The 110,494-nt window shown below is 38.8% G+C and overlaps 2 protein-coding genes and 1 pseudogene across 2 annotated transcripts; 2 read left to right on the forward strand and 1 right to left on the reverse strand.

The window, feature by feature from the left end:
- Positions 1 to 489: 489 nt before the first annotated feature.
- On the forward strand, positions 490 to 76,075 carry NUP153 (nucleoporin 153). Its single transcript, XM_068557924.1, has 22 exons — positions 490 to 1,100; positions 20,541 to 20,766; positions 30,105 to 30,353; positions 30,509 to 30,648; positions 30,730 to 30,858; positions 36,533 to 36,649; positions 36,736 to 36,780; positions 36,889 to 36,945; positions 39,080 to 39,226; positions 42,094 to 42,146; positions 42,404 to 42,530; positions 46,178 to 46,315; positions 46,970 to 47,068; positions 48,115 to 48,199; positions 59,205 to 59,330; positions 61,162 to 61,779; positions 64,590 to 64,784; positions 66,769 to 67,653; positions 69,346 to 69,702; positions 70,398 to 70,670; positions 73,492 to 73,660; positions 74,112 to 76,075. Exons 1-22 carry the CDS (start codon positions 990 to 992, stop codon positions 74,191 to 74,193), a joined length of 4,428 nt encoding a protein of 1,475 aa, XP_068414025.1. The 5' UTR covers positions 490 to 989; the 3' UTR covers positions 74,194 to 76,075.
- A 4,231-nt stretch (positions 76,076 to 80,306) lies between these two features.
- On the reverse strand, positions 80,307 to 87,153 carry FAM8A1 (family with sequence similarity 8 member A1). Its single transcript, XM_068558215.1, has 5 exons — positions 86,320 to 87,153; positions 85,095 to 85,215; positions 83,344 to 83,467; positions 82,702 to 82,841; positions 80,307 to 81,183 (listed from the first exon to the last, which is right to left on the reverse strand). The coding sequence occupies exons 1-5, from the start codon at positions 87,044 to 87,046 to the stop codon at positions 81,039 to 81,041; spliced, it is 1,257 nt and encodes a 418-aa protein (XP_068414316.1). The 5' UTR covers positions 87,047 to 87,153; the 3' UTR covers positions 80,307 to 81,038.
- Positions 87,154 to 95,818: 8,665 nt separating this feature from the next.
- On the forward strand, positions 95,819 to 97,218 carry LOC137774168 (small ribosomal subunit protein uS2-like; annotated as a pseudogene).
- The last annotated feature ends 13,276 nt before the right edge of the window (positions 97,219 to 110,494 follow it).

Consider the following 110,494-nt stretch of genomic DNA (forward strand, 5'->3'; position numbering starts at 1 on the left):
GTTAGTGGAACATTAACGAAACTGTATGTATTTTCTAATTCTGCTTTAGCCTTAAAGATCATGGACATTGTCTTTTCAACCAGTTTTTTTCTTTTTATAAGGTATTGTTAGCTTCTGTCTGTGGTTTTACGATCTGCTCACTTTCTGCCCGCTTTACCAACCACGGGGAGAAGGAGACCGGGAAGGAGGTTACTCTTTTTGTGCTAAATGCCTCTTCCGAAGTCTACGTTTGCAGCGCAGAGCAATAAGTCGAACGGAACCCCTGGCTTTGTGCCTCTGCGGCGAACCGCCCATCTCCTTCCGCGTCCTGGGAATTCGCCTTCTTCCGCTGAACTACGTTTCCCAGCGGCCTGCGCAGCCGAGAGAGCAGGCTCGACCCGCCCTTCCTTCCTCCTTGCCTATCACCCGGTCGCAGCGTGATGATGCAAACTCGTCGGGCGCTGACGAGTGACGACCTTCTGGCTCACAACTGCAGCGGCGGCTTTAGCAGCGGCGGCTTTAGCAGCGGCAATAGACGCAACAGCGGCGACTGCAGGGACGACGACGACGGCTGGGCGGGCGCTGTGCGCAAAGGGGAGGGGTAGGCGGGCGGCGCCGGCGGCTTCAACTGCGGCAGCTACGGCTAGGGCGACGGAAGAAGAATCCCCATCAGCCGGCGGTCGAGTTAGGCCTAAGCAGCGCCTGGAGCCGCTCGCAGTGTCCTCTGCGGGGCAATCTCCATAGAGACGGTGACATACACAGAGGCGGGGGTCCGCGGGAGGCTGCCGGACCGGAGCCAGCTCCTCGGCCTCTGTCGCCGCCACCCCCTTCCCTGCCGCCAGCGCGCGTTCTCTCTCCGCTCCTGCTCGCAGCCCCGCGATTCCCGGTGTGCCTGTGCCCCACTGTGTGGGCAGCGCGTGCGTACTTTTGGGCTGGGGCCGGGCGGGGGGGGCTCTAAGGCCGTCTCTGCCTCTCCCGCCCCGGAGGGGGAAGCCGCGGAGGCTCACGCCATGGCCTCGGGAGCTGGAGGCATAGGAGGGGGCGGTGGCGGCAAGATCCGGACTCGGCGTTGCCACCAGGGGCCAATTAAACCTTACCAGCAGGGGCGACAACAGCACCAGGTACGGGACCCCGGCGCCGTGGGGGCCTAGCGGGTCGGGAACTGGGCGGGAGTGGACGGGCGGCGAGGGGCCCCGGCGCCCCACGTGGAGCGGACGGGAGGGCCTGAGCGGAGGCCCGAGCGAGGCGGCGGGAGCTCTGGCCGCTGGGGCGGCGACGGGAAGTGGGCTGAGACGGGCCAATCCTGCGGCGCACACGTGTGGTTCGGCCGCCTCTCCCCAGCCCGCTCCGCCTGGGGCTTTCCCCCGACCGGCGCAGGGCGGGAACAGAAATCCTAGGCCACGCTGGGCCTAGAATTCTTCCGTTTTTTGGCGGGGATTGGGGGTTTGGGGGTATTACTCACGTCCTCTCGAGGGAGAAGGAAAAAGATGTGGCTGGAGGCCCCTACGTCTGCTGTTTGCTAGTCTCCCGCGTCTCAGCGTGTGTGGGGAGGGGGCTGCCCGGAGGAATCTGCCTCCGGGGCACCCGGGGGTTGTCGGGGGCGCTGTTAGCGCGGAAAGTGGAATAACTTACAACGCGATTAATTAATTCTCCATCTCCCGGTGTCCCTCCCCGATCTGAGAGCACTGGCTTCGATTTTGTTTTGTTTGTTTGTTTGTTTGTTTCTTAACCGGCTTATAGTTAGTGGCACTGGAGCATTTTGAAAGTCCCTCTCCATACTTACGTCTCTTTTCCGTCGCGAGACTCTTTCCTCCCCACTTTTGTCCAATCCCCCCCCCCCCGCCACCCCACCCCCCCGCCTTTTATTTTGGAAGCTGGAATTGGCCATTCTGCACAGCTGACCGGGACTCCAGTTCTGATCTCACGCACAAACTATTTTAATGTTACGGGGCGTATTCTAGAAGTTTAGGTACTTTTGACACTCCAGGAATGTTGGTAGTCTTATAATCTAAGCACCCTGTGCACTCGTGGGTGTTTGAAATTATGAAAAAGAGTTTATCCTAATTGTAACTGAGACATTTGATTCTGAGACAACTCCGTTTTAAAAATTTTACTTGTTATGGGGATTGAGTAGGAATATGTTAAGAATATTCTAATAAAAGTCATAACACTTTTCAGGGATACTAAGGTAGAAGTAAGTGTGGGTCTTAAACCTATAAAAAACACAAAGGTATAGCAAAAGGGTCTGATAACTTGTCGCTTACTGTTAGGGGTAGACTTCCTAGATTGCCTTATTCTGGATGATGATGAATATTGAACACTTTAACATGTTTGGTGCTGGTGTTAAATTGTACCATTAAAAACAGAATTTTAAAAGATTTCAGAGAAATTTCTTAATAGTAAAAATTGTGGTCTGTAATATTAGGTAGCTCTCTACTTACGGTTACAGGTCTTGGCCTTACTTTTACCTCCCACCGGTTTTCCCCCGGATATATACCAAAAGAGCTTGGTTTTCAGATTCCTTTGTGAGGAGCAGGGGTACTTGCAGGCAGATTTAAGATTAGAATTCGGGTCACAAGCCTGGCCATTTAACCTAATCCTTTGGTTGAGTGGAAGTTAAACACACATGCTTTCTGTTTTTCCTGAAGAATAAATGTCTTTGAGTGCTTTCCTAGATCTCCTCAAAAGAAAGTTACTACATAAAAAAAGAAATTTGTAAATACAGAAAATTGGATGGTCTGGAAAGGAGCTCATATATTCTGAGAGGCAAAAGCCAAAAATCACACCTTATTTTTAAATGTACTTAGATAAAAATCTAATTTGGGGGAGATGATGCGTTAATAACGTAACACCTATGATCCAAATTGTCTTAGAGCTGGTATGATTTCAGACTGTGTGGTTTTGTTTTAAAGCCTGATAGTTTATCATTTCCCCCCATCTAAAGTACTTTCAGCTTTTTGCCCCACCCATTTAATTGAAAAAGAAAGTACATTTTTAGCTTTTGAATTGGATCAAAGGTGTTTGGGGGTTTCTTAATCAACACTGCAGGTATTAATATTGGCAGATACTACCAAAGAAAAGTATCCAGGAATATACAAAAGAATACTTTAAGGATTAAAAAAAAAAAATCTTAAAATAAGGACTTTCTTTAATCCTTACTGGAACTTTTGTGAACTTGTAGACTCCCTGGTTGCTGTCAGCTATCCTAGGCTGTCACCCCTCTGTTTTGCAGCAACTGCTGAGTCATCATGAATAGCAAGGAGCTTCATGACATGGCATGTTTTGTACTCATGTATTTTGATTAAATGTCCAGTGGTTTCTGGGCAAAAATGAAGCTTTTGGGTTGTGTAGTAGAGGCTTGAAAGAAGAATGAGCGATCTGGCACTGTTAGTTAATGGATGTTTGCCATTGCTTGTCAGGCCAACTGGCTTGTGCAGTCACGCAGTACCTGCGACTTTCGCATGTGTTCAACTGACTTGTAATTTCCTGTTTTGACTTATTCTGGTTTAGCTCTGCTGAGGTATACCTAAAGTTCACATTTTTTTCCTATTAACTTCTGATCTTTAAAATGGCATCTTGCTTCAAGTTGTGGAGACAAAAATCCATTGTCTTATTCAACTAACTGAAGGGTAGTAACTTAAGAATTGTAGAAGCAAAAATGAAGAACAGCACCAAATGATTAAGTTGATCATTTTCACTTGCCTTCTTTCCTACCCCCTAACTCTTAGCCCAGATGCATTTAGGAAATGGTATCATTTTTCTAGTGGGAGTGAACAGGTCAGTAAAGAGAATGTGCTTAGTTCTTGTCACCTGTTCAGTCTCCTTTCCCCTTTCCTTTTTGTGCAGATTGTCAGGCCCAGAAAGTCAGCTCTGGAGAGGTCAAGCTGCTTTTCTTAATAGCCACCACAAAAAACTTGAGCCCATGGGCAAACCAGAACCTTGCCTCTGGAAGAATCTACTGCCACCTCCTGGTGAGAAGGGAACTACTTATTTTTGCCCTTTTTTGGGGGGTGTGCTTCAGAGGTTTTGTCTTCTGGTTTGGAGCTAAGGGAATCCACTCATTTTATCTTCCTAGATGCAGTTTGTCTTACAAGTCAGTTTCTGCATTTAGCTATTTTCAACAAAGGGGGGGAGGAAACCCCTTTATCTATTCAGTAGCTTGAATCAGGAGTCTGCAAACGTTTTCTGTAAAGGACCATATAGTAAATATTTTAGATTTTGTTGCTGCAGGTTCTTTGTTTTGTTTTTATAACCCTTTAAAAAATGTAGAAATCATTCTTAGCTTGCCGCCTGTATGAAAACAGGCTGAGGGCTGAATTTGGCCCACAGACCATGGTTTGCCTAATCTTGGTTTATGTGATAGTGTAGTTTTTTTGTTGTTTTGGTAGCCTCTATATGATACTTTGTCCCAAATAACTATGTCCTGCTTGGATTCTGATGGCAAAAGAGTGTTCTCAGTTTTGAAAAGGAGGGATATTTAATGGCTGAATACTTAACTCATTCCAGAAGTCTCTGAGTAGTTTGGACTTTTATCTTTGCTTTATCCTAGATGTTTAATTAATATGGTTAGTGAAAATAGAAATGGAAATAGTTGATAGGAAAAAAATGTGCTGTAATACAGTCAGAGCCTCTGGGTTTGAATCCCTATTCTGCCAGAACTTGGACAAGTTCCCTCTGCTTAATTTACTCATCTGTAAAGTGGAAATTGTTGGGAGGGGTTAAATGAGATAATATAAGGAAAGCTCTTAGAACAGAGCCTGGCATATAGAGTAAGGACTCATTTGAAATTGTTGTGATTAAGTAGAACCTTTTGATTTAAATGTTTTATTGTATCTGAATTTTGCTGCCTCTTAGTAGAGGTATTTTTCTTTACCAAAGTTCAGTCTTTTATAGGTTTGTACTAGATTTAAAAACTTGTTTTCTGAGTGATGAGGCCAAACCTTTAAACTACCTTAAACTACATAAAAATGCATTATTTTTAACATGTTCCTCATAGAAATGCCAGTCATTTAAGTGTATAGGAAAATAAATCCAAGTGTTAAATTATTTAATGCATAGTAGGTTTTTTTGTTTGTGATGAGAGGCCCTTGTGTGTGATAGTTTATCAATTTACTCACCAGTTTTTCAGATAATGACAAAAAAGCCCAGGTGTCTCCATTTCCTGGAAAGTCCTTTGATGAGGCAATTACCTATTACTTGAAGTAAAATGGTCTGATGTCACTAATTAAAACCATTTCATTAGGCACAATATTATTGGAAAGTTGTGATGACCTCGTATTTTCAAAAATGTTTTATTTGTAGCTACTTGGCTAATGGTCATGGTTGTTTTATATATATACATATATATATTTCTCTTTTAGATATCTGTTTTTGGTTTTTTTTAAGATCTTTACTGGACTGTAATTGCTTTACAATGTTGTGTTAGTTTCTGCTGTATAACAAGGTGAATCATCTATATGTATACATATATCCCCATATCCCCTCCCTCTTGTGCCTCCCTCCCACCCTCCCTATCCCACCCCTCTAGGTGGTCGCAAAGCACCAAACTGATTTCCCTGTGCTATGTGGCTGCTTCCCACTAGCTATCTGTTTTACATTTGGTAGTGTATATATGTCCATGACACTCTCTCACTTCGTCCCAGCTTCCCCTTCCCCCTCCACGTGTCCTCAAGTCCATTCTCTACATCTGCGTCTTTATTCCTGTCCTGCCCCTAGGTTCATCAGAGCCTTTTTTTTTTTTAGATTCCATGTATATATGTTAGCATACGGTATTTGTTTTTCTCTTTCTGACTTACTTCACTCTGTAAGACAGACTCTAGGTCCATCCACCTGACTACAGATAACTCAATTTCATTTCTTTTTATGGCTGAGTAATATTCCATTCTATATATGTGCCACATCTTCTTTATCCATTCATCTGTCAGTGGACAATTAGGTTGCTTCCATGTCCTGGCTACTGTAAATAGTGCTGCAATGAACACTGTGGTACATAACTCTTTTTGAATTATGGTTTTCTCAGGGTATATGCCCAGTAGTGGGATTACGGGGTCATATGGTAGCTCTACTTTTAGTTTTTTAAGGAACCTCCATACTGTTCTCCATAGTGGCTGTATCAATTTACATTCCCACCAACAGTGCAAGAGGGTTCCCTTTTCTCCACACCCTCTCCAGCATTTATTGTTTGTAGATTTTTTGATGATGGCCATTCTGACTGGTGTGAGGTGCTACCTCATTGTAGTTTTGATTTGCATTTCTCTAATGATTAGTGATGTTGAGCATCTTTTCATGTGTTTGTTGACAATCTATATCTTCTTTGGAGAAATGTCTATTTAGGTCTTCTGCCCATTTTTGGATTGGGTTGTTGTTTTTTTGATATTGAGCTGCATGAGCTGCTTGTATATTTTGGAGATTAGTCCTTTGTCAGTTGCTTCACTTGCAAATATTTTCTCCCATTCTGAGGGCTGTCTTCATCTTGTTTATGGTCTCCTTTGCTGTGCAAAAGCTTTTAAGTTTCATTAGGTCCCATTTGTTGATTTTTGGTTTTATTTCCGTTTCTCTAGGAGGTGGGTCAAAAAGGATCTTGCTGTGATTTATATCATAGAATGTTCTGCCTATGTTTGCCTTTAACGGTTTTATAGTGTCTGGCCTTATATTTAGGTCTTTAATCCATTTTCAGTTTATTTTTGTGTATGGTGTTAGGAAATGTTCTAATTTCCTTCTTTTACGTGTAGCTGTCCAGTTTTCCCAGCACCACTTATTGAAGAGGCTGTCTTTTCTCCATTGTATACTCTTGTCTCCTTTATCAAAGATAAGGTGACCATATGTGCGTGGGTTTATCTCTGGGCTTTCTATCCTGTTCCTTTGATCTATATTTCTGTTTTTGTGCCAGTACCAGACTGTCTTGATTACTGTAGCTTTGTAGTATAGTCTGAAGTCAGGGAGCCTGATTCCTCCAGCTCCGTTTTTCTTTCTCAAGATTGTTTTGTCTATTCGGGGTCTTTTGTGTTTCCATACAAATTGTGAAATTTTTTGTTCTAGTTCTGTGAAAAATGCTAGTGGTAGTTTGATAGGGATTGCATTGAATCTGTAGATTGCTTTGGGTAGTATAGTCATTTTCACAATGTTGATTCTTCCAATCCAAGAACATGGTATATCTCTCCATCTGTTTGTATCATCTTTAATTTTTTTTATCAGTTCTTATAGTTTTCTGCATACAGGTCTCTTATCTCCTTAGATAGGTTTATTCCTAGGTAGTTTATTCTTTTTGTTGCAGTGGTAAATGGGAGTGTTTCCTTAATTTCTCTTTCAGATTTTTCAGCATTACTGTATAGGAATGCAAAAGATTCTGTGCATTAATTTTTTAAAATTAATTAATTTATTTATATTTTTGGCTGTGTTAGGTCTTCATTGCTGCACGCGGGCTTTCTCTAGTTGGGGCGAGTGGAGGCTACTCTTCATTGTGGTGCACGGGCTTCTCATTGCGGTGGCTTCTCTTGTTGCAGAGCACGGGCTCTAGAGCACAGGCTCAGTAGTTGTGATGCAGAGGCTTAGTTGGTCCGCAGCATGTGGGATCTTCCCAGACCAGGGCTCGAACCCGTGTCCCCTACATTGGCAGGCAGGTTCTTAACCACTGTGCCACCAGGGAAGCCCCTGTGCTTTAATTTTGTATCCTGCTACTCTACCATATTCATTGATTAGCTCTAGTAGTTTTCTGGTAGCATCTTCAGGATTCTCTATGTATAGTGTCATGTCATCTGCAAACAGTGACAGTTTTACTTCTTCTTTTCCAATTTGGATTTCTTTTATTTCTTTTTTGTCTCTGATTGCTGTGGCTAAAACTTCCAAAACTATGTTGAATAATAGTGGTGAGAGTGGGCAACCTTTTCTTGTTCTTGATCTTAGAGGAAATGGTTTCAGTGTTTCATCCTTGAGAACAATGTTGGCTGTGGGTTTGTCATATATGGCCTTTATTATGTTGACGTAGGTTCCCTCTATGCCTACTTTCTGGAGAGTTTTTATCATAAATGGGTTTTGAATTTTGTCAAAAGCTTTTTCTGCATCTATTGAGATGATCGTATGGTTTTTATCCTTCAGTGTGTTAATATGCTGTATCACATTGATTGATTTTCGTATACTGAAGAATCCTTGCATTCCTGGGATAAACTCCACTTGATCATGGTGTATGATCCTTTAATGTGCTGCTGGGTCCTGTTTGCTAGTATTTTGTTGATGATTTTTGCATCTGTGTTCATCAGAGATACTGGCCTGTAGTTTTCTTTCTTTGTGACATCTTTGTCTGGTTTTGGTATCAGGGTGATGGTGGACTCATAGAATGAGTTTGGGAGTGTTCCTCCCTCTGCTATATTTTGGAAGAGTTTGAGAAGGATAGGTGTTAGCTCTTCTCTAAATGTTTGATAGAATTTGCCTGTGAAGCCATCTAGTCCTGGGCTGTTGTTTGTTGGAAGATTTTTAATCACAGTTCCAGTTTCAGTGCTTGTGATTGCTTTGTTTATATTTTTTATTTCTTCCTGGTTCAGTTTTGGAAGGTTGTGCTTTTCTAAGAATTCCAGGTTGTCCATTTTATTGGCATATGGTTGCTTGTAGTAATCTCTCATGATCCTTTGTATTTCTGCAGTGTCAGTTGTTACTTCCCCTCTTTCATTTCTAATTCTATTGATTTGAGTCTTCTCCCTTTTTCTTCTTGATGAGTCTGGCTAATGGTTTATCAATTTTGTTTATCTTCTCAAAGAACCAGCTTTTAGTTTTATTCATCTTTGCTGTTGTTTCCTTCATTTCTTTTTCATTTATTTCTGATCTGATCTCTATGATTTCTTTCCTTCTGCTAACTTTGGGGTGTTTTTGTTTTTCTTTCTTTAATTGCTTTAGGTGTAAGGTTAGGTTGTTTATTTGAGATTTTTCTTGTTTCTTGAGGTAGGATTGTATTGCTATAAACTTCCCTCTTAGAACTGCTTTTGCTGCATCCCATAGGTTTTGGGTTGTCATGTTTTCCTTGTCATTTGTTTCTAGGTATTTTTGATTTCCTGTGATTTCTTCAGTGATCTCTTGGTTATTTAGTAGTGTGTTGTTTAGTCTCCGTGTGTTTGTGTTTTTTACAGTTTTTTTCCTTTTATTGATAACTAGTCTCATAGCATTGTGGTCAGAAGAGAAATTTGATATGATTTCAGTTTTCTTAAATTTACCAAGGCTTGCTTTGTGACCCAAGATATGATCTATCCTGGAGAATGTTCCATGAGCACTTGAGAAGAAAGTGTATTCTGTTGTTTTTGAATGGAATGTCCTATAAATATCAATTAAGTCCATCTAGGTTAATGTATCATTTAAAGCCTGTGTTTCCTTACTTATTTTCATTTTGGTTGATCTATCCATTGGTGAAAGTGGGGTGTTAAAGTCCCCTACTGTTATTGTGTTACTGTCGATTTCCCCTTTTATGGCTGTTAGCATTTGCCTTATGTATTGAGGTGCTCCTATGTTGGGTGCATAAATGTTTACAGTTGTTTATCTTCTTCTTGGATTGATCCCTTGATCATTACGTTGTACCCTTCTTTGTGTCTTGTAATGGTCTTTATTTTAAAGTCCATTTTGTCTGATATGAGAATTGCTACTCCAGCTTTCTTTTGATTTCCATTTGCATGGAATATCTTTTTCCATCCCCTCACTTTCAGTCTGTATGTGTCCCTAGGTCTGAAGTGGGTCTTTTGTAGACAGCATATGTTTGGGTCTTGTTTTTGTATCCTTTCAGCCAGTCTATGTCTTTTGGTTGGAGCATTTAATCCATTTACATTTAAGGAGATTATCGATATGTGTGTTCCTATTACCATTTTCTTAATGTTTTGGGTTTGTTTTTGTTGGTCTTTTCCTTCTCTCGTGATTCCTGCGTAGAGAAGTTCCTTTAGCATTTGTTGTAGAGCTGGTTTGGTGGTGGTGAATTCTCTTAACTTGCTTATCTGTAAAGGTTTTAATTTCTCTGTCGAATCTGAATGAGATCCTTGCTGGGTAGAGTAATCTTGGTTGTAGGTTCTTCCCTTTCATCACTTTAAATATGTCCTGCCACTCCCTTGTGGCTTGCAGAGTTTCTGCTGAAAGATCAGCTGTTAACCTTATGGGGATTCCCTTGTATGTTATTTGTTGCTTTTCCCTTGCTGCTGTTAATATTTTTTCTTTGTATTTAATTTTTGATAGTTTGATTAATATGTGTCTTGGCGTGCTTCTTCTTGGATTTATCCTGTATGGGACTCTCTGCGCTTCCTGGACTTGATTGACTATTTACTTTCCCATGTTAGGGAAATTTTCAACTATAATCTCTTCAAATATTTTCTCAGACCCTTTATTTTCTTCTTCTGGGACCCCTATAGTTTGAATGTTGGTTCATTTAGTGTTGTCCCAGAGGTCTCTGAGACTGTCCTCAATTCTTTTCATTCTTTTTTTTTTTAATTCTGCACTGCGGTAGTTATTTCCGCTCTTTTATCTTCCGGGTCACTTATCCGTTATTCTGCCTTAGTTATTCTGCTATTGGTTCCTTCTAGAGAATTTTTAATTTCATTTATTGTGTTGTTCATCACTGTTTGTTTGCTCTTTAGTTCTTCTAGACCCCTGTTAAGTGTGTCTTGTATTTTTTCCATTCTGTTTCCAAGATTTTGGATCATGTTTACTGTCGTTACTCTGAATTTTTTGGGGGGTTGGTTGCCTATTTTGTGTTCATTTATTTGGTCTTGTAGGTTTTTACCTTGCTCCTTAGTCTGTAATATATTTTTTAGTCGTTTCTTTTTTTTTTTGGGTGGTGCTGTATTCCTGTCCTACTGGTTGTTTGGCCTGAGACATCTAGCGCTTGAGTTTGCAGGCAGTTGGATAGAACCAGTTCTTGGTGCTGAGATGAGGACTTCTGGGAGGCCTCACTCCGATTGATATTCCCTGGTGTCTGAGGTTCTCTGTTAGTCCAGTGGTTTGGACTCAGAGCTCCCACCACAGGAGCTCGGCCCTAACCTCTGGCCTGGGAACCAAGATCCTGCAAGCTTTGTGGCACGGTAAAAAAGAAAAAAAGGAGCAGTACAGTATCAAAGAATAAAAAAGAAAATAAAATTAGAAAGATTAAAAAATATATTAGGAAAAATAAAACTGTAGTTGAAACAACTGCAACAAGGTAAAATAAAACCACAACAGAAAAAAGAAAAAAAGGGGGGGGGGCGGAAACAAGCCAAAAGGAGAGAACAATAACAAAGTATAAAGAATAAAATAAAATTAGAAAAGTAAAAGATTTATTTGGGAAAATAAAAATGTAAAAGAATCGGAACAGTGAATCAACAAGGTAAAACACAACCCCAATCTAAAAGAGGAAAAAAGAAAATAAAAAAGCCTTGGCTATGGGAGTCAAAAAAAGCTTGGTGGAGTTTAGGCGGGGGTGGAACTGAGTCAGGAGCGTAGTTTAGCGTTGGGCTGGGCCTAGGCGGGGTGACTGTTCAAGCGTGGGGTGGGGCTTCTGCTTAGGACCTGCTCGGAAGGGGTGAGGCAGCACCTCCAAAGGAGAGCCTCCAGAATGTGGAGTTCCTAGGGCCCTGGGTGAGGGTGTGTGGGAGGGGTTTAGGCCCAGTGCATTGGAGGGGGTCTCAGAGGGAGTCTCCGAGTGTAGAGGTGGGGCCCTGGGTGAGGGGTGCAGGGGCGGGGCTTGGGCTCTGCACGGCAGGAGGGAGGCTCCGAGGGCAGAGGATTAGGCCTGGGAGCCCAACAGGCGTCCTGGTGCCCAAGTGGACAGGGAAGGCCCTGGCCCCGTTCCCTTCTGTTCCTTTGTGCCCCTCCCCCACCGTCTCCCCCGTAGCCACTGGACCCGTAACCGGGGTGGGTCCTGCTGCTGTAGGAACTCCTCCCTTCCCCTAGCCACACCTCAGGGGTGCCAGTCCCGGAGTTCCGGCCTTTACTTTTGCTCCCCCTTCCCTCCCTCCCACTCACTCAGGACCCGTGCCAAGGGGCCCTCAGTGGGCAGAGGATCAGGCCCAGGATCTCAGCAGGCTCCCAGGGGCCCAAGTGGGCAGGGAAACCTGGTCACGCTCCCTTTTGATCCTCTGCCCTCCCAGTGGTTCCCCAATTTCCCCCTTCGGGCGTGGGAGCCCTTCCTCTCCCCCAGCCGCCCCTCAGGGGCGCCAGTCCCGTCCCGCCTCCACTTCTCCTCCCCCTTCACTCCCCCCATGCCCCCCGTCCTACCTGGTCGCTGGGGGTTCTTCCCGTGTCCGTGGTCCCCCACTGGTGCCTAGTAGGTGCCCTAGTGGTGAGGAGACGCGAATTCCGCGAATGCCATCTTAACTCCGCTCTCTCTGTAATATATTTTTAAAGGATTCTTCTGTGTTGCTAAGCCCAGTTGAAAGTCTTGCCACCAGATACAATTTACTATGTTTACTATTGGAAAAAGGATGGTAGAACGCCTCTTCTGTCTAAAGATATTTCACTTTCCCTGCCCGTTTGCTTGTGACTTAAGGAATACACTTTTACACCCAGTTTTCAAACAGATTGTGAAAGACAAGTGACAATATCTTGTAGAAACTTTTAGTGGATTAAATTGCTTTAGGCTTTTATTGTGTCTAGTTTGAAAGGTCTCTTAGGGACTCCTTCTCTTGTCCTTGTTGTTTGATTACTGTTAATTATCTATTAATACCACCTCTATAATGTAGATTTCTAAAATTAAGAGACTAAGCCAGGTCATGTTTCTCCTTCCTGAATTAGTGTTAGAGTCTTAAAGGACGTTGAAAATTGTGGCCAGTTGTAATTTAAAATTTTCTTAGCTACAATAACTTTTATGTTCATGTTTTTTTTTTTTAATTAATTAATTTTATTTTTGGCTGCATTGGGTCTTCGTTGCAGCGAGTGGGGGCTACTCTTCATTGCGGTGGCTTCTCTTTGTTGCGGAGTGCAGGCTCAGTAGTTGTGCCTTGCGGGCTCTAGAGCACAGGCTCAGTAGTTGTGGCACATGGGCTTAGTTGTTCCACAGCATGTGGGATCTTCCCAGACTAGGACTCAAACCCGTGTCCCCTGCATCAGCAGGCGGATTCTTAACCACTGTGCCACCAGGCAAGTCCCTGTGCTCATGTTTTTTTGAGTTAATCTCTTGATGTTGAGAAGAGAAATGAAAAGTATAAGGAATGGATTTTACGTGGCTGGAAAGGTTTGGACTGGGTGGTCAGGAGAAACTTGGCTGCTAAATGACTGTCTGTAGGTTGTAAAACGTGACAAGTAATAGCTTAGGTTAAATTCAGGTTACTGAAACTAGATTCAGTATAACTGCATTAGAATTTGAATACTTTATAATAGAGATGCATTGTTAAAATAAGTAATGTTAGAGTGGATATATTAAAAAGCTGGAACTAACTGAAAGATTAGAATAGCATCTAGGTTTTTACTATTTAGTGTTTCAGATTTTTTATATTTATAATTAGATATTCTTTAAGTCTCATGTGAAGTCTTGGGTTCTTAGCCCTTGTTCTTCACTTGGGCTTGGATGGAGCAGGGGGAAAACTGATTAAGGAATCTGTATGAAGTGAGACTTCCAGAAAGTGTGGAGAGACTAGTGACACGGGAGTTGAGTGGGTAAGGAGAGAGTTCACAGACCCTTGGAAGAAAACTAAGGGTCAGTGACAAGCTTCAACAAAATAAAGGCAGCCGAAAGAACAGACAGAAATCAAAACAGCAGTGTATTCTGGGAGAATAGGGCTTCAGAACCTTAAAACTGAAGATGGGTTATGTTTGATATTTATAGTTAGCAATCCCGTAAAGTTTACATGAGAAAGGAGATTTTATAATCTGAATACTACTATTTAGTAGAGGGTAATGTGAAGAAAGGAGAGTTGAGGGAATTCCCTGGTGGTCTAGTGGTTAGGACTCTGTGCTTTCACAGCTGAGGGCCTGGGTTCAGTCCCTGGTCAGGGAACTAAGATCCTGCAAGCGACACAGCGCGGTGCAGCAAAAAAAACAAACAAAAAAACAGTTGAATAGAACTGAGGTCAAAAGTCAAGTAAACTAATAGGAATAGAGAGCATTATATAAGAAGAAGGAAGGCTGTATAGTACTTATAAGGAGAGGTGTCTCTGGTTATTATGATATTACAAATTGGTGAGAAGATATATAGGAAAAGAATTTTTTTTCCATTACAAATGAGTTCTGAGTTAGGATTGTAGAAGAGCCTTGCCCCACCTCAGCTTCTTTGATTAACCCTTGAACTCAGGTTAAATGTAATTTGAAAAGCTAATACATTCACAGTAGCTTACAAATTGGATGTGCTTGGTATGTGTATAGTATTGAATTGAATTTACTTCTGGCCCCCAAATTGAGTATTTATGCTAGATCTCAGTGACATTTTGATAGCGTTTTTGTTGTGGGGTTTTTTGGTTTTGTTTTTGTTTTGTTTTTGCCATGTTTGCCAAATGAAGAACCCTTAGTTCTTGAGGAGAAAAAAAATCCAATCATTTTAACCAGTCCAGGTTTAAAGATTCACTCCTGTAATCCTTGAATTTAACTTCATTACTTAGGATCATCTGGTGTAGACTTTGCTTTGGCTGTGAGGAGTATTTTAAAGATTTTAATGCCCCATTTGTTTTGTTGCTTTTTCTAATAAGCCCTTCATTAATTTTTCTTCCTTTGACTACTTTTCTGCTTCTCTTCATTTAGTTGGCTTTGTGTTATTTATCATTCCAGAGGATGGTTCAATTTTCCCATGCTCTTGGCTAACTTCACAAGTTGTTTTTTGGAGGAAGGACTACTAGTGTGGCAACAAAAATAATATTTGTTTAAGCTGAAGCTATTATACCAAGCAAATGTATTATTTATTTTTTTGAATTCTAGGATTATTGATGTCCTTTTTTGAAACTTGCCACAGCATATTCGTATGTGGGAATAAAAAGCTGGTTGACTAGTGCAGCTGTAGAAAATTAAAATCATGCACCAGCTAATCTGTGCACTGTACAGACCTGTTGCCTGCCTTCACAGAGCTGATCCTCCAGGGGAGGTGATAGACTGTGATTACCATCCCATATGACAGATTGCCTGTAGGAAGTACAGGGTGCTGTGGGTGCATGTAAGTGAGTGACTGCCTAGACTTGGAGGATCAGAGAAGATTTTCTGTAGGAAAACTTAAACATCAAGTTATAATGATGGCAGTTATGCTTACCACTGAAGCCTGTGGAAGTGGAGAGAAAGCTATTCTGGTAAAGTAGGACTTGAGTATTCACTCCTTAGTAGACCTTTACTCAGTGTACCTCTTTCCCCCTCAAGGTTGGTTTGTTTGTTTGCTTGCTTATTTTTAGTATCACAAAACATTCTTTCTTCAAGTCCATATAGGAAGCTGATTTGCCCCATTCCTGTAAAGACCTGAAGCATATTATCTCAATAACTCTTGAAAAGGTAGACCTTCTTTGGTGATTGTAAAAGGAACCTTTTCTTCCATAAGAAAACTATTTTTCCCCTTTTCTAGCTTCCTTCACTTTTTCTCAGTTTTCCATTAGTGGCTGAAGTACTTCGAAACTCATAAAAATTGCTCGCCAGGGAAGTACTTCTCCAAATTTATATGATAGACAGGGTCCCTTACGTCTTCAGTCTACCCTATTCTGTGCATAATCAGGAGATTACTTTTCCCTAACGGTTTTTTAACTTCTAATATCTGGTAGTTGGTTATTTACTATAAATAAGCATGTTAAGTCTTTAACTGGAAATAAAAGAGATTCAAAGGTAGCCTTTTATGTTTTACTTCTGTTTACTTCTTTCTATATTTGATATTCAGAATTCATGTTATAAAGTAGGTATTTATGAAAGTTGGTATAATGGTATGACATCTTTGATGAGATAATCTTGGAAACAGTTTATTTTGTAGTTAAGTTTATACTCAGGGTTATGTTTATCATGGCCTTAATTGGGAAACCTGTCAGAGTTTTTAGATGATTTTAGTACAGTGGTTCTCAAACTTTAATTTGCGTAAGAATCACCTCAAGAGCTTGTTAAAACAAGTTTGCATATCTGACATGCTCTTAGGTGACACCAAGGCTGCTGGTCTGAAGACTGCAATTTGAGAACCACATTTTTAGGCTTTTTTATAGTCACTAGATGAGCCACAGAACAAAAGGTTACGCGTACATTCTCACACATACACGTACGTGCACACACATGATTAAAGGGGAATTTTGAAGGATCGAAATAGTTATTTCAGGTCTATCAGATAGTGCATTTATTAACAGCATTACGAGAAGCTTGGATGGCATGTGCCAAGGACATTCCTACATTTGAGTCTTTGCACCTTTTGCTTCCTCAGCCTATAATACTTCTCTGCTAGAAATATACATGGCTCATTTCTCACTTTTTTCAGGTCTTTGCATATATAAAACGACTATCCCCATTTTGCTTCCCTGCTTTATTGTTGCCCATAGCACTGAATCACCATATCATGTGTTACATGTTATACTTATTTGTCTCCCTAACTTAGAATCTAAGCTCCAAGAGGGCAGGAACCTGTTCCCTGTTTATTATCCCTAGTGTTCTTGCCTGACATGTAATATGTGATCAGTAAGTATAAATTAAATGAAGAAAAGCAATGTTTGCCTTTTACCTCTGTGAGCTAGATAAGATTTTAAAATTTTCTTCAGGGTAAGCCTCTTTCCTGGTCCGTTTATGTACTGTTTTACAGAGATAACAGTTGGATGTAACTTCTGGATAGTAAGTGCTTCCCCCGGTGTGGTATATGTGTTCCATTGTTGCTAAAGCTGATGAATCTAACTGATACGTGGACTGACTTTTTATTTTTCATGTTAATTAGAAAACAAATTTAACAAGTACGCTAAGGACCCAACAGGAAACAGTTCTCCAGATGGTTCAACTGAAATATCTTTAAGAAAGAGTCTACTCAAAGATATGGTGGTGATTAAAGGAATACATGCGGGATAGCAGGATACCCAGAGACTAGCAACAGTGGGAAGCTGCTGCCATCCCTAGGGCTGGATGGAAAAGGGAAGAAACTGTGTAACTGGAGTGGAGGAAGGGCTACCTGGCTGGAGCTGTAGTTCTAGAGAAGGGGCGCTTGAGCAGAGGGAGCACAGGAAGAAAGACTTCTCTTTCCTCCCATCCTCTAATATCTGATATCCTCCAGAATCTCTCATGAGCCAGTCCAGAAGCCAGTTTGTTGAGACAGCCAGTCAGGAATGGTGTCAGGGCAGCACAAGTGAAGACCAGTACAGCATCAAATTTGTGATTTGGTAGATTTTATTGTGTAGGAAAAACTGTTTATTAAGAGAAATAAAACAAATAGATAGAAAGAAAACCATTAAATAACAGTACAGGTAAAAATCATGGCTAAAGTTTGGGAAACACTGGGGAAATAGTTATTAATCCACATTGTATTCAGCACAGTCCACTGTAAGGTTTGTTATTCTGATTCATTAAATAGTATTTTAATATTATGATATATTTTAATTATTGTCTGACTAGTACTCCACATGTATGTTTTCCAGATAACTGAATATTAAGATTTAAGTATACATAATTTTATTCACCTCTTGTAGAGGGATTTTTTCCCTGAAATGTATTGTGATTTCCTGAAATGTATCTAATTTCCTAATCCCTTTTTTTTTATTTTAATTTTTTATTTTTGGCTGTGTTGGGTCTTCGTTTTTGTGCGAGGGCTTTCTCTAGTGCGGCGAGCGGGAGCCACTCTAAATCGCGGTGCGCGGGCCTCTCACTATCGCAGCCTCTCTTGCTGCGGAGCACAGGCTCCAGACGCGCAGGCTCAGTAGTTGTGGCTCACGGGTCTAGTTGCTCCGCGGCATGTGGGATCCTCCCAGACCAGGGCTCGAACCCGCGTCCCCTGCACTGGCAGGCAGACTCCCAACCACTGCGCCACCAGGGAAGCCCCCTAATCTCTTTAATTAGATTGGTGGTTCTCAAACTATAGCATACATCAGATTCACTTGGAAAGGTTTGTGAAAACAGGTGAGCCCTATCTCCTGAATTTAGTAGGGCTGGGATTGGGCCTTAGGTAATGCAGATATAAATGGTGAAGGGACCACATCTTGGGAACCACTAGTAACTAGGGTATACTGAGCTTAATTTAACTTTTCTTGATGACTTAGGGTCATTTACCCTATAGAGGCATATTGAAGTGAGGGGATATTTCTTTTTAATAACAGTTCCAGGTCAATTTTAGCATCTGTATTTAATTTTGTTGTCACGTGCATCATGCTGTCATTCATTGTGCCACTAGTAATTCCTCTCTCTCACTGTAATTTTTTTTTTTAAATATAGTTATTTATTTATTTTTGGCTGCATTGGGTCTTCGTTGCTGCGTGCGGGCTTTCTCTAGTTCCGGCGAGCAGGGGCTACCCTTTGCTGTGGTGTGGGGACTTCTCATTGTGGTGGCTTCTCTTGTTGCGGAGCACAGGCTCCAGGCGCACGGGCTTCAGTAGTTGTGGCGCACGGGCTTAGTTGCTCTGCAGCATGTGGGATCTTCCCGGACCAGGGCTTGAACCTGTGTCCCCTGCATTGGCAGGTGGATTCTTAACCACTGCACCACCAGGGAAGCCCTCTCACTGTAATTTTGTACTAAGCTGCTCTGGGCTGAGACTAAATAAATTGGTTACATTTCAGGTTAGAAAAGAGAAGGTCTCCAAGCAAAATTCATGAGTTTCAACGAAGGAGTTTTTTTTTTTTTTTTTTTATCCATTTTGACTGTTTAATTTTTACTGACTATTCTCCACAATACCTAATGGTGCCACATAAGTGACCTTTGGTTAAGTACGGTGCTAATTTTAAGTTGTTCTGTACTTGCCTCCTTCAGTGAGTAGAGATCACAGGAATCTCTGATACTTTTAGTAGCTAAACACCTTAGAGGAAGTCTACGAAAGATTTATTTTACTCTAAATTCTTGCTATAGTGCGTTAACATCGCTTTGTATCAAGTGTGTCTTTTTTTTTTTACTTATTTAAACTGTGTTACATATTGAAAGCACTTTCAAGTCTTTTGGAATATGGGGAGGGGGTAAATAAATATTTAAATATAAATAATTAGCAAAATAATAAACATGAATTTTTTATAAATATTAAATCTTGGAGTAGGTATAGAATCTTTCTTTCCAAAGAAACTAATACTGTGTAACATTGGCATAGAAAAGGGGAACAGCGAATTTGTGTTTTTCAGTAGTGAGTATTCTAGGGCTGCTGGCTTCATGTGTTGTTAGAGATCTTACACAATGTAGATCTGTTCAGAGTTTCTGATGGGAGGAAAAGTAATTACTTTTTTCCCAGTTGTTACCTACAGCTTTTCAGATAATCAGGAGAATACTACTCAAGTGCTTATATCAGAGGTGTCTTCCATCTTTACTATTGACAGAATTTTTCAAGGCCTCTTTGTCTTGGGTTTGCTTTCAAGGTTTATGTGTTCTGCCTTAACTTTACTGTTTTTATTGTACCTGCTGATTCATTCTTTCCCTTCCATGGCTTTCTCTCTGAAATCCTATTCTGTGAAGGGAATTGTTGCCTAAAACTGATTACCTCACCCGAGCTTGTTTCTGCTAACTTTTTATTTTTCTCATTAGTAATAAAATTATCAGTGTATGTTTCTGTTAATATTTAGTACGTTGTGAAGTGCTTTCACATTACTTCATTTGATCTTCATTATAATCCCTATCAGGTAATAGTAGGAGAGAGTGTTATTCTTATTTTACCTAGAGTAAATCATAGTACAGCCTACCAACCTCTAAGTCGATGCTTTTACTCTATCCTAGATATACCATAGCAGTTGTGTTTGTACTTGGGCAAGTTACTTAACTTCATTGTCTCTCTTCATCTGTAAAGTGGCATGGTTAAAACCAATTTCATAAGATTATTGTGAGGATTAAATTGAATAATATGTTGAAACTGCTGAGAACACTGTCTGTTCTGATGAATGTTAATAATGCTGGTAGTTGTTATACCACATCTTTTTCTCCCTTTAAAAGTTACTGTAATAAAATTCTTGGTTTTCAGGCAACATTTGATATAACAAAATTTTACCGTCAAAAAAAAAATCTTAGATTATTTCTTGAGCTTATTATGTTGGATTAGTTGTCTTATTGCCTTTTAAAAAAATTCTCATTTTTATTTGTCTAAATTTTTGTTCTTAAAGAATGTGCAGTAAAATATTTGAGGAAGCTATTGAAGGTATTTATTGCTTCTTTTAATATGCTGGGATCAAGATGGATGCCTTTTGTCTGGGATTATAACATTTTAGTGCATATCTTATTACTAAATCTAAAATTTATATTGCTTAGTTGAAGACCTGTGGGAGTTTTTTAAAGATTAGAATAATATGGCCATTCGGGACAACTATTGGCTCATGGACATATGCATATGAAAGAAAGAAAAAAGTAGGAATTTCATAAAGTATAGAATTTGTAAAATACATTACGTCAACATTAACTCACGTAACTGATTTTTAGGAAACTTTGTTGGAAACAGTTGTGTTTTGCTTGGCATGGCTTTCTTTAAATAGGTACTTATTTAAAAGATAAATTTCTAAAACTGCCTTACATGTTTTCCCCCCAACAGGGCATTCTCAGCAGGGTTACAGAATCTGTTAAGAATATTGTGCCAGGATGGCTACAAAGATACTTCCACAAGAATGAAGATGTATGTAGCTGCTCAACAGACACAAGAGAGGTGGCACAGTGGCCGGAAAATAGGGAAGATGACCGTATAATATACGCTGATGAGGAAAGCCCTAGCATTCATGATGGGAGAATCACTCCTGAGCCAACAGTCAGTAATACAGAAGGTAAATAGAATGTGGATATTTTGTTGTGAATGATAGGTTTTCATGCCTTAATTTAAAATATGTTTATGTTACCTGGCTATGGTAAATCTAATTGTGTAGTACAGAAACGATGTTGGAGGAGGGTGATGATCACCTTCAAATTAGAGATCTTTTTTATTTATCAGCTTTTTTGTTTATTAAGGGAGGCTGAAATACTGTATCAGTTGAGAGTGCAAGCTCTGCTGTTAGACTTTGGGTTTGAATTTTCATACCACCAATTGTTAGTCATGTGGCTTTGGTCAAGGTAATCTTTGTTCTCCTCTGTACCCTCAGAAATGGTTTTGAAAAAAGTAAAGGTGAAGCCCTTAGAGTAGGTCGTGGCACTAAAGGAGCAGCGTGGCAGTGCTTCCCACAGCACACGGACTTGGGTATGGTGTCACTGCAGTTGTCTCCCGTCCTCTGCAGCTAGCGCAGCTGGGCCACTTCATTAATCTTACCACTGAGTGACCCTGCATTTTAAATGCTTTTTTGGATCCATTTATGGCGTTTTTGTGGGGTGACAAATATTAAATAGCTTCAGTGTAACCCATGAATGTGACATATTTGGGAATATTACTTTGTCATTTCACTTTATATATGTTTTACAGCTTTAGTGAGATGTACTTCGCATAACAGTAGGACTCACCCATTTAAATTGTATAGTTCAGTGGGTTTTGGTATATACAGAATTGTTCAGTCACCACAGTCAATTTTAGAACATTTTAATCACCATCCTTTCCTCCCCATCACCGCAAAATCCTATACCCATTAGTGGTCACTCCCCATCCCTACCCCTCCAGCCCTAGGCAACCACCAATCTGTATATTGGACATTTCATATAAATGGAATCATAAAATATGTGGTCTTTTGTAACTGGCTTCTTTCACTTAGCATAATGTCTTCAAGGTTCATCCATGTCATAGCATGTATCAGAACTTCCTTTTTATTGCCAGGTAATAGCTCATGGAATGGAGAAACTACATTTTATTTATCCATTCATCCGTTGATGGACATTTGTGTTGTTTCTACTTTTTGGGTATTATGAACAGTGCCACTTTGAGTATTCCTATGCACGTTTTTGTGTGGATATGTTTTCTCTTGGGTATATACCTAGGAGGAGAATTGCTGCGTCATCGGGTAATTTTACATTTTGAGGAAAAACTGTTTTTCTAAAGTGGCTACACCATCTTACCTTCCCACCAGCGGTGTATGAAGAATGCAATTTCTTTACAACCTCACAAATACTAATTTTCCTTTTTTTAAAAAACATAAATTATACCTATTTTGGTAGACGTGAAGTGGTATCTCATTGTGTTGATTTGCATCTCCCTGATGACTAATAATGAGCATCTTTTCATGTTATTGGCCATTTATACATCTTTGGAGAAATGGCTATGCAGATCCACCTTTTCCATTTTTAACTGGATTATTTGTCTTTTTATAGTTGAATTGAAAGAGGTCTTTACATATTCTGGATATAAGCCCTTACCTGTATATGATTTGCAAGTATTTTCTCCTATTCTGGCTTCTTGATGGTGTCCTTTGAAGCACAAAATTTTAAATTTTGATGAAGCCCACTTTATCCCTCAAGTATATGTTTCTTTCAGTTTATATATTTTTTCTTTCACTACATGTTTTGACTTACTTATAATTATAAAAATTTTTTCAAACTCTGTGAAATCTTGTCTTGCCTAAATAATTGATGTGGATATGTGCCTATTAATTTTGGTATACTTAGTAACTAATTTTCCTGCCTGATTTGCTTATAGGGAAAACTAGTGAGGGTGAAATGGGCTGAAAGAGTGATTCTTATTTGGGAGAAATGGCAAATCTGAGTTTTCTTAGTGGTATTCAGTTTGGCTTAGTCTTCAAATCCTTGCTTATTTTTATTAGAGTAACTTAGGGAGTTTTAATATCTGTACTGTTCAAGATTTCTTTCTAATATATTCAGCAACCATCTTGAGATTTTATTTGGTAGATCTCTAAGGTGACTGCTTCTATATTGCTCTCTTTTCTGGACATCAAATGGGACCACAGCTTCTCTCTTTCTTTTGACTGGAGACTTTTAGTGTGCAGCAGCATATATCTACAGTGACTGAAACCTTCTTTTGCATCCTAGTGAGTATGCTTGTGGGGATTAACTAACTTGAAGAATTTAATTCAGGTGTGAGATTAATGGCGTTTCTCATTTTATATCTGTGAAGTTCTTTTTTGTTTGTATTTTCATTGAAATTATGGAATTAATTCAGTGGTCTGCCAAGGTTAATTCCAACTTGGATTTTATTCATTATATTATTAGGTTTGTAAGGTAGCTTTTCTGTTACGTGTATATTACACACACCTTTGTGAATAACTTCTAAATTTAAATTATTGTGGAAATTTTCAAACTACAAAAGTAAGGAGGGTAGTACAATGAACCTCCATGTACCTGTTATCCAGCTTCAAAGACAACCAGCTTATGGCTGACTTTGTTTTCTTTATTCCCACGTCTATTCACCTACCTTCTCAGTCTAACTCCCTTGATTATTTAGAAGCAAATTATGAACAGCTTTCTGATATTAACTTCAAAAACTTGATGGCATTTTCCCTCTGTCTTGTCTAAGAGCTGACTCCTGCTCCTATCTTAAAATCTGTAAGTTCCAGGCAGTTCTCTTCTCACAATCTGCCTCCACCTTTCTCAAAGTATTTATTCAATAGTTGCAGTCACATAATGTGTGACTACAGTACTGTTGATAACTCCCCAGTATGATGAATATAGATCTTACTAGATGTAGCAAATCAGTTTATGTTTACTCTGTGAAACATTGCTCTTAAATTTGACAATGCATTCTCAAAACAACTTAGATATACTTGCTCTTAAAGTAGTGTAAAATTATCAAAAGCTTAAAATAATTTAGTTATAACCGTCCTGAGTGTTGTTTACTAAATAGTAATTTTACCACTGTAACTTTTGTATTAATAGTAACTGGAGCTGGAGAGTATAGGACGTTCTTCAAATAGCACAGTGCAGTACGACAATTATAGAATCTGTGGCCCGTTTCAGATCTGTTGTCTGCAGCTGTCTGCTTATATGTACCTCCTTGTACTGACTGTCTTAATGATGGTGAGCCATTAGGTGTCTAGATTTCTTCTGCTAGGTTAATGGAATGGATCAATGAGGAGAACCTCAAATAATGTACATGTTAGATTTTTATTGATTCAATAAGAGTTCAGGCCTCTGAGAGCCCCACAATGGCATATCTAATATGCTAGTCAGCAGTAGATTGAAGTTGTAGACTACATTGGCTGATTGATACTATGTGATCATAGGTGTACTCTTAGAAACTGGGCATTTATGGCTGATGTGCATCTGTAGATGATGTGGCCTTATTTAGTCTTATTATCCCAAAATGCATCCTTTATTGGGCCTGATTTGGAGGTTAAGGAAGCTCTGTAAATATAAAAAACTGGCATTGCTATTAGCAGCATACCTTCCAGTAGAAGTATATCATACTAGATTTGTTTTTTCTCTATAGCTTCTGTATATACTAGATTTAGTAAATGTCTGCCAATATCTAGAAAGTTGTCCTATCACTTTTATCCTATAGGATAAACTGCTGTAGGGATGAGAGAATGGGTAAATAAAAAGCACTTTTAGGATATGACATACTACAAAATTAGAATACTTAATACTCTAAGAAACATTTCAGCCTATATGTGTATGAATCCTGACTGCAGAGAAATTGAAATATGATAATCTTTAGATGCCAATAGGTTTAAATGCCAATACCAGTAGATTTCGAAGCTCCAGCCAGTTTCTGTCTTAACTTGAGCAAGCTTGATAAGAAATTATTACATATACATTAAATTCTAATTCCCCATTCCCCCTCCCCCCCAGCCCCTGGCAAACACCATTGTAGTTTCCCTATGACTTTGACTACGTACCTCATATGAGTAGAATCATACAGTAATTAATCTTTTGTGACTGACTTATTTCACTTAGCAGAATGTCTTCAAAGTTCATTCACATTATTGTAGCATATATCAGAATTTATTTCCTTTTTAAGGCTGAAGAATATTCACTGTATGTATTTACCACATTTATTTATTCATCTGTTGATGGACACTTAACCTTACTTCCACCTTTGGCTTTTGTGAATAATGCTGTTAGGAACACGGTTGTACACATCTCTTTGAGGCTCTCCTTTCAGTTCTTTTGGATATATACCCAGAAGTGGAATTGCTGGGTCACATGGTAATTCTATTTTTAATTTTTTGAGGAACCACCATACTGTTTTCCACAATGGCCGCACGCATTTTACGTTTCCTATCAACAGTGTGCAAGGTTTCTAGCTTCTCCACATCCATGCCAACATTACTTTCTTTTGTTTCTGCTAGTAGCTGTCCTATTGAGTGTGAAGTGGTATCTCATTGTGGTTTTGATTTGCCTTTTTCTGATGATTAGTGATGCTGAACATCTTTTCATATGCTTGTTGGCTGTTTGTATATCATCTTTGGAGAAGTGTCTCTTCAACTCCTTTGCCCAGTTTTTAATCAGGTTATTTGATTTGTTGTTGTTATTGTTGTTGAGTTGTAGGAGTCCTTTATATGTTCTAGATATTAACCCCTTATCATATATATGATTTTCAAACATTTTCTACCATTCTGTAAGTTGCCTTTTTACTCTTGATTGTGTCTTAGTGCACAAAAGTTTTTAAGTTTTATATAGTCCCACATGTCTTTTTTCTTTTGTTGCCTGTCATATCTAAGAAATCACTGCCAAGATTAATGTCTTGAAGCTTTTCTCTGTTTTTTTTCCTATAAGTTTTATAGTTTTGGGTCTTACGTTAGGTCTTTAAAACAGTTTGTGTTTATTTTTGTATATAGTGTAAGATAAGGGTCCAGTTTCCTTCTTTTGCCTGTGGGTATCCAGTTTTCCCAAAATTATTTGTTGAAGAGACTGTTCTTTCCCGATTCATTGACTGGTCTTGGCACTGTGTCAAGGATCATTTGACCATGTATGCAAGGGTTTATTTCTGGGTTCTCTATTCTTTTCCATTGGTCTACCTGTCTGTCTTTATGCCAGCAGCATACTTTTGATTACTGTTTTGTAATAAGTTTTTGAAATCAGGAAGTGTGAGATCTCCAGTGTTGTTGTTCTTTTTCAAGATTTTCTTGGTTACAAGTGGTCCCTTGAGATTCCATAGGAATTTTAGGATGGATTTTTCTATTTTGTCAAAAAAAAGTCATTGGTTTTTTTTTAAAGGAATTGCATTGAATCTGCAGATCACTTTGGGTAGTATTGACATTTTAACAACATTAGGTCTTCCAACCTAAGAACATGGGATGTCTTTCCATTTATTTACATCTTCTTAAATTTCTTTCAGCAATGTTTTGTAGTTTTCATCATGCAAGTCTTTCACTTCCTTCCTTAGTTAATTCCTAAGTGTTTTATTCTTTTTGAAGCTATTAATAATGGAATCATTTTCTTTACTTTTTAGATTGTTCATTGTTAGTGTATGGAAACAAAACTGATTTTTGTATGTTGATTTTGTATTCTACTTTGCCGAATTTGTTTATTCTAGCACTTCTTTTTGGTGGAATATTTAGGGATTTCTGCGTATAAGATATACCATTTGAAAACATGATTTTACTTCTTCCCTTCCAATTTGGATGAATTTAGTTTCTTTTTCTTGCCTTATTACTCTAGCTAGAGTTTCCAATCCTGTGTTAAATAGAAGTGGGGAAAGCAGGCATTCTTATCTTATTCCTGATCTTGGAGGAAAATCGGTCTTTTACCATTAGGTATGATGTTAGCTGTTAGTTTTTCACATATATGGCTTTTGTTATGTTGATGTTTCCTTCTAGTCTTATTCGAGTGTTTCTGTCTGCACTTTTTTTTATATATATAATAGCACTTTGAAACTAAATAATCCAGAATTGTTTTGCATTGCTTAAGCTGGTAAATATTTTTGAAGACAAACTTTTAGAAAGATAATATTGATACATAGAAGAAGATTACAGAGTAATTTCAAGTAGCAAATACAGTCAAGCAGCACAGTAAAGAATAGCAGACTCTTCTTACTCATTGGGGACAGTTAATGTAGGGATGCAAGGAATCAATCATTAGGGAATTGTTAATATAATTTAGCATGTTAATAGGTGAAATGAGGTTGTAAATTGTTTCTTTCAGGTAGATACTAAATAGGCATTTGCTGAAACTTAAAAATATATTGTTCTTTATTTCTACTTGGAATATGGAAACCACTGCTTAATATGTCAGTCATCCACAGGCCAGAAATCATGTGTCATGGTGAAACAATAGAAGCGTTTTTTTTAAATGTGATTTTTCAAGTGATATTTTACTAAATTATCATTTTGTAGAATATGGGTGGAGATTCTGGGTACTGTTGTCTTCCTCTGAGAAGTATTGATTCTTGTTTCAGAAAGCAGTTGTTACTGAATGATCATTTTGAACTCTTACATAGTTTTATGTTTTATTAATGTCCATCTTGGAAAATCCAAGGTGTGTGTTAAGTCCCCTAAAGTGGCAGAATTTAGCCTCCAAACTCTGTCTCCTCTGTGGCTTTTTAGGTGGGTTTACAGCAGGCCTTGTTCTAGGACATGGCCCTTAGTCTCAAGGGAAAGCTCTTCTGGTATCTCAGCTGAATGCCAGGGATTTAAGGAGGTGTTTATGGGACCTTTAAATTCTGGCAGTCTTGGAACTTCACTGTCCTCAGCACTGCTTTTTTTCCCTAGCACTGATCAACCTTCTAGTAGCTGTTTTCTCAATTTCATAGCAGCTGCTATTTGGTAAACCTTAGGTGGTCTTGCTCTGTGTATGTATAGCCCGTCCACGCTCTAGACACTCCTGTGTAGACTTCTGGAGGCCCCTTCCTGTGTAGTTTTCTACTGTCCAATGCCCTTAGTTCTGATTTCTGCCTACTGTATTTTGCTTTGACTCCAACTCTCTTTGCCAGGTCTGGAAATGTTCCTAGACAGCTGGGTAGTGATAAGGCTCACTGTGAGTTTTTCTTGTCCGTTTTCTGTTGTCTGAAAGTTATTATCTCAAATATATTGTGCATTTTTATAGTTATTTACAGTAAGAAGGGCTAGTCTAGGGCCCCACTTATTCCAGCCTAACTGGAAGAGAGTCTTTTGGAAACTTGACAAATGATTCTAAAGTTCTTAAAAATACACCTGAAAATGAATAGAGAAATCTTGAAAAAGAGTAAGGGAAATGTGATGTAAGTCAGAGTAACTTTTACAGGCATTAAATGTGTTACAAAGCTATAGGATTTAAAACATTATGGTACTGGTATAGATATATATCGTTGGGGAAGGCCTCTTAGAATTTACTATGTGGTAGTGGTGGCTTCTCGATCAGTGAGGAAAAGATGGCTTACTCAAGAAGATTGTTTTAGAATATAAACAGACTAACCATTTGGAAAACAGTGAAGCTAAATCATTCCCTCACTACTTCATCATAACTGATTCCATATGGAGTCGAGATTAAACATTATATTGAAATAAAAGCAATACTACCAAAAAGAAGAGAGTAAAATTTTTTATTTCTTAGTCTTGGAACGGTAGAAGTCTCTGTTAAAATACATATTATTTTCTGTATTACAAAGGACACCATCAAAAAAATAATGGTTTCAACCAACAGTGAAAAAAATTAGTTGTGATATTTCAGGTCATGTCACACTAATATTACTGATCAAAAAGAAACTAGATTGGACTAATTTTATTAGCAAGATAAACTATATCAATGAGCACTTAACAGAAGAAATATAAGTGACCAGTGAATAGGGAAGGGTGCTCAATATGTCATTTAAATAAATTCGGATAGTAATGATGCCACTGGACACAGTAGATTGACAGAAATCAGAAAAGGTTATTATTATCCAGTATTGGAGAGCATGGGGGGAAATATACATTGTCATTTACTATTTATGCAGTATAGCTTAACAGAAAACCTTTGGATCCACAGTATCTCTCATAAGCAAAAGTGAGCATGTACTCTGATCCAGTATGACAGGGCAGTTCCACAAATTATTGTTTATCCATTGATTCTCAGGATACCTTGCACTACTTAGGCTGCTTTATGAGCCCAATTTCAGACTTACAGAGTCAGATTTTTTGTGGGTCACTTAGGCATATTTCTTAAATAATTTCTCCTCATGTTTCTTTTACATATTTAAAGAACCATGGATTTATCCAAAAAGAATACAAAGTCTGCAAATATAAGTGCTTGTATGTTTGATAGAATATTGAGAAAACAATTACATAAATAATTATGCTAAATCAGTCTGATAAAATAGAATGTGGTCTTCACATGGAATGTGCTCTGTATGTGGAGACAAAATTATATGATAAATGAAAAAAAACAAGTCACAGAACATAATGCATAAGCATGATTATGTGATTAGGGAAAATGTGTATGCATATAGAATGAGAGGATATACAAATTTTTTTGAGATATAATTGATTTACAGTATTATATGTTTCAGATGTACAACATAGTGATTCACAATTTTTAAAGGTTATTCTCCCTTTATCGTTATTGTAAAATATTGCTTGTATTCCCTGTGCTGTACAATAAATATGTCCTTGTAGGTTATACATTTTATATGTAGTAGTTTGTATCTCTTACTATCCCTACCCCTGTCTTGTGCCCACCCACTTCTCTCTCTCTCCACTGGTAACTACTAGTTTGTTCTCTGTGAGTCTGTTTCTTTTTTGTAATATTCATTAGTTCTATTTTTTTAGATTCCTCATGTAAGTGATATCATACACTGTTTGCCATTCGCTGACTTATTTCACTAAGCATAATACCCTCTAATACTCTCCACGTCCATCCATGTTGATGCAAAATGGCAAAATTTCATTCTTTTTTTATTGACTGAATAGTATTCCATTAGAGGATATACAAATTTAATAGGTGTTGTTTCTGGAGGGATGGACTTACCTTTTTGTTTTATGACTTTCTTATATAGCTTCTTTGCTTTTATTTTTCCACGAGCAGATTTTATTGTTTTTTTCTTTCTTATTGAGCACGTTTTATAATACCAGTTCAAGGGAAATCAAGAACCTTGTACTTTTAGAAGTGTATTTGATAATGAAGTATATTTTGACACTAGGTTAGGTAAATTTCAGTTAGTTGAAACTTTGTTTGGCTAAAGAATATCTTAAATTGGGCTTTTGGGAGGCTTCAGTGTTTTGAATTGAAGCTATATTTATTATACAGTATATTTTCTTGAAACAAACACTGTTTTGTTTTGACAGTGTATTGCTTTTTCTAAGTTGAGTATTCATAATATTAATGCTTTTCTTTTAAGAACCCTCAACAACTAGTACTGCTTCAAATTATCCGGATGTATTAACAAGGCCTTCTCTTCATCGGAGCCATCTGAATTTCTCCATGTTGGAATCTCCTGCGTTACACTGTCAGCCCTCCACATCTTCGGCATTCCCAATTGGCAGTTCTGGATTTTCCCTCGTAAAGGAAATTAAAGATTCTACCTCTCAGCATGATGATGATAACATCTCAACCACCAGTGGTTTTTCTTCAAGAGCTTCTGATAAAGGTATTCTTGGCATTTGGTAGTATATAATTTTGGTAGTAAAAATAAATTTCATGGGATAATTTTTTCTAACTTGGTTGTCATTTTCATTTTCTATTTATAAAAATATAGGCCTTGTAATTAGTGGCATTACTATGCATTGCATATTTTTGTTTCAGATATAGCTGTTTCAAAGAACACTTCAGTGCCACCTCTGTGGTCCCCAGAGGCTGAACGTTCTCATTCACTCTCACAGCACACTGCCACCAGCTCAAAAAAACCAGCATTCAACTTGTCTGCCTTTGGAACACTTTCCCCTGTGAGTACTAATTTGATTTGATTTAACCACATTAGTTTTGAGTGTTTATTGCTTATAATTTATCATTATGTTTTTGTGCAGTCACTTGGGAATTCTTCAGTTCTGAAAACAAGTCAGCTTGGAGATTCTCCTTTTTACCCTGGAAAAACGACATATGGTGGGGCAGCAGCTGCTGTAAGACAGCCTAAACTACAAAACACACCCTATCAGGTTGGTTTGAATAGGAGGAGGATTTGTAACCATATTTTTTTTTTATAATCAATAAGTAACTATTGGTACTCAAATAGAGTTTTGGTTTAGTTATTCTTTGGTGAAATGATAGAACTCTGGATTACATTCTTTTCATTTAGGGGCTATATTAATATTATTTGAGACCTAAGGAAACATTTTATACATTATTTGTGATTTATTTATTCATTCATTCACTCATTCATTCATTCATTTATTTATTTATTGCTGTGTTGGGTTTTTGTTGCTGCGCGTGGGCTTTCTCTAGTTCCGGTGTGTGGGCTTCTCATTGCGGTGGCTTCTCTTGTTGCGGAACACGGGTTCTAGGTGTGTGGGCTTCAGTAGTTGCAGCACGCAGGCTCAATAGTTGTGGCATGTGGGCCCTAGAGTGCGCAGGTTTCAGTAGTTGTGGCTTGCGGGCTCTAGAGCGCAGGCTCAGTAGTTGTGGTGCACGGGCTTAGGTGCTCCGTGGCATGTGGGATCTTCCCAGACCAGGGCTCGAACCTGTGTCGCCTGCGTTAGCAGGCAGATCGTTAACCACTGCACCACCAGGGAAGTCCCTGTGTGTGTGTTTTAGGAAGTAGGATGATTAATTCCTTTTTTAAAAAATTGAGGTATAATTTACATGTAGTAAAATTTACCCTTTCCACAGTATTTGAATTTTAACTGAACACGTACAGTTGAGTAACCACTTCTGCAATCAAAATACTGAGTAAACATTTCCATCACCCCAGAATATTACCTTGTGCATCTCTGTAGTCAGCCCTTCTTCCTACTTCTACCTCTTGGCAACCACTTATCTGTTTTCTTTCCCTGTAGTTTTGTTTTTTCCCAGAATGTCATAAATTTAATTACATACTATGTAGTTTTCTGAATGTGGCTTATTCTGCTTAGCATAATGTATTTAAGATCAGTCTCTGTATTTGCATATATCAATAGTTCTTTTTTATTGCTGAGTTATTGTTTATCTGCTCACCAGTGAAAGGATGCTTGGGTTGTTTCTAATTTTTGTCTATTGTGAATAAAGCTGCTATAAACATTAATTTTCATTTCTCTTGGGTAAATACCTAGAAGTTGGACTGCTGAGTCACATGGTAAATATACATTAATTTTATAATAAACCACGAAGGTGTTTTCCAAAGTGGCTGCTACCACTTTGCATTCTCACCAGTATTATAGTGTGTTCTGGTCAGCACTTGTTATCATCAGTGTTTTGTTTATTTCAGGCATTCTAATAGGCATGTAGTGATAACTCCAACTCACTGTGGTTTTGCATTTCCCTAATGACTAATGATGTTGGGCATCTTTTCATGTGCTTATTTACCATCAGTATATCTTAGGTGAAGTACCTGTTCAAATCTTACTGCTCATTAAAAAAAAATCTAAAAACATTTTTCACTGAGTTATAATTAATATAGAATATTAGTTTTAGATGTGCAACATAGTGATTTGATATTTTTATACATTATGAAACAACTGTATTAAGACCAGTTACCATCCATCACCATACAAAGTTGTTAAAATATTACTGACTATATTCCCTGTGTGTACATTACATCCCTGTGACTTATTTATTTTATAGCTGACATGTACACCTATTAACCCCCTTCACCTATTTTGTCTGTCCCTTTTGCCCATTTAAAAAAAAATTTTTTTCTTATTAGTGAGTTTTGAGAGTTCATTATTCAAGATGTAAGTCCTTTATTAGATATATGTTTTGCAAATATTTTCTCCCATTCTCTGGCTTGGCTTAACAATATCTTGTCAAGAGAAGTTTTTACTTTTGATGACATTCAGCATATTGTTTTTTCTTCCTTTTATGGTTCATGCTTTTGGTGTCGTATCTAAGAAATTTTTGCCTAACCCAAGGTCACAGAGACTTTCTTCTGTTTTCTTTTAGAAGCTTTATAGTTTTAGGTTTTAATTTAGATCTGTGATTCATTTTGAGGTAAAATTTTTGTGTGTGGTATGAGATGTGGATCAAGATTCATTTTTTTTTTTTTTAAATGACATTTTATTTTTTATTTTTTTAAAATTTATTTATTTATTTATTTATTTATCTTGGCTGTGTTGGGTCTTCGTTTCTGTGCGAGGGCTTTCTCTAGTTGTGGCAAGCGGGGGCCACTCCTCATCACGGTACGCGGGCCCCTCACTATCGCGGCCTCTCCCGTTGCGGAGCACAGGCTCCAGACGCAGAGGCTCAGCAATTGTGGCTCACGGGCCTAGTTGCTCCGCGGCATGTGGGATCCTCCCAGACCAGGGCCCGAACCCGTGTCTCCTGCATTGGCAGGCGGACTCCCAACCACTGCGCCACCAGGGAAGCCCAAGATTCATTTTTTTAACATACGGATTTTCATTTTTTCTAGTCCTATTTGTTGATAAGACTGTACTTTCTCCATTGAATTGCCTTTGCACCTTTTATGAAAATCAGTTGACCATATATGTGGCTCTTTCTGGACTTTCTGTTCTTTTCCATTGATGTGTGTGTGTGTGTGTGCACGTGCGTATATATATATATATATATATATATATATATATATATATATATGTATATATATATGCATGTATCTGGATATATATATCTATCTTTTGTCAACACTATCCTTTTGTCTTGATTACTATATCTTTATATTAAGTCTTGAAATCAAGTAATCTGAGTCTTCCAAACCCCCCTGCCCCCGCCCAAGATTGTTTTGGCTTTCCTAGTTCCTTTACTTTTTCATAATTTTAGAATTACCTTATCAGTTTCCACAAATCTGCTGGGATTCTGATTGTGATTGAATTGAATCTAGAGACCAATTTGAGGAGAATATACATCTTAACAAAATTGAGTCTTCCAATCAGTGAACACAGTATGTCTCTCCATTATATAGGTCTTTTTATTTCTTTCATCAGTGTTTTGTAGTATTCATCACACAGACCTTGCACATATTTTGTTGGATGAATACCTAAGTATTTTATGTTATTTTGTATTAGTCAACAATAAATAGCCCGAATAGTCTATTCAGTAAATTGAATTCATAGTTAAAGTACTTTCCACCAAAGAGAACTTCAAGCCCAGATAGCTTCCGTGGCAAATTCTACCAAACATTTAAGAAAAAAATAATACCAATTTTATACAAACTTTTCCATACAATAGGAAGGCATACTTCCCAACACATTTATGAGGCCAACATTACCCTGATATTAAACTGGACAAAGACATTACAAGAACTCTACAAACCAGTATTTCTCATGAATTACCTACACAAGCCTTTTCAACAGATATTTGCAAATTGCACCCAGTATATATAAAAAGGATACTACATTATGATCAAGTGGGGTTTATCCTGGGAATGCAAGGTTTGCTCAACATTTGAAAATTAATGTGATCTACCATGGAAACAAGCTAAAGAATAAAAAATGAACATCTCCACAGATACATAAAACACATTTGACAAAATCGAACATCCATTCATGATAAAAATTTTCAGTGACCTAGGAATAGACAGGAAGCTACTCAACCTGATAAATTTTATCTACGGAAAATCTTCGGCTAGCATCATACTCATCGTGAAAGCTTAGTATTTTCTTCCTAAGATCAGGAAGAGCACAAGGATGTCTGCTATCACCGCTACTGATCAGTGTTGTGCTGCAAGTCCTAGCCAAAGCAAGAATACAGAAATACAAGGCACCCTGATTAGAAAGGAAGAAGTAAAAATGACTCCTATTCAGAGACAACGTGCTTATCTACATAGAAAACCTTAAGAAACGCCAAAAAAAAGTTGTCAGAACTTACAAATGAGTTTAGCAAGGTCACAGAATAAAGGTCAACATACAAAATCAGCTGTATTTACATACATATATTAACAGAACAATTGGAAATTGATAAATTTTTTAAAAACATCAATTTAAGGTAAATTGCATCATTCTGTGCTTTGTCCCAAGAGTTACTTGATCATAAAAATCCGGTTTCATGTGTATGTTGTCATGGTGCTTACATTACAGGTTTTGACCTTTTAAAGATGGAGGTGTAATAATACTTTAAGCCTGTAGGCTTTTGGAGAGGGAGATCCATTTGAAGATGACAATCCATGATATAGAAGTGACACAGAAGCAAGTATATATGAAGATTGTGTCTTGTCCTTAGGAGTAGTTTCTTTCCTAAGTAGAGGATGCTTCTATATGTAATTAACAGTAATTATGAGTCTTATTTCTGAGTGTGTTCTTCATGAAGGGCAATATTTTGTTACTTAAAGTGTTAACTGGATGTTGGAGTTACACAGGGAGTTTTTTCTAGAGCTTAAACTGGATCATATTACTCTTTTTCACAAAATTTTTACAGTTAAAATAGTTCAGCGTGTATTAGAAGATGAGATGAAGCATGCCTGTGATTCATGGAATAGTCCAAGTCAGAGTATATTTCTGCTACTTCCTCCTCTGTTTCTTGTATCAAATCCTATACTTTTTAATGCTGAGTCCTGACATACCCTTAGAATCCTTGTCAGCATGAGCTTCCAACTGTTCACCATTGATATTTGGGGTTAAATCTATTTCCTATTCCTTTCCTAGGGTGTTAGAGCTGGGAGGTATAGTAAAGATTCTCTAATTCAGTTCCATTTTATTGATTTGTGAGTTGAGGCCCTGAGAGGCCAGTGACCAGCAGAATCCAATGACAGACTGTCATGTTTTCCCCGAGGATTTTAATGTTGCCTCATGTTTGCCAAAGCCTCTGGCCTGAACAGCAATCCTAAACAGTGCACCAAGTTCTTAATAAAACCAACGTAGACTATTGCAGCTACTCTGAAAATAAAATGAATATTGGTATCAGATAGAGAAACTTATTTAAAGTAGTTATTATGATTCAATTTTTCAGATATTATGAGCTATTTATAGAAACTGAGTTATATTTTGATTGTGAGCATATATCTTTTTTTATATTAAGCATTTCCAGACTACATTTGTGGTAGTCACTTGGATGTTTTGTGGTAGTCACTTGGCTATTGGAATGTTATAATGCATTCATGACAAAAGGAAGTGTTTCTATTAGAATTCGTAAACATTGCTTGTGTGTTAAAGGGTACATGTCTGTTCTTTATAAGGATTTTTCCTTAACTCCAATTTTAAGAACGTTTAAAAGTCATTTATTAAGAAATAGCCTGAGTATTTAAAATTTTCCTTAAAATTTGAGAAACAAGTCAGTTTAAAAATTTTAATTTGCATTTCAATAAAAGTTTACAGTCTTATTTAGCTATCTTGGATGTTACTATAGTTAGAAGTTATTTAATACCAAAAATAATTAATACTAATGCAGTTCTCATTAGTGTTCTTTGATTTAAATATCAGGGATAAATTGATCCAGGTGATACTATAACTTTTTACCAGTTGTCTCATTTTTCACATTTAACATAGCTGACAGGTCTTTCGAGTAGCGTGTGCTATCTTATCATTTTTATCTGATTGTAAAATAATTTCTCAGAGAATTGAATTTTCAAGAAAGGCATAAAGAAAAAACGTTGAACACGAGCTTAATGATACCACCCAGAGATAAGTTGCTGTTAACAGTTAATCCTATTTAACTTCTCACATTCATTCTATTTTGTAAATATTTTCATTGCCTGAAATATGTGCTTTAGAGTTTACGGTTCCAACAAATAACTCAAGGTTTACGTTATAGGTACCAGTCAGAAGACAGATGAAAGCTAAGCAACTCAACGCACAATCCTATGGTGTGACTAGTTCAACAGCTCGGAGGATATTGCAGTCTTTAGAGAAGATGTCAAGCCCTCTAGTGGTAAATTTTTTAAATCACAAATTCAGGAGTGTAACAGAATTTGAGTTTAGTGAAAAATCTTAATTTTGTTATTTCAACATTAACAGGATGCAAAAAGAATTCCATCTGTTTTTTCTTCTCCTCTGAATTCCGTAAGTTGACTTTTAAATCTTTTTAGGAGATATATTTTTATATATTGGTATGAGAGTCATATTTTTTCAAAGTTTCCCATCTATTCTAATAGTGTTTTATTTTTTCAGCCTCTTGATAGGAGTGGGATAGATACCACCACAGATTTTCAGGCCAGAAGGGAAAAGGTAAGACTTCTTTAGCATTTATTTAAGGTATTGGCAGTTTTGTTGTATTTATTTTTAAGTTGGCAAATATACAAATTGACTTTAGTTGATGGTCATTAGGGAACATGTTTGAAAAAACAGGTTTTTTTACTTGGACATTGTAGCCTCTTGTGAGGGCCTTACCACATGCTGTATATGTAGTAGATGCTCTGTGAATATTTCTTGGTTATTTGGCATTTCCATCTTCAGTATCCTGGCAGTCTTTTTTTTTTTTTTTAACTTTATTTATTATTTTTAAAAATTTTTTGGGGGGTATAGGTGATTTACAATGTTTTGTTAGTTTCAGGTGTATAGCAAAGTGAATCAGTTATACATATGTCCACTCATTTTTTAGATTCTTTTCCCATATAGGCCATTACAGAGTATAGAGTTCCCTGTGCTATACAGTAGGTTCTTATTAGTTATCTATTTTATATATTCCTGTCAGTCTTTATGAGTGACTCTTACAAACATTATGTTTGTTTCCTCATAAACAAACATTATGTCAAATTTGTTATGTGTGATGGGATTTCTAGTTGGCATATCTTCCATCAGTCAGCCAATGTACTGTTCCAAGATAGCAGAGCTAATAAAAAATATAATATAGATTATACATTGATAACCTTTTTTAGTGTATTCTATTTGGTTAAAATTAGCTTTGGAGGTTACTGTGGGGAAAAAAAAAAGCTTGATAGTTAGAGTTAAAGAGGTATATTTTTTGTCAGTTATATTTGTGGCTAGTTAAATATCCTTCAGGGGAAGCAGATTCCCAGATCATTACTTGTGGAAGCATTTATTATGATACCAAGTTCCCCCAGCAGTAGTTGACTAAAATTATCATAAATCTCTGAATTAATTGTGGGAACTATATTCAAGATATTGGTAAATTATAATTATTGTTACTGAAATTCTGAAAGCTTAATTGAGTTTTTTCTTGGGATAGCATTGCTTCTCAGTTTTCCGTAGTACCCAGACATTTGTAATAAGGCAAGAGAGAATTCATTATTGGCTGCTGTGATGGGATTAATTTAAGCCATTAGCTGCTTTTCTCAGACTCACTTATATCAGATTGCTTAAAAAGAAGTAAAATTTAAAAATTGTGCCATAAGAGAAGTTCTCATCAATAAAAATTTTATTAATGGTTGAGTATAGTATCAATAAAATTTTGGTAATGGGTGCTAGGAAGTATGAAGACCAGAATACAGTATTGTAGTTAAGGTTTTACGGTTGTAATCAGAACAGTCTACAAAATAGACTTGCTCATTGAATTATAGGATCACATTTGTGATGAGGATTTAGGGAAGAGCTAGTAACTATACAGAGGCTTTGCCCTGGAAACCAATGCTGTTCACAGCTGCTGCTGGGTGAAAGGACTGTATTCATAGTATTACAGTCTTTGGACAGGGTAGAAGCTCTTGGCTTTATAGTCGTCTTGCACCAACAGGATTTTTACTGTGTTTTCAGTGTACCAAAAGAATGTTGACAAAACACTTGTGTACTTAGATAATGAAGCCAGTTCATCTTAAGATTTGGAATTCTTCACAGTGCTTTACTAATTGGACTTAAATTGTACGACTTTTGATTTGGTTTTTAAATAACAATGGAAGAAAATTTACTTGGAGAGAGATTTGCTCATTTTTTAGCAATTAAAATATTTTCATAGCTAGTTAAAAAAAAAAAGAGAATGTAGATAGTAATTTGGGGAAAATGTGGCAGAATCAGTTTTGGTTCATATGTTTGAAATTCATCCTGTAAAAGCTTAGATTATTCAAAATACTCTGCAATCGTTTCCATTTTGTGTGTGTCACGTGTGTGAAAAGGCATTAAGTCTAGAATAAAATAGTCTGTGAAACTGTTTTGAAATTATATGTGTATATGTAGGTATATGTCTAAATAAATAAGTACATACATAAATTAATAATATAAATACACACACACACCCTTGGTTATTTACTTTCAGTTTTTCCTCCTAGTATTTGTTTGCACCCACTGGGTATTTCTCTAGGAAGTACTCATAGTTTCTGGGTTACATTAGCTATTGTCAAATAATTTTTAGATATGCATCGCTGATAAATGAAAATAAAAGTTTGTCTTTTGATTTCTGCCTGTGTGTAAGGTGGACTCTCAACACCCCCCTGTTCAGAGACTCATGACCCCAAAGCCAGTTTCTGTAGCAGCAAATCGAACTGTTTATTTTAAACCATCTCTGACCCCTTCTGGTGAATTAAGGAAGACTAATCAAAGAATAGATAAAAAGCACAGTGTGAGTATGTGTTTATTTTCACTAGTCTTTGAATATCGATTAAAATGAGTAAGAATAAATAAAGTACCAGTAACCTACTGTTGCAGTCTAGCAACTAGATAATGCATAAAGTTTGTGAATTAGTGATGATTACGAGTTGGTATGGCTTTAAATGGTTGGCACCTTGGTCAAATCCTAAATTAGTGTTTACTAGTAAACACTAGTATATATTCATTGTTTAGATTAAATAATTTTGCCAAACTAGCTTTATTTGTGTGTTTTGTTTATGTTGTTGAACTATTTGAAAATAAATTTTAGACACCATGACTGTTCACCACAAACTGCTTTGGTATAGATCTCCTATGTTGTCATGTCTAAGCAAATTACTGTCAGTTCCTTCCTAATATTATCTAATATCTAGTTAATATTCATATGTTATTTATAGCTGTTCGGGTTTGTTTGTTTTTGTTTTTGTTTGCCATGCCGTGCATCTTGTGGAATCTTAGTTCCCCAACCAGAGATTGGACCCAGGACCCAGGCAGTGAAAGCACAGAGTCCTAACCACTGGACTGCAAGGGAATTAATTCCCTATGGCTACTTTTTTGAGCCAGAATCCAAACAGGTTTCACGTATTACTTTTGGTTTTGTCTTTCTAGACCTCAAATCTTCATGCTCACCACATTGTTTTTGTTTTTAAATAACTTCCTTATTGAGATATAATTCGTATACCTTGCCATTCACCTATTTATTTACAGTTTACAGTTCAGTGGTTTTACTATATTCACAGTTGTTCATCTACCAGTACAGTCAACTTTAGAACATTTTCATCACCATCCCCTCCCCCTCCCCCAAATCTCACATCCATTAGTGGTCACTCTCCACCTCTACCCCTCAAGCCCTAGGCAACCACTAATCTGTCTCTATAGGCTTGCTTATCTGGACATGTCATATAAATGAAATCTTAAAATAAGTGGTCCTTGGTGTTTGGCTTATTTCACTTATGTTTTTGAGGTTCACATCATATATTAGAACTTCAGTCCTTTTTAATGGCTGAATAATATTTCATTGTTTGGATATACCACGTTTATCCATTCATCAGTTGAGGGACATTTAGGTTGTTTTCACTTTTTAACTGTAATGAATAAACACTGCTGTGAACTTTTGTGTGCAAGTTTTTTTGTGGACATAGGTATTCATTTCTCTTGGGTCTTATAGCTTGGAGTAGAATTGTTAGGCGCATTGGTATTTGAAAAGGCCAGGTCAGTTGTCTTATATGATGTGTCTCATATCCTGGGTTTGTCTGTTTTCCTGTGTCATTTAACTAAAGTGCATTTTTTTGTATTTACATAACATCTTCCTATTTGTGCCTTTGTTTATGTTTAATTTCATTCAATCTTCGTAACAACTCAATTTCTTGAAAATATTCAAACTAAAGTTGAAAGAATAGTACAATATTTACCCGTTTCCTTTAATTTGACTCACCAATCTTTAACATTTTTTTCATATTTGCTTTATCAAACTTTAAAAAAATGATTTGAACATAATTTTGGACTTGCAAGAAAAATCTTAAGAACTCCACATTTTACTACATTTCCTTCATGTTTTTCTGTGTTTTCTACAAACAAGGAGTTCCCTCACATAACTGCAGAACAATTACCCAAACCAGAAAGAAACTTGATATCGGTACAGTACTATTATTTACAGATTTTATTTAGATGCCAGTTGTCCCGAAAGAAAGAAAATGCAAGATCATGTCTTGCACTTAGTTGTCATATCTCTTTATCTCCTTTAGTCTAGAACAGGTTTTTAGGGTTTTTTTATTTGTTTGTTTTTTGGTATTTCATAACATTGATAGTTCTGAAGAGTAAAGTAAGCTGCTTGTTCGACGTCTCCTCATGATTAGACTCTGGTGTGGTACTTTTGGTAGTAATACCACAGAATAGAGTCTGAACTCTTCTCACTGTGTCGTATTAGGAGGCACGCTCTACCAGCTGGTCCCACTCCTGACACTGTGATAACTAGTTAAGGTGGCGTCAGTGGGATTTCTTCACTGTGAAGTTACTATTTTACCTTTCGTAATTAATAAGATATCTTTGAGAGGATAAATATCTTTTTCACCCACCAGTGTTAGCATTATTGATGATATTTGCCTGAATCTATTATTTGTAGATGCCAAATGGTGGTTTTCTAATTACACTATTTCTTCTACCTTTATGAAGTTGGCTTTCTACTGTAGGAGGTTTTCTTTTCTCTTTTTTTGTGTGTATTTCCCTATTTAAGTCAGCGTGAATTCTTATATTTCATAAGATTATAATCTTTTATTAGCATTATTTATCTTGATGCTCATATTGTCCCATATTTGGCCTTTGAACTGGCTCCTGTGTGTCCTTTTAATATTTCCCCATCATTTTTCAAGCCCTTAGTTTCTTTTTGATACTGTAAAACAACCCAGGCTCATCTTGTGAGTTTTCAGCCCCAGCCCTGTAATCAGCCATTTCTCCAAGGAACCCTGATTCCTTTAGATGGAGGAACTCTTAAGTTGCAGAGAATCACTTCAAAAGGAATATCCTTGTAAATTTGATTGCACATTTAATAGGCCTTAATGAGAGATAAGTAAAAGTATTTTTGTGGTTGGTAAGTGTATTAAATTTGTACACTGCTGTTTTGTTGAAAGGACAGTTGTGCTTAGTGACAGTTTATGTGTCTAATCACACTGTAGCTCTTGGTCATCATTCAGGAGACAGGGTATAGGTTGCAGATTTTAGGATTCATTAACTAAAAAATCATCAAATTCCTGATTCCAAATATTAAAATTCACAGATAGAAGGGTGGTGTTAAGAAAATTAAATAAGCAAGCTTGTAAATACATTGTGTTTATTCTTTTCTAGACTGGATATGAAAAAAATATGGCACCAGGACAAAATAGAGAACAACGAGAAAGGTAATGTCATCTTTATAGTGAAGCTTCTTTATACTCATTTGTAAGGTCTGTATTTGATTTGTATCTGCCTTTTTGAAGATTAAGAAGGTTAAAAAAATAGAAACCACACACACATCTGTCAGCTTTTAAAATCACATTCAGCTGAACATTTATTTTCTCAGTTGTTACCCGTACTAATTTTTCGGTGTTCAATTAGTTAACAAGTTATGGACCAGAGTAATACATCCTTGGTTTTAATTTTCTTTTTCTTTGCCTAGCGGCTTTTCTTACCCAGATTTCAGTGTGTCTGCAGCCAATGGTTTGTCTTCTGGAGTAGGTGGTGGAGGTGGGAAGATGAGGCGAGAGAGGACGCGCTTTGTGGCATCTGAACCTCAAGAGGAGGAGGTAGGGTTGTACTCTTAACATGTGTTCTGAAGCATTGTAATACCTTGAAGTTTATTATTAAAAGCTTTGGTGTGGTGGTGAGGGGGAGACCTGGAGGTCCCCTGGAGGGGTGGGGTTTGGGGAGACCCAGCACAAGAATAATCTGCCATTGAAACAGTTCCTTAAAAGTGTGTGTGTGTGTGTTAAGCTGTCAGGCTTTTTTTTTTTTTTTAATAATTTTTGGCTGCGCTGGGTCTTCGTTGCTGCGCGGGCTTTCTCTAGTTGCGGTGAGCAAGGGCTACTCTTCATTGCAGTGCACTGGCTTCTCATTGTGGTGACTTCTCATGGTGGTGGCTTCTCTTGTTGCGGAGCATGGACTCTAGGCGTGTGGGCTTCAGTAGTTGTGGCACACGGGCTCAGTAGTTGTGGCTCGCGGGCTCTAGAGTGCAGGCTCAGTAGTTGTGGCTCGCGGGCTCTAGAGTGCAGGCTCAGTAGTTGTGGCGCACGGGCTTAGTTGCTCCATGGCATGTGGGATCTTGGTTTCCCTGACCAGGGATCGAACTGGCATCCCCTGCATTGCAAGATGGTTTCTTAACCACTGGACCACCAGGGAAGTCCGGAGAAATGTTTCCACCTGTGTAACCCAAACCCCTATCAAGCTGTCGAACATTTCCATCACTCCAGAAAGTTCACTCGTGCACCTTCCCCGTCAATGCCCATTGCCTCCTGCCCCAGGGACAGTCACTATTCTCATTTGTTCCATAATATATATATATATATATATATGGTTTTGCTGGTTCTAGAACTTCATATTGATACAGTTAGTCAGTATGTATTCTTTTGTTCCTGACTATTGTGAATAAAGCTGCTGTGAACATTCTTGAACCTTTTTGTAGACATAAGTTATTTCTCTTAAGATAAATACTTAGAAGTGGAGTTATGAGGTTATATGATATGTGTTTAACTTTTTAAGTAACTGACAAACTGTTTTCCCCAAAGTGATTGTAACATTTTACACTCCCACCAGCAGTGTGGGGCTTTTCTTACTCAATCAACTACTCTTTATCAGTAGTTGACTGTCATCCTTTAAATTTTAGCCCTTCTGCTTTGTGTATGATGGTGTCTCATTGTAATTTTAATTTGCCTTTCCCTCTTGCTTAATAATGTGTTCTTTATGTGTTTATTGGCCATAATATCTTCCTTTGTGAGGTGTCAGTTAGATCTTTTGCTCTTTTAAAGATTGGATTGTCTTACTATCATCGAGTTGTAGCAACTCTATAAATTCTAGACCCAAGTACTTTGTCAGATACGTGTCTTACAAATATTTTCTCCCAGTTTGACTTGCCTAATCCTTTTCTTAACAGTATCCTTTAATAAGCAGATGTTCTAACTTTATGAAGTCTGAACTTACCCATTTTTTCCCATTATTTTTTACTGTTCTTTGTGTCCTAAGAAACCTATCCCCAGGCTGCCAAAAAAGTCTATGTTTTCTTCTAGGAGATGTATAGTACTGCTTTTATGTTTTTCCTAGTTTCCTTTTTGATTCCTTATATAATCCATGGATTATTAAGAAGTGGATTTAGTCATGATTTTAATGTTTTGAAATGTATTGAGACTTGTTTTGTAGCCCAGCACATGGTCTGCTTGATGAGTCTTGACGAATGTATATTCTGCGGTTGTTGGGTATAGTATTCTCCAGATATCAGTTAGATAAGATGACTGATAGTATTTCTAAGATCTTTGTTCTTGCTGAATTTTGGAGGGAGCGGGGTGGGGAGATGTCTGTTTACTGTATTGTTGAGATATGAGTTAAAATTGTCAACTTTTATTTGGTGAATTTGTCTTTTTCCCATTTATAATGTCAATTTTTGCTTACTTATTTTGAGGCCCTCATTGGTGCATACACCTTATATCTATTGTGGCTTCTCAGTGATTTGCCCCTTTTAATATTACTAAATGTCCTTTAAAAAAATCTTTGGAGGGCTTCCCTGGTGGCGCAGTGGTTGAGAATCTGCCTGCCAATGCAGGGGACACGGGTTCGAGCCCTGGTCTGGGAAGATCCCACATGCCACGGGGCAACTGGGCCCGTGAGCCACAATTACTGAGCCTGCGCGTCTGGAGCCTGTGCTCCGCAACAAGAGAGGCCGCGATGGTGAGAGGCCCGCGCACCGCGATGAAGAGTGGTCCCCACTTGCCGCAACTAGAGAAAGCCCTCGCACAGAAACGAAGACTCAACACAGTCATAAATAAATAAATAAAAGAAAGTGAATTTCTTTAAAAAAAAAAAAAAAATCTTTGGAAATATTCTTTGTCTTGAAACCTGCTTTAGCCAGTGTTTAATATAGCCAGCCACTTTATTACTGGAATTAGCCTTCTTATGCTTACTAACTGCAAGTTATATCTTTTTCCATCCATTTACTTTCAATCTGTGCCTTTTCGTTTAACGGTAAGTCTCTTATAGACAGCATATAATTGAGTCTTGTCCTTTTATCTATTTTCTGCCTTTTAATTGGAATGTTTACTTATATTATTGGTGTGGTTGGATTAAGGTCTACCTTTTTTTTTATTTTCTATTTTTCCCACTTGTTTTTTGTTTCTCTCTTGTTCCTTTTGAAAGCTGTCTTCTTTTAGGTTAATTGGAAAAATTAAGAGGAAAAAAGGATGTTAGCCTCACATATTCTCCAATTCTTCCAGAAATCTGAATTTCCATCTGGTATCATTTCCCTTCACACTGAAGAACCTATAGAACCTATAGAGCAGGTTTTATGATGACAGATTCTTAGTCTTGTTTTCTCCAAGTGCCTTTATTACACACCTGTAGTTTACAGAGATTTGGTTTGCCAGAGATTTAGACAGTTTATATGCAGACTTGGGATTCCCTTCTGTGGCTCTTCATTCCTGCATCTCCCCTTATTTTCTACCTACTGTGATCACCCTTTTGTGTCCTTTGAATGCCTCAACCAACAGATTTGCAGTTTTCTTTCTGAATTTCAACTATCCAACTGGCATCAACTCAAAGAGAGCAGGAAGCTCACTCAGAAGAAGCCCTTCTTCGAAGTATCTTCTTCCCTCCAGTATCTGCTTGCTTTTGGTTGCTTTGTAGTGTTTTCAGATGGATGTTTTTAATATATTGTCCAGAGTCTATAATTCCTATCTGTCAGAGCATTGGTCAGGCACAAGCTCCTCCACCATTAGCAGAAGTGGAACTCTTTTTGTCTGTTCTAATCTGGGTCATTTGAGACTAGTGGTGGTCTTTGCTATATTGAGTTAAAAACCAAGGCAGTTCACCAGACTTACCAGTGCTGACATTTATTAAATGCTTGTTTTACATGCCAAGACCAAAAGTGACTTTCTTTCGTATTAATACCACAACTATGGTATGTTAATTTTTTTTCTCATTTTCACCAGTTAGGAAATTGGTACTGAGGACAGTTAGGTTCACGAAGTCTCATGGCTGACTGGTGGCACAGCTGGGATTCATATCTTGTTTATTTATTTATTTTTTATTCAAGAGCTCACATCGTTAACACTGCATAGTGCTACCGTATCCCTGTTTATTCTAAACTTACCTGTAACTATTGATATATCAGTTCTACCTGAAAATAAGTAGAGACAAAAGTATGACACGAAAGATGAAATATACCATTGTAAAACATGTTGTGTTTTAGGAAATGGAAGTCCCAGTATTACCGAAAATCTCTCTACCCATCGCCAGTTCTTCCCTGCCTACCTTCAGTTTCAGTTCTGCTGTGATCACAGCTTCCTCTCCATCGCCCACTGGTCCTTCACAGTCATTAACCAACCAGGTAGAAAACCATTGCACCAATAGAGGTGGTTTTTGTTTTTTCTCATTCTTTAATTTTAAAAAAGCTAAGCTGTTTAAAGCAATGATTAATTTTCACTATGGAAATTAACAACTCAGTAAGATGAGAAAAATGGAAATAGTGTTTTGTTTTGTTTTTTTTTTTTTTTAACGTACATCATGATGGGAGCATTCTTCAATTCTTATGAATGCATTAGAGGAAGAGTTGATTATAAGTTTGCTTCCAAACAATGTTTCCAGTTAAAATACTTTTTTTTTTTTTTTTCGGTGGGAGTGGATTTATGTTTTTGTTTCTCAAGTAGTATTAACATTTTTAATCTGCTCCTGAAATTTTTATGCTTTTTTTCCTGACTTTTACATCTTCTGAACATATTCTTATAGATGTTATTTTTCCCCTTTAGATAAATATCTCCCTCTAAGGTAATGTATATTCCTCTTCCAAGGGGAAGCAAGATCTTATAGCAGTTAACTGTTAAGTAGTTTTCAGAAGTTAAAAAGTGATTTTTAAATTCAAAAGGGGAAAAAATTGCTTTTGGCTTCTTTGTAATAATTAATTTTTCTTAAGGTCTATTTTATTGTCAATTTCTTTTCTAAAAAACTCTTTTTGTATCGTTTCTTTAATAATTTGGAAAACTAGGTACAAATGACCTCTCCAAACAGCCCTGGCAGCCCCTTGTTTAGATTTTCATCTCCAATTGTAAAATCTACTGAGGCAGATGTACTACCTCCGTCATCTGTAAGTAGCAAGCAAGGAATATTTCATATTTATTGATTTCAAAGGCATACTGTATTTTTAAAATCAAATCTAAGATCCCATTGGTAGTAAGAAATACCACTTTTCTTACCAAAAAAATTCCAATGTACAGAAAACTTTGAATGAACATCTATATATTTTTCACTATATATACATATATATATATATATATATGCATATGCATATTCTTATGTACCATTTGAAAGTTAGGATGCAGACATCTTGGTACCCTTAATACCTTTCCGTGTATCCCCTAAGAAAAAGGATATTCCTTTGTATACCCACAATACAGTTATCCTATCCAAGAAATGTAACATGATATAATAGTAATAGTGTTCATGTTCAGATCTACCCATCAGCCCCAGACTGTCCTTTAATTGCTGTTTGTTTCTCTTGGTCCTAGATCCAGTTACGATTAGGACTAATCTAAGTCATATTGAATTTAGTTAACATGTCTCTTGAATTGACTTTAATCTAGAAAAGTTGGAAGTTTTTATGTCCCACAGTATGTATTTGTTTCTTCATAATTAAGAATAAATATTTTGAGTAAGAATAATACATAGGTTTAATGTTCAAATTGCCCTACCTGTATTTGGCATGTGTATCATTTTAACATGTTACCTTCTGTTTTTCACTGTGTCCTTGTTTTCTGTCACAACTAGATGTTCCAGATCATTTTGTAACTTCCCTGCCACATGCCTGAAATGCACTTGTTGGCCATAAAGTCTCATACTTTTTATTAGGAAATGGCATTTAGAAATCCAAAACCGGGCATTAGGAACACATTATTTTACGTATTGCTTTGAATGAAAAAATGCTTCAGAAATTTAAAATGCTGTTGTTAAACTGTGACACACCATTCATTATAAGAAGCACACCAGTTTTAGAGATTTAAAATAGGAGAAACTGTGAATCTTAGAATATGTGAAATTCAGTATATTTTTTTGACTTGGCATAAAATAGAGCTTTATATTTGATAATCATGTGAAGCTAAATGGACACTGAAAAGACACCTTCTCTCTCTACAGATTGGATTTACATTTAGTGTGCCCGTGGCAAAGACAGCAGAACGTTGTGGCCCTAGTAGTGCCTCAGAGCCACTTACAAGTTCAGGTAAGGAACCATTTCCATAATATTTCACATAAAAATACATTAGATTGATATTTTAAATTATCTTTTACCTTTGGCAGTTCTTGTAAATGGTTTCGTTTGAATACAATTAGCTCTCTAAATGTGAATGGTTACAGTCTGGATGTGAAAGGGATGGTCACAATAACAAATTTATCCACTGTCTTTGTTTAGTCAAAATAAAGTGATAGTTTATTATAAATGAAATCTTCCCTTTTTTTTAACATCTTTATTGGAGTCTAATTGCTTTACAATGGTGTTAGTTACTGCTGTATAACAAAGTGAATCAGCTATACGTATATATATATATCCCCATATCCACTCCCTCTTGCGTCTCCCTCCCACCTTCCCTACCCCACCCCTCTAGGTGGTCACAAGGCACCAAGCTGATCTCCCTGTGCTATGCGGCTGCTTCCCACTAGCTATCTATTTTACATTTGGTAGTGTATATATGTCCATGCCACTCTCTCAGTTTGTCCCAGCTTCCCCTTCCCTGTGTCCTCAAGTCCATTCTCTCGTCTGTGTCTTTTTTCTTTATTCCAGTCCTGCCCCTAGGTTCTTCAGAACCTTTTTTTTTTTTTAGATTCCATATATATGTGTTAGCTTATGGTATTTGTTTTTCTCTTTCTGACTTACTTCACTCTGTGTGACAGACTCTAGGTCCATTCACCTGACTACAAATAATTCAATTTCGTTTACTTTTATGGCTGAGTAATATTCCATTGTATATATGTGCCACTTCTTCTTTATCCATTCATCTGTCAGTGGACACTTAGGTTGCTTCCATGTCCTGGCTATTGTAAATAGTGCTGCAGTGAACATTATGGTACATGACTCTGTTTGAATTATGGTTTTCTCAGGGTATATGCCCAATAGTGGGATTACAGGGTCATATGGTAGTTCTATTTTTAGTTTTTTAAGGAATTGTTCTCCATAGTGGCTGGAGATTTACATTCCCACCAACAGTGCAAGAGGGTTCTCTTTTCTCCACACCCTCTCCAACATTTATTGTTTGTAGGTTTTTTTGATGATGGCCATTCTGACTGGTGTGAGGTGATACCTCATTGTAGTTTTGATTTGCATTTCTCTAATGATTAGTAATGTTGAGCATCCTTTCATGTGTTTGTTGACAATCTGTATATCTTTGGAGAAATGTCTATTTAGGTCTTCTGCGCATTTTTGGATTGGGTTATTTTTTTTTTGATATTGAGTTGCATGAGCTGCTTGTATATTTTGGAGATTAGTCCTTTGTCAGTTGTTTCATTTGCAAATATTTTCTCCCATTCTGAGGGTTGTCTTTTCGTCTTTTTTTATGGTTGCCTTTGCTGTGCAAAAAGCTTTTAAGTTTCATTAGGTCCCATTTGTTTATTTTTGTTTTTATTTCATTTCTCTAGGAGGTGGGTCAAAAAGCATCTTGCTGTGATTTATGTCATAGAATGTTCTGCCTATGTTTTCCTCTAAGAGTTTGATAGTGTCTGCCCTTACATTTAGGTCTTTAATCCATTTTGAGTTTATTTTTGTGTATGGTGTTAGGGAGTGTTCTAATTTCATTCTTTTACATGTAGCTGTCCAGTTTTCCCAGCACCACTTACTGAAGAGGCTGTCTTTTCTCCACTGTATATTCTTGCCTCCTTTATCAAAGATAAGGCGACCATATGTGCGTAGGTTTATCTCTGGGCTTTCTATCCTGTTCCATTGATCTATATTTCTGTTTTTGTGCCAGTACCAGACTGTCTTGATTACTGTAGCTTTGTAGTAATAGTCTGAAGTCTGGGAGCCTGATTCCTCCAGTTCCGTTTTTCTTTCTCAAGATTGCTTTGGCTATTCGGGGTCTTTTGTGTTTCCATACAAATTGTGAAATTTTTTTGTTCTAGTTCTGTGGAAAATGCCATTGGTAGTTTGATAGGGATTGCATTGAATCTGTAGATTGCTTTGGGTGGTATAGCCATTTTCACAATGTTGATTCTTCCAATCCAAGAATATGGTATATCTCTCCATCTATTTGTATCATGTTTAATTTCTTTCATCAGTGTCTTATAATTTTCTGCATACAGGTCTTTTGTCTCCTTAGGTAGGTTTATTCGTAGGTATTTTATTCTTTTTGTTGCAGTGGTAAATGGGAGTGTTTCCTTAATTTCTCTTTCAGATTTTTCATCATTAGTGTAGAGGAATGCAAGAGATTTCTGTGCATTAATTTTGTATCCTGCTACTTTACCAGATTCGTTGATTAGCTCTAGTAGTTTTCTGGTAGCATTTTTAGGACTCTCTATGTATAGTATCATGTCATCTGTAAACAGTGACAGTTTTACTTCTTCTTTTCTGATTTGGATTCCTTTTATTTCTTTTCCTTCTCTGATTGCTGTGGCTAAAACTTCCAAAACTATGTTGAATAATAATGGTGAGAGTGGGCAACCTTTTCTTGTTCCTGATCTTAGTGGAAATGGTTTCAGTTTCTCACCATTGAGAACGATGTTGGCTGTGGGTTTGTCATATGTGGCCTTTATTATGTTGACGTAGGTTCCCTCTATGCCCACTTTCTGGAGAGCTTTTATCATAAATGGGTGTTGAATTTTGTCAAAAGCTTTTTCTGCATCTATTGAGATGATCATATGGTTTTTATCCTTCAATCTGTTAATATGTAACATATTGATTGATTTGCATATATTGAAGAATCCTTGCATTCCTGGGATAAACCCCACTTTATCATGGTGTATGATCTTTTTAGTGTACTGTTGGATTCTGTTTGCTAGTATTTTGTTGAGGATTTTTGCATCTATGTTCATCAGTGATATTGGCCTGTAGTTTTCTTGTTTTGTAACATCTTTGTCTGGTTTTGGTATCAGGGTGATGGTGGCCTCGTAGAATGAGTTTGGGAGTGTTCCTCCCCTGCTATATTTTGGAAGAGTTTGAGAAGGATAGGTGTTAGCTCTTCTCTAAATGTTTGATAGAATTTGTCTGTGAATCCATCTGGTCCTGGGCTGTTGTTTGTTGGAAGATTTTTAATCACAGTTCCAATTTCAGTGCTTGTGACTGGTCTGTTTATATTTTCTATTTCTTCCTGGTTCAGTTTCGGAAGGTTGTGCTTTTCTAAGAATTCCAGGTTGTCCATTTTATTGGCATATAGTTGCTTGTAGTAATCTCTCTTGATCCTTTCTATTTCTGCAGTGTCAGTTGTTACTTCTCCTTTTTCATTTCTAATTCTATTGATTTGAGTCTTCCCCCTTTTTTTCTTGATGAGTCTGGCTAATGGTTTATCAATTTTGTTTATCTTCTCAAAGAACCAGCGTTTAGTTTTATTTATCTTTGCTATCGTTTCCTTCATTTCTTTTTCATTTACTTCTGATCTGATCTTTATGATTTCTTTCCTTCTGTTAACTTTAGGGGGTTTTTTTGTTCTTTCTCTGATTGCTTTAGGTGTAAGTTTAGGTTGTTGGAGATTTTTCTTGTTTCTTGAGGTAGGGTTGTATTGCTATAAACTTTGCTCTTAGAACTGCGTTTGCTGCATCCCATAGGTTTTGGGCTGTCATGTTTTCATTGTCATTTGCTTCTAGGTATTTTTTGATTTCCTCTTTGATTTCTTCAGTGATCTCTTGGTTATTTAGTAGCATATTGTTTAGCCTCCATGTGTTTGTATTTTTTACAATTATTTTCCTGTAATTGATATCTAGTCTCATAGCGTTGTTGTCGGAAAAGCTACTCGATATAATTTCAATTTTCTTTAGCAAGGCTTGATTTGTGACCCAAGATATGATCTATCCTGAAGAATGTTCCATGAGCACTTGAGAAGAAAGTGTATTCTGTTGTTTTTGGATGGAATGTCCTATAAATACCAATTAAGTCCATCTTGGTTAATGTATCTTTTAAAGCTTGTGTTTCCTTATTTATTTTCATTTTGGTTGATCTATCCATTGGTGAAAGTGGGGTGTTAAAGTCCCCTACTGTTATTGTGTTACTGTCGATTTCCCCTTTTATGGCTGTTAGCATTTGCCTTATGTGTTGAGGTGCTCCTATGTTGGGTGCATAAATATTTACAATTGTTATATCTTCTTGGATTGATCCCTTGATCATTACATAGTATCCTTCTTTGTGTCTTGTAATAGTCTTTATTTTAAAGTCTATTTTGTCTGATATGAGAATTGCTACTCCAGGTTTCTTTTGATTTCCATTTGCATGGAATATCTTTTTCCATCCCCTCACTTTCAGTCTGTATGTGTCCCTAGGTCTGAAGTGGGTCTCTTGTAGACAGCACATATATACAGGTCTTGTTTTTGTATCCATTCAGCCAATCTGTCTTTTGGTTGGAGCATTTAATCCATTTACATGTAAGGTAGTTATCGATATGTATGTTCCTGTTACCATTTTCTTAATTGTTTTGGGTTTGTTATAGTAGGTCTTTTCCTTCTCTTGTATTTCCTGCCTAGAGAAGTTCCTTTAGCATTTGTTGTAAAGCTGGTTTCGTGGTGCTGAATTCTCTTAGCTTTCGCTTGTCTGTAAAGGTTTTAAGTTCTCCATCGAATCTGAATGAGATCCTTGCTGGGTAGAGTAATCTTGGTTGTAGGTTTTTCCCTTTCATCACTTTAAATATGTCCTGCCACTCCCTTCTGGCTTACAGAGTTTCTGCTGAAAGGTCAGCTGTTAACCTTATGGGGATTCCCTTGTATGTTATTTGTTGCTTTTCCCTTGCTGCTGTTAATATTTTTTCTTTGTATTTAATTTTTGATAGTTTGATTAATATGTGTCTTGGCTTGTTTCTCCTTGGATTTATCCTGTATGGGACTCTGTGCTTCCTGGACTTGATTGAAAGCCTCCCTAACATGGGAAGGGATATAGTCAACTATAATCTCTTCAAATATTTTCTCAGTCCCTTTCTTTTTCTCTTCTTCTTCTGGGACCCCTATAATTCGAATGTTGGTGTGTTTAATGTTGTCCCAGAGATCTCTGAGACTCTCCTCAATTCTTTTCATTCTTTTTTCTTTATTCTGCTCTGTGGTAGTTATTTCCACTATTTTATCTTCCAGGTCACTTATCCATTCTTCTGCCTCAGTTATTCTGCTGTTGATTCCTTCTAGAGAGCCTTTCGTTTCATTTATTGTGTTGTTCATCATTGTTTTTTGCTCTTTAGTTTTTCTAGGTCCTTGTTAAACGTCTTTTGTATTTTCTCCATTCTATTTCCAAGATTTTGGATCATCTTTACTATACTTACTCTGAATTGTTTTTCAAGCAGACTGCCCATTTCCTCTTCATTTGTTTGGTCTGCTGTGTTTTTACCTTGCTCCTTCATCTGCTGCGTATTCTTCTGTTTTCTCAGTTTACTTAACTTACTGCGTTTGGGGTCTTCGTTTCGCAGACTGCAGGTTCGTAGTTCCTGTTGTTTTTGGTGTCTGTCCCCAGCGGGTAAGGTTGTTTCAGTGGGTTGTTTAGGCATCCTGGTGGAGGGGACTGGTGCCTGTGTTCTGGTGGATGAGGCTGGATCTTGTCTTTCTGGTGGGCAGGACTGTGGCCGGTGGTGTGTTTTGGGGTGTCTGTGAACTTAGTATGATTTTAGGCAGCCTCTCTGCTGCTCATGGTTGGGGTTGTGTTCCTGTATTGATAGTTGTTTGGCATAGGGTGTCTAGCACTGGAGCTTGCTGGTCGTTGAGTGAAGCTGGGTCTTAGCGTTGAGATGGAGATCTCTGGGAGAGCTGTCGCCAATTGATGTTACATGGGGCCGGGAGGTCTCTGGTTGTCCAATGTCCTGAACTCGGCTCTCCCACTTCAGAGGCTCAGGCCTGACACCCGGCTGGAGCACCAAGACCCTGTCGGCCACATGGCCAGGTATGTGGGGCATTTCTTGCCTTTTGGGAGGTCTGAGGTCTTCTGCCAGCATTCAGTAGGTGTTCTGTAGGAGTTGTTCCACATGTAGATGTATTTTTGATATATTTGTGGGGAAGATGGTGATCTTCACGTCTTACTCCTTCGCCGTCTTGAAGGTCGCCCACTGTGTTTACTTTTGATTACAACAGTTATTGTTATTCTTATCTTGGTATCATATTTGATGTATTATTTCTGGAATATCCTGATGGTTATAAACTTGTCCTCAGTTGGGGGAACCAAGCAACAGGGAGCTGTGCTGACGTTTGCTCCTGTCACTGGAACTACTCCTATTGCTGCAGCTTTGCTCCTAGGCCTCCGCTCACCAGATCCAGGCAGCCTTCCAGGAGCCATGACTGCTGGTTACTGATCCCAGGGCTGCCCACCAGGTCTCACAGAGGTGTCTGGTATTAACCTGTCTGCCAGTGCTCTCGGTACCAGACTCTCCTCTGTGCTAAGCAGACAGTGTCACCTGAGCAACAGGAGAGCTCCCTCAGCGGGTCTCTCGCCGTGGATGCTCTATAAATGAAATGTTACAAGAAGTTCAAGGGTGGTCTACATTGTAATTACAGTGGATTCCATCTGTAGGTTTACTCTTGAGTTCACAAGCATTTTTATGCGTAAGGGTTATGCCGGCCTCTGCAGATAGTGATATATAATTTCTAAACTCAAAAAAATGGGCATAATTGAGGGAAAGAAATGAATATCCAGATAATTAAACCATAGGCTTTTGCTGTGGTGGTGGTGGTTTTGTTTCAAGTATTGGGTGTTTGGGAAATGAAGAATCATCTGGGCTGAGTTACTCAGGTCAAGAATTCTGAGTAAGGGCATTTCTCACCCAACAAACAGCCAGATGCAAGAGAACAAGAGGAAAAGCATGGCATACTTTGAAAATCGCAAATAATTTGTCATGAGATTGAGAGGTAGCTTTAAGTTGTAAAAATTCTCCGAATGCTATGCTCAATAATTGGATTTTAATCTGAATGTGGTAGGAAAACATTGGGTGGTTTTTATAGGGGGTGAGATGGTGCCTTGGAGTAACAACAGTGTGTTGAGTGGGCGTGTGGGTGGGAGTGGGGTGTCATATGCTGAGACACCAGTTAAGAGGCTGTTGCCTTATTCAGAAGTGTTTCGTTGACTATCTGCTGAGTTTGGGAATTTTTAAAAACTAGATCCTCCCTCAAAAGATAGATTTAAAAAACTATCAAAGAGCCAGGACCTATAAGCTAAGAAAGTCTTTGTCTTTGGATGATCTGGAAGAAAAGAGTGTAGGTTACGAGAGTGGCACAAAATAAGAATTTGACTGGTATGTTTTCAATCCTAATTTTTGTTGAATAAAACAGCCCTGTGTAAGAGAAAGTAATAAGCATATTTCAGGTGTACTTAACACATGATTTTTTTTTTCTTTAATGTTACTGTGAATTCAAGAAGAATAAACCGATTCAAATTTCATTTTCATGCCTGATTATGAGGGAAAGGCATTAAAGTCCTCCAGTTTTTATTAATGCTTTACTAATGGTAACTGAATGAGTAATAGTTTGTTGAAACAACTTTTGTGTTTCATTATATCTGGGGAAATTATCCAGATTTTTCAGGAGTTTATTATGAGTGGCATATATAGAATTGTTCTTAACATTGAGACCTCTGTTTCTCACCACTTCTGTCATTAAAAAGCTGATGAAAATGTGGAAGTCATGATTACGCTGTGATAGGAGCTAATTTTCCCATTATCTTCATTTTCCATCTCTTTGAGTACACTTTAGGAAATCCTTAAAATTTACCTTAAGTTACTAAAAGCAATTCAGTTTTGATTATAAAGGAAGATAGAATGTGATAAAGTAATGAAAGCATTTTTCTTTGTTTTGACACAGTTGTAAGAGATAGGTATGGTGTTTTGTTTTTTGCACATTTTTATTATTCAGGTGAAATTGACATAAGATAAAGTTAATCATTTACAGGGAACAATTCATTGGTGTTTAGTACAATCACAATGTTGATTGTGTTTAGTACAGTCACCACCTCTAACTAGTACCAAACATTTTTATCACTTCCAAAAGGAAACCTGTACCTGTTAACCAGTTTTTCCCCATTTCCCCTCCCCCGCAACTGCTGACAGCTACTAATCTGTGTTCTGTTTCTATGTATTTACCTATCCTGGAACCATACAGTGGGACTTTTTGTATCTGGCTTCTTTCACGTACTGTTTTCAAGGTTCATCTGTCTTGTAGTATGTATCATTACTTCATTCCTTTTATGGCTGAATGATATTCCACCATATGGATATACCATAATTTATCTGTTTATTCGTTGATAGACATTGAGTTGTTTCCACTTTTTGGCTATTGTGAATAGTGTTGCTATGAATATGCATGTACTTGTATTTGTTTGAATACTGGTTTCAGTGCTTTGGAGTGTATACCTGGGAATGGAGTTGATGGGTCAAATGATAGTCCTATATTTAACTTCTTGAGGAACTACAAAACTTTTTCTCAGCAGCCGGCCCATTTTACATTCCCACCAGCAGGATTCAAATTTCTCCATGTTCTCACCATGTTTATTATTTTCCATTTTTTGATGATGGCCGTCGTAGTGGGTATGAAGTGATGCTTCATTGTGGTTTTGATTTGCATTTATTTCCCTGAAGACTAATGGTGTTTAGTATCTTTTTTTTTTTTTTTTTTTGGAACAGAGAAAAGTTTATTGCAGGGCCAAGCAAGGAGAACAGGTGGCTTATGCTTAAAAAACCTGAACTCCTGTTTAGCATCTTCTCATGTGCTTTTGACCCTTTACATATCTTCTTGGGAGAAATGTCTGGTCAGGTCCTTTGCCCATTTTTAAATTGGTTTGTCTTCTTGTTGCTGACTTGTAGCGTTTTTATATAGTCTGGATACTAGATCTTTATCAGATGTGTGATTTGCAAATATTTTTTCCCATTCAGTCAGTTGTCACTTTCTTGATAATGTGCTTAGATGCACAAAGATTTCTAATTTTGGTGAAGTTCAGTTTTTTCTTTACTTGTGCTTTTGGTGTCATATCTAAGAATTCATTGTCAAATCCATGGTCATGAAGATACACCTCCTAGGTTTTCTTTTAAGAGTTTTATGGTTTCAGTTCTTATGTTTAGGTCATTGATCTATTTTTTTTGTTAAATTAATTAATTTATTTATTTTTGTCTGCGTTGGGTCTTCGTTGTGCACGGGCTTTCTCTAGTCGCGGCAAGTGGGGACTACTCTTCGTTGCGGTGCGCGGGCTTCTCATTGCGGTGGCTTCTCTCGTTGCAGACCACGGGCTCTAGGTGCACAGGCTTCAGTAGTTGTGGCTCGTGGGCTGTAGAGTGCAGGCTCAGTAGTAGTGGCGCACAGGCTTAGTTGCTCCGCGGCATGTGGGATCTTCCCAGACCAGGGCTCGAACCCGTGTCCCCTGCATTGGCAGATGGATTCTTAACCACTGCGCCACCGGAGAAGTCCCCATTGATCCATTTTGAATTAATTTTTGTTTATGGTGTGAGGTAAGGGTAAGTAGGGTTTTTGAACTACTTTACCCACTGCTTTTAAATTGGCAAGCACTTTAGAAGAAAAACCTGATTATTTATATATTATTATGGAAAATTTCAAACATTCTCAGAAGCGGAAGAGTAGACTGAGTCCCCGTACACACTTTACTGAGCTTCAGCATTTGCCGTTTTGTGACCAATCTTGTTTCTCTCTCCCTCCTTCCTTCCTTCTCCCCTCACACACACAAACACACCTATCAGGTAATTTTGAAACAATCCCAAAGATATTTCATCTGTATACAGAGATATAATGACAAAATGATTATTGTACTCACAATATAGATCTCTTACTTTAAGTATAAAGGGTATGTTCGTTTTAGCAAGTTTGGGAACTATGAAAAGTAAAAACATCACTCTTTAGATGTAAACAGTCAAAATCTTCTGGACTTTCTAACCTACTCTTTCCCATAACTATGCTTCTAAGAATGATTTTTTGGGGCTGCATAGCATTCCATCATGTCAATGTTCTGTCATTTATGTAGCTAGCTCCTTTTATTAAGTATCATCCAGGTTTTCAATATAATAACTGAAAGATATTTTCAATCATAGGATGAATTTCTAGAAATGAAATATCTGGCTTAATTAAACATTAATTTTTTTAAACATCTTTATTGGAGTATAATTGCTTTACAACGTTGTGTTACTTTCTGCTGTATAACAGAGTGAATCAGCTATACGTATACATATATCCCCATATCCACTCCCTCTTGCATCTCCCTCCCACCCTCCCTATCCCACCCCTCTAGGTGGTCACAAAACACTGACCTGATCTCCCTGTGCTATGCGTCTGCTTCCCACTAGCTATCTGTTTTACATTTGGTAGTGTATATATGTCCATGCCACTCTCTCACTTCATCCCAGCTTACCCTTCCCCCTCCCCGTGTCCTCAAGTCCATTCTCTATGTCTGCGTCTTTATTCCTGTCCTGCCCCTAGGTTCTTCAGAACCATTTTTTTTTTTTAGATTCCATATATATGTGTTAGCTTATGGTATTTGTTTTTCTCTTTCTGACTTACTTCACTCTGTATGACAGACTCTAGGTCCATCCACCTCACTACAAATAACTCAATTTCGTTTCTTATGGCTGAGTAATATTCCATTGTATATATGTGCCACATCTTCTTTATCCATTCATCTGTCTATGGACACTTAGGTTGCTTCCATAATCATTAATTTTTAAAGTTTTTTTTTTTAATCAGCGTTGTAAATTGCTGTGTAATCAAATACATATTTCATACAGTGTTTGAACTCGCCCCTGTTGCCATATCCTCTTCAGGGTTTCAGTTTGATGAAACTGGTGAACTTATTGGATAACAATTATAGATTATATGTAGTTTATATAATTTTTTGTCCTTCTGGAGGAGAGAGATGTACAGTATAGGAAACAGTATTTTTTGCTTCCTTGTAATGGCAAGTTAACCCTGTACTTTAAGTCGTTTGTTCATTATCTTTGAATTACAGTGACTTTTTTGGTGGTTTTTGTTCTTGTTTTTTAAGATGTTGATTCAAATGGACTTTGAGAGATTTTTAATACATGTAACTTGCTTTTTCTTAGCATAATATCTCTTACAATTAAAAAAAATTACAGCTCAAGATAGCACTGCAGTGAACAGTCCAAGCTGTAAGAAGAAACCAGATGAAGATTGCAAGGACCCTTTCAGACCTGCAAAAACCCTGAAAGAAGGAAGTGTCCTAGATGTTCTGAAGAACCCTGGTGAGATAATGGCTGCCCTTGAGATAATCTAAAATCTTAATTGCAAAATCATGATCTCATCTTAATATCATTTGTTATTACTTTGTTGTACTTCAAGCTTTTAAAAAATGATGTCTAGTTTGATAGGAGATTGGCTTTTGAATGTAGATGTAGTCAGATGTAACTTTTTAGGTGCAAGACCTTAGAAACTATTTCTTTAGAATTTAAGGACTCTGCACTAAAATGGAATCTCTAAGGGGCAAGGATAGAAGGAGAAAATGTGAATTGCCTGTTAATTAGAGATGGGCCAATAATTGGAAAAAAGTAAATAAACCTGATGATATACCTGGACATGTCTCTCTCTGAGAGCGTTGAACTGCCTTGTTCTTCTCAGATTATTCCCCAGTTGTGGGATATATATATAACAAAGCCAAGTGGAAAGGAAACATATGCCGACTGTAACACACACACACAGGATAGTACTCACTTCAAATAAAATAAGATATGAATGTTAGTGGGTAAGAATTTGAAGATAATGAATAGAAGTCCTCAAATAGGAATAGGTTTTCAGTTTGAAAATCAAAGAGGATAGTATAATTCCAACTGGGATGTATACTATAAGAATATAAAAGTGTTTATAAGATAATCTAGTAGCTCAGAAAGAATTTAGATTTATCCAGCACATGTGTTCATGTATAACTGAATATGAGTTTCAATAATAAGGTTGGATGCTACAGCAAGATTTAGAGGGATTAGGATTTTTTGGTGTAGCTCCCATTTTATAGATGAGTATACTGCCTACTGGAGTCTCAATATAGACGGTTATATGCAGTTATGGGCAGGACTCCAGAATGCCTGTGTTAGGGTGAACCGAGTGGTAGTCACTCAGCATCAAACGCATATAGGTTTTCTTCATAGAAGTTACACTTTGCATTCATAATGCCCACTTCTCCCCTCTTTTAAACTTTTTTTAAATAGCAAAAATTTGGAGAAGTTACATGTTCTCTTGAGGGAAATCAGGAAAATCCAAAAAAGTGGGAGGAAAAGAAAACTTGTAACACCTTGAAGTGGTTACTGTTAAAATTTTGCCAGCCTTAGTGACTCAGGTTAATCATTAACAAAATAGTAATAGTACATTGTCCTCCTTTGGGAGTAACTGAAGTATGTGGGATAGTTTTATCTTTAGGCAAAAAATAGCTCTAGGCTGGATTATTTCTTGGTACCACTAGAAAACCTCTTTAACAACCTTCTGTATCATCTTTCCCTCTGATTTTCTTTTCCCTTGATGCTAAAGGCTAGAGAAACGGGTGTTTTTTTGGTGTATGTAAAATAAAAGTTAATTGGTCCAAAGTGAAGGATTGAAAGGTCATTTCTACAAATGAAGTGTAGTTTGAGTGAATCAACTCAATGTTATCAGTTTTGGTAGCACAAAGACTTTTCCTCATTATTTCATGGTTCTATGTGCATACCTTAATTAAGTCTCAAATTAGGTATTGGTTGAACTGCAGTAAACAGATTCCTAGAGGAAGATGATATACTATAAACCAAACATCTTTTGTAGACTTTTAACTAGGTCTGTCGCTTATTAATTATGTGATTAGTACTAGAAATACAGCTTAGGTGAAAAACTACTCTTAAGTAGTCCATCTTGGATTGTAATAACTCTGTAATTAAGGTAAAAATGTTTTCTCCCAGGAATAATATTTTTATTATTAACAGCTATTACTCTATAATTATTATTGTCTATATTAATATTATTATTTATTAATGATTACTAAATAATAGAGAGGCTTTCTAATCAAAACATTGACTAATCTTTTCCTTCCCATTCCCCTCTTCCCCCGCGTTGTAGGTTTCACATCACCAAAGGCAGATTCTCTTGCTGCTCAACCTGCCACCACAAGCCTGGTAGTTTATTCAAGACCAGCAATAAGTAGCTTTTCTTCTAGTGGAATTGGGTTTGGGGAAAGTTTAAAAGCTGGGTCATCTTGGCAGTGTGATACCTGTCTACTCCAGAACAAAGTTACAGACAACAAATGTGTAGCCTGTCAAGCAGCAAAATTGCCACCAAAAGATACTGCTAAACAGACTGGAACTGGGACACCAAGTAAAAGTGGCAAACCAACTGTTTCTGCGCCAGAGACAGGCTTTGGAGACAAATTTAAACCAGCAGTAGGAACTTGGGATTGCGATACCTGTTTAGTGCAAAATAAACCTGAAGCGATAAAATGTGTAGCTTGTGAAACACCGAAACCGGGAACTGGTGTTAAGCGAGTCCTTACGTTGCCAGTGGCTTCAGAAAGCGCTGTTACTGTGGCTGCTTCCTCCTCCAGCTGCACTGTGACCACTGGTGCCTTAGGATTTACAGATAAATTCAAAAGGCCCGTGGGATCTTGGGAGTGTCCAGTGTGCTGTGTTTCTAATAATGCAGAAGACAATAAATGTGTGTCCTGTATGTCTCAGAAACCAGGTACGTTTATGGCTGTTTGGAATAATTTTGTTCATTTCTTTAATAGGACGTTTTAATTTATTCTCTGTAAAACAGCTAAGAATAACCTCAATATTTTAGATGTTCCAAGATGAGCATTTCCTCATACGTCTTAATTTTTCTGAACTGTCTTGAAATTAAAATGACTTGCTTGGGACTGGAACTGCATGTTCTCTTAGGAGAGGCTGTGTGTTGAAATCAGTCCAGCATTTGCTTTGACCTCTTTTTTTTGTATGTAATTTTATCAGAAGCTTCTGGCTCTTCGTGATCATTTTCAAAGTTGGCTAATATAGATGCAAAGGTCTTAGAACGGGGCAATCTTTCTCAAACCTTTACACAGAATAAAATATTCCTTTGTCTCTTTTCCTCTAAGGAGAAGTGAGGATGGCTAGTGGTCATTTACACAGCTGGTTTCATTGCATTATGAGAAGGCTGTGGCTGAATGTTAATGGTGATACCTGTACCTGTATGTGCTATCTGCCAGAGATACTGCAATGATCGTAAATTACTGACTCATTAATGAAAAGTTCTATTAGGTAACCAGAAAAATGAAGTTAGAGTTGAGTTTTTCCTGTTTCTGTTCAATTTTGAAAGAGTTACTGAAGATTTACATTGATCTTTAATTCATTTGGAATTAATTCATTTGACTCTGCTGTGTCTGTAATGCTACTATATAATTATTTGGTACAGATATATGGTAACATGGATACTAAATAAAACATGTTATGAGTATCCTGGGAATTATACTTCCTATTTTTATTGCATTATCATGGATGTGTGATTTTGTGTCTGCAATGGAAAGCTCTTGAGTTAATAGCCCACATCCCTCTCTTAACACCAGGGGTGAGCCATGTTTCTGATTCCTGCTAGACGTCTCTACAAGAATAAGATTTCAGAATCTTTATTCTGAAATATTTTTCTCTTTCCGTCTGGCATTCTTCTTCTTCCCCTTAACAAAAAAAAAGAAAGAAAGCTCTTGAAGCGTGTAGGAAACCAAAATTTATTCTGAGTTGATGGGTCAAACTTATATTTTTGATAAATCACCTGGTGGCTTTTTGGAGGATAGATTTGAAGGCAACAAAATTTGGAAACCAGAGGACAGGTTAGGAAGTTGATCAATAATACAGGTAGAGATAGTAGTGATATGTACTAATAAAATCAAATGGGGTATAGAATAATGTACGGTGGAAGATAGGTTGATTTCAAGCTGCTGAAGTTGACAGATATGTGTGAGGCCTTTGGATATACTGATAATGGACCCTCTGGACTGGAGATACAGATTTGGGAGTCATTAGCCCATAGTTTTCAAGTAAGTCATGGGAGTAGAGGTGATATAAGGTGAGTGAGCAGAGCAAATAGAGAAGACAGCCTAAAACTGAACTCTGCCAACTTAAGAGAGTAGCAGGAATAGAACTTTGGAACAGTTAATCTTTTAAATGAATAACCAGAGAGGAAAAACAAAAACCACGTGGTACTCGTTGCTTTTTAGGAGGATGGATTTCAAGGGAATGAAACCAGAGGTCTCAATAACAAGGCTATTAAGCAAGCAAGAGATGAGGGGGCTTGAACCAGAAGAGCAGTAGAAGGGTCAGAGAAAGAGAATGAAAAAGATTGGAGAGATATATAAGGGAAGAGTTGTCATCTAGCCGAGGTAACCAGGTGGATAGTGGAACTACCAACAAAGAGATACCACAGGGATGAAAGCCAGAAGTGTGGGTCTCAGGTATGGATGGGAAAGATTTTGTTGGTGATTAAAATCATCAGAGTAGATGAGAGCTTATGAGAAGGGCAGTGGACCAAAGATGGCACAATTTTATTGGCAAGATGGAAGAGAACATACCAGTAAAACACAGATCAGGTAACTGGGAAAAGTGACAACAGCTGGAGGACATTTAGAGAAGTGGGGTTACCAGAATGAATGGCTCCACTCTCAACACTGTATTTCTTCATGCAGCTGTGCCTTGCTGAGCCATCCTTCCTGTGCCGCCGCATCTGCCCACAAAATTGCTAGTTCTGCTTAAAAATGTAAATACCACCCCTGTGAATCCTTCTCCTATCCCATAGTAATTTCTGCTCTGTACTCTTGTTTAGATCATTTGTCACTCTCCGTCTTAGTGATGGTGCTGCTACGCATTTATGTTTGTTTTGCTTTCCCCCCTTTTAGACCAGAAACACCTTTAGAAGTTAGGCAACATTTTATCCATCTTGATATCCCGAGAACCTAAGAACGTTATGGTGCTTAATACATGTCTATTAAATGGCTACCTTATAACAGAAATGCCATGAACATAGTAGGTGGTGTTGAGTTGAATTGCAAAGTGGATAAAAGAACACTTCTATGCAAAAATAGTCATTTCAAAGTCAGAGATCTGTGCTTTGAAATCTTGAAATTAATATTGCCTGGGCTGTGTGTTTTATGAGTCAGGCTGTTGCCTGCAATTTAGAACTTATGTTTTATAATCTGTGATGTTTAACAAAATTTGACAGATTATTAAGGAAAATTTAGTCTTTTAGGCTCTGATTTGTGAGTATGATTCTTAAAAACCATGGCTGTTCAAACTGGGGATTAAAAGGGGGCTCATCACTGAGCAAGGTGTGTGAGTTGCTCTTTTGTAAGATTAAAAGAAATCTGAGATGTCTGTACTGTTTTTAACAATGTGATGTTTAGATTTCTGGCATTTTCTCTTAATAGGAAACACCGGTAAGAGTTGTACATTTAGACTTAGTGGTGTCATTGAGATCTTGACATAATGTAAATCAGAATTTTCCTGTATTTCCCCATCATTTTTTAGGAAGTTCAGTACCTGCTTCAAGTAGCAGCACTGTCTCTGTCTCTCTGTTGTCTGGAGGCTGCCTAGGATTGGACAAGTTCAAGAAACCTGAGGGAAGCTGGGACTGTGAAGTGTGCCTAGTGGAGAATAAAGCAGATTCTACCAAATGCGTAGCATGTGACAGTGCAAAGCCAGGCACAAAGTCTGAGTTTACAGGTAAGGTGTTGGTAAAGTGCCTCCTTAGAATACCACTTTAAAGTGAAATATTTACAAACAGCTTTGGTTTTAAAACTATTCATTCTCTGTTGAAAATTCATGTAAAATGAGCTGTTGTCCTGGACTTTTAGCTCATATCTGTCTCTGAATTACTATGCAGTTGAATTGTTTGCTAGTCTGCAGTGAAGATAAGTACATTTTCTATTTTATTTGTTTTCATTTGAGAAGGAAAATGCTGGTTGCAGCCCACTGAATTAATTAACATGGCTAAGGGGGATACAACTGGTTTGAAAAACACTGCATTTGGGTTTTAGAAGATCACTAAAGCTCCTTCTGTGGCTGCTACCTTATGGTCCCTTTCCCATTTTCCCCACCCGTAGTACAGTAATCACCATACCTTTAAACCTTCCTTTTGAGGCAGACGTGCCTTTGAGATCCTTTGAGGCAGAGGTGATAACTAGTTAATTATTGTCTTTGGCACCTTTGTTTTTAGTTTTCTGTCTAATATCACTTAAGGTATTTCAGAGACCGTGTGGATAGCCATTTGCTTTTGAGATTTTTTTGTTTTTTGGATGCGTTGGGTCTTCGTTGCTGCACGCGGGCTTTCCCTAGTTGCGGCGAGCGGGGGCTACTCTTCGTTGCGGTGCACAGGCTTCTCACTGCAGTGGCTTCTCTTGTTGCGGAGCACGGGCTCTAGGCGCGCAGGCTTCAGTAGTTGTGGCTCGCGGGCCCTAGAGCGCAGGCTCAGTAGTTGTGGCGCACAGGCTTAGTGGCTCCTCAGCACGTGGGATCTTCCCGGACCAGGTATCAAACCCATGTCCCCTTCATTGGCAGGCGGATTCTTAACCACTGCGCCACCAGGGAAAGTCCTGCTTTTGAGATTCTGATATAATTTTTCAAATAAGTTTCTTATGGAAAGAAAGTGGGGTGGGTAATCATTAAAGGGGGAAATCTGAAGACAAGCGCTTTTTACAAGCCCTTGGCTGTCAGTTGTCTTTATTTACATGTGGGTAAACAGAGTAATGGATGAATACCTTGGCACCGTTTAATGATTTTTGTGTTGAGCCAGTCATTCAAGTGCTTCATTTCTAGTTTATTCCACTACAGAGAAGAATTCTGAAACCAAGACTTTGATCTTGTCAGTATAGTATTTTTATTTTTTAAAATATTGCTTCCACTCATACAATTCTAGTTCTTTGGTGCTAAAAATTTTAATTCTTAAGTAAATAACACATGATGTCCTCACAAGATTTAAAAAGCAAATTATGACAGGATTCACAGTGAAAAGTCTCTTTCTTGTCCCCACTGGCTCATTTTCCATCCTTCCTGCTCCACCAATGGTAATAGCTATCTGTGGTTAGTTTCTTGTAACTCTTTCAATGTTTCTTTATGCACATCACAAGCAAATATACTTCTATTCTCTATATTCTTACTTCTCTCTACCTTGTTAGAAAAGGTTGTATACCACACCGCCTTTCTGCACCCTTGACGTTACCACAGATTAGCTTGGACTTTGTTCTTCATTTACAGCTGGCTGGATTGCATATGGCATTCTGCATACCTTTGAGTTTATCATTCAAATAAAGACTCGGCTGTAGACTTGCTGGGTCAAAGGGTACATGTGTCTGTAATTTGGGGTAAATATTGGCAAGTTGCCTTCCACAAATTTTGTGCTGATTTACACATCTACCTGCCATGTCTAGAGTGTCTGTTACTCCTGGTCTCATCACCAGCACTGTTTTATCAAACTTGTTTGATCTCTGTCAGTCTGGTAGATGAAATGTGGCACATCAGTGTAGTTGTGAGGATCGAGATGCTGAATATGGGCAACTTGGTTCATGTTTACTGCCATTGTTAAACTAATACTCTTCGAAGTAGGCCTTTTCAGAGTTGTCCCATGTCCCTTTACTTTTCAAGGTTGGCATTCTGTTTGAGAGAGCAGTACTAATTCATTGTCTTTGTGGTGTTTCTTATATTTTTGAAGGCTTCAGCCCGTCTTCCTCATCTTCGAGCCCAGCAACCTCATCCTTCAAATTTGGTATCCCGTCATCCTCTTCTGGGCCCTCTCAGACTTTAACAAACACTGGAGATTTTAAATTTGGAGATCAGGGAGGTTTCAAAATAGGTGTGTCATTAGATTCTGGGTCTGTAACCCCTTTGAGTGAAGGCTTTAAATTTTCTAAACCAATAGGAGATTTTAAATTTGGAGTTTCATCTGATTCTAAACCTGAAGAAGTTAAAAAAGATAGTAAAAATGATAGTAATTTTAAGTTTGGACTTGCTTCTGGTTTAAGCAATCTGCCTTCTTTAGCTCCATTTCAGTTTGGGGTGTCTAGTCTTGGGCAGCAAGAAAAGAAAGAAGAACCGCCTAAATCTTCATCTGCAGGCTTTAGCTTTGGTTCAGGTTTTGTTAACCCTCCCCCTGCTGCTACTGACACCACAGTGACCTCTGAGAGCAAGAGCAGCTTCAGTTTTGGAACCATAGACACCAAGAGCGTCTCAGTGGCTCCTTTCACATGTCAGACGTCAGAAGCAAAAAAAGAAGAAACCCCTGCCTCCAAAGGAGGGTTCACTTTTGGCAGCGTGGACCCTGCCCCCCTGCCATCTGCCTCGTTGTTTGTTTTGGGAAGGACAGAAGAGAAACAGCAAGAGCCTGTCACGTCTACATCTCTAGTGTTTGGGAAAAAAGCTGACAGTGAAGAGCCAAAGTGTGCACCAGTGTTTTCCTTTGGGAACTCAGAGCAAACCAAAGACGAGGGTTCTTCCAAGTCGACCTTTAGTTTCAGTATGGCAAAACCATCTGAGAAGGAATCTGAACAGCCAACGAAGGCCACTTTTGCTTTTGGAGCTCAAACCAGTACTACAGCTGGTAAGTATTAAACATTGTTTTTTTTTTTGTTTGTTTGTTTTTTTATAAGATGTCAACAAATGTAGCAAGGCAAGGAGTGGTTTATACTGGAAATAGTTGAGAGAGTACCAGTAATAGAACTCTCTGGGAAGGAGCTGAGGATTCAGCTCCTTCAGAATCCCCCCCCGTGATTCTGATGAAGTTATCTACATATCCAATTTTGAGAAATACAGCTCTAATGGAAAGCCCACAATATTTGCACATTTGTCCGTGACTTTCTCCCTTCTGTTTGGGCTTTTATAATCAGAATTACATATACTGTTCAGGAAAATAAGCATTTTTTCTTAAGCTCATGAAATATTTTTTAACTAATAAAATCTTTATGTACAGGCCTTCATTTACAAATAGAGATAACCAGCCTTCATCTGGCATTTAAAGAACATAGACAACAAATATGATAAATCCCTGAGAAATAGAGGTGATTATGAAAACTAAGATCTGGAAGAAAAAAATGAAATAGCATTTTTGAAAGTTAAAGAAACATGGTTTGTGAAATAAAATCATTGTGTGGACTGAGGAGCAGGGGGAAAAAAAAAACAGCTGATAAATTGGATTAGTGAACTGGAATTTCCCAGAACACAATGCAAAAGAACATGAAAACTTTTGAATAATAAATTAGAAACACGAGAAAATGAAAAATTAACCTAAAAAAAAACTGTATGGAATTCAACACATAGGTGTGAGCAGTTTTTGTCTATAAAATTCTACTTAAATTTTAAAACACCCTTCAAAGGAAACAAAAACTAAATTATACATTATTATTTAGAAAGGAATAAAAATGAGATAGGGTCTAATCGAATTTAATCCTGGTATTGCTATACTGTTTCCATTGAAATAGACATTTTTAACATCCTATTAAACCACCTGAAAGTGAGCTAACATGCTCCATTTTCTGTAAATTATACCAGTGCCCATACCACAGTGTGACCAGCCCTGTCTAGTAAGTAGTGTTGGAACTGAGATATTATTGGAACAAGTTTAAAAAAAAAAGTCTTCTACTGAAGGTAACTGGATTCAGGGTCACCATATAAAAAATCATTCTCTTTTCTCCAAATCAAGAATAAATAGTTGGACAGCATTTCCCATTTGTATTTACTAACATTTCCAATTTGTATTTTATAGTATCAGCAGAACCTGCAACATGCTAAAATAGCCTAGTAACAGTAACTGTAGAGGTTTGGAAGTTTAGTACGTTGTAAAGGTAGAGTTACAAATTAGTGAGCAAAGGGTACACCAGTCAATAAAGGCGGCAGAGAAAATTGGCCATTGTTCAGATAAATTGAAGTTACAATCCTGCTAACATAAATTGCGAAATCAAATTTATAAAAGTGTAGCTGTCTCCCATTGTCTGAATTTGTTATCCAGAGTATCCAGTTAGATGTGGATTTAAGGAATATTTTTTATTTTTATTAATCTGAATGCCAAAGGTTTTGCTATGTTAGACAAAATTCATAAGCCATAAAAGAAAAGGTGGATATATTTGACTGCATCAAAATTTAACGTAACAGATGTCCATTCGATGAATGAATCTATATTAAAAACTTAATGATTCTGTTTTCTAATGGACTCTTAGACTTTAGGCTAGGAAAAAATGCTTTCTGGTGTTACCTGTTCTTAAAGGTTTTTGTTTATTTCTTAATTTCTGTCTTACAGATCAAGGTACAGCAAAGCCAGTGTTTAGTTTCCTGAACAGCAGTTCCTCTAGTTCAAGTACACCGGCCACTTCAGCTGCTGGCGGCATGTTTGGTAGTTCCACCGCATCCTCCAGTGTGCCTGCGGCTGCCTTTGTGTTTGGACAGGCCAGCAGTCCTGTGAGCAGCTCTGCCTTTGGGAACTCTGCCGAATCCAGTACATCTCAGTCTTTGCTGTTTTCTCGAGAGAGCAAACCAGCAACCACGTCGAGCGCGGGCACAGCTGTCGCCCCATTTGTCTTTGGTCCGGGTGCCAGCAGCAGTGACACTGCTGCCTCTGGTTTCAGCTTTGGAGCTCCCACCACATCGAGCTCTGCAGGTACATTTAAAAAAGAAGAGACATGTTAGTTTGAATGGCTTTCATTGTAAGCAGATGAACTCTTGGCAAATAATACCACAAAAGAGCATGGCCGCTGTTAGGTCATCTCTACCCAGGGTGTTGTAGTTATTCACTATGTGGAATGATGTTCATTTTGTGTATAGTGTAAGTAACTCTTGGAAGCAATACTTCTAATCTCATTAGGAGTATAATCTTTAGTTTTTTTCAAGTGTTTTTTTGTCATTTTTTTTGGTTTGTTTGTTTGTTTTCTTTGCAATGTTAACTTGTAAATAGCCAGACACTGAAGATTATTTTAATAGACATTAGTCCTCATTATGCAACGGATACGTAATCACAACATTAGCTGATTTCTGCAGTGTGTCACACTTCTGATGGCAGATCAGTTGTCTTCTTAATTTATCTCTTTAAAGACCTAAAAATTTTTGGCTGTTCAGATAGGAGGCTTGTTAATAGAAGTTTTTGTTTACTTGGATTTCATATGGCTTTACTAAATAATGGTAGAGAGAATTGTATTCTTTCTTAATCAGTATTCAAAACTTGTCTTGATAAGATCTGTTCAGCAAGGTAAGAGTCTGGAAAGAAGCTTGAACTTTGCCCTTCCGTTGATAGAGATTCCTTGAGGCTTATCTCGTTCTGACCATCATGGTGATTTCAGTGTCTCTCTGGGCCTCTAGGATCCTCCTTCGTATTCGGCACTGGACCTTCAGCACCATCTGCCAGTCCAGCGTTCGGTGCTAGCCAGACCCCAACGTTTGGACAAAGTCAAGGTGCCAGCCAGCCTAACCCCACAGGCTTTGGATCGATATCATCTTCAGCAGCATTGTTTTCTGCTGGGTCTCAGCCTGCGCCGCCTACTTTTGGGACAGTGTCAAGCAGTAGCCAGCCTCCCGTGTTCGGACAGCCGCCTAGTCAGTCTGCATTCGGCTCTGGGACAGCTCCTAATTCCAGTAAGTACGTGGTAGTCATGTCCTTTGTTTCCGTACTTGGGTTCTGTATGTCTTAAGTATAATTTTTTTCTTTGAACTTTGAAACCATGCATGTCTTTTTCTTTTTTTGTCTCTTGTACTTGGCAAAACAGAGATGTGTATGTTTAGATTTACCTATAAACAGCATTCCCAACTTTCACACAGTTAAGCACTTCTTTTTGGCTGCATTGGGTTTTTGTTGCCGTGCGCGGGCTTTCTCTAGTTGCGGTGAGCGAGGGCCACTGTTCGTTGTGGTGCACGGGCTTCTCATTGTGGTGGCTTCTTTTGTTGCGGAGCACGGGCTCTAGGTGCGCGGGCTTCAGTAGTTGCAGCACGTGAGCTCAGTAGTTGTGGGACGTGGACCCTAGAGCGCATGGGCCTCAGTAGTTGCAGCGCGTGGGCTTCAGTAGTTGTGGCGCACGGGCTTAGCTGCTCCGCGGCATGTGGGATCTTCCCGGACCAGGGCTCGAACCCGTGTCCCCTGCATTGGCAGACGGATTCTTAACCATTGCACCACCAGGGAAGTCCCCCTCAATTTACTTTTAAACACACCTGTTGAGATTTTACCTCCACTTGTATTACTTTTTAATTTCCAAGTGGTCCTCTTTGTTCTGTGGATGTTTCCTTTTTATATCCTTTTGCTTTTGTTTTAGAAGTGTTATCTATTGATCTCTTGAAGATATTAATGATGCAGGGGGTTTTCTTCCCCTTCTTAAAGCTTTTGCTTAGTTTTCTCCAAATTGCTTTTCTTTATTATTGTTTTGGTCTTAGTGTTTCTTATGAAATACTTTCCTCACGTGTTTGGTGCTTCTTGCCTCTCTACTTGTAGTGTTTGGGTTTTTTTTTTTTAATTGTAGTAAGAATGTTTAACGTGAGATCTATGTACTCTTTCAACAAATTAAGTGTGCAATGCAGTGTTGTTAACTCTGGGCACGGTATTGTGCAGCAGAGTTCTAGAATGTACGCGTCTTGCATGACTGACACTTCATACCTTTTGAATAGCAGTCCCTCATTTCTTCCCACTCCCAAGCCCTCCTCTGCAGCCACCATTCTTTTAGCTTCTGTGAATTTGGTTATTTTAGATTCCTCAGAGAAGTGAAGTCATGCAGTACTTGTTCTTCTGTGATTGGCTTATTTCACTTATGTCCTCCAGGTGCATGTTTTCCCATATTGCAAGATTAATATTCCATTTTATGTATATATGTCATTTCCTTTATCTGTGCATCTATCTATGGATATTTAGGTTGTTTCTACATCTTGGTCATTGCGAATAATGTTGCAATGAATGAGAGAGTCCAGCTATCTTTTTGAGAGCCTAGTTTAAAGTCTTTTGGGTAAATACCTAGAATGGGATTGCTAGATCATATGGTGGTTCTATCTTTAACTTTTTGAGGAACTTCCATACTGTTTTCCATAGTGGGTGCAGCGGTTTACATTTCTACCAGCAGTTCACAAGGGCTCCCTTTTCTCCACGTCCTTGCCAACGCTTGTTATTTCTTATCTTTTTGATAATAGCCATTCTAAGAGGTGTGAGCTGATATCTCCTAGTGGCTTTGATTTGCATTCCCCCCGATGATTAGTGAGGTTGAGCATCTTTTTATATTTACCCGTGTGTTGTCTCCAGAGAAATGTCTATTCAGGTTCTTTGCCCGTTTTTTTTGTTTGTTTTTTTTTTGCCCGTTTTTTAGTTGGGTTATTTGAGGGGTTTTTTGGTTTGGTTTTGGTTTTTGTTTGTTGCAGGGGGAAGGTTTGCTCTTGAGTTGTAGGAGTTCTGTATGTATTTTGGATATCAGCCCTTTATCAAATATATGGTTTGCAAATATTTTCTTCCATTCTACTTATAACTTTATGAGTGCAGGACACCTAAATACCACTCGATAATTCATTGTATGTGGTTAGGGCTTACAGATCTTGAATATCATTGTAGGTTTATCTAACAGGCTTGTCCTCTTGGGAGGAACTGGATGCTAGTACAATATCTTTAGGCCTTTTCTTTCAGACTGCCAGATTCCCCAGAGAAGATTCTTCCAGTCTCCTTCCTGAAGGGTATATATACTCCTGATTGCCAGTGTTATGGGAGCTGAGTCGTGGCGGAAGGCTGCAGCTCTCAATATTCATTGTATCAACCTACTCTGAATCCTTCTGTTTTCAATATGGTATCCTTGCCTTTATGTGTGATGTCCCCTGGTCCAGAGGCCTCTCCAGAGACTAAAGTTCTATTCTTCCGCTGGGTAGAGGAGATTTATTATCCTGTTTGGTGCTGGGGAGGGATTGATCTAGGTATCTGCTTCTTAAACAGATACTCTACCATTCTGCTGGTTTTTTTTTTCAGTCACACCTTCATTCTCACTTCCAGAAGTACCTGGAACCTAAACCTTTTGGGTATGTTTAGTGTAAATGGAAAGACTTCTGTGCTTTCCCTTGCTGCTAGTTTAGTACTTGGCTCCAGTTAGCCTTCCAACTTCAAAATTTTGTTGTGTTGTCTCCTTTCCATTTATTGTAAAATTCCCTTTTCTGTTATTTTAACATAATTTTTGAAGAAGATAGAGGTAAGTATGTTTGTTGATTCCACGGTCTTAGCGAAAAGTCCACTTTGCCCTTTTTTCCTTGGTCATGGGTGAGTTAGGTCACTTGTTTGAGGGTGTCAGGTACATATTGTGTGAGTGGAGAAAATACTTAATTTTCTTTAAGTGACCATAAGAGCTTTAACCCTTTACAGGTTTTTGTATGTAAAAGTCAGAGTCATTACTAGAAGAACCATCATTTTTGCCTTAATGAAGTTTTTCTGCTTCATCTGTTGCAGGTTCTGTTTTCCAGTTTGGCAGCAGTGCTACAAATTTCAACTTCACAAACAATAATCCATCAGGAGTGTTCACGTTCGGTGCAAATGCCAGCACACCTGCAGCCTCAGCCCAGCCCTCTGGCTCAGGGGGCTTTCAATTTAGCCAGCCTCCAGCGGCGTTTACTCTGGGGTAAGAGAGCTTTTTGTTGAAATGGAGAATTTAACATAATGAGGGTGTGTGTTTGTGTGTGTGTGTGTGTGTGTGTTTAGAATCACCAAGGTGCAGTATAGTTGAGGTAAAATCTACGTTCTCTATCAATTTACCATATTACAATTTTGGAGGATCATAGCCTAAGAAAACTAGCAGGAGAGAGAGAGAGAGAGAGAGAGAGAGTGTGTGTGTGTGTGTGTGTGTGTGTGTGTGTGTCTGTCTCTAGCAGGAGTGTGTGTGTGTCTCAGGTATGAGGTGTAGCAGAAAGTAGCAGGGTGTGTGTGTGTGTGTGTGCGCGCGTCTCTCTCTGAGGGTATGAGGTGTAGCAGAAAGTAGTGTCCCCCACCCCATCACCAGTCACATTTAGTGTTATGATTGTGAACTTTCATCTGAGCATCATGTCACATTACAGAGTTTTTGTTTTTCACAGGTCAAATGGGAAAAACTCATTCTCTTCTGGAACTTCAGTTTCTGGTCGCAAGATAAAGACTGCTGTTAGACGCAGGAAATAAAGGTCTTGATGGTGTTATACACACTGTTTTAACAACAGCTGGTGCCCTACTTTCAGATTCTGGATTGTACTATGTGCTGGGTTATCTGAAGTCAGATCTTTAATTTTGGAATTTTCCTCCTTTTTTCTTTTCAGAAACCCCAACTTCACCTCTCTCACCCCCTTTTAAAAAAATAATAGCTAGACCGGTGACTACTTCTTCAGCAAAAATGTTTTATGATCCAGCAAATTATTCACTGGTTTGGCATAGGCTGGCTGAACCCAGGAATCAAGCCCGCTCAAGACAATGGCTTTGTATACAACCTCTTTGTCTGCACCACCATGTGCGTTGATATGCGTTTTATGGAACGCATTGAAATTGTAATTATATCTGAGGAATTCTGTATAGATTAGAGGATGTTGAAATGAATGATTTCTATGCTGAGTTTGTGCTGGTGTATGTGTGAAGTGAGTGAGTTGGGTGTATTGTGCACTAAAATTTTCTGATAGAGGAAGCCTGATTAAAGAATGGTCCATACTAAGGACTTGTTAGATCTAGTTCATTCTCCATTTAATAATTATATGCTATTTCTATATTGGCATTCTTCTGACTATCACCTGTCTTGCCTTTTTCATTATTTTATTATGAAACTTGTGTAAATACAGTTTTGTTTCTGTACTTTTTTGGCATAACATAAATCTGTGAACTTGAAATTTTAATTTTGTGTTAGAAAATTTTTTTTGTTGTTTAGTCTTGTCTCAGATTTTATTATGTAAATCCCATTATTCAAAGTTGCCTAAATCCATTTGGAAATCTTTAAAAAAAAAATTGGGGATTCTTAAAGTGAGTTTATTGGCTTTTCTGATCCAGTTTTTGTTTGGACCAAAAACCAGTATTGTACAAAGTATTAAGCATATATTTTTATATTTACTGAAATGGACTGTGGTGACTTTGGATAATAAGGAAATGTTTAATATTAAAGCCATGTTTATTACAGTATAATTAACATGTTAAACCATGGGATAAATGCCATCAATAAAAAATTATGAAGTATGTTTTGTTCTAGTGTTAAATCCTAGTGAAGGTATGAGTGTTAGTGGAAGGGAACCTTTTTATAAAGGTTAACAATGGTCTGGTAGAAGAAAAATTCTGAAGAATACATTGAAGTGATTTGGACAACTCCTAAGTGAAGGGGAAGTGTAACCCTGCTTTATGTCTGGTGCTAGGAATCACACCTACTCTGCATATAAATTGACATACCTTTTTAAAAGTTGAAAATAAACACACGCAGCCATTTCTGTTTGTACTTGTATCTTCCTTGATAGGTGACTAGACAATGTTTTATTGATAAGAGTTCTTGGAGATACATGCCCAAAATAGCCCACAAAAACTTCAGTGGTCATTTTGTGGAATTTCTTTTGGATTATTTTATCGATTTTTTTGTAACTAGATGTCTTTCCTATGGTCCATAAAAGTGCTCTTGGGATAGCGTTTGATAATTGTATTCTTCAGTTTGTACATATAATTATTCTGTGGCGACTTTTATTTTGCTGAACTTGCGGTTAAATTCAGTACTTTAAAATGTTTAAGAGCTTTTTTTGTTTCCAGTGACATGGTTTCTCTTACTGAAAATGTCTTAGGCCATCATCCAATGCTGGTTTTGGAGCAGGAATTTTGTATTTATAGTTCTCACCTTATTAAATAATACACATTTGACATGAACCTCTTTGGGGCAGAAGATGATGGTGAATGCTAAAAGAAGTAAACTGGAAACCTGTGGGGTGTTGATGCGGAGAAGTTAATGCCTAACTAAACTGCACGTTCGTTCATTCTTAGCCATTCTTTAGGTCGATATGGATGGGAATATTAGGCTTTCTCTTCTGGGAAAGATTTTTCATTAAAAATGTGCTGGAAATATTTCATTTTATTTAGTAATTTTTTTTTTAAAGCAAGTAACTGAAAACCAAACTTAGGGTGGCTTATCTTATAAATGAAATCTCCTGGCCCCCAGAATGGAGATCTCTAGGGCTAGAGTGTTTGGGACTTGGGTAGGACTTGGCTTTTCATCTCAACTGCTTTAACTCTCAGGCTGCACACGGCAGCTATAGAAAACATTCGTGGTAGCAGCTCCAGCCTCAAATCAGTCCCTGCTTAAGCCCAGCAGAGGTATCTCTTCGTCGGACTGGTGCAGGCTGCAGACCCACTCCCTGTGGCTGTAATAGCACCCTTGGGTTCCATGCTCCATACACAGATGAAAGTCAAGCACTGTTTGTGGAAGAAGGGGAAACGTTATGGAAAGAAAACAATAAAAGCCCGCTTCTCATGCTGGATCAATGAGGAATTGTTTTTAACTGAAAATCTCTGAAGGTAAGAAAGGCATATGCAGAAAGATGGAATAATCAGGTACGTTTATATAATTTGATTGATTTACAAGAGGGTCCGTTGTTCTCACTGAATGTACATCAGTGTGCTTGGTGAGGTGGGCCAAATGTATATCCTGGGACCTGCTCACCAGAGATTGATGCATCACCGGGTCCAGGTAGGGCCCAAAATCATTACATGAGCACCTGGAAGACTTCTGATGCATGAGGTCCAGGCATGACACTCTCAAGTGGTAGGTTGTTTTTTAGTAATTTACAGTTTGGGGCATTAAGAAGTACAATTCAGACAACTGAAATAAGTCTTTAGCTATTTGTTACAAATTTCTCTTGGAATTATTCATGGAATCAGGATTTTATTACTTGAAATAAGTGTTGGACTAATTTTAGCAATTTGTAACCAGGCCATAAACTTCCTGGTTTAGCCTGGGGAAGAACTTATGTTTTAATTGTATCAGTATGTCAAGTGCTGGGCCTGTTTAATGGAAACTGATGAATTTGGTACAGTAAAATTGAGAAAAATGGGTGTGTTGGGTCTAGCTGGCTACACACACCACCTATATATACCATGTCAGAGCTTTCGTTTCCTTGTAATATGGGGCGACTTTTATAAGCTTACCTCAGACATCCACTGTGGTTTCCAGAATGTGTAGTAGTTCATGGCCGAGGTCCTAACAGCACATTGTGTACAGGATTCAGACCACGCCACAGGTTAACTACATTTAAGTTTATCCTTTATTATCTTTGTGTTTCTCGAGGAACCTGTTGTGTGTCCTGTCCTAGTTTTGTTCGTAAAGGTCTGAATAGGGAATGCTTAACAAGACCAGACTAGGATTAAATTGCCCAGCTCAGTCTTCTACTAGCTACGAGACTCTGACTTCTGGTTCCTCACATGTAATGTAGGTCCTTAGTATCTTGCACTGCGGTTGGAATGGCTAACAACTTTAAGGAACGGACGGGATTAGTTTAACATTAAAAGCTTAGTCATCTACAGCTAACTTCTGAGTGACTTGCTGAAAGAATATATCTCAAAGTGGATGATTTTTTTTTTGATAGACCTCTATTTCTGAAAGCATTCATCTCCTGAAGGCAGAGAATGCTAGAGCAGCTGTATTTGGAAGCAAGGGATTCTGGAGCAAACCTCAAAGAAACAGGCAAAACACAAAAGCATTGGCGACCAGGTATTTATTGAGACAAAGAATACAAATTGGTGGCAAATTACTAAAAATAGAATGTTGAATTTTCATTTATAGGCAGGCCATCAGAAACTGTTTGTGGATCAAGCCATACTATAATGAACTGCAAAGAAATACGCACACAGCTTGAGAGGAGGAACTTTACCCAGGCAAGCACGTATTGCAAAGATTTTGGCCTTTGGTGTGGGGTGCGGGGGTGGGAAATGGCAAGTAACTGAAGTATTTTCCAGATTTTAGGAATACTGCTATTATTTAGGAATATTCTTTAAAAGGAACAACAGCCTGTTTTCATAGGGATAAGTGTAGAATAAAAAAATTTAATACATTCCCATCAAAAAGCCCTTTATTCCCAAGTAGTTCAATTTTCAACTCCTGTCTTCCTTTTGCCGGAAATATTTATGCCTAAGTGCAACGCCCAAACAAGTCACTTAAGGGAAAAAAATCCTCCTTTTAGAGTTAGTTAGAACAATTTTTACTGTCATTTGAAACAAACATTATAGACTTTTATAAATTTAGACAAAGCCCTCAAATATAATGCAGTTTTTTCAATCCTGAATATTTGGGAGAAACTAGGTGACTGTTTAGGGAGAAAGAAGTAACTTCTGAAGCAGTGCCACACGAGTACCACACAGGTGCTGGCTCTCTCTCTGGTCACAGATGCCCTAAAAGCACAGTTTGCTTGCCGCCGCTCCCACTCACCTAGCTCAGCCCAGCGTGCATTTAGTATGTCAGACTTTTCTCACGGTGCAGGAGCCACTCAGGCTGCATATTTCGTAACAGGTAGAGTTTCTAGATGCCTAAATTAACCACATGACCTGTGGTTTTACATACGGTATTTTCACTGAAATAAATAGTATTCTCAGCATGACTCCTAATTTTTGTTCCCTTATTATCTTGTAAAAGTGATGAATGATATTAATACTATGAAGACAACTTTCTTTTTGCCTTTTTAGGCTGTAGAGCTTCAGTATGAGAATTCTGTCTTGACACAGAAAATTCAGCATTTCTATAAATGAAATATAATAAAGTATAGTGAAAATAGGCCGCAGCCCCAAGAGAAAAACATGTGGCTCCCCCTTCCGCATTTTGTCATTTTCCCCCCGAACTTGGGAATCAAAAATCTCCCTAAGTGAGTGCTGAATTCATAAACAGACTTGGATTTTGTTGTAAAGGCAGACAAAGTAACACTTTTTACTTGATTGATAGGGCTACATAGTGTAACTTGAATCCTGAGAAATGCATCTACATAGGTATTAAAGTATAAAACAAACTGGACTACGTATTTCTTGTTTTAGTGTATAAAAATAGCCTAAGTGGTGAACCATCGAGGAAATTATACATTAAAGGTGTATTCCAGAGCTACGTGTCGGAAGGGTACATTTCAACTCCAATTCCCAATCAGGGGCAAAGGCGGTGTATACACTGATGCTAATGTATACACTACTAATTGGTAAGTTTATGTAACATTTCCTAATTTCTCCTCTAATTTAAGAAGTTAGTGGATGGTTTGGCTTTGTTTACTGTGAAGGGCCATAACACTTTATCTTCCCACAAACAGGTGAATGATCTGTTTAGTATTTTGACACATTTAACTAATAGGCTTTCTGTGATAGATTTACTATAAAATTATTTTGAAAAACATTGTTTATGAAAACCATAAACCATGGCTCATGGTTTTCATGAAACTATAAACCATGGCTCATGGTTTATGAAATTTTACAATAAAAAAAGGCATTAAGGACACTGTTAAGGTTTCTATAAACAAATTGAAAATATTCACGTTTTAAATGTCAAAAAAAAAACCACTTTAAAAACTGATACAGTAATAGCAAATGTATTTGCTGTTAAGACCAAACTAAAGCCTAGATTGATCCTGTAAGCACCCTAGTTATGAACTGTTCAACACAGTTTAGTGTTTTGGGGGAAAATAACAGATGCAGAAAATGCCTAAGAAACAAAACCTTTAGTTCAGATACACCTCAGCACAGCTAACTGGGCCATCTAACAAAAGCACACACGCGCACTAAATTAAAATGGCAAAACACGAAGTGTTCCTTCACATTTCCCTCAAAAATGTCATCCCGGGCAGGCCCCAGATGAGCTTCTGGCCCACAGAACCAAAGAACTCGGAATAAGGTCTGGAAATGCTACTCTTCCTTGTTACAGAGAACAGTCCCTCACGGGAAAATTGGCAAGTATTTCACAGGCTACTAGTATTTAATCATGAAATGCTAAGATTATTTAATTCCTTGATGCTTCAAAAGTTATGGAACAATATAATATGATAAAAGGAAACTGGTATGTGAATATCCTGTATATAAAGAGAAGTTATATTCAGAACACTGAAAAGCACTAACACTTTCTTCATGCTGCGCACGTACTGGGAATATCGTGTAATTACAGTAAATATGCAACAGTTTGATAGGACTGCTTTTCCCCACATATTTATGGTTTGATTTAGGGCACTGAAAACACTTGCACATGAGTTTCAATTTAAATTTACAGTGAAAACTTACCCTCCCCCCCAACCCCATTAAAAGCAATCACTAACTTACCTTTTTCTTTAAAAAAAAAAAAAAAATCAAGGATAAGATAGCAATATGACTTAATACTTTTTCATCATGCAAAATCTGCCCCCAAATACATGTTTAGGCATTAAGAATAGTTATAAAGTTACATCATTCCTGCAGTAAACTGCAGTACAGATTTTAAAATTTCAAGTCAGGGAACTGCTCGCCGGCCTCACTTTCCCCTCTCTCTTGCAGCTAACTCACTCACCCGCTCCTGGGATGGGCGCTAAGTGGCTTATCAAATGTGTGTCCCCACTCCCTCCCCCCAAAAAGCAAAGACAAAAATTGCCTCAGGAAGTGTTACTAAAGGGTGAGTGTGTACACTAAACTCAGCTGGACGTTTTCCATCATCATTTGGGATAAACCAGAATAAGCTGTTAAAGTTTCGTTTGGAGATTTCAAAGCTGAAAATGCTCTCAGCAAGTTCTAATAAATACCTTAGATCTTATGTATATACTGTCCGTTGTTGATTATGACACCACTTGCCTTCGGTTCAATCTAAAAATTTTAACACTTGAACTTAACAGGTTTTTCTTCTGGAGAAGTTCTTTGACATTCAAGTAAAATCAATACTTTCAGCATAGTCACCTGCATCACACTGGAGCAACTGCTTTAATTTCTAAATCATCAGTTAATGTAACCCAGGGATACTGATGGCCTTGATACATAATTTAGTCTTGTCATTATTCCAGAGAGTATGGAATTCAGGGCTTTTTGGGGCATCATCTGACCCCATTTCTTTTTACCACAATGGTCCCTGCTACAATGTCATAGGCTGTTCGATTATGCTGAAAAAACAGCAGTGTGATGAAAGCAGGGAAAAAAGAAGCAATAGAAAAATTCTTGATCAAAGCTCGTATAGTGGACCTAAAAAATTAAAGCAAAAAAAAAAAACACAAAAAACAGATAAGTCGTATACCAACTACATATAGATTAATAGTATTCTATCAAGTTCAAGATGTATTTAAAACATATTCAAAGTATAATTAACAGAGTTTTAACCTTTGATAACTGAATTACTTTCAAGTAGCAAAGTATGATCAAACCACCTGGGCTAGTTCTAAAGACTTCGTAACATAAAAGTTAGACTTTAGAACTTGCACATGAAAAGCAATAATATGTCTTAGAATGTGAACTAAAAGTTTACAGTATTTTCTAGTATTTTGACAGAAGACTAGAATAACTATTGCCTTTACTTACCCTTTCTATAGTCACTCATTACTTTTAGTACCTCTATACTTTTACTGTGTTTTCACTATCTTCTAAACTGAATACACTTACACAATCCCATTTTCTACCTTCTATGAAGAGCACCAGCATTTCAAATTACTGTATTTGTTTATCATATCTCTTCTTTCTTTGTGGGCTTCTGTGATTAAGGAAAGCTTTAAAAAGCTTTCAACAGTAGCTCAGAATGGAGAACTGTCATACTAACATTAGATTTCTGCCTTTCAGTGCACTGAACCGTTACAGGATAACACAGCAGCTGAGTGTGGGCTCTGAATCCAGACTGCTTGGTTTCAGATTCATTTTCTACCAACTACTAGTTGTGTTACACATCTGTAATAAGAGGGTAATAGTACCTATAGTACCTATCTTAAATTAGTTAATACATATGCAATGTTTTTAAAACAGTGCCTGGTTTATGAGGTGCTCAATAAATATTAGCCATTATTGACTCATTAAAAGTAATAGCCAGGATTATTAGAATCACAAAAATGTAAGGAAATTTTGAAGATGTGAGCAAATTCAAGGCTTTTTCTAGAGTCTCTTGTTTAAACAACCCAACTCTGAATCATTCTGGCAGCAATTCCAGCCAGTATCCTGTTTTGCTCAACTGATTACCACCTACTCACCTCCACAACTTCCATTATCACTATCTGTACCTTCCCCCAGAGCCAGATGCCAACAGCTAGCCATGAGTACTGGAAGTATTACAAGCTCTATCACTTAGGAGCAGGATGCACGCATGTATAGCTGTCAAAATTCTTATTGCCTATTCAAGATGGGATAATGACAGGTATTACCAAATGGAAGCTTCAAGGCAGAGCAGTAACTAAACTCCCAATATCCACAGATGTAGAGAATACTAAAGCTAGGCCTGGAGCACTGATAGAGCAGCCACGCCCAGATCCTCCACTCATTACTGTGACCTACCGTTCATAAAGTGCTTACCTCTGAAGCTGTATACTGAAGAGGCGTCTATAATCATTGAAAACATTCAAACTTTGTCTTAAACTTAATAAATGTAAGCCTATTATATGCCATGAAGAACCAACATCCTAAAAATACTTTTATCAAATGGTATAAGTTATGAAAATAATTTTTAAGTACAGTAATCAATTCATAAGTACACAATACATTAAGCTAAAAAAAAGAACTTACGTTGTAATGCTAACATTTGAGGAAGGAATCACTAAAACCCGACTTGGTGCAATAAGCACTGATGTATCACATGTCACAACTCGAAGCCCTAGCAGGAACTTCCCTGGGGTCGCTCCACCTGCTCCCCAAATGCAAATTATCTAAGGAAAGAAGGATAATTTTAAAATAATTTACTGGCTCAACTATACCAATTTTAAAGGTAAATTTTCCTGCCATATGATTCATGTTTTAAATTTTTCAAGTTGGAAGAATTTCATAGAATACTTGAGTTAACCTTTTAATGCATTTCTGCAGGTCTCTAACATCTTCAATACCACAAGATATCTACTGTAATATTTCTCTATGACCCATTATATTTTTTAGCAAGTTGCTTCTATGGAAAGACACATTTCAAGTTCCACAACCAACTTAAAATATAGTTTCGGACAACAAGACTGAAATGTATTACAAAGAAACTGAAAAATGTCTCCATTCCCAAAGTTTTAACTTGGAAAGTATTATGTTAAAGGAAATTTAGAAAAAAAGACATTTGACAAATACATGATTAAAAATAAAAACCTCCACTACATTTTTGTCTTGGGCTGATAATCTAAAATTAGATTGTTAAATATTTATTAATATTTGCTGAAGTCAGTAGCTTACCTCATAGAAACAAACTAATAATCTGTATATAAGCGCCACAACCATCATTTTCTGCAAGTCTTCCATGGATGTGTCTTCATCTATTTCTTCTATTATATAATGCATAGCAAACTTAGAGATATCCCTACAAAAAATAGTTTTCGGTTACAAAGAATCAGTTACCAGAGCAGTTGCATTGATTTCTTTTTCATTAGTGTAAATCAAAAACTTTAATTGAAATTATAAACTAATCTTCAGGTTTCCAACTGTCTAGTTTCACAAAACATTCATTAGCTTCTTCAACAAATAAGCAGTACCATGAGCAGACGCTGTACTACCCCTGGGGATAAAATGCCAAGTGAATTCAACATGGTCTCTGCTTTCACAGAGTTTCTAACCCAGCAGGTGAAGCAGAATAAATAATAATGAAGTGGGGAAAGGGCTATAATAGAGAACCATTGGGTACTTGGAGACACGTACCAGGCACACTTAACTTAGTGGAGGCGTCCCAAAAATGGCATTTAAGGTGAGATCTGAAGGATGAAGAGAAGTTGGCCAGACTAAGAAGGGAGAAATTTCAGAGAGAGGGACTAACCAGAGAGAAAGCCTTTAAGCAAGAGTATGATGGAAGCTGTAGGCAGTTCAGTGTGGCTCAAATAACTAAGTGTGAGAGGTGAGTGATTAAGAAATAAGGGTATCTGTTAAAATATATGAGGACATTAATAAGACTTACCCTGATGGCAATGAGAAACTATTGAAGGATTTTAAGGCAGGAGAGTGGCAGAATCAGAATTTATGATCTCTTTGGTTTTCTATCAGAGACTGAATTGAGATAAAACAGGAGACAGTAAACTGAGATACCAGTTAGAAGACTTGTGTTATAATCCAAGCAAGTGATGGCAGTGACTGGACTAGGGAGAAGCAATGATGAAAAATGAAATTCTGACAGTGAAAAGGAAATGGTATGGGTTGAAGGTTATTCAAGAGATTGAACAGAAAGGAGTTAGTTGGTACTTGATTGGATGTGTAGGGCGTAAGGGAGGGAGAGACAGGGAAGAATCATAGTAACATTCAGGCTCCTGGCAGGGGCCCTGAAATTTAATTACCAGGGTCTGAACTTGACGGTCACTTACTGCCTTTGTAAATTCTGGGCTTAACTTTGTGTAAGCCCAAATTTCAATCACTATAAAATGGAGAGATTAACCTCTACTTTATAGTGGTGGCAAGATTAAGAGTCCATACGAAGCCTAGCACACACAAAGTGCTTAGCAAGTGATAACTGCTATTATGATTGTTAATCTGAAAGGAAGATTATTCAAATAAATAGCTCACTCTGCAGTCCACTTGGAACTTGCCTGACAGTATACGCAACCCCATTTGGAAATGCCATCTAGCTGATTATTAATAGTTCATCTACCAAAACCTCTTTATGCCTTTGTCTTTAGATACTCCACTCTGAAAACGATTGTAAGAGAAAAATTTGCAACTGGCCTAATAGTGAATAAAATCAAACCAGGGTTGGAGGTTCCTTTCACCTACTTTTGATAGGTGAAACTCCCCACACCTTGCAGAATTTATTAAGTGTTTTTCTCTCTTTTGTAGTTATTTCTTAAAACCAACAAGAAAGCAAATCTGACAAAGCTCCTGTAAAGAAATCATTGGCACTGGCACACAGATTATCCATATAGTCACTTGCAAGCATGGAAAAAAAATTAAAGCAAGATCTCTAGACAGTGCACATTAAAACCCTTCTGCAAATGGCCTTAACTTACTTTATTCCACTGAGGTGCATAATGCTTAAGACAATGGTTGCTTTTATAAAGAAGAGAATAAAGAAATCCACCATCTCTGCCATGAATCTGTGGGCCAAGGATGGAATAACATACTCTCTACCTGTAAGTTAAAAAAAAAAAAGAAAAAAGTTAGGAAAACTAATCGTTGCACATAGGCCTTGGAACCCAAGCTAGGTAATGAATGTAAAGTCAAGGTACAACTTGCTGATAAAAAAAATTTTATAACTGCAACAATTATTGGTATTGACTTCAACAGGGCATGTTATTAAAACAGCAACGCTACTTCACTATTTACTGAGCAGTTTAAAGCTTGTTTTCACCCCCTTAATGTTTAGAAATGATTTCAGAGATAAAATTTCATTATTTCAAGTACTCAATACATTTCACTAGGGATTCAAATGAGGAGACTCCAGGTGATTACAAGCCTATGACACAAAATTAAACTTTTTTTTTAAGCAAAATATCAAGGTTAAGTGTAGACGGTACGAAGTAAATCCCTGTGCCCCTCATCTTACCCCTTATTCATTTAGTTTGTCTTGCTTTCTATGTAACAAATCCAGGGATTATCACGCTGCCATCCTAAATTCTGAATCAAATTCAGGCAACTAGGTCTTGTCCCATATTATCTGTGGCTGGATAAAGTAAACAAAAAGTCTAAATAATACACTAAAGAGTGTACGTGATTCAGAATATTCTAATTCCCATACAGAAGTAAACAGACGATACACAAGATGAAGCCAAGGCCCGAAGGTTCCTAATTCCATTTGCATTCATGAAAATCTCCTTTAACATCCGTCAGTTCCACTGTCCCTAATTCATAAAACAGTTTTCATATTAACTATATATAATATAGTTAATACATCCATGTCTGGATTCTTTCCAGCATCACCAGTCAAAACTTCCCCTCCCCCCAGCCGGGTCTGCCGTCTGAGTGAATTAAGCTTCGGATCTCACTCCACACCGGGAGACGAAGGCTAAGAGGACGCTTTGAGGAGCAAAGGCTTCTTTACACGTGGAAACCACCAGTCCGGGGAGCCAGGGAACCGATTCGGAGCGCTAGGTCTAAGGGAAGGCGCACGCTCGGCCGCGCTGCACACCCTGCGAGCTGACAGACGCGCAGAAGCCACGGCGACCGCGGCAGCGCTGACAGCGGAGAGGGGCCCGCCGGCCCCGCCCCCAGGTCGCTCCCCGAAGAGCCTCTCACCTGCCTGCCGCCCGGTCTCGCTCGGGGCTCGCGAGGCGGCGGCGGGTCCTACCCTCGTCGCTGGGGCTGCCCGGGCTGGCGGCTGCACATGAGGCGCGCGGGCTCCCGGGCCGGCGACCGGAGCCGAGGCGGTGAGGCCGGCGGAGGCCGGCGGCTCGGGCCCGGCGGCCGCGGCGCTCAGGAAGTAGAAGGGGTTGTAATAGCCCAGCTGCAGGGGCGGCGGCCCGGCGGCCGGGGCAGCGGCGGCGCCGGCGCCCGCGAGGTAGCTGGGCGCGGGCGGCTGGGGGCTGCAGTAGGCGGGGAAGGCGGCCAGGCCGCTGTGCCAGGTGAGGTAGCCGCAGTAGGACTGCCACAGCCACTCGTGCACCTGTCGGGAGTACTCGCGGGCGCTCAGCCGCGCCGGCTTCTCCCGCGGCGCCGCCGCCTCGGGCGCCTCGCAGCCTACCGGCGCCTGCAGGCCCGCGCCGGGGCCGGAGCCAGAGCCGGAGCCCGCCTCCCTGCCATTCTCGGGCTCGCGCGGCGGCTCCGACTCCTCGGCGGCGGCCGCGGGGGGAGCGAGGCCCGGGGCTGGGGGCCGGCCCGGAGCCTGGGGTTCGGCCTGCGGCCCGTCCCGGGGCCGTGGGGCGGCGGCGGGAAGGCCTCTTCGCGAAGGAACGGGCTCGTGGTCCCCTCCGCCGTCGTCCTGCCCGGGAGGGCGGCCTCGGACTTTCTCCGGCCCCTCCGCCATCGTCGCCTCAACAGCACGCTCGGCGGTCCTGTCACTGCGCCGTCTCACTCCCCCACTGGCCCCTCCCCAACGGCCCGGTAGCCACCGCCGCAGCCGCAGGCGTCAACAATCCGCCACCGGAAACGGAAGCCCACCCCCTGGTCGGCGTCGCCGGCGCGGGGCGGAGCAAGGAGGCGGGGCGGAGCATGGAGGCGGGGCCTGAGAGTGGGCCTTGGTGCTCAGAGACTTGGGAGGCAGGAGTCGTCCTCCTCGGCTGGGCGTCGTGGGCTTATCGCTTGAGGGGCCCAGACTATCACCCGTCCCCCAGACGCGCACCTCTTGTGGTTTTAATGAAGTTGGAGGCCCAAGGCTTCTTCAGATAATCTCACGGGATGTGGACTCAGGCTGCTCCGGGAGAAATAGCTGATGGAGGAAGAGGATTTCAGAGAGAGGTCCCAGGGCTCGGCGCCGCCTTTTCTATTTGGGGCCGCGACAGTTTTGGTCTCTAGGCACAGGGCTTGTTACTTGTTCCGCCTGCGTTCATTCCAGTTAACTGGTCCTCTCCCATTTGTACTCAAGGTGATATGAGGCATATCCCCTTAGAGGATAAGAAATTAATAACCAAACCATATTGGGATCTATCAAGATAGTATGGCTCAGCGGCAGAGATCTTGATTGTAAGAGAAAAGAGGAGTTATGCTGATTTAAGAGCTAGACTCTGTCCTTATCCTGGAGCTGACCTGTGTCCATAATATCTTACTCTGCACTGATGCAGACACAAGCCTACTTCAGCAAAACTGTGCCTTTCCTCAGACCCGTGGTCTCAACCTTTGGTGCCTGCCTTTCATTTTCTGTTAAGGCAAGGCCCCGTTCATATCCCAGGGCTTTGGAGCCTCCTCTGAGTACCGAAGCCCAGGCACGATTTCCCCTTCCTCTGAACTATATATGGCACCTTACATATGTATAGTTTAATACACCTTCCTATGTCCTTAAGTTGGTTAAGTGATAGGAATATATCTTTGTATCCCCAGTCCCATACAGGAGATCTACAGGGGCCAGGTATTGTGGGTTATACTTGTTAACAACGATTCCCATAATCACTCTTGACTTTGCTCTGGGAGATGAAAGTAAAAGGCTTAACTTTTGCCCTGAAGAAGCTAATGATCTGGTTAAAGGGAAAGACTTTTATGAAACACTCGAAGACCTATTTAAGACAATACCAATATAATACGAGTCCAAAATAAGGGAAAGATCATGGTGGCCTATTGCTAGAAAGGTTACCCTTACAAATGTGATTTTAAAAATCAACTCTGGGACTTCCCTGGTGGCGCAGCGGTTAAGAATTTGCCTGTCAATGCAGGGGACACGGGTTCGAGCCCTGGTCCGGGAAGATCCCATATGCCGCGGAGCAACGAAGCCCGCGAGCCGCAACTACTGAGCCCACGCGCTGCAACTACTGAAGCCGGCACTTCTAGAGGCAGTGCTCCACAGCAAGAGAAGCCACCGCAATGAGAAGCCCGCGCACCGCAATGAAGAGTAGCCCCTGCTCACTGCAACTAGAGAAAGCCTGCACGCAGCAACGAAGACCCAACGCAGACAAAAATTAAAAAAAAAAAAAAATCAACTGTGAAAAAGTTGTAACATTTAAACATGCATTCCAAGTCTGGGTAGGGGAGGAAGGAGAAGCAGGAACAAATAAATGAAGACGGCATGGAATGAGTGTAAAATATTGTGGTTATTGGAGACACTGGTGTTTTGCATACCACTGATTAGGTAGCACCTGGCATAGTGCCACTCACATAGTAGACATTTATATTAATCAGTACTCTTTGCTGCAGTTGTCAGAAATCCAATTGTAACTGACTTAAGAGAGAAAAAGTAAACGAATTTATTGACTTGCATAGAAAGTTCAGGAGTAGTTTAGGTTTCAAGGATATCTAGTTACAGATAAGATAATCATAACAGCTTCAGGAATCACCTGTTTTTCTCTTTCTTTGACTCCACTTTTGAGAAAGTAAGAGTGTTTCTGTTTCGGTGATAAACCTAATTCTAACTGGCTTAAGCAAAAATAAAATTATTGCCTTTTGTAATCAACAAATTCAGAGGTTCTACATAATATAAGAAGGTTCAACAGTACATCTAATAGGCATTCCAAAAGAGAGAAAAAGAAATAATGGCCAATAATTTTCTAGAATTGAAGGAAGATGACTCTTTACATTGAAGAAGCACATCAAGTCTTAGGAAAATAACATATACATATAACACATATATGATGAATATAAGCAAAGAGAAAAATAATGATCTTAAATAGCAGCAGTTAAAACGTAACCTAACTAGAAAGAAATGACATTTAGACTGGAAGCCATATTGTCAAAAGTAAAAATATGCCAAAGATAGTGGACCATATATAGTACAGAGTATATAACTATATATACATAGTTACATATATATGTAACCTGGACAACCTAGTATGTTACAACCAAGTAAATCATCACTCAAGAATGAGGATGTGATGTAATGCACCACTGCTAATCCAAACAACAGCCTGATCAACCCTAGTCCCTTCCCATCATACTCAGCCAAGGACTGAAGTCTCAGGGATATAAAAAGGGAAGTATTCATGAGTCAAAAATATAAATGGATTCTGGAAAGAGGGCAGTACATGAATCTTGAATCTCCATGAATCACCACATCAAAACAGACTGTATAGTGAAACCAAAAATGCATGGGGCAACATTTACAACTAAACTAGGTAACAGATAACTCCACAAACCCCAAAATACAAGTGTGGGATCAAACCACAAATGCAAAATTGCATAGTGTTAATGCCGAAAAAAATCAGATAAAAACCGTGAAGATATTAAGAAAACTATATAAGACATGAAAGAAAAATCAGAATAGGGACTTCCCTGGTGGTCCACTGGTTAAGACTCCATGCTCCCAATGCAGGGTGCATGGGTTCAATCCCTGGTCGGGGAACTAAGGTCCCGCATGACGTGGCCAAAAAAAAAAAAAGACAAAGAAAAAAGAAAATTCAGAATTTAAAAAACCTCAGAAATAAAGTAACAACTTGGGAAAGAATTAAAGTAAGAGAAAAAGTGGTTTCAGAAAATACTGAACTAGAAGGAACACGGGTAAACACAGATGGTGCCCAAGAGAACTAGAATTTGAAAATGAGATTTTAAATAAATATAGAAATAGAAATGATTTTAGAGTAAAGATAAATATTGAAGATAGGTAAAGAAGATCCAGTGTATGGATTAAGAGTTCTTGATAAAGAAAACCAAAGCTAGCTACCAGAATACAACACATAATTCAAGAGAACTTTTCCTGAAGTAAAATACATATATTCTATTTATATATATTCACATATATATTCATATATATATTTATATATATTCACATATATATTCATATATATATTTATATATATATTTGAAACCTCACACTGAAAGAGTATACTGTGCACCTGAAAACACTGAGCATGAACAAGATGTATTCTAGTCAGTAAAATTACTAGACTTTACATTTTGAAAAATGGTCATTTAGGCCAAAAAAAATTTATGAGAGAAAATTGGATTACCATAAGACTTCAACATTAACACTTCATGTGAGGAGAAAATGGTGAAACATTTAAAATATTCAAGGAAAGAAAATGAGAACCAAGTACTCTGTATCCAGCAAAACTGACTTTATAAAAGCCTATTGGTTATCAAAATGAAAGAACTCAGAATGTTACTTGAGTTCTTCCTGAGGGGTGAAGCTCGGCAACCAAAATTACTGACAGTGACAGAAAGACAGTTAGTAAAACTTTCAATATTACTTGTAGAACCAAGACTAAATGAGGCTTTGTTTCAGTCAGGGTCCAGTCAAGAGATAGAAACTACACAATAATTTGAACAGAGGACATTTACTATGAAGAATATTAATGGAATTGGAATAAAGGGAGGCTGACTAGCAAAAGGCAAAGAGAATTCTTACCGTATAGGAACAGTAGATACAGGGAACAGCCACCGCTCCTGAACTGAAATAGAGTGACCAAGAAGCACCCTTAGAATGGCCAAGAAGCACCCTTGCCCCCATGCCCCATCCACCTCCTTGCTGGAGAGGGCATGACTGTGGCTCCCTGCTGTGGCCTCGGTGCGCCCCGTTAGAAATCCTCTCTGGAGTTCTTGGAGAACTAGCCACAGCAAGGTGCCTTTATCAGAATTCACCGCAGCGTGCCCAGAGAAGCCACTTACGGGAAGGTGCTATACCAGCAGCACACCGCTCCATGAAGCCATCTAAAAAAAGGTGTACTGGGGGAAGCTGCCGCTTGTTGTTGGCTACTGGGCACTGCTGAAAGGAACCACACACTCTGCAGGGGCCCAAGGAGATAAGTACAGGAGAATCAGAAAGAGAAGCCTCTTTCTCCTCCAGTGCCTCCCCGCCCCTACTCCGGCCCCGCCCCCCTCCTTGCAACAGTACTCTCTGCTAACGAAGCCTAACATTAAATCAGCTGATAGGGGAGAAGTATTTAACAGAGTTCAGCTCCATTATTGCACAGCAAGCAAAGATTTGGAGCTGAGAGCCACAAAAAGTATAATCTGAGATGGATTTGTATTCTGAAATATTGGTACAAAATTACTGTAAAACTGGAAAGGAGTTTGGGAGGAGCATTGGCAAAAATTTAACTTTTCAGTATATTGATGGTGGCAATATTAGTATTTTGAGAATGTATGTGTAATATGGGGTAAAATGAGTAATTATCATTAGTATGAACTATCTATCTAGTTTTCTGCGTCTTTTCAGTAGCAGTGCTCATTCTTATCATCTGGAGTGCGGTTTTGAAATACCAAGTCCCACTTAAAGAAACAAAGGCTACTTGGAGAAATGGGTGATTCTAGATCTGGGGCAGGAAATGTATGAATGAGCATAAAATATCTTGACATACTGAAGAGCAGAGGAACTATTAAAGACTTCTAGGGTCATGTCCAAAGGACCCAGGAGGCAACTTGAAGAGGCTCCCCATTGGCCAAAGATGGGACAATTTGAGTTTCAATAAGGGTAATAATTAGAATGGACTGAAACCCATTAAATAAGTTAAAATACATAAACTCATAATAATAATGTAGTCTTACCAAAGGGATTAAACCTGAATCTAATCAAGTTGAATCTGATCAACTGCCAATTTACAGGAAATAGAGGACAAAGACACATTGAAATACACCATGAGTGTGCAATCTGCAAAATCCAGACTGTGGGGAACCCGGCAATCAGACAGCTGAGTTCAACAGATAAATTGTAAGAAAAAGAAGGGGGAGAACCATTAGATTAAAGGAGACTTAAAAGACATCAAATTATCCTAAATGATACATTAGAACAGTTAGACTAATTGATATTTTCAGGACACTAAAATCTGGAACAAGACAAGGATGCCCACTCTCACCACTTCTATTCAACATAGTATTGGAAGTCCTAGCCACAGCAATCAGGAAAAGAAATAAAAGGCATCCACATTGGAAGGGAAGAGGTAAATTTGTCATTATATGCAGATGACAGGATACGATATATAGAAAACCCTAAGACGCCACACAAAAACTACTAGAACTGATAAACGAATTCAGCAAGGTAGGAGGATAACAAGGTTAACATACAGAAATCGGTTGCATTTCTTTACATTAACAGTGAAATATCAGAAAGGGAATGTAAAAAACCAATCCCTTTTAAAATCGCATCAAAAAATAAAATACTTAGGAGTAAACCTGACCAAGGAGGTGAAAGACTTATATGCTGAGAACTATAAAATATTAATAAAGGAAATTGAAGATGACTCAAAGAAATGGGAAGATATCCTATGCTCTTGTATTGGAAGAATTAATATTGTTGAAATGGCCATACTACCCAAAGCAATCTACATATTTAATGTGATTCTTACCAAATTACCCATGACATTTTTCACAGATCTAGAAAAAATCATCCTAAAACTTATATGGAACCATAAAAGACCCAGATTCGCCAAAGCAATCCTGAGGAAAAAGAAAAAAGCAGGAGGCATAACCCTCCCAGACTTCAGACAATATTACAAAGCTAACAGTAACCAAAACAGCATGGTATTGGCACAAAAACAGACACATGGATAAATGGAACAGAATAGAGAGCCCCAAAACAAACACACACACACTCCCATAGTCAATTACTCTGACAAAGGAGGCAAGAATACACAAAGGAGAAAAGATAGTCTCTTCAGCAAGTGGTGTTGGAAAAGTTGGACAGCCACATGTAAATCAATGAAATTAGAACACACCCTCCTCCCACCATACACAAAAATAAACTCGAAATGGCTTAAAGACTTAAATGTAAGACACAACACCATAAAACTCCTAGAAGAGAACATAGGCAAAACATTCTCTGACATAGATCGTACCAATGTTTTCTTAGGTTAGTCTCCCAAGGCAATAGAAATAGAAACAAAAATTTAAAAATGGGACCTAATCAAACTTACAAGCTTTTGCACAACAAAGGAAACCGTAAAGAAAATGAAAAGGCAACCTACAGGCTGGGAGAAAATATTTGCAAATGATGCGACCGACAAGGGCTTAATTTTCAAAATATTAAAAGAGCTCATATAACTCACTATCAAAAAACAAACAACCCAATCAAAAAATGGGCAGAAGACCTAAATAGACATTTTTCCAAAGAAGACATACAGATGGCCAACAGGCACATGAAAAGATGCTTAACAGTCACTAATTATTAGAGAAATGCAAATCAAAACTACAAGGAGGTACCATCTCACACGGGTCTACAAAGGGCTTCCCTGGTGGCGCAGTGGTTGAGAGTCTGCCTGCCGATGCAGGGGACACGGGTTCGAGCCCTGGTCTGGGAGGATCCCACATGCCGCGGAGCAACTGGGCCCGTGAGCCACAACTACTGAGCCTGCGCGTCTGGAGCCTGTGCTCCGCAACGAGAGGCCGCGACAGTGAGAGGCCCGCGCACCGCGATGAGGAGTGGCCCCCGCTCGCCGCAACTGGAGAAAGCCCTCACACAGAAATGAAGACCCAACACAGCCAAAAATAAATAAATAAATTTATATTAAAAAAAAAAAGTCTACATATGTGAAATTCTGGACAGGGTGCAGAGAAAAGGAAACCCTCCTATACCGTTGGGGGGAATGTAAATGGGTACAGCCACTATGGAAAACAGTATGGCGGTTCCTCAAAAGGCTAAAAATAGAGTTACCATATGATCCAGCAATTCCACTCCTGGGCATGTATCTGGACAAAGCTATACTTCAAAAAGAAACATGCACCCCAATGTTCATAGCAGCACTTTTCACAATAGCCAAGACATGGAAACAAACTAAATGTCCATTGACAGATGAGTGGACGAAGATGTGGTACATATACACAATGGAATACTACTCCCCCTTGTGGTTGCCAAGGGGAAGGGTGTGTAGGGGAGGGAAGGACCGGGAGTTTGGTACGAGCAGATGCAAACTATGATGTATGTAGGATGGATAAACAACAGTGTCTGACTGTATAGCACAGGGAACTATATTCAATATCCTGTGATAAACCATAATGGAAAAGAATATGAAAAAGAATATATATATGTCTAACTGAATCATTTTGCTGTACAGTAGAAATTAACACATTATAAATCAACTATACTTCAATAAAGTATTTTTTAAAAGACATCAAATTAAAGAGTAAGACTAAATTACAGTGTCTAGAGGTACACTTAAAGACATTTTTAAAAGTGGTGACTATCAAAGTCAAGATAGTGATTACTTTTGGGGGAGGGAGGGGTTTGTGATTGGAATGGAGAACACAGTCTTCTGGTGTGGCTGACAAAACTCTTGATTTGGGAAGCGAATACAAGTATGTTCACCTTGTAATAAACCATCTGTTTATTAACCAAGATGTTAATGAAATATTTTAACCAAGCTGTTAATGGAAGTGACAAAAATGGAGGATTTTTCAGTCAAACACCTAAACTCTAAAGGGTATACTTTAGCAAGAGGAAATGGAACTCAAAAGCAAGGAATGAGATGCAAAAAGAAATGACTTTGAGTAAATTAGATCCTGAAAGAATATAATTCCTGAGTTAAATGAATTTGAGAAAGAGAGTCTGGAAAAGCATAGTGAATTGACCACATTCACTCATTTTCTTTCCAAAACACCCACTGAAGTGAAACAAAGGAATAAAGTTATAAACCGACAAGGTGGCTGCAGTTTTGCAAGACAGTAGGTCATTGATTTGAGGAGAGGCTCAGAACTTGGAGGTATAAAGTACTTTGGGAAGTGGAAAGTGCTTACAGGAAGCTGATGAGTAAAAATCTGTATGCTGGATAGTGACTCCTTATCCCCCATTTTTTTCCCATTCCTCTTTTTGAAATTCCATCAGCCAAACCCATGCCTCCTAAACTAGATATTGGAGTATTATTCTTTTGAGAAACTGAATGGTCCCAGAGAAAGCCTTCTATATGTTGCCATTTGGAGGCGCAAGAGCAAAAAGTTTGGTTTACCAGCTTATCACTCTCACCTGAAACCTATTAGTATATAAAAATAAGTGTAGAAAGAAGCCCCCAAACAAAAGTGAAATCTATAAATACGAATTGCAGAGAATAATATTGATGAGTATTTGACAATTAAAAAAAATAGTTGGATAGGTATACAGAAAACCAAACAAATTTTTAAAAGAAAGGCAATCATTAATATCGGGAAAAGCAAGCCTTTCTGTGTTACCCAAAAAGGGGTCCATACGGCATTGTTCTGAGTTCCCATCTTAACTCAAAAGGAAACTATCACAATGTCCAGAGCCCCTGATAGCCTGAAAATGAAGGAGGAGGGTGTCCTCAACTTCCTTGCAGCCGGAACCTACCTTGGCGGCATCAACCTTGACTTCCAAATGGAATACAGCATCTGTTGCCGAATCGGGTTCATTTTGCGGGATGTGCAGCAAGCCGAAATGCTGAGACACTGCAGTTTGCAGCCAGGACAGGGTTTATTCACAGGGCAACCAAATAAGGATACGAGGATATGGGAGAACAAATCTCAAATCCGCCTCCCTGAAGGGGAACAGAGCGATCTGAGGTGTGGGGAGAGTGGGGAAAGGTGATTGGAAAAAGGTGCGGTAATCGTCGTTCTGCGCAGGCGTAATAAGCTACAGGCCTCCCCACGTTCCAATGAGGAGGCGCTCAGCACAATCTGAGGGTGGAGTCTTCAGCCCTCTGATGTCAAAGGTCACCGAGTGGGCACGCGTGCGTGCCCTGTTGGAGGGTCGGTGGTCCTAACCAGTTTTAATCAGCTCAGATGGAACTAGACACAGCTGACTCCAAGTTCCAAGTTAGGCTACGTGCTGCTTGGAGGACATGCAATTAAAATAACCTTGATTAGTGAAGGCAGATGAAATGTATTTAACTCATGATTACCTATGGTTTCATATCTGCAAAAAGGGATGGCATCTACATCATAAATCTGAAGAGAACCTGGGAGAAGCTTCTCCTGGCAGCTTTTGCTGTTGTTGCCATTGAAAACCTGGCTGATGTCAGTGTCACGTGAAATACTCCAGGAATACCGGCGAGTGAGCTGTGCTGAAGTTTGCTGCTGCCGCTGGAGCCACTCCTCTTCCTGGCTGCTTCACTCCTGGGACCTTCACTGGCCGGATGCGAGTGGCTTTCTGACATCTAGTGGTTACTGATCCCAGGGTTGACCACCAGCCTCTCACAGAGGCGTCTTACGTTAACCTGCCTACCGCTGCTCCGTGTAACAGACACTCCTCCGTGCTGTGTGGACACGGCCGCACCACGCACCAGCAGGAGAACTCACTCAGCTGGTCTGATGTAGTGGATGCTGCTTCAGGAAGTTCTGCACATGTACGGCACCATCTCCTGTGACCACCCCTGGGAGGTCAGGCCTGATCACTACTTCTACAGAGATCCTGAGGAGAGCGAAAAGGAAGAGCAGGCTGCTGCTGAAAAGGCCGGGACCCAGGGAGAATTCCAGGGTGAATGGACTGCTCCAGCTCCTGAGTTGACTGCTACTCAACCTGAGGTCACAGACTGGTCTGAAGGAGCACAGGTGCCCCCTGTGTCTGTCCAGCAGTTCCCTGCTGAGGACTGGAGCGCTCAGCTGGCCACCAAAGACTGGTCTGCAGCTCCCACCACTCAGACCACTGAATGGCAAGGAGCAACCACTGAGGGGTCTTAAGCTGTTCTACAGACCAGCTTAAGACTATTTATTGGGCTTCCCTGGTGGCGCAGTGGTTGAGAATCTGCCTGCCGATGCAGGGGACACGGGTTCAAGCGCTGGTCTGGGAAGATCCCACATGCCGCGGAGCAACTAGGCCCATGAGCCACAGCTACTGAGCCTGCGCGTCTGGAGCCTCTGCTCCGCAACAAGAGAGGCCACGACAGTGAGAGGTCCGCGCACCGCGATGAGGAGTGGCCCCCGCTCGCCGCAACTAGAGAAAGCCCTCGCACAGAAACGAAGACCCAACACAGCCAAAAATAAATAAATAAAAATAAATTAAAAAAAAAAAAAAGACTTTCTTAAATAGAGAATGGAAATAAGGGTGATGGAAAATAAACAGTTAAATAACAGAAAAGCAAAAAAAAAAAAAAAGAAAAAAAAAAGAAAGGCCCAGGAAAGGACACATTAATCGTAATTACTACTTGGCTTATCATTGAATAATATTTACAGAGTCATAATAATATCAATACTATTGTTTTAACCAAAATTTGTGATGTATTTACTATGAGAGAACAGAGGAAGAGAGAGAATAGAGGAAGTGGGGGAAGAGATAAGTCAGCTAAATGCTGATCTCCTTATTAATAGAAGTCAATAGTTGACATCTAAAACTGCTACATAAAAAAACAAAGTAAACATATTCTTTAGAAATATGGAAGCAATGAGGTACCACATCACACCACTCAGAGTGGCCATCATTAAAAATCTATAAACAACAAATGCTGTAGAGGCTGTAGAAAAGGGGACCCTCCTACATTGTTGATGGGAATGTAAGTTTGTACAGCCACTATGGAAAACAGTATGGAGGTTCCTCAGAAAACTAAAAATAGAATTACCATATGATCCAGCAATCCCACTCCTGGGCATATACCCAGACAAAACTATAATTCAAAAAGATACATGCACCCCTATGTTCATGGCAGCACTACTCACAATAGCCAAGACATGGAAACAACCTAAACGTCCATCAACAGATGAATGGATAAAGAAGATGTGGTATATATATACAATGGAATATTACTCAGCCATAAAAAAGAACAAAATAACGCCATTTGCAGCAACATGGTTGGACCTAGAGATTGTCATACTAAATGAAGTAAGTCAGAAAGAAGACAAATACCATATGTTAACACTTATAGGTGGAATCTAAAATATGCCACAAATGAACCTGTCTACAAAACAGAAACAGAATCATGGACATAGAGAACAGACTGGTGGTTGCCAAGTGGGAGGGGATTGGAGGAGGGATGGAGTGGGAGGTTGGGGTGAGCAGATGTAAGCTTTTATATGTAGAATGGATAAATGACAAGGTCCAACTGTATAGCACAGAGAACTATATTCAATATCTTATGATAAACCATAATGGAAAAGAATATAAAAAAAGAATGTATATGTATGTATAACTGAATCACTTTGCTGTACAGTAGTAATTAACACTACACTGTAAATCAACTATACTGCAATAAAAAATTTTCAAAAACAGAAATACAGAAGCAAACGTCAGATGAAATAGCTAAAAGAACGGAAGGTACATAGGGTCACCTTCGTGGAAACTAAATGAAGGCTCCCCTTCTCTAAGACACATAAACCTGTAAGAAAGTTATTTTAATATCTTGATTTTGTAAAAGCAAAACCAAAAACACTATCGGACTTCCCTTGTGGTCCAGTGGTTAAGACTCCACAGGGGCTGGGGGTTCGATCCCTGGTTGGGGAAGTTCTGCCTGCCACGCAGTGCGGCCAAAAAGGAAAAACAAACAAAACAAACAAACAGACAAAAAAATCACTGCCATTTGCAAGAAAATAATGTCTGTGCTGTGTATACACCTGCAAGGGTTATGCAGTGCACTTTCTCCACAGCAACAAGCCTGCTTCCAGGGAGCAGAATGGGGTCTGCAGTGGGGAAAGGTGGGGCAGAGTATTTCCAGTTTTCTTCTACTGTTTGATTTTTTTAAACTCTGTATATCTATTACTCTGATGGCAAAGAAAGAAAAAGTGAAGGGAGGGGCTGGCTTCAGGTATGGCTAAATAGAGAAGATTCAAGTAATATCATCAGGATCTGGATTCTGTCTCAGCAACGCAAGCACTCCTGTTAGGATCAAAAGATTGCTTCAGCCTTTACTTTCTCTCTGTGTTCCTAGTCTTGAGAAGGAGTGAGCTTTCTAGGGGTGAAAAGTTGTGGGTCAATAAATGGAGCCTGGACCAGTTAAGTGGCAGGGAAGTCACTGAAAGAACAAGACAACAACAGCAGGAAAGAACATTAACAGAGTCAAATAGGAAGAGAAGATTCAAAAAAAGGAAAACGTTTAAAATATAGCAGAAAAGTCGAGGAAAAGGAAGATGGAGAAAAGACCACTACATTGACGAGGACACTGCTGACTTCGAGAGGATAGTTCCACGGTGCAGTGGCAGTCCAGTCATTTTGTTACAGTGGTTTTCAAAGTCTGGTTCCTGGACCAGCAAACAATAGCAACACCACCTGGGAACCTGTTAGAAATGCAAATTCTTGGGTCCCACATCAGACCTTCTGAATCAGAGACTCTGGACCCGAGCCCTACCAAGCTGTGTTTTAATAAGACCTCCAGTTGCATGCTAGAGTTTGTTGGCAGTGTGAATTGGTAAAATCTCGACGTAGGACAATTTAACAGTATTGGTCATAATTAGAAATGCATATACCCTCTAACTCAGGATTTTCACTTATAGCAATGTACCCTACAGTTATTTGCATGCAGACAAAATGACTTATATACAAGGTTGTAGCATTATTGATTGGAAACTAAATGTCCATCAATGGGGACTGGTAAAATCTACAGTGATGCAGCTATTCTATACAATGCTATGTAGCTATAATAAAAATGAGGAAACTCTTCATGCACTGATGTCCCCCAGATAAATTATACCCATATCTCCAGATTAAGTTGCAAAAACAAGGTGCAAAATAGCATGTGTGGTGTGCTGTCATTTGTGTAAAATAGGAAAGGAACAAAATTATATGTATATACAATGCAATGACTTTATGTATGTTGACAAAACCTCTGGAAGGGCAAATAGGAAATAATATGGTTATCTATTGAGGGGGATGGAAACTAGGTTATAAGGAAAAGGGTGAGAGGGTGCTTGAACTGTGGGACTTTATCACTTAATCAAAAAACATTTATTTTGAAATTCTCCAATGAATTCATCTCTGTCTTACTCTAAAGCAGGTTATCATCAATTTTATTTTTTTGGCCGAGCCTCATAGAGTGTGGTGGGATCTTAGTCCCCCCACCAGGGATCGAACCTGGCCCAGGCAGTGAAAGCGCCAAGTCCTAACCACTGGACCGCCAGGGAATTCCCATCATCAATTTTAGTGTAGACGCTACAACACTGCCTACAATGGCCTCCCGGCCTCCAGGGTTCTCTAGTCTTGACCTGCTCCGATTCATTTCCTACACAGTTATAGGAAATGTTATATCTGCCTCTAAATCCAGATAATCAATCAAGAGAAAGACAGAGTCTTTGATACCTTATCCGAGTCCAGCAAATCCTCTTCCCGAGGTGATCAATGCTGGAAAAGATGAATCCCCATCCAAGGTGACCAGGTCTCTGTACAGATCACGCATGTGGAAACCTCAACAATATAACTGCATTAGAAGTCAGCACAGAGTTATACACATAAAGTATCAAGGGGCCATTTTATTTCTTCTTCTGTAATTGTTATTAAATATTTTGAATTTCAGATCCAAACTAGAAAATTTTACTTTAAACACATTTGATATTTTTAGTTGATATGTAACAAGATCACAGAAAGTAGGCTTTATATCTTTACCTAACCCTTCTTACTCTGGCATCTGAGGTTTGGGAGCAGAGGGAGAGGAGAACAGCTAGTGTTTGGTTGTGTAGTGACAGCTTCTGTGTGTGTGTGTGTGTGTGTGTGTGTTAAGAACACTTAACGTGAGATCTACCCTCTGAACATTGTACGATACGATATTGTTAACTATAAGCACGATGTTGTACAGCAAATCTCTAGAACTCTAGTCTTGCACAACTGTCTGTTCTACCTGCACTAAATGTGGATCCAGAAGGGCTTTATATAGGAGGTGATTTTGAGCTGAGTTGAGTCATAAAGTTATTTATTATAAGGACATAGTAGGGAAGGTTACTCCAGGGAGAGGGAGGAACAAGAGTAAACTCATGCAGAGAGCTAAGCTGATACTATGGTCTGGAGTAAAGGTAAATCTGGAAAAGTAGGGACGGGCTGGATTATGAAGGGCTTTTATCCCTTAGGAGGGAGTTTGGACTTTATCCTGTAGACAACAGAAGCTGTTGAAGAGTTATTTATTTATTTTTTTTTTACAGTGAAATATGCAGATCTTTATTATACAGTGCAGTGAGTTTGGGCAACTGTGTACACCAAAGTAACTACCATCCCAGTCAAAGTACAAAGCATTTCCATCAACCCAGAAAAGTCTCCTGGGGCCAGTGGTGTGCAGGAGATAGCTCCCACACAGGCAATTCCAGACATCTCATCCCCATATCCTGTTGTTACCTTAAAGAGGGCCATGGTGGGAAATCAGGAAATACTACAAACCAGAGATTCCCCCATGCCCCGCTGCCCCCGAGAGCCAGTTTTCCAGCAAACTGCTGTTCATGCCGCTTCTCAGTCAATCCTCCAAGCCCAGAGAGGCAAATCAACATAGGTTTACTTTTGCTTGCTCTTGAACTTCACGCAAATGGAATTACATTTTGTATCTTGTTTTCTTCCATCAACACGATGTCTGTGAGATTCATCAGTGCTGTGATTTATTAGTAAATTGTTCCCTTTCTGTTGCTAAGCACCATTCCAGTGTACAAATAAACTGTATTTTTTCAAATTTCTTGTTGAAGGACATTCATTTGTTTCCAGTTTGGAACTATTAATTTTTATTTATTTTTTCCACCTTTATGGAGGAGTAATTGACAAAATGTTTATACTTAAAGTGTATAACTGGATGATTTGATGTACATATGCGTTGTGAAATGATTACCAAATTCAAGTCAATTAACAGCCATCACCTCACATAGTTAACTCTTTTTTGTGTGTGTGTTGAGAACACATACAGTCTACTCTCTGCAAATTTCAAGTGTACAATTCCATATTATCAACTATCGTTACCATGCTGTACATTAGACCCTCAGAATGTATTTATTTATAGCTGAATGTTTGTACCCAATTTTTAAAAAGCTCCTGTAGACATTCTTGTGCAAGTATTTTCATGATCATATGTTTTCATTTATCTTGGGCAAATACCCAGAAGTGGAATTTATGGGTCATAGAATAGGTTTATTTTTAACTTTGTAAGAAAGTGCCAGAAAGTTTTCCAAAGCGGTAGTAGTGCACAAACAATGTATGAAAGTTCTGGTGGCTCCAGATACTTGCCAGCATTTGATGTCACAATGCCTTTTTACATTTAACCATTCCAATGTGTATGAAGTAATTATCACTTCATGGGATTTTGATCTGCATTTCCCTGAAGACTAATTGTATCACACATTTTTTTGTGGGCTTGTTAGCTATTCCTTTATCTTCTTTGGTATTGTGTCTGATAGAATTTTGCAGAGTATTTGATAGAATTCATCAGCAAAATGATCTGGGCTTGGAGTTGTCTTTGGGGAAGGTTTTTGATAATGAATTAATAACTTTAGTAGATATTCAGGTTTTCTAATTCATTTTATTAGTTTTGGTAAGTTGTGTTTTTCAAGGAATTTGTCCATTTTTTTCTAAGTTGTTGAATTTATTAGCCTAATGCTTTACTTTTCATAATATTCCCTTATTATCCTTTTTTTTTTAATTTTTGAATTTTTTTTATTTACTTTTTTATACAGTAGGTTCTTATTAGTCATCAATTTTATACACATCAGTGTATACATGTCAATCCCAATCGCCCAATTCATCACACCACCATCCCCACCCCACCGTGGCTTTCCCCCCTTGGTGTCCATACGTTTGTGCTCTACATCTGTGTCTCAACTTCTGCCCTGCAAACCGTTTCATCTGTACCATTTTTCTAGGTTCCACATACATGAATTAATATACGATATTTGTTTTTCTCTTTCTGACTTACTTCACTCTGTATGACAGTCTCTAGATCCATCCACGTCTCCACAAATGACCCAATTTCGTTCCTTTTTATGGCTGAGTAATATTCCACTGTATATATGTACCACAACTTCTTTATCCATTCATCTGTCAATGGGCATTTAGATTGCTTCCATGACCTGGCTATTGATAGTGCTGCAATGAACATTGGGGTGCATGTGTCTTTTTGAATTATGGTTTTCTCTGGGTATATGCCCAGGAGTGGGATTGCTGGGTCGTATGGTAGTTCTAGTTTTAGTTTTTTAAGGAACCTCCATACTGTTCTCCATAGTGGCAGTATCAATTTACATTCCCACCAAGAGTGTAAGAGGGTTCCCTTTTCTCCACACCCTCTCCAGCATTTGTTGTTTGTAGATTTTCTGATGATGCCTACTCTAACTGGTGTGAGGTGATACCTCACTGTAGTTTTGATTTGCATTTCTCTAATAATTAGTGATGTTGAGCAGCTTTTCATGTGCTTCTAGGCCATCTGTATGTCTTCTTTGGAGAAATGTCTACTTAGGTCTTCTGCCCATTTTTGGATTGGGTTGTTTGTTTCTTTGATATTGAGCTGCATGAGCTCTTTATATATTTTGGAGATTAATCCTTTGTCCGTTGATTCATTTGCAAATATTTTCTCCCATTCTGAGGGTTGTCTTTTCGTCTTGTTTATGGTTTCCTTTGCTGTGCAAAAGCTTTTAAGTTTCATTAGGTCCCATTTGTTTATTTTTGTTTTTATTTCCATTACTCTAGGAGGTGGATCAAAAAAGATCTTGCTGTGATTTATGTCAAAGAGTCTTCTTCCTATGTTTTCCTCTAAGAGTTTTATAGTGCCTGGTCTTACATTTATGTCTCGAATCCATTTTGAGGTTATTTTTGTGTATGGTGTTAGGTAGTGTTCTAATTTCATTCTTTTACATGTAGCTGTCCAGTTTTCCCAGCACCACTTATTGAAGAGACTGTCTTTTCTCCATTGTATATCCTTGCCTCCTTTGTCATAGATTAGTTGACCATAGGTGTGTGGGTTTATCTCTGGGCTTTCAATCTTGTTCCATTGATCTATGTTTCTGTTTTTGTGCCAGTACCATATTGTCTTGATTACTGTAGCTTTGTAGTATAGTCTGAAGTCAGGGAGTCTGATTCCTCCAGCTCCGTTTTTTTCCCTCAAGACTGCTTTGGCTATTCGGGGTCGTTTGTGTCTCCATACAAATTTTAAGATTTTTTGTTCTAGTTCCGTAAAAACTGCCATTGGTAATTTGATAGGGATTGCATTGAATCTGTAGATTGCTTTGGATAGTATAGTCATTTTCACAATATTGATTCTTCCAATCCAAGAACATGGTATATCTCTCCATCTGTTGGTATCATCTTTAATTTCTTTCATCAGTGTCTTATAGTTTTCTGCATACAGGTCTTTTGTCTCCCTAGGTAGGTTTATTCCTAGGTATTTTATTCTTTTTGTTGCAATGGTAAATGGGAGTGTTTCCTTAATTTCTCTTTCAGATTTTTCATCATTAGTGTGTAGGAATGCAAGAGATTTCTGTGCATTAATTTTGTATCCTGCAACTTTACCAAATTCATTGATTAGCTCTAGTAGTTTTTTGGTGGCATTTTTAGGATTCGCTATGTATAGTATCATGTCATCGGCAAACAGGGACAGTTTTACTTCTTCTATTCCAATTTGTATTCTTTTATTTCTTTTTCTTCTCTGATCGCTGTGGCTAGGACTTCCAAAACTATGTTGAATAATAGTGGTGAGAGTGGACATCCTTGTCTCGTTCCTGATCTTAGAGGAAATGCTTTCAGTTTTTCACCATTGAGAATGATGCTTGCTGTGGGTTTGTCGTATATGGCCTTTATTATGTTGAGGTAGGTTCCCTCTATGCCCACTTTCTGGAGAGTTTTTATCATAAACGGGTGTTGAATTTTGTCAGAAGCTTTTTCTGCATCTATTGAGATGATCATATGGTTTTTATTCTTCAGTTTGTTAATATGGTGTATCACATTGCTTGATTTGCATATATTGAAGAATCCTTGCATCCCTGGGATAAATCCAACTTGATCATGGTGTATGAACCTTTTAATGTGTTGTTGGATTCTGTTTGCTAGTATTTGTTGAGGATTTTTGCATCTATATTCATCAGTGATATTGGTCTGTAATTTTCTTTTTTTGTAGTATCTTTGTCTGGTTTTGGTATCAGGGTGATGGTGGCCTCATAGAATGAGTTTGGGAGTGTTCCTTCCTCTGCAATTTTTTGGAAGAGTTTGAGAAGGATGGGTGTTAGCTCTTCTCAGAATGTTTGATAGAATTCACCTGTGAAGCCATCTGGTCCTGGACTTTTGTCTGTTGGAAGATTTTTAATCACAATTTCAATTTCATTACTTGTGATTGGTCTGTTCATATTTTCTATTTCTTCCTGGTTCAGTCTTGGAAGGTTATACCTTTCTAAGAATTTGTCCATTTCTTCCAGGCTGTCCATTTTATTGGCATAGAGTTGGTTGTAGTAGTCTCTTAGGATGCTTTGTATTTCTGCAGTGTCTGTTGTAATTTCTCCTTTTTCATTTCTAGTTTTAGTGATTTGAGTCCTCTCCCTCTTTTTCTTGATAAGTCTGGCTAATGGTTTACGAATTTTGTTTATCTTCTCAAAGAACCACCTTTTAGTTTTATTGATCTTTGCTATTGTTTTCTTTGTTTCTATTTCATTTATTTCTGCTCTGATCTTTTTTTTTTTTTTTTTTTTATAGATAAATGTGATTTTTTTTTAAAATTCTTATTTATTTATTTATTATTTTTGGCTGTGTTGGGTCTTCGTTTCTGTGCGAGGGCTTTCTCTAGTTGCGGCAAGCGGGGGCCAGTCTTCATCGCAGTGCGCGGGCCTCTCACTATCGCGGCCTCTCTTGTTGCGGAGCACAGGCTCCAGACGCGCAGGCTCAGTAATTGTGGCTCACGGGCCTAGTTGCTCCGTGGCATGTGGGATCTTCCCAGACCAGGGCTCGAACCCGTGTGCCCTGCATTGGCAGGCAGATTCTCAACCACTGCGCCACCAGGGAAGCCCATTCTGCTCTGATCTTGATGATTTCTTTCCTTCTGCTAACTTTGGGTTTTGTTTGTTCTTCTTAGTTCCTTTAGGTGTAAGGTTAGATTGTTTATTTGAGATTTTTCTTGTTTCTTGAGTAGGCTTGTATAGCTATAAACTTCCCTCTTAGAACTGCTTTTGTTGCATCCCATAGGTTTTGGATCATCGTGTTTTCATTGTCATTTGTCTCTAGGTATTTTTTGATTTCCTCTTTGATTTCTTCAGTGATCTCTTGGTTATTTAGTAACGTATTGTTTAACCTCCATGTGTTTGTGTTTTTACGTTTTTTTCCCTGTAATTCATTTCTTTTTTTTTAAATTAAATTTATTTATTTATTTATTTATTTTTGGCTGTGTTGGGTCTTCGTTTCTGTGCGAGGGCTTTCTCCAGCTGTGGCGAGTGGGGGCCACTCTTCATCGCAGTGCGTGGGCCTCTCACTGTCGCGGACTCTCCCGTTGTGGAGCACAGGTTCCAGACGTGCAGGCTCAGTAGTTGTCGCTCTCGGGCTTAGTTGTTCCACAGCATGTGAGATCTTCCCAGACTAGGGCTCCAACCCGTGCCCCCTGCATTGGCAGTCAGATTCTTTTTTTTTTTAGAAATGAGAGTTGTTATCCCATCTTTTTTTTTTTTAAATTAATTAATTTATTTATGGCTGTGTTGGGTCTTTGTTTCTGTGCGAGGGCTTTCTCTAGTTGTGGTGAGCGGGGGCCACTCTTCATCGCGGTGCGTGGGCCTCTCACTGTTGCGGCCTCTCTTGTTGCGGAGCACAGGCTCCAGATGCGCAGGCTCAGTAGTTGTGGCTCACAGGCCTAGTTGCTCCATGGTATGGGGGATCCTCCCAGACCAGGGCTCGAACCCGTGTCCCCTGCATTGGCAGGCAGATTCTCAACCACTGCACCACCAGGGAAGCCCCCCTGTAATTCATTTCTAATCTCATAGTGTTGTGGTCAGAAAAGATGTTTGATATGATTTCAATTTTCTTAAATTTACTGAGGCTTGATTTGTGACACAAGATGTGATCTATCCTGGAGAATGTTCCATGCACACTTGAGAAGAAAGTGTAATCTGCTGTTTTTGGATGGAATGTCTTATAAATATCAATTAAATCTATCCGGTCTATTGTGTCATTTAAAGCTTCTGTTTCCTTATTTATTTTCATTTTGGATGATCTGTCCATTGGTGTAAGTGAGGTGTTAAAGTCCCCCACTATTATTGTGTTACTGTTGATTTCCTCTTTTATAGCTGTTAGCAGTTTTGCCTTATGTATTGAGGTGCTCCTATGTTGGGTGCATATATGTTTATAATTGTTATTTCTTCCTCTTGGATTGATCCCTTGATCATTATGTAGTGTCCTTCTTTGTCTCTTGTAACATTCTTTATTTTAAAGTCTATTTTATCTGATATGAGTATTGCTACTCCAGCTTTCTTTTGATTTCCATTTGCATGGAATATCTTTTTCCATCCCCTCACTTTCAGTCTGTATGTGTCCCTACGTCTGAAGTGGGTCTCTTTTAGACAGCATATATATTGGTCTTGTTTTTGTATCCATTCAGCAAGCCTGTGTCTTTTGGTTGGAGCATTTAATCCATTCATGTTTAAGGTAATTATCAATATGTATGTTCCTATGACAATTTTCTTAATTGTTTTGGGTTTGTTTTTGTAGGTCCTTTTCTTCTCTTGTGTTTCCCACTTAGAGAAGTTCCTTTAGCATTTGTTGTAGAGCTGGTTTGGTGGTGCTGAATTCTCTTACCTTTTGCTTGTCTGTTAAGCTTTTGACTTCTCCATCAAATCTGAATGAGATCCTTGCCAGGTAGAGTAATCTTGGTTGTAGGTTCTTTCCTTTCATCACTTTAAGTATATCATGCCACTCCCTTCTGGCTTGTAGAGTTTCTGCTGAGAAATCAGCTGTTAACCTTATGAGAGTTCCCTTGTACGTTATTTGTCGTTTTTCCCTTGCTGCTTTCAATAATTTTTCTGTGTCTTTAATTTTTGCCAATTTGATTACTATGTGTCTCGGCGTGTTTCTCCTTGGGTTTATCCTTTATGGGGCTTGCTGTGCTTCCTGGACTTGGGTGGCTATTTCCTTTCCCATGTTAGGGAAGTTTTCGACTATAATCTCTTCAAATACTTTCTCTGGTCCTTTCTCTCTCTCTTCTCCTTCTGGGACCCCTATAATGTGAATGTTGTTGCATTTAATGTTGTCCCAGAGGTCTCTTAGGCTGTCTTCATTTCTTTTCATTCTTTTTTCTTTATTCTGTTCCACAGCAGTGAATTCTGCTATTCTGTCTTCCAGGTCACTTATCCGTTCTTCTGCCTCAGTTATTCTGCTACATTTATTCTGCTATTGATTCGTTCTAGTGTAGTTTTCATTTCAGTTATTGTATTGTTCATCTCTGTTTGTTTGTTCTTTAATTCTTCTAGGTCTTTGTTAAACATTTCTTGCATCTTCTCGATCTTTGCGTCCATTCTTTTTCCGAGGTCCTGGATCATCTTCACTATCATTATTCTGAATTCTTTTTCTGGAAGGTTGCCTATCTCCACTTCATTTAGTTGTTTTTCTGGGGTTTTATCTTGTTCCTTCATCTGGTGCATAGCCCTCTGCCTTTTCATCTTGTCTGTCTTTCTGTGAGTGTGGTTTTTCTTCCACAGGCTGCAGGATTGTAGTTCTTCTTGCTTCTGCTGTCTGCCCTCTGGTGGATGAGGCTATCTAAGAGGCTTGTGTAATTTTCCTGATGGGAGGGACTGGTGGTGGGTAGAGCTGACTGTTGCTCTGGTGGGCAGAGCTCAGTAAAACTTTAATCCACCTGACTGCTGACGGGTGGGGCTGGGTTTCCTCCCTTTTGGTTGTTTGGCCTGGGGCAACCCAACACTGGAGCATACCTGGGCTCTTTGGTGGGGCTAATGGCAGACTCTGGGAGGGCTCAAGCCAAGGAGCACCCCCAGAACCTCCGCCGCCAGTGTCCTCATCCCCACGGTGAGCCACAGCCACCCCCCACCTCTGCAGGAGACCCTCCAACACTAGCAGGTAGGTCTGGCTCAGTCTCCCCTGGGGTCACTGCTCCTTCCCCTGGGTCCCGATGCGCACACTACTTTGTGTGTGCCCTCCAAGAGTGGAGTCTCTGTTTCCCCCAGTCCTGTCGAAGTCCTACAATCAAATCCCACTAGGCTTCAAAGTCTGATTCTCTAGGAATTCCTTCTCCCATTGCCGGACCCCCAGGTTGGGAAGCCTGACGTGGGGCTCAGAACCTTCACTCCAGTGGGTGGACTTCTGTGGTATAAGTGTTCTCCAGTCTGTGAGTCACCCACCCAGCAGTTATGGGATTTGATTTTACTGTGATTGCGCCCCTCCTACCATCTCATTGTGGCTTCTCCTTTGTCTTTGGATGTGGGGTACCCTTTCTGGTGAGCTCCAGTGTCCTCCTGTTGATGATTGTCCTGCAGCTAGCTGTGATTCTGGTGTTCTCACAAAAGGGAGTGAGAGCACGTCCTTCTACTCCGCCATCTTGGTTCTGTGCCAGCTGTTGAAGACTTTTAATCAGGGAGATAAACCTGGTCATATTTGTCTTTTAGAAATCTCTCTCTGGTAGTCGCGTGGAAGATGGGGTGGAGAGGCGTCAAATTGGAGACTGGGACTCCAGTTGGGAGGCCATAGTCTAGATAAGATGAAGAGAACCTTGAACCAAGTCACCAGTGATGGGGCTGTAAAGGAAGGGGGGCATTGGAGTGAAATTAAGGAAGCCCAATTTGCTAAATTTGGTGACTGAATGGATCTGGGGGGAGAGAGAGAGAGAAGCATCACATAGTTTCTGACTTGGATGCCTGAGTGAGTGGACTGCGATGCCCTTCATGGAAATGAGAGATGGCAGAAGGAAGTGCAAGATGGCGGAAGGGAGGAGCAGTAAGGTGCCTGTGAGATAGCCAAGGGGTACTGGCTGTTGAATATATTGTGTCTGTAAAGATACAGATTGAGGAGTCATAACCATTTACAGGTGGTCCTTGGAGTGACGACTAGATGGAAAACTCTGTGAAATGAAAAGAAAACCAAGGACAAAGACCAGGGAAATAT

Source organism: Eschrichtius robustus, chromosome 12 (assembly GCF_028021215.1).
Source record: "Eschrichtius robustus isolate mEscRob2 chromosome 12, mEscRob2.pri, whole genome shotgun sequence".
Taxonomy (NCBI): domain Eukaryota; kingdom Metazoa; phylum Chordata; class Mammalia; order Artiodactyla; family Eschrichtiidae; genus Eschrichtius; species Eschrichtius robustus.

Excerpts from the sequence above, each read along its gene's own strand:
- FAM8A1 (XM_068558215.1), bottom strand. The coding sequence starts at position 87,046 with ATGGCGGAGGGGCCGGAGAAAGTCCGAGGCCGCCCTCCCGGGCAGGAC. Across the intron at positions 85,216-86,319 it reads CGAGACCGGGCGGCAGGCAG|GTAGAGAGTATGTTATTCCA; the intron begins GTGAGAGGCTCT and ends TTTAACTTACAG. Across the intron at positions 81,184-82,701 it reads TCAAATGTTAGCATTACAAC|GTCCACTATACGAGCTTTGA; the intron begins GTAAGTTCTTTT and ends TTAATTTTTTAG.
- NUP153 (XM_068557924.1), top strand. The coding sequence starts at position 990 with ATGGCCTCGGGAGCTGGAGGCATAGGAGGGGGCGGTGGCGGCAAGATC. Across the intron at positions 36,946-39,079 it reads TTCAGGCCAGAAGGGAAAAG|GTGGACTCTCAACACCCCCC; the intron begins GTAAGACTTCTT and ends CCTGTGTGTAAG. Across the intron at positions 39,227-42,093 it reads GAATAGATAAAAAGCACAGT|ACTGGATATGAAAAAAATAT; the intron begins GTGAGTATGTGT and ends ATTCTTTTCTAG.